Raw genomic sequence first — 106547 nt, 5'->3', positions numbered from 1 at the left:
CACAGCCATACACAGTGCATATGAGAGGGCAGTATGGTTAGAATTACAGTTTTCTCTCATTCAGCATGGTTTCAGTGGCACAGCTGGTGAAATTACAACAAATGGAAGAGATGCCCCACTGTAAAAAACTAAAATTAAAATAAACGTCAAAAAGTAATTTTCTGGATTTTCAGGTTTATTGACTATTAATACTTAATAAACATTATAAAAAACATCAATTTAAATCAGTTTCTCAAACATGATTTATAAACTGAACCCTAACCGGTTTGTCAGTGCAGACTGCAGCTGTTACACTGCCGTGCTTTTCTGTCTCTCAGAAAAAAACCTGAGCTGCAGACACACAGTCCTGATGTCCCTCTGCTGAGAGAGAGCGGGAGAGGAGAGAGGGACTGAGGGAGAGGTGGAGAGGAGAAGAGTGACTGAGGGAGAGGTGGAGAGGAGAAGAGTGACTGAGGGAGAGGTGTAGAGGAGAAGAGTGACTGAGGGAGAGGTGTAGAGGAGAAGAGGGAGAGGTGTAGAGGAGAAGAGTGACTGAGGGAGAGGTGTAGAGGAGAAGAGTGACTGAGGGAGAGGTGGAGAGGAGAAGAGTGACTGAGGGAGAGGTGTAGAGGAGAAGAGTGACTGAGGGAGAGGTGGAGAGGAGGAGAGAGTGAGAGAGGGAGAGGAGGAGGGGGAGAGAGAGAGAGGGAGAGGTGGAGAGAAGGATAGAGAGGTGAGAGAGGAGGTAGAGTCAGAGGGAAGAATATAGAGACTAAGGGAGAGGTGGAGGGAAGAACAGAGAGACTGAGTAAGAGGTAGACAGGAGGGAGAGGGACTGAGGGAGAGGTGGAGAGGAGGAGACACAGGTGGAGAGGAGGAGAGAGAGGGAGATGCTGAAGGAGAGAGAGGTGGAGAGAGGAGGAGCTGGAGAGTCATTTCAACGGGGTCATTCCACGCTGCCTTGGCCATATAGGTCATACTCGCGGAACAGGATGTAGTCCTTGAGGCTTGTGGGTAACGGCAGGAAGCTGATGAACACAGGAGCTCTGAACCGCCGCCGGCCCAAGCAGTCCCGGATCCTCAGCCGACAGAGATGCTTCAGACTGCGAACACTCCCTGCAGCAGGACACTACGGGGTCAAAGCAGCGAACACTCCCTGCAGCAGGACACTACGGGGTTAAAGCAGCGCACACTCCCTGCAGCAGGACACTACGGGGTTAAAGCAGCGAACACTCCCTGCAGCAGGACACTACGGGGTTAAATCAGCGAACACTCCCTGCAGCAGGACACTATGGGGTTAAAGCAGCGAACACTCCCTGCAGCAGGACACTATGGGGTTAAATCAGCGAACCGTCCCTGCAGCAGGACACTATGGGGTTAAATCAGCGAACACTCCCTGCAGCAGGACACTACGGGGTTAAAGCAGCGAACGCTCCCTGCAGCAGGACACTATGGGGTTAAATCAGCGAACACTCCCTGCAGCAGGACACTATGGGGTTAAATCAGCGAACATTCCTTGCAGCAGGACACTACAGGGTTAAATCAGAGTCCTACGCCACCTTAATCCTGTCATTCTCATCTTAAATCCTAATTCATCACCTCCATTCATAGCTGGTATTCCTGAATAAAACGTTTACCCCTGATGTACTCCTATATATACCTGATTTTTCCAGTCATATTTTCATGGACACAGTCCTCAAATTCTCAGTTGCACATTTTCATTTACGGTGCTCAAATTTATGGTTAAGGTGCAAAAATGCATATTTACTGTACCCAAAGTTATGGTGATGTAATATGTTTAAAATAGGGTTCATTCACACCAAGGAGGAGTACAACCAAAGATCGAGGTCAGCGGCGGATGTGACAGATCACCTTGGATGTGACTGATCTCGGGCCACTGCTTCTGATCTACAAGGACGGCTTTCAGTTTGGAGCAAAATGTCACGTGATCAACGTAGTCCAGCAGGATGCGGACGACCGGAGCAGCGAAGTCCTTCAGCCAGGAAACAGTGATGACCTCACAGAACTGCGGCAGAGAGCAGCACTGTCAGACCTGGGCTCCGGCTCTCAATGTTCATTAAATATACTCATCTTTTTAATCTAATCTTCCAAGATTTAGGGGAAATAAATACAGATGTAATTTAGGATCAAAAAGAATAATTAGATTAAATAAATAAATAGATTAAATTGTGCTTATTCTGCTTATTTAGGCCTCTCTTTATACACTGTTGTTTCTGTTCATTGAAATTATATTATTCTATTTATGCTTTGGCAATAAAAACATTCATTTATCAGAGAGAAAGAGAGAGTGAGGTTGAGAGAGAGAGAGAGAGAGAGAGAGAGAGAGAGAGAGCGCACAGCAGACTCACCAGCATGTCTCTGATGGTGGAGTTGCCCCAGCCCTCGTAGTCCTGGGGCACATGGGAGCCGTTGCCGTAGGGACAGTGGAAGCAGCGCTGGGCGTGGTAGCCGTGGTTGAGCAGCATGCGGAGCAGGACCTGGTCCTTCATGGCGTACTGCAGGGCGGAGGGGAAGTGGGTGGTGTTGATGCGGGAGTAGTAGTTGACGTTGGCGCCGTGGCGCAGCAGCATGTGGATGAGCTCGTAGTTGCCCAAGTGCAGCGCCACCTGCAGGCAGGTGACGGGGTCCTGGCTGGGCATCGCGCCCGCCTCCAGGAGCAGCCTGCAGGACTGCACGTCGCTGCTGCTCACGGCGAAGTACAGGGCCGACTTGCGCTCATCGTCATAGTTACGCCGCACGCGCGGGTGTAGCATGTAGTTGACGTCATAGCCGGCGTTCAGCAGGAGCTCAATGCATTGTGGGTAGCCGCCGTCCGCTGCTGAATGCAGCGGACTGATCCCACTCTCCTTCACCGCGTCCCGTCTCGTCACAGGGATCAAACGCTCCAGCGCTCTGGGGGGGGGGGCAGGTACAGGTAGGGTACAAGTACAGGTACAGGTTCGATTACAGATTTGGGGTACAGGTATGTGTATGGTTGGTGTTACATGTATTTCATGTTTCCACAATTTATACAATAAATTAGAAATCTAGCTCTCATTCCAGAAACTAAGTGTGTTAGGGTTATGGTTTGCATCATCACAGAAAACAGCCTGTAGCGTGACTGCAACAGCCTGCAGTGTGACAGTAAGAGCCTGTAGATGGGACTGCAGTGTAAGTGTAACAGTCTGTAGTGTGAGTGTAGCAGTCTGTAGTGTGAGTGTAACAGCCTGTAGTGGGACTGCAGTGTAAGTGTAACAGTCTGTAGTGAGACTGTAGCAGTCAGTAGTGTGAGTGTAGTGTGAGTGTAACAGTCTGCAGTGTGAGTGTAACAGTCTGTAGTGTGAGTGTAACAGCCTGTAGTGTGAGTGTAGTGTGAGTGTAACAGTCTGCAGTGTGAGTGTAACAGTCTGTAGTGTGAGTGTAACAGCCTGTAGTGTGAGTGTAGTGTGAGTGTAACAGTCTGTAGTGTGAGTGTAGTGTGAGTGTAACAGTCTGCAGTGTGAGTGTAACAGCTTGTAGTGTGAGTGTAGCCGTCTGTAGTGTGAGTGTAACAGTCTGTAGTGGGAGTGTAACAGTCTGTAGTGTGAGTGTAGTGTGACTGTAACAGTCAGTAGTGTGAGTGTAGTGTGAGTGTAACAGTCTGTAGTGTGAGTGTAACAGCCTGTAGTGTGACTGTAGTGTGACTGTAACAGTCAGTAGTGTGAGTGTAGTGTGAGTTTAACAGTCTGTAGTGTGAGTGTAGTGTGACTATAACAGTCAGTAGTGTGAGTGTAGTGTGAGTGTAACAGCCTGCAGTGTGAGTGTAACAGTCTGTAGTGTGAGTGTAGTGTGACTGTAACAGTCAGTAGTGTGAGTGTAGAGTGAGTGTAACAGCCTGTAGTGTGAGTGTAACAGCCTGCAGTGTGAGTGTAACAGCCTGTAATGTGAGTGTAACAGTCTGCAGTGTGAGTGTAACAGCCTGCAGTGTGAGTGTAACAGTCAGTAGTGTGCGTGTAGTGTGACTGTAACAGTCAGTAGTGTGAGTGTAGTGTGAGTGTAAAAGTCTGCAGTGTGAGTGTAACAGTCTGTAGTGTGAGTGTAACAGCCTGTAGTGTGAGTGTAGTGTGAGTGTAACAGTCTGAAGTGTGAGAGTAACAGCCTGTAGTGTGAGTGTAGTGTTAGTGTAACAGTCTGCAGTGTGAGTGTAACAGCCTGTAGTGTGAGTGTAACAGTCTGCAGTGTGAGAGAACAGTCTGTAGTGGGAGTGTAACAGTCTGTAGTGTGAGTGTAGTGTGACTGTAACAGTCAGTAGTGTGAGTGTAGTGTGAGTGTAACAGTCTGTAGTGTGACTGTAGTGTGACTGTAACAGTCAGTAGTGTGAGTGTAGTGTGAGTTTAACAGTCTGTAGTGTGAGTGTAGTGTGACTATAACAGTCAGTAGTGTGAGTGTAGTGTGAGTGTAACAGCCTGCAGTGTGAGTGTAACAGTCTGTAGTGTGAGTGTAGTGTGACTGTAACAGTCAGTAGTGTGAGTGTAGTGTGAGTGTAACAGCCTGTAGTGTGAGTGTAACAGCCTGTAATGTGAGTGTAACAGTCTGCAGTGCGAGTGTAACAGCCTGCAGTGTGAGTGTAACAGTCAGTAGTGTGCGTGTAGTGTGAGTGTAACAGTCTGTAGTGTGAGTGTAGTGTGACTGTAACAGTCAGTAGTGTGAGTGTAGTGTGAATGTAACAGTCTGCAGTGTGAGTGTAGCAGCCTGCAGTGTGAGTGTAACAGTCTGTAGTGTGAGTGTAGTGTGACTGTAACAGTCAGTAGTGTGAGTGTAGTGTGAGTGTAACAGCCTGTAGTGTGTGTAACAGCCTGCAGTGTGAGTGTAACAGCCTGTAATGTGAGTGTAACAGTCAGTAGTGTGAGTGTAGTGTGAGTGTAACAGTCTGTAGTGTGAGTGTAGTGTGACTGTAACAGTCAGTAGTGTGAGTGTAGTGTGAGTGTAACAGTCTGCAGCGTGAGTGTAACAGCCTGCAGTGTGAGTGTAACAGTCAGTAGTGTGAGTGTAGTGTGAGTGTAACAGTCTGCAGTGTGAGTGTAACAGCCTGCAGTGTGAGTGTAACAGTCAGTAGTGTGAGTGTAGTGTGACTGTAACAGTCAGTAGTGTGAGTGTAGTGTGAATGTAACAGTCTGCAGTGTGAGTGTAGCAGCCTGCAGTGTGAGTGTAACAGTCAGTAGTGTGAGTGTAGTGTGAGTGTAACAGTCTGTAGTGTGAGTGTAGTGTGACTGTAACAGTCAGTAGTGTGAGTGTAGTGTGGGTGTAACAGTCTGCAGTGTGAGTGTAACAGCCTGCAGTGTGAGTGTAACAGTCAGTAGTGTGAGTGTAGTGTGAATGTAACAGCCTGTAATGTGAGTGTAACAGTCAGTAGTGTGAGTGTAACAGTCAGTAGTGTGAGTGTAGTGTGAATGTAACAGCCTGTAATGTGAGTGTAACAGTCAGTAGTGTGGGTGTAACAGTCTGCAGTGTGAGTGTAACAGTCAGTAGTGTGAGTGTAGTGTGAGTGTAACAGTCTGCAGTGTGAGTGTAACAGCCTGCAGTGTGAGTGTAACAGTCAGTAGTGTGAGTGTAGTGTGGCTGTAAAAGTCAGTAGTGTGAGTGTAGTGTGACTGTAACAGTCAGTAGTGTGAGTGTAGTGTGAGTGTAACAGCCTGCAGTGTGAGTGTAACAGTGACAGTGCGCAGTGAGCTCACAGCTGGTGCCCGCGGTGTGCGGCGCGGTGGATTGGCAGGTGGCCGGTGCGGTTGGGCATGTTGGCGTCAGCGCCGTACTCCAGCAGCAGGGTGATGATGTCGGGGTTTCCAGAACCGGCAGCTTCAAACAGTACAGAGGCCGAGTCCATAGCCTGAGAGTTCACCTGCGCACCTGAGAGAGAGAGAACACAGGGCTGAGAGTTCACCTGCGCACCTGAGAGAGAGAGAACACAGGGCTGAGAGTTCATCTGCGCACCTGAGAGAGAGAGAGAGAACACAGGCCTGAGAGTTCACCTGCGCACCTGAGAGAGAGAGAGAACACAGGCCTGAGAGTTCACCTGCGCACCTGAGAGAGAGAGAACACAGGGCTGAGAGTTCACCTGCGCACCTGAGAGAGAGAGAGAACACAGGCCTGAGAGTTCACCTGCGCACCTGAGAGAGAGAGAGAACACAGGCCTGAGAGTTCACCTGCGCACCTGAGAGAGAGAGAGAACACAGGCCTGAGAGTTCACCTGCGCACCTGAAAGAGAGAGAGAACACAGGCCTGAGAGTTCACCTGCGCACCTGAGAGAGAGAGAGAACACAGGCCTGAGAGTTCACCTGCGCACCTGAGAGAGAGAGAGAACACAGGGCTGCAATGTCTCTCACACACACACACACACACATACTACACACACACACACACACACACACACACGCACACACACACACACACACACACGCACACACGCACACACACACACACACTACACACGCACACACACACACACACACACATGCACACACACACGCACACACACACATGCACACACACACGCACACACACACACGCACACACACACCTCTCTGCAGCAGTGTGTGTACCACGTTCAGGTGTGCGTTCTGGGCCGCGAGGCCGAGGGGGGTTCTGTTGTAGGCGCTGGGCGGGTCGGGCTGGGCGCCGGACTGCAGCAGCAGGTGAACCAGGTTCTCCCGGCCCAGGTGTGCGGCCTCGTGGAGCGCGGTCCTCCGGTGCAGCCCCGCCCGGTTCACATCCGCTCCGAAGCTCAGCAGCAGCGAGGCTGTGTCATACTGATCGTTCTTTATGGCTGAGAGACAGGAAGTGACATAAGAGGAGAGACAGGAAATGAGACAGTTTGGAATATCGGTCTGTCCCTTTCATTGCAAAATCCTCCATGGCAAAGCATGCACACCCTCCAAAATGGAAGCAGCATTTGAGAAGACACCAGTGAGGAGAGAGACTGACCTGAGATCGGCGGAGAGAGAGTGAGACTGACCTGCAATCAGTGGGGATTAGAGACTGACCTGAGATCAGTGGGGAGAGCGACTGACCTGAGATCAGTGGGGGTTAGAGACTGACCTGAGATCAGTGGGGAGAGAGACTGACCACCTGAGATCAGTGGGGGTTAGCGACTGACCTGAGATCAGTGGGGGTTTGCGACTGACCTGAGATCAGTGGGGAGAGAGACTGACCTGAGATCAGTGGGGAGAGAGACTGACCTGAGATCAGTGGGGAGAGAGAGAGACTGACCTGAGATCAGTGGGGAGAGAGAGAGACTGACCTGAGATCAGTGGGGAGTCCTCCTCCTCATTGGGGGTGTTGGGGTCACAGCCGTTTTGCAGCAGGAAGGTGGCGTTGGCTGTGAGGCCACGCTCGACAGCGAGGAGGAGTGGCGTCTCCCCCCGAAGCGTGCGGCTCTGCCCTGCCCCCTGCTGGGTGGCTGGGAGGTGAGATCAATGGTCACAGGTCACAGGTCACAGGTCACAACTCAACACAAAGACTGAAAACTCAGATGGTCTGATTTAAAAAAAAAAAAACTATTCTGCCATTTTACACTTCATTTCATAAATGTAATCAGAATTTTTATTTACCTGCTGAATATTGCTCATTTTTTAACCCCTGAGCAGAATCTTTCAGACCTTGTGCCTGAGATTAATGGCCTGAGTGCAATGAATGGTCTGATTACCCCTCTCAATGGCAGGCTTCTGGAATGCTTTTTCTAAATTCTAAGTGTTCTAAAACTCCACTGATTGCAGTTACCAGCCGTGATTGTGACATCAGCATTAGAATGTTCAGTTAAAAACATTCCAATCACATAGGCCTACTTGTGACCTCACACCTTAAAGGGTTAACTGGGTTTCGGTGTTTAAGCTGTACCTGTGCCTGGGCCAGGCTCTGATGTCACACGCACCTGAGAAGGTGATCTGGTGATGATGTCACACGCACCTGAGAAGGTGATCTGCAGGACGTTCCTGCTGGACTGGACTGCAGCCTCGTGCAGGGGGGTCCACCCTCGACTGTCTGTCTCTGCCCAGGCTTCACATCGATCACACAGCTCCGCAAGTGTCTCCACATCACCTGCAGCACAGGTGCATTAAACAGGCATCAGTTTCACCTGTGTGTTAAAAAGGCATCAGTTTCACCTGTGTGCTAAACAGGCAGCACAGTTCCACCTTGCGTTAAACAGGCAGCACAGTTTCACCTGTGCGTTAAACAGGCAGTACAGTTTCACCTGTGCGTTAAACAGGCAGTACAGTTTCACCTGTGCGTTAAACAGGCAGCACAGTTTCACCTGTGTGCTAAACAGGCAGCACAGTTTCACCTGTGTGTTAAACAGGCAGTACAGTTTCACCTGTGTGTTAAACAGGCAGTACAGTTTCACCTGTGTGCTAAATAGGCAGCACAGTTTCACCTGTGCGTTAAACAGGCAGCACAGTTTCACCTGTACGTTAAACAGTCAGCACAGTTTCACCTCTGTGCTAAACAGGCAGCACAGTTTCACCTCTGTGTTAAATAGGCAGCACAGTTTCACCTTCACAGGTTAGCATGTGTGTGTTAAACAGGCAGCACAGAGAAAGCACAGTCAGCACAGTTTCACACAGCTGGGCAAAACAGACATATTAATACACTCACCTGTCTTTATAGCTGTGAAGATCCTGTCAGTTGTCGTAGTAGCATCAGGGACGCTCTTGTGCTTGGTGGCAGCCCCCCCACCGTCCTCACGCTTGGTGAAGCCCAACAGGCTCTGCTCAATCACAAGCTGTGTCTCCACATCCTCGTCCCATTCCTCCCCCGAACTATCCATGCCCAGCACTGCACGAGGTCCACCAGGCCAGCAGGGGGTGCTGTGCTGAATTATCTCTGATCCTGCCCAAGACTGAGATAGGCTGCCTCGTCCAGAAAACAGTTAGTGGGTGCCTGCACAATTAGGATGATAGCTCTGTACATAAGCTACCTTACAATCTGAAAGACTGGTGTATCTGGCCAGCTGGCCTAGCCTGAGCTCTGTGCATTATGGAATAGTGAAGGATTCTGAACTAACACTGTTAACACTGATCCCTAAACCACTGGAGAAAGATTTCAGAACAGGCACCTGCAGACATTAGGCCGTAGGAACAAGGCAGACTGTAACGGCAGTACTTGAGTTATGTCCAAACCGTGCGCTAACCGTACTCTCAGCTCTGTCTGTCGCATTAATAACTCTCTGAAGTGCTGGGCTCCAGCAGGAGCATGTGAACGCAGAGCAGAGTATTAATAGCATCTGCGTTTGTTTACAGTGTCAGAGACGAGACAAGCGGACTGCACCCTAACCCTCACAGTCACTCATGAGTAAATAAACACACAGTTCTCTGGAATTCAGGACACAGACCTATGCTAGCTGCTGGGTCTGAGCGCTGATTTACCTGTTTTTACCTGTTTTTACCTTCCGTCCCAGCAGCGTGGCTCTGGCTGGCCTCTATGGTGCAGCAGGTGACCTGTTTCTCTGCAGGGCTATCCTCGTCCTGCACTGCTATAAATATCTGAGCAGCAGGGTGCCCCCCCACCTCAGAGCTTCACTGCACTCTGGGAAGCAGCAGCAGGCCGTGTCTCAGTCTCAGTGCTTCACTGCTCTCTGGGAGGGAGCAGTAGGTTGTCTCTCAGTCTCAGTGCTGCACTGCTATCTGGGAGGGAGCAGGGAGGTCATGCTCACCCATGCAGCTTTGTCTGGGTTCCACACTTTCACATATACAACTGGTGCAGTGTGCTGCCATGGGTGTGCAGTGTGGTGTTAGTGTGCAGTGTTAGTGCAGTGTGGTGTTAGTGTGCAGTGTTAGTGCAGTATGGTGTTAGTGTGCAGTGTGGTGTTAGTGTGCAGTGTTTGTGCAGTGTGGTGTTAGTGTGGGGTGTTAATGTGTGGTGTTAGTGTGCAGTGTTAGTGCAGTGTGGTGTTAGTGTACGGTGTTAGTGTGCAGTGTTGTGTTAGTGTGCAGTGTTAGTGCAGTGTGCTGTTAGTGTGTGGTGTTAGTGCAGTGTGGTGTTAGTGTGCAGTGTTAGTGCAGTATGGTGTTAGTGTGCAGTGTTAGTGCAGTGTGGTGTTAGTGTGTGGTGTTAGTGTGCAGTGTTAGTGCAGTGTGGTGTTAGTGTGCAGTGTTTGTGCAGTGTGGTGTTAGTGTGTGGTGTTAGTGTGCGGTGTTAGTATGCGGTGTTAGTATGCAGTGTTGTGTTAGTGTGCAGTGTTAGTGCAGTGTGGTGTTAGTGTGCGGTGTTAGTGCAGTGTGGTGTTAGTGTGCAGTGTTAGTGGTGTGGTGTTAGTGTGCAGTGTTAGTGCAGTGTGGTGTTAGTGTGCAGTGTTAGTGCAGTGTGGTGTAAGTGTGCAGTGTTAGTGCAGTGTGGTGTTAGTGTGCAGTGTTAGTGCAGTGTGGTGTTAGTGTGCAGTGTTAGTGCAGTGTGGTGTTAGTGCGTGGTGTTAGTGTGCAGTGTTAGTGCAGTGTGGTGTTAGTGTGCAGTGTTAGTGCAGTGTGGTGTTAGTGTGCAGTGTTAGTGCAGTGTGGTGTTAGTGTGTGGTGTTAGTGCAGTGTGGTGTTAGTGTGCAGTGTTAGTGCAGTGTGTGTGTACAGCTTATAGCTGGTAATGAATAATCATCTGCAGAGATAAACACAATCACTCCAGGAATCATCCTGTGATATTAAATATGATTCAAGTGTGCATCTTAGATTCCCTTTTCAGCAGAGTTTTTATTTATTTTTATCAAATCATATTTTACAAACATAATTTTCTCACCAGAATAGTTATGTATTTTTCTCAAAACAAATTTTACAAAGTTAATTTAGTCCCTCAGAAGTGGTCCAATATGAAAACACAACTGTGTCATGTTTATTGTGCCAGTCACTAGTTTATATGGCTACAGCTGGGCCTGTGCTGCTGCCTGTGCTGCTGCCTGTGCAGCCTGTGCTGCCTGTGCTCTGGGCTTCGGGGGTTCAGTCGTCCAGCTGACACAGCAAAGCCACACCCCTCTTGATCCAGTGCTGGGGACGCAGCGCGGTGGGGAGCGTCATGGTGATGACGAAGTTTGTGGAGTGGCCGGTGGTGGACAGAGTGCCCTTGCGCTCGCTGGTCTTGTAGAGCGGGCACACGTACACGCTCTGCGATGACCCTGCCGGGCTCCTCTTCACTGGAGAGAGAGAGCAGCGCAAACACAGACGCGATTAAAACAGACCAAATGCCCATCACCCCAATGCAGATACAACTCAAATATACAGTATATAATACACATATACTCTGTGTATGTGTGTGTGTGTGTGTGTGTGCATGTAAAAATAAAAAAGCAGACTTAAACACATTGTGGTGACATGTAATGTGCTGTGCAGTGATGTCATCATGCATTCTGCAGTGTAGTGATGTTGCTATGCATTGTGTAGTGCTGTGCAGTAAGGTTGTGGTGCATTATGCAGTGTTATATATTTACATGGTTTTATCCAGATTATGGGGACAGAGTCAAACAGAACCTTGGGCAGCTGCTCAGCTAGAACTCCACTGTAAAAGAATCACACACACACACATGGTAAATGGACTGCATTTATATAGCCCTTTATAAAGCGCTTTATAATTGATGCCTCTCATTCACCAGAGCAGTTAGGGGTAAGGTGTCTTGCTCAGGGACACATCGACATGCCCAGTGCGGGGGATCGAACCGGCAACCCTCCGACTGCCAGACAATCGTTTACCAGCTGAGCTATGTCGCCTCTTTTTTTATATTTGTCACACATAAATACAGTATGAACATCCACACACGCACGCACGCACGCACGCACACTCACAAACACACACACACACACTCACACACACACACACACACACACTCACACTCACACACACTCACACTCACGCACGCACACACACGCACACACACACTCACACACACTCACACTCACACTCACGCACACACACGCACACTCACACTCACACTCACACTCACACTCACACTCACACTCACACTCACACTCACACTCACGCACGCACACACACGCACACTGCTGACTAAAGCTAACGTACGCTGCCTTGTCCCAGCGTGCTCCATCTAAAAAGAGGCCGTGGATGTAGACTCCATCCTCGGGGGCGGAGTCAGAGGAGGTAATGGGCAGGACCTGTGTGGCGGGATCACAGGGCAGAGGGGAGGAGCTTCAGCATTTCCCGTGCAGTAGCACAGTGTGCTGATGGGAATGACAGGCAGAATGCACAGAGCAGCACCTGGAAGTCGAAGCCCAGCAGGTCGATGGGGATGGAGTACTTCCTGGCGTAGTTCTGCAGCGCCCCCGTCAGGAAGGCTTGGGTAAAGAAGAAGCCGGATAGCCAAAAGACATTCGGCTTGGTGCTCTCATACCAGTCCTACAGGAACATACACATACACACACACATACACAGGCATATACACAGTCAAACACAGTAATTCTGTGTTTAATTCTCTAAATATACGCAAAGCAGGAGACTATAGAGCCTACGGTAGAATGGTGCCATATTAACACTTAAATACAGTGCAAATGCTACATGATTATAACTGTGAAAGTGAATAATGGCCACAAAGGTTATGCGATGTACAAAACTCCAGCATGTTATCCCAAAAACTCTATCATCAGTGTTGTCATTATAATTATATTTTCATCGACGCAACTTATTTACAGCAGATTGTTCCCTGGACATAACATTCTGCCAGATTTAAATATGTAAGCATGCAGCCTGAGACCTGCAGGAACTTGAGCCTGGCAAGGAAGTCGTTGACGTAGCTGCCCAGCGGTTTGAGGCTGGGGTAGGAGACCTTGGCCCATTTCTCCGGAACCTTCCCCACCATCAGGCTTCCGGACAGGGCCTCCAGATCCGCGTCCATCACCACCAGCCCCTTAATGGCCTTCTGCAGGTTCTGCAGACTCAGGCGAATGGTGCTCCCCAGCCTGTTACACACACAGCACCATTACACACTCAGCCTGTTACACACACAGCACCATTACACACTCAGCCTGTTACACACACAGCCTGTTACACACACAGCACCATTACACACTCAGCCTGTTACACACACAGCACCATTACACACTCAGCCTGTTACACACACAGCACCATTACACACACAGCCTGTTACACACACAGCACCATTACACACTCAGCCTGTTACACACACAGCACCATTACACACTCAGCCTGTTACACACACAGCCTGTTACACACACAGCACCATTACACACCCAGCCTGTTACACGCACAGCCTGTTACACACCCAGCCCATTACACACCCAGCCTGTTACACACACAGCACCATTACACACTCAGCCTGTTACACACACAGCACCATTACACACCCAGCCCATTACACACCCAGCCTGTTACACACACAGCACCATTACACACCCAGCCCATTACACACCCAGCCTGTTACACACACAGCACCATTACACACCCAGCCTGTTACACGCACAGCCTGTTACACACACAGCACCATTACACACCCAGCCCATTACACACACAGCACCATTACACACCCAGCCTGTTACACGCACAGCCTGTTACACACACAGTCTGTTACACACACACCTCCATTACACACCCAGCCCATTACACACCCAGCCTGTTACACACACAGCACCATTACACACCCAGCCTGTTACACACACAGCACCATTACACACCCAGCCCATTACACACCCAGCCTGTTACACACACAGCGCCGTTACACACCCAGCCTGTTACACACACACCTCCATTACACACCCAGCCTGTTACACACACAGCACCTTTACACACCCAGCCTGTTACACACACCTCCATTACACACCCAGCCTGTTACACACACACCTCCATTACACACCCAGCCTGTTACACACACAGCACCATTACACACTCAGCCCATTACACACGCAGCCTGTTACACACACAGCACCATTACACACTCAGCCCATTACACACCCAGCCTGTTACACACACAGTGCCGTTACACACCCAGCCTGTTACACACTCAGCCTGTTACACACACAGCACCGTTACACACCCAGCCTGTTACACACACAGCGCCGTTACACACCCAGCCTGTTACACACACAGCCTGTTACACACCCAGCCTGACACACACACAGCCACACATGGATGTGGAGCGGGGGGGGGGGGGGTGGAGCGGGAGGACAGGTGGAGCAGGGGGGTGGGGTGGAGCGGGAGGACAGGTGGAGGAGGAGAAATGGAGCAGGGGGAGAGATGGAGAGGTGGAGCAGGGGGAGAGATGGAGCAGGGGGCAGGTGGAGTAGGGGGGAGAGATGGAGGTGGAGAGGTGGAATGGGGGGAGAGATGGAGGCGGAGAGGTAGAGCAGGGAGGAGGGGTGGAGAGGTGGAGCAGGGGGACAGGCGAGGCGGGAGGAGAAGCTCCCTGCACATACGTGTTGTATCGCTGCATTTCCTGAACCAGCACAGTGTTCATGCTCTCCTCATACAGCACAGGGAACTTAGCCAGCGCTGCCTCCAGGTCAAAGCTGTCCGGGAGCTGGGAACCAGGCAAGAAACACTGCTATCTGAACACTGACACTACACTGCAGAAACAACACTGTGGACCACACTCATCAGAATGCACCACGTTTCACACAAAGAGTACAGTTTTTTATTAAGGCTATGAGTGATTAGAGTAGATATAGAGTAGATCTGTGAGAGCCTATAGAACAGAGAGGGTGGATTTGAGGGGATTAGTCAGTATAGGGTCCCATCTGAGAGAGCCTATAGGACAGAGAGGGTGGATTTGAGGGGATTAGTCAGTGTAGTGTCCTATCTGAGAGAGCCTATAGGACAGAGAGGGTGGATGTGAGGGGATTAGTCAGTGTAGGGTCCTATCTGAGAGAGCCTATAGGACAGAGAGGGTGGATGTGAGGGGATTAGTCAGTGTAGGGTCCTACCTTGCTGAGGATGTCGTGTGCAATGTCAAATAAAGTGCTGTCCCCTCCTGAGCTACCTCCACCTTTAGCTCCACCCCCCTGGGTGAGTAGTAGCGAATCAAAGAGCAGCTTGGTCTGCTGCAGGTCCTTGGATATGTCCACATTCTCATGCATGCCAAACACCTCCGGCTGCTGAGTGACAGGCAGGTTCTGCACCACAAAGCCACAGGTTACCTCAGCTAGCACACACCAACCAACTCCACACACACACCAACCGACTCCACACACACACCGACCGACTCCACACACACACACCAACCAACTCCACACACACACCGACCGACTCCACACACACACACCCACCGACTCCACACACACACCCACCGAACTCCACACACACACACACCCACCGACTCCACACACACACCGACCGACTCCACACACACACCAACCGACTCCACACACACACCGACCAAGTCCACACACACACCAACCGACTCCACACACACACCGACCAACTCCACACACACACCCACCGACTCCACACACGCACACCCACCGACTCCACACACACACTCCGACCAACTCCACACACACACCGAACCGACTCCACACACACACCCACCGACTCCACACACACACACCCACCGACTCCACACACACACCGACCGACTCCACACACACACACCCACCGACTCCACACACACTCCGACCAACTCAACATACACACCGACCGACTCCACACACACACACCCACCGACTCCACACACACACACCCACCGACTCCACACACACACCCACCGACTCCACACACACACACCGACCGACTCCACACACACACACCGACCGACTCCACACACACACACCCACCGACTCCACACACACACCAACCGACTCCACACACACACCGACAGACTCCACACACACATCGACAGACTCCACACACACACACCGACCGATTCCACACACACACACCAACCGACTCCACACACACACCGACAGACTCCACACACACACACCAACAGACTCCACACACACACACCGACCGACTCCACACACACACACACCAACCGACTCCACACACACACCAACAGACTCCACACACACACAGCAACCGACTCCACACACACACCAACAGACTCCACACACACACGCACACACAGAGACTCCACACACACACACCGACCGACTCCACACACACACCGACAGACTCCACACACACACACACCAACCGACTCCACACACAAACCGACTGACTCCACACACACACCGACAGACTCCACACACACACACCGACAGACTCCACACACACACCGACTGACTCCACACACACACCGACTGACTCCACACACACACACACCGACAGACTCCACACACACACTGACAGACTCCACACACACACACACCGACAGACTCCACACACACACCAACCGACTCCACACACACCGACCGACTCCACACACACACCGACAGACTCCACACACACACACCGACAGACTCCACACACACACCGACAGACTCCACACACGCACACGGACGGAATCCACACACACACAGAGACTCCACACACACACACCGACCGACTCCACACACACCGACAGACTCCACACACACACCGACCGACTCCACACACACACACCGACAGACTCCACACACACACTGAGACTCCACACAGACACTGACAGACTCCACACACCTAAAGACTCCACACACACACTGAGAATCCACACAGACACTGACAGACTCCACACACACTGAGAGACTCCACACACACACCTACAGACTCCAGAAAGGCCAGTACAGAAACAGGTACAGGTGTGTCCTGAGTAAAGGGTATCACTCAGGCAATCCTCACCCTGATAAACAGCACATAGTCCTCGTAAGAGGATTTGGGGGGGGCAAAGTATTTGCCGCTGGGGGAGAATTTGTAGCGGGGGTTTTCCACGATGTCCTGGTTGTAGAAGTCGGCGAGGATGGTGAGGAGCAGACGGCGGTCCCAGTCGTCCGTCACACGGCCGCCATAGTTACACTCGCCCGTCAGGTACGATATGGCCTCAAACGGAACCTGCTCATACTCATTCACAAACAGCTGCAGGAGGAACAGCAGAGTCAGAGGAACCTGTGTGTGCGTGTGCATGCGTGCAAGTGTGTGAGTGTGTGAGTGTGTGTGTATGTGTGTGTGTGTTAATATGCATGTGTGTGTATGTGTGTGTGCGTGCAAGTGTGTGAGTGTGTGTGCTTGTGTGTGTTTGAGAGTGTGTGTATGTGTGTGTGAGTGAGTGTGTGTATATGTGTGTGTGTGAGTGTGTGTGAGAGAGTGTGTGTGTTTGTGCATGTGAGTGTGCGTGCGTGCGTGCGTGCGTGCGTGCATGTGTGTGTGTGTGCGTGCGTGCGTGTGTGTGTGCGTGTGTGTGAAGCAGACAGTACCTGAAGCTGTCTGATGCTGATGCGCAGGTCAGACTCATTGAAGCCGTACGGAATGTTCCAGCCCAGCGGTCCAAACTTCTTCCTCTCCTGGACGAGCGCATGGAAGAAACACACTCCATACAGCAGCTTCTCCCACACCTGAGAGAGGTAACACACACAGAGTCATACCCGAGACAGGTAACACAAACACACACAGTGTCACGCCTGAGAGAGATAACAAACACACACACACACACACACACACCTGAGACAGGTAACACACACACACACAGACACACCTGAGACAGGTCACAGACACACAGACACGCACACACACACACACAGTCACACCTGAGACAGATAACACACAAACAACAGCCCTCAGGTAACTGAATGACCTGCACACCAGCTGTGTGTCTGTAGTGATTGATCTGCACTGACCAGCTGTGGGTCTGTAGTAAATGATCTGCACTGACCAGCTGTGTGTCTGTAGTGATTGATCTGCACTGACCAGCTGTGGGTCTGTAGTGAATGATCTGCACTGACCAGCTGTGTGTCTGTAGTGATTGATCTGCACTGACCAGCTGTGTGTCTGTAGTGAATGATCTGCACTGACCAGCTGTGTGTCTGTAGTGAATGATCTGCACTGACCAGCTGTGTTGTGTGTCTGTAGTGAATGATCTGCACTGACCAGCTGTGTGTCTGTAGTAATTGATCTGCACTGACCAGCTGTGGGTCTGTAGTGAATGATCTGCACTGACCAGCTGTGTGTCTGTAGTGAATGATCTGCACTGACCAGCTGTGTGTCTGTAGTGAATGATCTGCACTGACCGGCTGTGTGTCTGTAGTGAAGGATCTGCACTGACCAGCTGTGTGTCTGTAGTGAAGGATCTGCACTGACCGGCTGTGTGTCTGTAGTGAATGATCTGCACTGACCAGCTGTGTTGTGTGTCTGTAGTGAAGGATCTGCACTGACCAGCTGTGTGTCTGTAGTGAATGATCTGCACTGACCAGCTGTGTGTCTGTAGTGAATGATCTGCACTGACCGGCTGTGTGTCTGTTGTGAAGGATCTGCACTGACCGGCTGTGTGTCTGTAGTGAATGATCTGCACTGACCAGCTGTGTGTCTGTAGTGAAGGATCTGCACTGACCAGCTGTGTGTCTGTAGTGAATGATCTGCACTGACCAGCTGTGTTGTGTGTCTGTAGTGAAGGATCTGCACTGACCAGCTGTGTGTCTGTAGTGAAGGATCTGCACTGACCGGCTGTGTGTCTGTAGTGAATGATCTGCACTGACCAGCTGTGTTGTGTGTCTGTAGTGAAGGATCTGCACTGACCAGCTGTGTGTCTGTAGTGAATGATCTGCACTGACCAGCTGTGTGTCTGTAGTGAAGGATCTGCACTGACTGGCTGTGTGTCTGTAGTGAAGGATCTGCACTGACCGGCTGTTTCTCAGGGCAACCCTCGAAGAAGGTGGGGTCAGACACGGGGTCGGTCAGGTAGGACTGCAGCAGGTTCAGTCTCAGGCCTGTCGGCGGCTCGTTGGTCATCTTCACCCCGTTCTGCAGGATGGTCACTGGAAACTGACAAAACCCAGCAGTGCTGCTGAGCACAGGTTCTACAGCACACACGGGTTCCACAATACACACACGGGTTCTACAGCACACACAGGTTCCACAATACACACACGGGTTCTACAGCACACACGGGTTCCACAATACACACACGGGTTCTACAGCACACACATGGGTTCCACAGCACACAGCACAGGTTCTACAGCACACCGGTTCTACAGCTCACACAAGTTCCACAGCACACACGGGTTTTACAGCACAGGTTCTACAGCCCACACAGGTTCTACAACACAACACATGGGTTCCACAGCATGTACACAGGTTCCACAGAATACAAACAGGTTCTAGAAAACACAGTCTTTTTACAGCACTCTATGGGTATGTCAGTCAGGAAGTAGGTCAGTCTGTGGGGAGGTGGCTCACTGTGTCAGTGGGGTGAGTGTGTGGGCGGGTCTGTGGGTGGGGTTTGTGGGCGGGTCTGTGGGTGGGGTGAGTGTGTGGGTCGGGTCTGTGGGTGGGGTTTGTGGGCGGGTCTGTGGGTGGGGTTTTTGGGCAGGTCTGTAGGTGGGGTCAGTGTGTGGGCGGGTCTGTGGGTGCGGTTTGTGGGCGGGTCTGTGGGTGGGGTCAGTGTGTGGGCGGGTCTGTGGGTGGGGTTTGTGGGCGGGGTGGTACCTTGGGGGAGGGGTAGCTGGTGAGCCAGAGGCGGAAGTCGGGGTGGCAGGTTTCGGGGCTGAGGTCCTCACAGATCTTCTCCAGCGTGGTCATCCAGGACACGGCCAGGTGGCAGTTCTGCAGGCACACCCAGGTGCCCTCACTCATGGCCGCGCGGATCATGCGGGCGGCGATGGGGCCCTGGCCCTGGCCCAGCGAGATGGACTGGAACATGGCTCCGCCCATGTTCTTATCATTGGCGAACTTCAGCAGGCCTGAGGCACAGGGAAACACACACCGCCAGGTTTACACACTGCGTTTACACACCGCCAGCTCACACCAGTGCGCACACACACTGCGTTTACACACCGCCAGGTTTACACACTGCGCACACACACTGCGTTTACACACCGCCAGGTTTACACACTGCGCACACACACACTGCGCACACACACTGCGTTTACACACCGCCAGCTCACACCAGTGCGCACACACACTGCGCTTACACACCGCCAGGTTTACACACAGCGTTTACACACCGCCAGCTCACACCAGTGCGCACACACACTGCGCTTACACACCGCCAGGTTTACACACAGCGTTTACACACCGCCCAGCTCACACCAGTGCGCACACACACTGCGTTTACACACCGCCAGCTCACACCAGTGCGTACACACACTGCGTTTACACACCAGCGCACACACGCTGCGTTTTTATTGGTCAGGCAGGGAAAGTGGGCGGTACTGACTGGCCATGGGGTCGGCGCCGGGTGACAGCACGAACACCAGCGGCACGGTGGAGTTGGAGTCCGTGTAGCTCTTCGTCAGGTCGAACGGCGGCGGCTCCACAAACTTCTTCCCCAGGTTATCCGTCACGTAGTTAGAGATTGCCGGAACAATCTATAAATAACAAGAGCTAATCTATCTATCAACACAAAAGTTATAACCTGTTATAATCTGCTATAATCTAACAGTTATGATCTATCAATAGAAAAGTTATTACCTATTACAATCTGTTAGAATCTATCAGTTACAATCTATCAATATAAACGAGTGATCACTGCAATAAGTGTAATTGCTGCTACAGTCCATAATTCTAAGACAGTGAGCACTCTGTAAACAGTCTATAAACAATGAATGATGAGTCCCTGCTGCATTCCATCAGGGAGGGAGGTGTTTTGGGGAGGAGGCGGGGGGGCTGACCTTGTCAGGATGCAGGCATCGGTAGCAGGGAGGGGGGTGTTTTTTTTTGGGGGGGGGGGGGGGGCTGACCTTGTCGGGACGCAGGCATCGGTACACGATCATCTTTTGCAGGTGGTTGAGTCGATCGCTCCAGGGGCTGGGCAGTGGCATGTTGTAGGGCTCCTTACTGTCGTAAATCTGCTGGAAACTCTCTGGGTTCTCACTGAAAAACTCTCTAAACACAGCATTTCACCATGAGATCAGAAGCATCTTCACAAGCTGAACGACACTGAACATTAGGAGACTGGACGAAAGAAATGGTATAGATCACTGTATTACTCTGTGGCTCTGTGCATGTCTGTGTGTGGCTCTGGCTGTGTGAGTGGCTATAGCTGTGGGTGTGGCTCTGGCTGTAGCTCTGCGTGTGGGTGTGGCTCTGGCTGTGGGTGTGGCTGTAGCTGTGGGCGTGGCTCTGGTTGTGGCTGTGGGTGTAAGTGTGGGTGTGGCTCTGGCTGTGGGCATGGGTGTGGCTGTGTGCGTGGCTATAGCTGTGGGTGTGGCCGCTGGTGTGGCTGTGGGCGTGGCTATATCTGTGGGCGTGGCTTTAGCTGCAGGCGTGGCCGTGGGTGTGAGTCTGGTTGTGGTTGTGGGTATGGGCGTGGCTATAGCTGTGGGTGTGGCTCTGGTTGTGGTTGTGGGTGCGGGTGTGGCTATAGCTGTGGGTGTGGCTCTGGCTGTAGCTCTGGGTGTGGATGTGGGTGTGGGGGTGTGTGTGGCTCTGGTTGTGGGTATGGGCGTGGTTATAGCTGTGGGTGTGGCTCTGGCTGTAGCTCTGCGTGTGGGTGTGGCTTTGGTTGTGGTTGTGGGTATGGGTGTGGCTATAGCTGTGGGCGTGGGCGTTGGTGTGGCTGTGGGCGTGGCTATATCTGTGGGCATGGCTGTAGCTGCGGGCGTGGCCCTTGGTACCTGAAGCCCCGCAGGCCCGGCAGGTCGCTGGCTCTGCAGATCTCATCCCAGCTCTTGTCCTGCAGCCAGCTGGGGTCGGGATTGGGCACGGTGTTCTGCAGCCCCACCCCGCCCGTCAGCAGGAACATGAACTCTGCGTAATCGATCTCCCGCTTAGCCCTGTGGGAACAGGCCCTCAGGTCACACAGGCACCCCCTGCAGGCCCCACACAGGTAGCACAGGCACCCCCTGCAGGCCCCACACAGGTAGCACAGGCACCCCCTGCAGGCCCCACACAGGTAGCACAGGCACCTCCTGCAGGCCACACACAGGTAGCTCAGGCACCTCCTGCAGGCCCCACACAGGTAGCACAGGCACCCCTGTAGGCCCCATACAGGAAGCACAGGCACCCTCTGCAGGCCACACACAGGTAGCACAGGCACCTCCTGCAGGTCCCACACAGGTAGCACAGTCACCCCCTGCAGGTCCCACACAGGTAGCACAGGCACCCCCTGCAGGCCCCACACAGGTAGCACAGTCACCTCCTGCAGGTCCCACACAGGTAGCACAGGCACCTCCTGCAGGTCCCACACAGGTAGCACAGGCACCCCCTGCAGGCCCCACACAGGTAGCACAGTCACCCCTGCAGGCCCCACACAGGTAGCACAGGCACCCCTGCAGGTCCCACACAGGTAGCACAGTCACCCCTGCAGGTCCCACACAGGTAGCACAGTCAGAGCAGGCCCCACACAGGTAGCACAGTCACCCCTGCAGGTCCCACACAGGTAGCACAGTCAGAGCAGGCCCCACAGAGGTAGCACAGTCACCCCTGCAGGTACCACACAGGTAGCACAGTCAGAGCAGGCCCCACACAGGTAGCACAGGCACCCCTGCAGGTCCCACACAGGTAGCACAGTCAGAGCAGGCCCCACAGAGGTAGCACAGTCACCCCTGCAGGTCCCACACAGGTAGCACAGTCACCCCTGCAGGTCCCACACAGGTAGCACAGTCAGAGCAGGCCCCACACAGGTAGCACAGTCACCCCTGCAGGTACCACACAGGTAGCACAGTCAGAGCAGGCACTCACAGGAGGAGGTTGGAGCAGAGCAGGAAGGAGAAGAGCAGCTTGTCTTTCTCGAACAGCGAGCGGCACACGTTGCAGTACAGGTTGTAGGTGAAGTGATCGATCAGGAACCGCAGCCTCTTCTCCAAAACCTTGGACTTTCCCCTGGATTTAAACAAAACAGGCCAATTACTATACGGGAAAGTGTGACCTGATCAAAGAGTTGTAGGGTTTTCCACCAACCCAAGCTCAGCAGAGTGTGTTCATAATGGGATGGGGTGGGTGTGTGATTATCTGGCTCTGAGGATGTACCGCACAGGGGACAGACTGATTTAGGCCTGGCTGGGCCTGAGCTGGGCTCACCTCTCCTGGATTGAGCTGATGTACAGGTTGACGAACCAGGTGAGGGAGTACTGGTACATGGGGTCAATGTTGCCCAGGTCTGCGATGCTGAAGAACAGGATGGAGGAGTGTTTGGCAATCGGCCTGTAGCCCTCCCTCGATTCCGCAATCTTTACCTCCGTCTTTTCAGCAATCTGACAACAGGAGAGCAGGCAAGGCAATCAGGGCTAGCAAAGCACTACTGAGTACAGAACCACTAAGCACCACTAGGTACAACACCACTGAGTACAGAGCCACGAAGTACAGCACTACTGGGCACAGCACGATTGAGTACAGCACCACTGAGCAAGCACCACTGAGTGCAGAGTCACTTAGTACAGCACCACAGAGCACAGAACCACTCAGCACAGCATAACTGAGTACAGAATCACTGAGCACAGCACCACTGAGTATAGTACCACTAAGTACAGCACCAATAAGTACTACTGAGTACAGCACCATTTCGTACAGCATTACTCAGTACAGAACCACTGAGTACAGCACCATTTAGTACAGCACTGCTGAACACAGCATCACTGAGCACAACACCACTGAGCATAGAATCACTGAGCACAGCACCATTGAGCACAGAATCAATGAGTACAGCACCAGTGAGCAGAGTCACTGAGCACAGCACCACTGAGCACAGAGTCATTGAGTACAGCACCAGTGAGTACAGCACCAGAGAGCACAGAACCACTGAGTACAGAATCACTGAGTACAGCACCACTGAGTACAGCACCAGTGAGCACAGAACCACTGACTACAGAATCACAAAGTACAGCACCAGTGAGTACAGAATCACTGAGCACAGCACCACTCTTGTCTCCTTCTCTCTCATTCTCTGACAAACACTCTTCTGTTCCATTACCCACCTGCTGCTTCTTTGTGATCTCATTGGACATGATTTTGGCGGAGTCCAGGACCTGAATGGCACTCTCGTCTTCCAGGATGTTTCCCTCAGAATGCAGCGTCTCCAGGATCCTGTCCTCTATCTCCTTCAGCTGCTTCTTATTGGTGGCCGACTGAAGGATCAGGGCATTCCTCTCCTCCTCCAGCTCCGGTCTGCAAGCGCATACTAATCACCACCACAAGATACCACACTGCATACTAACCACCACCAGAAAGAAACCACACTACATTCTAATCACCACCATGAGGAACCACACTACATACTAATCACCACCAGAGAGAAACCACACTACATACTAATCACCACCAGAGAGAAACCACACTACATACTAATCACCACCAGAGAGAAACCACACTACATACTAATCACCACTACAAGAATCCACACTACATACTAATCACCACCAGAGAGAAACCACACTGCATACTAATCACCACTACGAGAAACCACACTACATACTAATCACCACTACGAGAATCCACGCTACATACTAATCACCACCAGAGACAAACCACACTACATACTAATCACCACCAGAGAGAAACCACACCACATACTAATCACCACCACAAGAAACCACACTACATACTCCTTGCAAGCCTGCCAGCTTGTGCCATACAGCCACTACAGATGATTCAGAATGCCGCTGCCCGACTCATCTACAACCTCCCCAAATTCTCCCACGTCACTCCTCTGCTGCGATCACTTCACTGGCTACCGGTCGCTGCCAGGATCCGGTTCAAAGCCCTGACCCTTGCCTACACTGCTGCCAACAGGACAGCCCCCATCTACTTGCAGGACATGACTCAATTCTATGTGCCTGCGCGACCACTCCGCTCTGCGGCAGCAGGGCGCCTTGTAACCCCACCCACCCGCCCAAAGGGATCACAGAGCTTCTCCACCCTAGCTCCCCAGTGGTGGAACGAACTCCCCGTCCCTCTCCGAACCTCCCCCTCACTATCCATCTTCCGCCGTGGCCTGAAGACTCATCTCTTCAGACTATACCTAGACTAACCACTACCACGCTGTATAATTAAAAAAAATTTTAAAAAGCCCTTTTTCCTGTCACTTGTTACATGTTGCCCCATCCCTGCACTTCTTGGTAATTTGTATTTGTCCTAATACTGTAGCTTATTCTTCTGCCTAGTTGGCTTTGCAGATGTTAGACCAGAATAGTGTTCATTCTTCTCAGCTAGAAATAGCTGTACAAAATAAGTAATTGTACCTTACTGAACCCGTGTTCAGCAGTTGTCTACGACCATGAAATGCACTTTTTTGTACGTCGCTTTGGATAAAAGCGTCTGCCAAATGAATGTAATGTAATGTACATACTAATCACCACCAGAGAGAAACCACACTACATACTAATCACCACCAGAGAGAAACCACACTACATACTAATCACCACCAGACACAAACAACACTACATACTAATCACCAACGAGGAAATCTGTACTAAATGCTAATCACCACCAAGGGAAACTACACTTCAGACTAATTATCAACAAGTAAATTTGTTCTAAATACTAATCACCACCAATGGAAAATGTTCTATATACTAATCACCACCCAGGAAATGTGTACTAAATAGTAATCACCTGCAGGGCATCAGGGGTATGAGGGGCGTCAGTAGTTTGTGTGCCAGGAGCAGGAAAGCTTTAAACCGTACCTCTCTTTGGCCACCACGATGCCCAGCAGCTGGTCCTCCAGGCCCTCGGGGGTGATCATGAAGTTGAGCAGGGAGACCTTGGTGGCCAGCTCAGGCAGGTAGTGTGGGTTCCTCAGCTTGGTGGTGATGTAGAAGCGGAAATCACATGAGTACTCAATCACGCTCTCGCCCAGTCTGATGCAATCCATGCCTCCTACAGGGGTCAGAAATACAACTGAGTGACCCACACTCTCTCACTCACAGGCAGGGATTCAGTGGCCTGATGGGATAGCTTCAACTCATACACAAAACACCAAGTCCCACGTTTGACTATGGCCTACCAATAGTCTCTTTTAAAACTGCACTGTGGTGCCATTCCACATTCAGGATTATCATTAGCATGGCTTACCCTATTTTAGTAAGTACTGTGCAGTATCCTGTTTCTAGGTAAGTACCCTGTTTGTAGGTTAGTAACGTACAGTACCTTGTTTGTAGGTTAGGTAGGTTAGTACCCTGTTTGTAGGTTAGTACCATGCAGTGCCCTGTTTTAGGTTAGTACCCTGTTTGAAGGTCTGCTTGAGCAGCAGGGGTTCCAGTGAAGGGTCCAGTTCCTCCCCCACGTTCTCCAGAAGCAGGGGGGTGCCGAACTGGATGCAGTTTTCCAGAGTCCTCATGTAGTCGGAGTCTGTGAGCTTGATAATGCTCAGCTTATTGTCCTTCTCAGAGTTCTTCACCCACTTGTTAGCCTGACCCTGAGGGTCAATCATCAGTGGCCTGAAGAAAAAACACACCAGGCAGGGAATCACACACACACACACACACACACATGGTGTCAATCATTAACAAAACCAGCCAGTGAAATATAAGTCATCCTGGGGCATAATCACAGTCTGTTTGGCTCCTCTGAGAGACCGGCTCACCATCTCCGGGAGTTGCTGACGATGACGCCGTTGTCGATGGAGAAGCTGTCGGTGGGCAGACCTGCGATGTTCCAGGCTCGGATCTTAATGGGGTCACCCAGAGTTTTACTCAACGAGAAGTCATCTGAAGACGGAATGTCCCTGGACTGCATGTGGATTTCAAAGAATCATAAGTACATTAAAAGGATAAAAGCGTCTGCCAAATGAATGTAATGTAATGTAATGTAAATACGGTCACATTATGATGGCCTCTCTATAAAACTCTTCTGTGTGTCATAGCTGTGTCTCTCTCTATAAAACTGTGACAGGTGAGTGTCTGTTAGCTAGTAAGGTGCGGCACCTTGCAGAGCTGGGTCCAGTTCCTGGAGCAGTCTTGGCGGAACGCAGAGGTAAAGGCCCCCAGGTAGGCGATGACCCCAGCGGAGATCAGCACATCACCTGTCAGGTTGTCGTAGATGTTCTGCAGGTCATCTGCTGCAATGGACCACCTGCATGGGGCAGATACCTGCTCTTAAAGAACCAGTTACACAGACATGCATGCACACATTCTAACACAAACACACACATACACACCACACATGCACTCTCACACACACACACACACTCACACACAAACACACCCACAGGTCAGGGTTAGCATGCATACCTAGTCTTCTCGCCCCCCAGTCCCCCGATGAGTTTCTCTGCTCTCTCCAGCTTACTGGCGCAGAGCTCCACCTGCAGCTCCAGCTGCGCCTTCTCCTCCGTCTTCTCCTCAAAGGTGCGCTGCAGGGCGGCCAGCCGGTCCTCCACCTCCTTAAGCTCCGCCCTCTTCTCATTCAGCAGGGCCATGGTGGTGGCCAGCGACTCCTGGGCCTCCAGAAGGTTGGCCTTCTTAGGAGCCACAACCTGGGGCGGGAAAACGACATCAAAGAGCCTGAACCGGCTGCGCTGTGGGACTGCCACTGTCACCAGTAGAGTAGGTACCACTAGAGTAGGCACCAGTAGAGTAGGCACCACTAGAGTAGGCACCAGTAGAGTAGGCACCACTAGAGTAGGTACCAGTAAAGTAGGTACCACTACAGTAGGCACCAGTAGAGTAGGTACCACTAGAGTAGGCACCAGTAGAGTAGGTACCACTACAGTAGGTACCAGTAGAGTTGGTACCACTACAGTAGGCACCAGTAGATTAGGCACCAGCAGAATAGGTACCACTACAGTGGACACCAGTAGAGTAGGTACCAATAGAGTAGGTACCATTAGAGAAGGTATCAGTAGAGTAGGTACCAGTAGAGTAGGTACCAGTAGAGTAGGCACCAGTAGAGTAGGTACCACTACAGTAGGCACCAGTAGAGTAGGTAACACTAGAGTAGGCACCAGTAGAGTAGGTACCATTAGAGAAGGTACCAGTAGAGTAGGCACCACTAGAGTAGGGATGTAGAGGGTATGTACCTTGGCCACTCTGTCGTACACCTCCATGGCTGTGATCCACCTGCACAGACCCTCTGCAGCACCCGAAGCTTTGGCCACTTTGGTTGGGTCAAAGTCGGGGTTACTCATGTACTCACTGCGGATTTTAGCCATGACCGGCACCTGCCACAAACAGCGCCACACACACTCAGAGAGGTCTGGCAAATACACACCCAGATTAATCTGCTACAGTCATATCAACATCATACAGGAAGAAATCCACCATGTACACCCCACACGTAGTGACCTGAATCATATACACTGATATCAACCCTATACAGTGATATCAAATATATATATAGATCTACCCCATACACATTTAGAGAGAGCGATGGGCGACATAGCTCAGGAGGTAAGAGAGGTTGTCTGGCAGTCGGAGGGTTGCTGGTTTGATCCCCGCTCTGGGCGTGTCGAAGTGTCCCTGAGCAAGACATCTAACCCCTAACTGCTCTGGTGAATGAGAGGCATCAATTGTAAAGCGCTTTGGATAAAAGCGCTATATAAATGCAGTCCATTTACCATTTACCATTTACTCTGTACACAGTCATATCTACCTCATTCAGTGATATCAAAGGAAACGGATTGCAGGGAACTAGTAATAATTTTTCAGATGAATTGCTACTCTTATGGTGTTACGTCAGATGAAACATTAGGAGCAGGGAAGGCACATGTCGGGCAGTCTCACAGGGATGTTGTCCTTGTCGTACTCTCTCAAATCTCTCAGGAAATTCATGTCTCCCAGCAGCTTCTTACTCGGGCCCCAATAGTCAAGTATCTGAGGAATATAAGAGAATTCACAGCACTTACACACTGCTTATGCGCCACCCTGAGGCTGTGACATGTAACTACACCATCAGCACCAGCTCTTATTGCAGCCATGACTTCAGCACCAAATACAGTCATAAAAAACAAGACTGCAGTGTGCAGTACAACAACACAATCCAAAGGGATAAAGAGTTAAACATGAGTGACACCTGCTCAGGTGACCAGAAAGCCTAAGATTGTGCCCAACTGAATGACCTTCAAGTCAGACCTTCTCCCCTCAGTCTGCAATGAGCTGAGACCACCTCCTGACTGCTGACATTTCTGCACAGAATCGAACCTTCTGTCCTTTCCCCGCAGGGTCAGTGATCTTCTCCGGCTTGATCTCCTTCATCACACAGACGGCTGACATCACCAGCTTCACGCCTGAGGGGGGGTTCTTCATGGACTTCACTATGGTAACGTCAGACGGCTGTAAACACAGAGATGCTTCATGCAGAGGGGTGTTGGGTGTGCGTATGTAGGGCGTGTCGGGGGGGGTATGCAGGGCGTGTCGGAGGCGTATGCAGGGTGTGTTGGGGTGTGTTGGGGGCGTATGCAGGGCGTGTTTTGGGGTATGCAGGGCGTGTTTGGGGGCGTATGCAGGGCGTGTCGGGGTCGTATGCAAGGCGTGTTGTGGGGTATGCAGGGCGTGTTTGGGGGCGTATGCAGGGCGTGTCGGGGGCGTATGCAGGGCGTCGGGGGTATATGCAGGGCATCGGGGGCGTATGCAGGGCATGTTGGGGGGGTATTCAGGGCGTGTTGGGGGCGTATGCAGGGCATGTTGGGGGCGTATGCAGGGCGTCGGGGGCATATGCAGGGCATGTCGGGGGGGTATGCAGGGTGTGTTGGGGCGAATGCAGGGCGTGCTGGGGGAGTATGCAGGGCATGTTGGGGGCATATGCAGGGCATGTCGGGGGGGTATGCAGGGTGTGTTGGGGGCGTATGCAGGGCGTGTCGGGGGCGTATGCAGGGCATGTTGGGGGGGTATGCAGGGCATGTCGGGGGCATATGCAGGGCATGTCGGGGGGGTATGCAGGGTGTGTTGGGGGCGTATGCAGGGCGTGTCGGGGGCGTATGCAGGGCATGTTGGGGGGGTATGCAGGGCGTGTCGGGGGCGTATGCAGGGCATGTTGGGGGGGTATGCAGGGCGTGTTGGGGGGGCATGCAGGGCGTGTCAGGGGGCGTATGCAGGGCATGTTGGGGTGTGTTGGGGGCGTATGCAGGGCATGTTGGGGTGTGTTGGGGCGGATGCAGGGCGTGTCGGGGGTGTATGCAGGGCGTGCTGGGGGAGTATGCAGGGCGTGTCGGGGGCGTATGCAGGGCGTGCTGGGGGAGTATGCAGGGCATGTTGGGGGCGTATGCAGGACGAGTTGGGGTATGTTGGGGGAGTATGCAGGACGAGTTGGGGTATGTTGGGGGAGTATGCAGGGCATGTTGGGGGTTTATGCAGGGCGTGTCGGGCGTGTATGCAGGGCATGTTGGGGGGGTATGCAGGGCGTGTCGGGGGCGTATGCAGGGCATGTTGGGGGGGTATGCAGGGCGTGTTGGGGGGGCATGCAGGGCGTGTCAGGGGGCGTATGCAGGGCGTGTTGGGGTGTGTTGGGGGCGTATGCAGGGCATGTTGGGGGCGGATGCAGGGCGTGTCGGGGGTGTATGCAGGGCGTGCTGGGGGAGTATGCAGGGCGTGTCGGGGGCGTATGCAGGGCGTGTTGGGGTGTGTTGGGGGCGTATGCAGGGCATGTTGGGGTGTGTTGGGGCGGATGCAGGGCGTGTCGGGGGTGTATGCAGGGCGTGCTGGGGGAGTATGCAGGGCGTGTCGGGGGCGTATGCAGGGCGTGCTGGGGGAGTATGCAGGGCATGTTGGGGGCGTATGCAGGACGAGTTGGGGTATGTTGGGGGAGTATGCAGGACGAGTTGGGGTGTGTTGGGGGCGTATGCAGGGCATGTTGGGGCGTGTCGGGGGTGTATGCAGGGCGTGCTGGGGGAGTATGCAGGGCGTGTTGGGGGCGTATGCAGGACGAGTTGGGGTATGTTGGGGGAGTATGCAGGGCATGTTGGGGGTTTATGCAGGGCGTGTCGGGCGTGTATGCAGGGCATGTTGGGGGGGTATGCAGGGCGTGTTGGGGGCGCACCTTTAGCGTGTCGAGGGCAGACAGCGCTGCCTCGAGGGCGGGGATGGCCTCAGCGAGGTCGCTCTCACACTCGTCCTTCAGCGCCTGGGCCTCCCCGGCCTTCAGCGTGGCCGCCTCCTCATCCACCCGCACCAGCTTACTCTTCGCCTCCACCTGCACCGACTCCACCTCGATCACCTGCACACATCGCCATGACAACCGTCAGATACAGGGCAGGCGGGATGACGATCACTCTCAAAACTGAAGTGTATGTCTCTCTCTCAAAATTACAAATTTAAAAAGTAACAATAATAACAATAATAAGAATACAGTCAGACAGACAGTTATAAATGCTGAAACATGGGTGAAATGGCGAATCATGGGTGAAATGGCTCCACCTTCATCATGTTGTTGTTCTCCACTTTGGCCACCTCCAGTTTCGGCTGCAGGTCAACCAGCTCCTTCTTCATCTCACTCACCTACAGAGGGCGATGTGATCCACTGCAATAAATCACTGCACCAGCACTGCAATACATCACTGCGTTATATCACAGTATTACATGACCGCATTACGTCACTGCGTTACATCACTGCGCCAGCAGTGCAATCCACTGCAGTCCACTGCATTAATTCACTGCATTACATCACTGTATTACATCACCGCGACAGCAGTGTGATCCACAGTATTACATCACCGCATTACATCACTGTGGCAGCAGTGCGATCCCCTGCATTATATCACAGTATTACATCACTGTGGCAGCAGTGCGATCCCCTGCATTACATCACAGTATTACATCACTGCGATCGCCTGCATTGGGGCACCTGGGACTCGGCGAAGGCCAGCTTGTCCAGGCCGTTGGTGTAGCGTTTCTTGGCTCTCATGACGGCATCGCGTTTCTGAGTGAGGAGCTGGCGGAAGGCGGCGATCAGCTCCAGGTAGGAGGTGGGAGTGACGTAGTTGTGGCGTCCCAGTTCAGACAGGAACCTGCGGAGGCAGCACTGGGTCAGTTCTGCAGCACTGAGCGCCGTACGGGGGGGCGGGGGGGGGGCTCATCTGAGGGACAGGTTAATAGTGGAGGTGTGGCTGTACGGGGGGGCAGGGCTCACCTGTGGGACAGGTTAATGGCGGAGGTGTGGCTGTATGGGGGGGCAGGGTTCACCTGTGGGACAGGTTAATAGTAGAGGTGTGGCCGTATGGGGGCGGGGCTCACCTGTGGGACAGGTTAATGATGGAGGTGTGGCTGTACGGGGGGGCGGGGCTCACCTGTGAGACAGGTTAATGGCAGAGGTGTGGAAGGTCTTGCAGAGTATGATGACTTCCTGCCGCTCGTGGTCACTCAGCTCCAGGCTCTCCAGGAACTTGTAGGCCACTCGCTCCAGCGCCTCCTCTGGCCAGGGCTGGAAGTGCACCCAGGGTGTTAATTATCACACGGTGGAGCTGGGTCAAGCGGCTATCCTTAATATTTCAGTTCTGGTGGATTTGGCGACATCTGTGGTTATTGGTGGTCGCAAAAGTCACACTACAAATACCAGGGATCCACTCGAAACTAAGCCATTAGGCTACTACCAGCACATCGACTGCTCATTTCTCTTCGAAGACAATCCAGCTGTAGTGTATTTTGGAGAAAGAAGACTGCCTAGAGACAACCAACAATGCCACCTGACATGGTAATATTGAGTAGCATATCTAACCGAATCTTAAAGATGCTTTGTGGATTTTAGACGCTTGCTATTCCGCATTGGGCACCCAATGTGTGTGGGTCATCGTTTCTGAATACTTGGCAGGATTGTCGCACCCGACACCACCAGTGGAAAACCGCATATGGAGGAGTAATGTCCGAATGCAAACACATTAAATCAATATTTTTACAAATATACAGAGCGGGGAGGGGAGGGGGATTTAGAGCACCTGGGGGGGAGGGGTCAGGGGGGGCACAGAGCCTGGGGGGGGGGGGCACACAGCCTGCCGGCGGTGGTGGGGAGGGTCGGGGGGGGCACAGAGCCTCGGGGGGGGGGGGGGGGGGCACACAGCCTGCCGGCGGTGATGGGGAGGGTCGGGGGGGGGGCACAGAGCCTGGGGGGGGGGGGGGGCACAGAGCCTGGGGGGGGGGGGGGGGGCACACAGCCTGCCGGCTGTGGTGGGGAGGGTCGGGGGGGGGCACAGAGCCTGGGGGGTTGGGGGGCGGGTCGGCGGGGGCACAGAGCCTGGGGGGGGGGGGGGGCGGGGCACACAGCCTGCCGGCGGTGGTGAGGGGGGGCAGACCTGGAACCAGTCGATGGTGCAGCAGTTGATGAGGGAGGGGAACTGGCGCAGGCGGTTGCGGAAGGCGTCGCCGATGGGGCTGAACGCCACCACGATGTGCAGGTTCTCCCGGCAGCGCGTCACGAAGAAGGCGAAGAGCGCCAGCGGGCTGAGCTCTGCGTCCCGGCTGCCCGCCTGGGCCACGGGCCGCACCGCCTGGGGGGGGCCAAGGGGGGGACAGAACTGAGACTCAGACAGCTTAATTCAGTTTACTCCATATTCCCTATAATAATGGTAATAATAATGCTCAGAATCACTGCAGGAAGAATGGCAACAAAACCTCATGTAATGCAAATGTGTTATTAACGTACGCATTCAGCCTACAAGGGCGTGTTTTGTTTTTGCTGATTTAGGCAAAACCTACTCATAGATAGAAATAACACCCTGTTCCTGTTCAGCTGCACATTTTCTCCAATAATCATCATAAGAGCAGGATACAGAAAACACTGGAATCAAACTGAATTCGAAACATAACTTCTGTAAGGCCCACTACCCATTATAGGCTACTACGGTACAAGTGAGGAAAGAAGGTTTATAGTCCAGTCCAGGGGTTCCCAAACTCGGTCCTGAGGCCCCCTGCTCAACCACAATCGCAATTTTAACAAGCTGCTAATTTTTCTTAAGGGTGCTTTTAATGTCTTGAGGGATTATTTACCTTCTTAAGCCACACTGAGCCTATTGATTCACTTCAGTCTTTAAATGGAAGTTTAACCTCTTTTTATGCAATTGTTTTCAATATAACACAATAAGCACAATGTGAATATGGTACTTGTCTTCTCCATGGCACACATAGCTATTTCTGATATAATGTGGCATAAGAGAGTAAATAATCCCTCTAAAATAGAAAAAATTAAGTTTACTGTATTTTTAATACATCTCAATGCTGAAAATATTCCTCGATACAACAACATGTCAATCAACATTCATTACATCGATATTTTATGACATTCCTAATAATCAGTAGTGAGGGAGAGAGAGGAGAGGAGAGAGAAAATGAGAGGGAAAGGAAAAGAGGTGGAGAGAAACAGAGAAGAGAAAGGGCGGGTGGGAGATATAGCTCTATATATATAGAGTGAGATGATATATATATATATATATATATATGTCTTTCAGGGCGGTGGAATGAAAAATGATTGGCTGATGGTAAACGGGGCGGAGCTGAACAGTCTGTCGGTGAGGCTCCTGGTTTTACCTCCATGATTTCCTGCTTCTCATCCACAGCAAAGATGTTGGGCACTTCGCCCGTGTTCAGCAAGCTGTCCACATCCTCCAGGAAGGCCTCCTCCTTAATCTGGGCATCTGTGAGCAGGAACACCGTCTGCTCCCCCTTCACACCGGCACTCTTCAGCAAGCGCTGCACAGAGCACAGCACAGTCACAGCACAGTCTAAGCACGGCACAGTACAGTTACAGTACAGTCACAGCACAGTCACAGCACAGTCTGAGCACAGTGTACTCAGAACAAAGCACAGTTACAGAACAGTACAGTTACAGCAGTCACAGCAAAGTCTGAGCACAGTGCACTCAGAGCAAAGCACAGTTACAGCACAGTAGTTGTAGCACAGTCACAGCAAAGCACAGCACAGTCACAGCACAGTCTGTGCACAGCACAGTAGTTACAGCACAGTCACAGCACAGTCTGAGCACACTGCACTCAGAGCACAGCACAGTAACAGCACAGTCTGAGCACAGTACACTCAGAGCAAAGCACAGTTACAGCACAGTATAGTTATAGCACAGTCACAGCAAAGCACAGTACAGTTACAGCACAGTCACAGCACAGTCTGAGCACAGTGCACTCAGAGCAAAGCACAGTTACAACACAGCTCCATCATTTATGTAGCACTGTGAGGTCATACAAGAAGTGGTTAAGGTGGGAGACAGTACCTTCAGCACTGTGATGTCATACAGGAAGTGGTAACCTAGGAGACAGTACCTTCAGGTCGTCTCTCCACTCGTTCATGCCGTAGCTCTTGGAGATTTCCGGCTGAAAGATGGTCATCTTGGACATGGAGGTGGCGAGCCGTGTGAGCGACTGTCTCCCGCTGCCCCCCACCCCCACCAGGAGCGCGTTCCCCCCCGGCTGCTTCAGAACACGGCTGATCCGGGACAGGTGCTCCAGAACGTACCTGCAGGGGTGGACAGCGCACCGCTCTGCTTACCAAAAACAAGAGCTCCACCGGCTAATCAGTACTCAATAACAATAATAACTCCACAGGCTAATCAATAACACCACAATCAATAATCAATAAAACTCATTAAAAACCAGGAAGACACTGAAACCCTCCAGAAGCTAGCAGAAGAGAGAAAAGCTAGCGCCCAGGCTCTCAGTTCCATTTCCCACCAGCCTGTGCGGTGCCCTCTGACCTGCTGAAGCCCGAGAGTCACATGACCCCGGCACACAGCGCCATACCGGCCGCAGTGCTCAGTGCCCCCTGTCTGCTGGATGGTGTACTGCGGTCAGTACCTATCACAGCAGATTCACATTGCATTCATCTTCAGAGACATTTTAAAGGCAAATGTCTGACTTTAAGGACATTTCTGGCTACGTTTTGGGCTGCAGGTCAGGACAGCCTGGAGTTTTCCGCATACAGACCTTAAGACTCACAGGCAGCAGTACAGGACGTCAGGCTCCTCAGTTGACAGATGCCATTTTTTATTATTTACCCTGACTTTCCAAAAACAGAGGGATATTTGAATACTTTCCTAGACTTTTCCATAACTTTCCAGGATGTAAATGTTTTCCAGGATTTTCCATGGTTTTCTGTCGGTACCCTGCATGTGGCAGGCCGAGCAGAAGCAGTAAAACCGCTGCCTCTCGCGCACTGTTGTGGCAGAGTGCAGACACGCGCTTACCGGAAGATGACCAGGTTCATGCGGTTCTTGTGGGTCTGGTTGTACTCGTCCAGGCAGAGCTCCACCACCTGGCTGAAGCTGTCCATGGACGGCACCTCAGCGTACAGACGCTCGCTGTCCTCCAGGTCGGGGTTCATGTAGTCCCCAAAAAGCAGGTTCCGCATGTCCTCCTCACACAGCTACCCACAACACACGCACAGGGGCGTGCGCGCACACACACACACAAGTGCGCACGCACACACATGCACACACACACACACACATGCACACATGTGCGCACACACACACACGCATGCACACACGCACACACACACATGCACACAAGTGCGCACGCACACACAGACACAGACACACACGTACACACGCACACACAAGTGCAGACACATATGCATGCACACGTATGCACACACACACACACATGCACACACACAAGTGTACACACATGCACACAAGTGTGCACACATGAACACGCGCACACACACACAAACAGGTCAGGTGGACAGCAGTTCAAAAGATTTAGATTTTTAAAAAGTGGATTCAACAGCAGTGTAAATGTCGTCACAATGACCTACACAACCAAAGTACAGTCAAAGTGTATTAGGTTACAGTGTGTTAGGTTACAGAATGTTAAATCATAGTTTGTCAGGTTAAAGTGTGTCAGGTTAAAGTGTGTTAGGTTATAGTGTGTTGGATTATAGTGTGTTATTTCTTACAGGCCTGTTGTCTTGTTTCAGATAGCTGAACACAGCATCAAAGTTCTCTCGGAAATGTTCCTTCACGATGTCGTTCATCAGCTTGTACAGCCACGCCCGGTCCTTGTCGTCCACCAGGCGGTCGTAGAAGACGCGGAAGACCTCGTGCACAAACAGGTGGATCATGGTGTGCTTGCTCTCCAGCGACTCCTTTTGCAGCAGCAGGCAGCCGCGCACCACCCGCGAGAAATCCCGCAGGTTAAAGGTGTAATGCGACTTAGCAGGGGTGGGCAGCAGGTTCTGCATGGCCTTTTTATACACCTGTAACATACACACCTCACAGTCTTACACACCTATAACACACACCTTACAGTCTTACACACCTGTAACAGACACACCTCACAGTCTAACACACCTGTAACAGACACACCTCCCAGTCTTACACACCTGTAACAGACACACCCCACAGTCTAACACACCTGTAACAGACACACCTCACAGTCTAACACACCTGTAACAGACACACCTCCCAGTCTTACACACCTCTAACAGACACACCATACAGTCTTACACACCTGTACCAGACACATCTTACAGTCTTACACACCTGTAACAGACACACCCCACAGTCTAACACACCTGTAACAGACACACCTCACAGTCTAACACACCTGTAACAGACACACCTCCCAGTCTTACACACCTGTAACAGACACACCTCCCAGTCTTACCTGTAACAGACACACCCCGCATTCTTACACACCTTGCATCAGGGTGACAGTGATTAAAAAAAGAGACTCACCTCCATCGTTGCCACGACGATCTGGTTGCCCACAGTGAAGTACTCAGGCGGGAAGGCGCTGTTGCGCAGGTAGAAGCTGACGATGTGGGAGAAGATGTGCACCATGGTGCTGTCGCTGAAGGTGTTGATGCTGCAGATGTTGAAATGGCGGAGGAAGCGGGGGGTGACGGCATTGCGGCCGCCGCCAGGGGGGCCCATGGCTGAGATCAGCTGCAGATCTACCAGGGTGATGGTGGACGTGTCCTTCAGGTCATACCTGCAGCACCCAACCAATCACCATCATACTGACAGCAGGGTGTGTGTGTGTGTGTGAGTGTGTGTGTGTGTGTGTGTCTGCTTGTATGTGTGTGTGTATAGTGTGTATGTGTGTGTGTATAGTGTGTGTGTGTGTGTGTGTGTGGTGTCTGTAGTGTGTGTGTGTATAGTGTGTGCGTGTACAGTGTGTGTGTGTGTGTGTATAGTGTGTGTGTGTTTGTATAATGTGTGTGTGTGTGTGTGTGTGTAGTGTCTGTAGTGTGTGTGTATACTGTGTGTGTGTATAGTGTGTGTGTGTGCGTGTGTATGTGTGTGTATAGTGTGTGTGTGTTTGTATGTGTGTGTGTGTGTGTGTAGTGTCTGTAGTGTGTGTGTATACTGTGTGTGTGTATAGTGTGTGTGTTTGTATAATGTGTGTGTGTGTGTAGTGTCTGTAGTGTGTGTGTATACTGTGTGCGTGTATAGTGTGTGTGTGTGTGCGTGTGTAGTGTCTGTAGTGTGTGTGTATACTGTGTGCGTGTATAGTGTGTGTGTGTGTGCGTGTGTATGTGTGTGTATAGTGTGTGTGTGTTTGTATAATGTGTGTGTGTGTGTGTGTGTAGTGTCTGTAGTGTGTGTGTATACTGTGTGCGTGTATAGTGTGTGTGTGTGCGCGTGTGTATGTGTGTGTATAGTGTGTGTGTGTTTGTATAATGAGTGTGTGTGTGTGTATACTGTGTGCGTGTATAGTGTGTGTGTGTTTGTATAATGTGTGTGTGTGTGTGTGTGTAGTGTCTGTAGTGTGTGTGTATACTGTGTGCGTGTATAGTGTGTGTGTGTGCGCGTGTGTATGTGTGTGTATAGTGTGTGTGTGTTTGTATAATGAGTGTGTGTGTGTGTGTATACTGTGTGTGTGTATAGTGTGTGTGTGTTTGTATAATGAGTGTGTGTGTGTGTATACTGTGTGCGTGTATAGTGTGTGTGTGTTTGTATAATGAGTGTGTGTGTGTGTATACTGTGTGCGTGTATAGTGTGTGTGTGTGTATAGTGTGTGTGTGTTTGTATAATGTGTGTGTGTGTGTGTGTAGTGTCTGTAGTGTGTGTGTATACTGTGTGCGTGTATAGTGTGTGTGTGTGTGCGTGTGTATGTGTGTGTATAGTGTGTGTGTGTTTGTATAATGAGTGTGTGTGTGTGTGTGTGTGTGTGTGTGTATAGTGTGTGTGTGTTTGTATAATGAGTGTGTGTGTGTGCGTGTGTGTGTGTGTGTGTGTGTATAGTGTGTGTGTGTGTTTGTATAATGAGTGTGTGTGCTCCTCACCAGTTGCCGTGGTCAAAGTACTGTCGTAGCAGCTCCACAGGAGGCTGAGCTCCAAACTGCTCCAGCGCCGGCATGTTCATATCGTCCACAAATATCACACACTTCTTCCCCATGGGCGGCCCAAACACACCCTTACGCCTCTTATCCAGACGGGACATGATGATGTTCTGGAAAACACCAGCAGAGAGACAGAGATAGAGGAGTGGAGAGGGGGAGAGACGGGTGGGTCCTGTGGCTCTGGTTAGTGCTGGTGTAGGTGGGACAGAGAGGCCCTTACCTGGCTCTGGTTAGTGCTGGTGTAGGTGGGACAGAGAGGCCCTTACCTGGCTCTGGTTAGTGCTGGTGTAGGTGAGACAGAGAGGCCCTTACCTGGCTCTGGTTAGCGCTGGTGTAGGTGAGACAGAGAGGCCCTTACCTGGCTCTGGTTAGCGCTGGTGTAGGTGAGACAGAGAGGCCCTTACCTGGCTCTGGTTAGCGCTGGTGTAGATGGGACAGAGAGGCCCTTACCTGGCTCTGGTTAGTGCTGGTGTAGGTGCTACAGAGAGGCCCTTACCTGGCTCTGGTTAGCGCTGGTGTAGGTGAGACAGAGAGGCCCTTACCTGGCTCTGGTTAGTGCTGGTGTAGGTGCTACAGAGAGGCCCTTACCTGGCTCTGGTTAGCACTGGTGCGAGCAGAGAAGTTGATGAAAAAGGGAAGGTAGCGGTCCTTGTCCAGGTTGTTCATGAGTTTCTCTTTGACGTACACAGACTTCCCTGTGCCTGTGGGGCCCACGAAGAGCAGCGGCCTTCAAATGAACCAATCAGAGACAACATCACAATCACAGCATTACAACAGCCAATCAGAGGCAACATCACACTCACTGCGTCACTGGAACCAATCAACATCACAACATCACAACCATGAGGTGCCAAAGGAACCAATGAGAGAATGGACACAGTCTGGATAGGGGCTATCTAAGGAACAGTTGGACTGCAGCTTTGCCCCAGGGTAGGGTTGGGTAGGGCAGGGTGGGGCAGGGCGCAGGCGGCGGCCAGCTTACGTTCCATACTGGATGCACAGGTCCATCAGGTAGGTGTAGCGCACGGTGTCGATGGTGGGGACGATGATGTCCTGCACCTTGGTGTTCTTGTCTCCCAGGTTGATGTTCTTGATCGCCTCATTCCAGGGAACCCAACGACCTCGTCCTTTAAACTGAAACAGGCACACAGATTCAGCTGTCTGGAGTCGGACACGTGTGCTGGAACGCACGCACACGCATGTGTGTGACACAGCATCACACTGAACCTCAGAGTAGCGCACACATGCACACACACACGTACGTACACACAAACACATGTACACACACAAACACAGGCACACGCACACACGTGTGTGACACAGCATCACACTGAACCTCAAAGAGTAGTGCACAAACACACACACACCCACACACACACGTACGTACACACAAACACATGTACACACACAAACACACGCACATGCACACGCACACACATGTGTGACACAGCATCACACTGTACCTCAAAGGAGTAGTGCACAAACACACAGTGTACCTCAAAGGAGTAGTCATACACCAGGCCCTTCTCCTCAAAGGGACACTCCCATTTCTCCACCTCCTCAGGAATAGGGTGCTCCTCCATCTTCCCAGAGAGGATTTCCCTCAGGAACTCATCGAACTTCTCTCTACTGTCCGTGTCACAGCTGCCCCCCACAGACCACACCAGGGAAAAGGCAAAAGCCCCCTGCAGCGGGGAGGGGGGAGGAGTTACAGACCCTCACAGACCCCGCGGCCCCAAAACCTCCTCCCAAATGAGAGAAGGACAAAGTAGGCAGCTTTTTAGTGTCAAAATCTGTCAACCGCAGAACCTGTCATTACACCCAACACACAGATCTGCTGGTCAGTGCAGTGGTGAGATCTGCTGGTCAGTGCTGTGGTGAGATCTGCTGGTCAGTGCTGTGGTGAGATCTGCTGGTCAGTGCTGTGGTGAGATCTGCTGGTCAGTGCTGTGGTGAGACCTGCTGAACAGGGTTTTGATGGAAAGGCTATGTAGGTGCCTATCTCACTGTCCCACACCCCAAAGCTGGAGACCCACCATGATCCACATGCGGATGTTCTTGTGGGCGGAGTCTTGCTTGAGAGGTTCTGTCAGCAGCATCTGAAAGAGGCGTGTCAGGGACACCACGGTGTTGCTGTTGTTTGTGGTCACCACTTCCTGTAGGGGGGACGCACAGGGGTGAGTACAGGGGTGAGTTTAGGACTGAGTATAGGGGTGAGTTTAGGACTGAGTATAGGGGTGAGTTTAGGACTGAGTATAGGACTGAGTATAGGGGTGAGTTTAGGACTGAGTATAGGACTGAGTATAGGGGTGAGTTTAGGACTGAGTATAGGGGTGAGTTTAGGACTGAGTTTAGGACTGAGTATAGGGGTGAGTTTAGGACTGAGTATAGGGGTGAGTTTAGGACTGAGTATAGGGGATACTCTAAGGGCGAGTATAGGGGTTACTCTCAGGGTGAGTACAGGGATGAGTATAGGAGGGGTGACTCTCAAAAGAAACCCCTAGGGGCGGGACCCACCCTGCAGTGTTTCCGTAGCATCCTGAGTGACGGGGGGATCAGCCAATAGAAAAGCTGTGTGAGGAGGGCAGAGTTGTTTGGGGCCTGCAGCAGCTCAGGCAGAGTGTTGAGCCAGGAGGTGAGGAGGGGCTCCCAGCCCAGCTGAGACGGCTCCATGTAAATCATCCCACAGCGGCTCACTGTGGCCGGCTGGACAGGCACAAGCAACCAATCACACGATCAATATACACAAACCAACCAATCACACGACCAATATACACCAACCAACCAATCACACGACCAATATACACCAACCAACCAATCACACAATCAATATACACCAAGCAACTAATCACACAATCAATATACACCAAGCAACCAATCACACAATCAATATACACCAAGCAACCAATCACACAATCAATATACACCAACCAACCAATCACACAATCAATATACACCAAGCAACCAATCACACAATCAATTACACAACCAATCAATACACCAACCAACCAATCACACAATCAATACACCAGTCAATCACACAACCAACCAAGTGCAGGTGAGGGTGTGGTCAGACAGGTGTGCACTGCAGTTGAGGGCGTGGTCAGACAGGTGTGCACTGCAGGTGAGGGTGTGGTCAGACAGGTGTGCACTGCAGAGGTGCGTTCAAGTTCAGCGAACAGAGGCGAATGTTCGTGGCGAACATGATTTCTTTGAACAGTTCAATTTGAACAGCTTTTTACGAACATTCCAAATTGTTTGCATTAAACATTTCAGACATGGCGACAAGAGTGTTTGTACTCACAGCCGCTTCTGTGATCATCAATGATAAAAAAAAACAATAGCTAGCTAGCGAACAATAATAACATTGGCTAGCGTTAGCAATAACATTATTGAAAAAACTGATCACACTGTGGCATCTTCAATTGAAATATGCATCTGGGAACATTTCCCTCAGTCCAGCGTCCATTTTTGTTCGCGGCAAAATACCTTTACAGACCGTTCGCTTATGTTTGCAAACGTTCGCGGTGAACACAAAGCTAACAGAAAAAAGTTTGAAATAGTTTGCAAACGTTTGCAAATGTTCGCCTTATTCGCTGAACTTGAACGCACCTCTGGTGAGGGCGTGGTCAGACAGGTGTGCACTGTAGTTGAGGGCGTGGTCAGACAGGTGTGCACTGCAGGTGAGGGTGTGGTCAGACAGGTGTGGTCTCCACACGTACAGAGGCCTGGGACAGGTCCATGGCTTCAAAGATCAGACTCATCTGATTGGACATCTGGATGATTTCTCCACTCATCAAGCACAGCTGTCAGGGAAACAATAAAATTCACAGATTCATATTCACACATTCACAAGCACAGCAGTCAGAAACAGTAACATTTACACGTTCATATTCACACATTCACAGCCGTGAGGACGGGGCCAGGACTCCTGCCTTTTTGTTGTCGTCCAGCACTGTGTTCATGCTCTCAATCCACAACGTGTCGATGGGTCCGTCAAACACCACCCACTTCCTGTCCGGCGTTTCGGAAGAAGCAAACTCCCGAAACATGTTGGCCACGATTCCGTCAGCCCACTGCGAGAGAACAGAGGGCGGGGTCAGAGAAGGCGGGGTCACATTCTGGGCTAATCACAAGGCTGTTTTGATCAGCTGCAGTAGCTCCTCCCAGTGCTGTCCCAGAAGCCCCTGCGCTGGCAGCTGTCAGCACAGACACACCCCTACCTCAGAGGCCCCGCCCAAGACACGCCCGATCGGCTCCACACTGAGCAGAAAAGGGGGGGGGTCAGAGTAAACGCAGCGTCCCTCACCTCGTGGGAAACGGGGTCAAACTGCCCGAACAGCTGGCCCATGGTGATGGATTTGGGGTTGACAGTGCGGAACAGGACTTTCTCCTCCTCGTTGAACCCTTTCTCGTTCATCAGCGTGAGCGTGTCCGCCAGGACGTGCAGCACTTTGGTCTTTCCCGCAAAAGGCTCTCCCACCAACATAAACCTGCCCGCACACACACACACACACACACCCGCACACACACACACACACACACACAGAAACACCAGCACACACCAGCACACACCAACACACACCAACACACACACACACACACACCCGCACACCAGCACACACCCGCACACACACACCAGCACACACACACACACACACACACCAGCACACACCAGCACACACACACACACACACCCGCACACACACACACAGACACACCAGCACACACCCGCACACACACACACACACACACACACACACAGACAAACCCGCACACACACACGCACGCATGCACACACACACACACACACACAGACACACCAGCACACATACACACACACCCGCACACACACACACAGACACACCAGCACACACCCGCACACACACACAGACAGACACACCAGCACACACCCGCACACACACACAGACAGACACACCCGCACACACACACAGACAGACACACCAGCACACACCCGCACACACACACAGACAGACACACCAGCACACACACACACACACACACACACACACACACACACACAGACAATGTGCTAAAAGTACACATATGGGGCTAACTCTACAGGCACATGTTCATGTATGGAGCTGATTAGGATTGGTCTGTCGGTTGGTAATTAACATGTTAACGTGCATGTCTCTGGATCTGGGCACTCACCCGTGTCGCACGATCATCATCTCGTACGTCTGAATCATCTTTTCCACAAAGACCTGCGTTGGCTGCACATTGTGGTTCTGACAGCATTCACTGGCACATTGCAGGAAGAGCTGCGATTAGCAACACAGAACAGGAGAAAGTTATTGAACGGGAGAAAGAGTGAACAGGAGAAAGAGCGAACAGGAGAAAGAGAGTGAACAGGAGAAGGAGGGTGAACAGGAGAAAGAGAGTGAACAGGAGAAGGAGGGTGAACAGGAGAAAGAGAGTGAACAGAGAAAGAGTGAACAGGAGAAAGAGCGAACAGGAGGAGAGTGAACAGGAGAAAGAGTGAACAGGAGAGAGTGAACAGGAGAAAGAGAGTCAACAGGAGAAGGAGGGTGAACAGGAGAAAGAGAGTGAACAGAGAAAGAGTGAACAGGAGAAAGAGTGAACAGGAGAAGGAGGGTGAACAGGAGGAGGGTGAACAGAGAAAGAGTGAACAGGAGAAAGAGAGTGAACAGGAGAAAGAGTGAACAGGAGAAAGAGAGTGAACAGGAGAAAGAGTGAACAGGAGAAACAGCGAACGGGAGAAGAAAAGAGGAGAGAGTGAGCTTCCTGTTTAAGCAGGGTTAACCGGGCTGTGCTCTGGGGAAACTCACTGACCTGGTAGTCTGCCACAGGCAGGGAGATCCCGGGGAACAGGTCACTGGTGATCCCGTTAAACAGCGGGATGTCATGAGACAGGAACTTGGGCTCGTTTACGTCCTTAATTGAGCGAAGTAGCTAAAGGTACAGATAAGTAAAAAGAAAGTCACTTCAATAAACTACATAAATATATATACATACAAATATGAGGCATTTCATTTAAACCTCTTACAAGGATATCTTCATTCTCATCTGGGAACTTTAGTTTAAGGTTTCCGGCAGCCACCAGGACAGCTTTGACAGCGCGCATGCCGTAATCGTAGTGGAACTGGGAGGACAGCTGCTCAGAGCACAGTCTGTAGGTCATCACGATCTTCACCGACAGCGGCTTGGCATTGAGGAACCCGTAGGAGTACAGCGAGATCTCTGCTATCAGCGCGTAGTTAGGGACCATCATGGCCACCGTCCTGAACAACACCTGCAACACGACAGCAACCAATCACAGGACTGCGGCGCAGGACAGCAACCAATCACAAGACTGCTGCAACAGAACAGGGACCAATCACAGGACTGCTGCGCAGGACAGCAGCCGTTCACAGGACTGCAGCAGCATTCAACCAATAGGAGAAAGGAGAGGAAAAGAAGAAAAGGGGAAGATTAGTGAGGAAAAGGCTAAAAGAGAGTATGAAAAAAAGACATTAAGGAAAAAGGCTGAGAGGAGGAGAGGAGGGTCCTTCAGGCTGAGAGGAGGAGAGGACCTTCAGACTGAGAGGAGAGGAGGAGAGGAGGGACCTTCAGGCTGATTGGAGGACAGGAGAAAAGGAGAAGAGAAGGAGAGGAGGAGAAGAAGAGAAGAGGAGGACAAGAGGAGAGAAGAGGAGGGACCTTCAGGCTGAGAGGAGTAGAGGAGGGGAGGAGAGGAGAACAGGAGGAGAAGAGGAGAAGAGGAGAGGAGAACAGGAGGAGAGGAGGAGAGGAGAAGAGGAGGGACCTTCAGGTTGTCGGGCAGCTCAGAGCGGCCAGCGTATCCTGGGTTCATGGTGATGGCCACGAAGCAGTTGGGGTTGAGGCGAAGCTCGGTGCCCTCGAAGTCGAAGCTCTCCATCTTCATCTCGATGGCCCGCTGAATGCAGAGGATCTGCTGCGCCACCACCGACAGCACCTCCAGCTCGATGCGGTTAAACTCGTCAAAACATGCCCAGGCCCCCGATGACGCCAGGCCTTTAAAAAACTGCCAGAACAAACCAACCAATCAGCCGCCTTCATTTGGCAAACTGACTAATCACAAAAACGTTTACAGAATCTGCTAATTTTTGTCATAACAGGAACTCTTCTGGAAACAGCATCAACATCTGTACACGATGCATCCTTCAGTGGTACAGCGAATGGGTGTTACTGTGTACAGGTGTACAGGGTGTGGGTGCTACTGTCTGCAGGTGTACAGGGTGTGGGTATGACTGTGTACAGGTGTACAGGGTGTTGTGTGACTGTGTACAGGTGTACACGGTGTGGGTGTTACTGTGTACAGGTGTACAGGGTGTAGGTGTGACTGTGTACAGGTGTACAGGGTGTAGGTGTGACTGTGTACAGGTGTACAAGGTGTGGGTGTGACTGTACAGGTGTACAGGGTGTGGATATGACTGTGTACAGGTGTACATGGTGTGGGTGTGACTGTGTACAGGTGTACGAGTGTACAGGGTGTTGGTGTGACTGTGTACAGGTGTACAGGGTGTTGGTGTGACTGTGTGCAGGTGTACGGGGTGTTGTGTGACTGTGTATAGGTGTACACGGTGTGGGTGTGACTGTGTACAGGTGTACACGGTGTGGGTGTTACTGTGTACAGGTGTACAGGGTGTAGGTGTGACTGTGTACAGGTGTACAGTTGTACAGGTGTACTGGTGCACAGGTGTTTAGGCGTACAGGTGTGTGGGATGCGTACCTTTCCCATGGCGAGGTAATCCAGGCCGTCGGAGCAGTTGAACACCACGCACTGCACAGCCAGTGCTTTGGCCAGGTCTTTGGTGGTCTCAGTCTTGCCCGTACCTGCGGGTCCCTCCGGGGCCCCGCCCAGACTCAGGTAAAAGGCTCCAATCTGTAAGGGGACGGGGAGGGAGGAGTCAGCGCTGAGGCTGCGCGGCATCGCGGCTCGCCGTGTTCCAGCTGCGCTTCTCGGGGCTTTACCAGCGTGCGGTAGCATCTGTCAGTCAGCGGGGTGATGACCAACCGCGGGCAGTTGCCCAGGTACTCGTAGGCGTATTTGACGTCACAGTTGATGATGCGGACGCGCACGTTCTCGTTGTCCCAATAGTAGCGTAGCTGAGCCAGCCACTGGAAGTCTGTCTCATGGGACACGCCTGACAGGAGGAGGATGAAACAGCTGAGAGGTGAGAACACTAACCCACACACAGAGGATCACACCATATGACTGTATGACCATAGAGCTGAGAGTACTAACCCACACACAGAGGGTCACACCGTATGACAGTATGACCATAGAGCTGAGAGTACTAACCCACACACAGAGGATCACACCATATGACTGTATGACCATAGAGCTGAGAGCACTAACCCACACACCGAGGGTCACATCGTATGACTGTATGACCATAGAGCTGAGAGTACTAACCCACACACAGAGGGTCACACCATATGACTGTATGACCATAGAGCTGAGAGTACTAACCCACACACCGAGGATCACACCATATGACTGTATGACCATAGAGCTGAGAGTACTAACCCACACACAGAGGGTCACACCATATGACTGTATGACCATAGAGCTGAGAGCACTAACCCACACACCGAGGGTCACACCGTATGACTGTATGACCATAGAGCTGAGAGGTTACACCACTAAGCCCGCACACCAAGGGCCACACAATGATGAAGGATCTTTACGATTACGTTTTAAGGTACCTTTCTCAATCATCTCCATGACAACATCTCTGGCATGCACATCGATGGTGACCAGAGCACCCAGGGTGGTACGCGTCTGTTTGGGCAGCTTCCCTCTCACCAGCTCCACAATATCATTCAGCTGCTCCTGCAGCTGCTGGTAGTACAGTGTCAGACCCTGTAGAGAAGCAGGATCAGTGTTACAGCGTCAGACCCTGCAGAGAGAAGCAGGATCAGTGTTACAGTGTCAGACCCTGTAGAGAAGCAGGATCAGTGTTACAGCGTCAGACCCTGCAGAGAAGCAGGATCAGTGTTACAGCTTCAGACCCTGCACAGAGAAGCAGGATCAGTGTTACAGTTTCAGACCCTGTGGAGAAGCAGGATCAGTGTTACAGCTTCAAACCCTGCACAGAGAAGCAGGATCAGTGTTACAGCTTCAGACCCTGCAGAGAAGCAGGATCAGTGCTACAGCGTCAGACCCTGTGGAGCAGCAGCAGGATCAGTGTTACAGCGTCAGACCCTGTGGAGAAGCAGGATCAGTGTTACAGCTTCAGACCCTGTGGAGCAGCAGCAGGATCAGTGTTACTGCTTCAGACCCTGTAGAGAGCAGCTACTCTGTGGAATCCACAGTCATCTTCACCAAATACATAAAATGGACATGTTGAGATATTATGAAATGTATTAGTAAATGAAACACATTTCTATGATTTTAATATTTTACATTTATTTAGCAGATGCTTTTATCCAAGGCAACGTACAAAACTGCATATCAAGGTCATTGGAACAACTACAAAACACAGGTCCGATAAGGTACAATACTCATTTTGTACAGTTAATCATAGCCTTTACAATATTTTGATATATATTGTATTCTACCAATTTAAAAAATGTAAATAACTATTAAATGTACGTTATTAAAATGAAACCCATTTTCAGCACATACTGCCTGCTAATGAAAAGCCCACCTCAGGCCCACTGCCTATGGCCTCGTGCACCTCCAGGGTCCAGAACATCTGCGACGTGCACAGGACCACCTGACCGGGCCACTCCCGGACCCAGGCGCTCCGCGCACTCTCTGGGTAGGCCTGCAGCAAGAGAGCATGCGTCACCAACACAACGCCCCCATTTATATAGCGCCTTTACCCCAAGCAACACAGTAACACAATTACACAACACATTCATATTTATATAACCCCTCACAGGAAGAACTCTAAGGGCACAGGCACATGGTGTGTCAAAGAGGACAGGTACAGGTGTGGGGCGTGTCTGAGAGGAAAGGTGTAGGGCGTGTCTGAGAGGACAGGTGCAGGGCATGTCTGAGAGGACAGGTGCAGATGCAGGGTGTGTCTGGGAGGACAGGTGCAGGTGCAGGGCGTGTCTGAGAGGACAGGTACAGGTGCAGGGCATGTCTGAGAGGAAAGGTGTAGGGCGTGTCTGAGAGGACAGGTGCAGGGCGTGTCTGAGAGGACAGGTGCAGGTGCAGGGCGTGTCTGAGAGGACAGGTGCAGGGCATGTCTGAGAGGACAGGTGCAGGGCATGACTGAGAGGACAGGTGCAGGTGCAGGGTGTGTCTGAGAGGACAGGTGCAGGGCGTGTCTGGGAGGACAGGTGCTGGGCGTGTCTGAGAGGACAGGTGCAGGGCGTGTCTGAGAGGACAGGTGCAGGGCGTGTCTGAGAGGACAGCTGCAGGGCGTGTCTGAGAGGACAGGTGCAGGGCGCTCACCTCTTTGGAACGCCTGACCTCATCCCGTACGCTGCGCAGCATGATGTCCTCCACCTGCACCAGCCACTTCTCCACCGCGCCGCGAGCGTCAGAGGTGGAGATGCGCTCCAGCAGCTCCACCCGCTCGCCCTCGCTGCTGTACATGGCCTGGATGTCCAGGTTGGGCAGGAAGTCCAGCTTGGCGATGCCCTCAAAGCACTTCTTCAGGTGAGGCTGCACACGCAGGGGGTCCTTGGTCTCAGACAGAATCTCCAGCATCTCGTCGTTCGACAGGAAGAAGAACCTGCGTCCGAAGGAACCGGAAATGCAAATTAAAAAATAATTCTAAATGAAATGCTGCAGCAGTGTGTGTGAAGCTGTACGGTATATGGACTTCAGCACTGAGTATTCAGGCAGGGAGTTCACACCGTGGGAAGAACAGTCTTTTCTTCTCCAGGTAAGCGTTCAGCCCTTTCATGATTTTATCCAGAAGCTCGTTGGAATCCTGCAGTTTCTCCAGCAAGCCGGGCAGCGATGTCGCTGGCAGAATCTGCAATCACAGCACAGACGTCAGCTGCCACACATGCAGCGGGCTGCACAGGGGTCACGCGAGGATTGTGGCTCCTGAACATGGCACTATATGTAAAATTCACCATGCTAATTTAAATGCACAGTATGTTAATAACATACTGGGTACTACAGACTCTAACACAGTGCCCTGACACAGACTCTAACACAGTGTCCTGACTCCTGACACAGACTCTAACACAGTGTCCTGACTCCTGACACAGACTCTAACACAGTGTCCTGACTCCTGACACAGACTCTAACACAGTGCCCTGACACAGACTCTAACACAGTGCCCTGACACAGACTCTAACATAGTGTCCTGACGCAGCACAGGGAGCACACCTTGGGGTCTTTAACGCAGTGCTTCATGACCTCCCTCCAGTGTGCGCTGACGGTCTGGAACAGACGCCCCTCCTCAGGCATCTGCTGCATGATGTCCTCAGAGGAGAAGATGGGCTCCAGGTACAGCCACTGCGCCTGCACCTTCAGCCACTCGTCTATGGTGTCCTGGATCCGAATCAGCCTCTCCTCCCACACCTGCAGCCCACACACCACACCAGGGTAGGGTGAGGTTAGGGGTGGGGTTGTGGAGTGGGGTTGTGGGGTAAGGGGTTGGGGTTGTGGGGTAGGGTGGGGTTATGGGTGGGGTTGTGGGTAGTGTTGTACGGCATGGTGGAGTTAGGGGTGGGGCTGTGGGTGGTGCTGCAGGAAAGGGTAGGTTAGGGGTGGGGTTTTGGGGTTGGGGTGGGGAAGTGGAGTAGGGTGGGGTTGTAGGTAGTGTTGTAGGGCAGGGTGGGGTTAGGGGTGGGGTTGTGGAGTGGCATTGTGGGGTAAGGGGTGGGAGCTGTGGGTGGTGCTGAGGGTAGGTTAGGGTTAGGGGTGGGGTTTTGGGGCTGGGGTGGGGTTGTGGAGTAGGGTGGGGTTAGGGGTGGGGTTGAGGGTGGTGTTGTTGGGCAGGGTGGGGTAGGGTGGGGGTTGTGGGTGCTGTTGTTGGGCAGGGTGGGGTTAGGGGTGGGGGTTGTGGGGCAGGGTGGGGTTGTGGGTGGTGTAAGGTCAGCGTACCCTGATCTGTGCCTCGAAGGGTTTGATGAAAGGAGAGCCACGCATGGTCTGAGTTTTTACGATCTGGTCATCCAGCATGGTCTGGATCTCATCCACGGAGGTGAGGATGGACACGCCCGACTCCCGGTAGGGGTGATGGCTGAAGGCCACAGTGTCCCACATCTCCACCATCGTCTGCATGGCCTTTTCCAGAGAGAACTCCTGCAGGACGGGCAGGGGGCACATCACAGTGTAAACGGCCATCACACATGACGCTAAGCAGGGCTTTGCACACAGTTCATTTATCTGTGAAACTATGCCATCAACAATGTCATAATGAAGAGGGGTGGGTTTTAAGCAGGGTGGTCAGTAGGGTGTGTAGGGTGACCCCACCTTGCTGGCGGCAACGCTGATGACCTCAAACTGCTCCAGGTAAGCGGAGAGGTTCTGTTTGAGCAGCTTGCGTAGGGTAGTGCCCGAGTCAGGCGTCAGGTCGTAGCCCACGATGCTGGACATCTCCGTCCAGTGCCTGGCCCGTATCCCAGGGTTACACAGGGTACACACCATGGGAACGTTTTCCTGGAGATACAACACTGGGGCTCAGAAACATCATAATGCTACTCGTACCTTACTGAACCCGTGTTCAGCAGTTGTCTACGACCATGAAATGCACTTTTTTTGTACGTCGCTTTGGATAAAAGCGTCTGCCAAATGAATGTAATGTAGTGCCGTCTACTACTATTCCTGTGTAAAGTGTCTGCAGTGTTCACACACATGCAGTAACCAGGCGGTTTGAGCAGAGTCATTCCGTGATTCTGCTGCACCTTGAAGTCCTTGACTTGCTCCATGACTCCGGTGCACATGAGGACAGACGGGCCGTCCTCCACCGTCCCTGGGGGTCGCCGAGCTTCCTGCTCCGCCTTTTTCTGCTTCTGCCGGAAGAACTTGAGCATCTTGTACACCTCCCTGAAGAACTCATCCACCTCCACCTCCATGCTCTCTCCGTTCAGATCCTGGAATGACCCATCCATCCACCTGCACACCAAGGCAGAGGCAACTCTGTCTAGAATTCCATTGCTGAGTCTTGGTTCATATTTGATCTGCAATTAATAGTTTGACTGTTCTGAGTTTTATGAGCCGGGCATGTTATGACCTGGTCTAGCGTCAGACCATGACTGGGTGAATGATAAAGGAAATGAGTGGGGAATAGGTAAGGGAAACGTACTGCACACCGACCAGTAACTCTGATCCTCATCTGCCTATGTGCTGTGGTATGATGCTACTGTGGTGGTGTGGTATGATGGTGCTGTGGTATGATGGTACTGTGGTGCTGTGGTATGATGGTGCTGTTCATGATGATGCTGTGGTATGATGGTGCTGTGGTGCTGTGGTATGATGGTACTGTGGTGGTGTGGTATGATGCTGCTGTGCATGATGATGCTGTGGTATGATGGTGCTGTGGTGCTGTGGTATGATGGTGCTGTGGTGCTGTGGTATGATGGTACTGTGGTGCTGTGGTATAATGGTACTGTAGTGGTGTGGCATGATGGTACTGTGGTGGTGTGGTATGATGGTGCTGTGCATGACGATGCTGGGGTATGATGGTACTGTGGTATGTAAATGTAAATGGACTGCATTTATATAGCGCTTTTATCCAAAGTGCTTTACAATTGATGCCTCTCATTCACCAGAGCATTTAGGGGTTAGGTGTTTTGCTCAGGGACACTTCGACACACCCAGGGTGGGGCTCGACCCGGCAACCCTCCGACTGCCAGACAACCGCTCTAACCTCCTGAGCTATGATGGTGCTGTGGTGCTGTGGCATGATGGTACTGTGGTATGATGGTGCTGTGGTGCTGTGGCATGATGGTACTGTGGTATGATGGTGCTGTGGTGCTGTGGTGCTGTGGTATGATGGTGCTGTGGTACTGTGGTATGATGGTGCTGTGGTATGATGGTACTGTGGTATGATGGTGCTGTGGCATGATGGTGCTGTGGCATGATGGTGCTGTGGTGGTGTGGTGGTGTAGGGGTATGATGGTACTGTGGTGGTGTGGTGGTGTAGGGGTATGATGGTACTGTGGTGGTGTGGTATGATGGTGCTGGGGTATGATGGTGCTGTAGTATGATGGTGCTGTGGTATGATGGTGCTGTGGTGCTGTGGTATGATGGTACTGCGGTATGATGGTGCTGTAGAATGATGGTACTGTGGTATGATGGTACTGTGGTGGTGTGGTATGATGGTGCTGTGGTGCTGTGATATGATGGTAATGTGGTGGTGTGGTATGATGGTGCTGGGGTATGATGGTACTGTGGTGGTGTGGTGGTGTGGTATGATGGTGCTGGGGTATGATGGTACTGTGGTGGTGTGGTGGTGTGGTATGATGGTACTGTGGTGCTGTGGTATGATGGTGCTGTGGTGGTGTGGTATGATGGTGCTGTGGTGCTGTGGTATGATGGTGCTGTGGTATGATGGTACTGTGGTGGTGTGGTATGATGGTGCTGTGGTGCTGTGGTATGATGGTGCTGTGGCATGATGGTACTGTGGTGGTGTGGTATGATGGTGCTGTGCATGATGATGCTGGGGTATGATGGGACTGTGGTGGTGTGGTATGATGGTGCTGTGGTACTGCGGTATGATAGTACTGTGGTATGATGGTGCTGTGGTGCTGTGGCATGATGGTACTGTGGTATGATGGTGCTGTGGTATGATGGTGCTGTGGTATGACGGTGCTGTAGTATGATGGGACTGTGGTGGTGTGGTATGATGGTGCTGTGGTATGACGGTGCTGTAGTATGATGGGACTGTGGTGGTGTGGTATGATGGTGCTGTGGTGCTGTGGTATGATGGTACTGTGGTGGTGTGGTGGTGTGGTATGATGGTGCTGTGGTATGATGGTACTGTGGTATGATGGTGCTGGGGTATGATGGTACTGTGGTATGATGGTACTGTGGTATGATGGTGCTGGGGTATGATGGTGGTGTGGTGGTGTGGTATGATGGTACTGTGGTATGACGGTGCTGTAGTATGATGGGACTGTGGTGGTGTGGTATGATGGTGCTGTGGTGCTGTGGTATGATGGTACTGTGGTGGTGTGGTGGTGTGGTATGATGGTACTGTGGTATGACGGTGCTGTAGTATGATGGGACTGTGGTGGTGTGGTATGATGGTGCTGTGGTGCTGTGGTATGATGGTACTGTGGTGGTGTGGTGGTGTGGTATGATGGTGCTGTGGTATGATGGTACTGTGGTATGATGGTGCTGTGGTATGATGGTACTGTGGTATGACGGTGCTGTGGTATGACGGTGCTGTGGTGATGTGGTGGTGTGGTATGATAGTGCTGTGGTATGATGGTGCTGTGGTGTTGTGGTATGATGGTACTGTGGTGGTGTGGTGGTGTGGTATGATGGTGCTGTGGTATGATGGTACTGCAATATAATGGTGCTGTGGTATGATGGTGCTGGGGTATGATGGTACTGTGGTGGTGTGGTGGTGTGGTGGTGTGGTATGATGGTGCTGTGGCATGATGGTGCTGTGGTGGTGTGGTATGATGGTGCTGTGGTGCTGTGGTATGATGGTGGTGTGGTGGTGTGGTATGATGGTGCTGTGGTATGATGGTACTGTGGTGGTGTGGTATGATGGTGCTGTGGTGCTGTGGTATGATGGTGTTGTGGTATGATGGTACTGTGGTGGTGTGGTATGATGGTGCTGTGCATGATGATGCTGGAGTATGATGGGACTGTGGTGGTGTGGTATGATGGTACTGTGGTGCTGTGGTATGATGGTGCTGTGGCATGATGGTACTGTGGTATAATGGTACTGTAGTGGTGTGGTATGATGGTACTGTAGTGGTGTGGTATGATGGTATTGTGTTATGAGTAAATGCATTAAGTCCTCTGACTGCAGGTGTAGTACCCCTGTCCCTCACCTCTTTTCTGTTTTCTGCCATTTGAGGATCAGCCCAAACAGCTTGTGGTAGGGCTCCATGCTCTCCTTGATGGTCTCCAGTGCGGGGTAGGCGGTCAGATCCCACTCGTAAAGAGTCTCTTCCTTGTTGATGAAGGCGATGGCGTCCTCTGCTTCCTGGAGCCGCTTCTGGACTGCTTTCACATCAGCTACATACTGCAGGCCAACACAGAATTTTAGACCTGCTCAGCGTTTACTGAACATCCAACACAGAACTTTACACCCGCCCTGCGCATACTGAACATCCAAAACAGAACATTACACCCGCTTACTAAGGACATGCTGTGTGTATGAGTGTAGGGTGTTGTGAGGACATGCTGTGTGTATGAGTCTGGTGTGTGTTGTGAGGACATGCTGTGTGTATGGGTCTGGTGTGTGTTGTGAGGACATGCTGTGTGTATGAGTCTGGTGTGTGTTGTGAGGACATGCTGTGTGTATGAGTCTGGTGTGTGTTGTGAGGACATGCTGTGTGTATGAGTCTGCTGTGTGGAGTGGAATATGTCCCAGTACCTGCTGCATCATTTCCAGCTCACAGCACTCTGCAAACTCCTCCAGTCTGTTACCCAGCTTCTCCAGCTCCAGAACCAGCCTCTCCCTGCGGACCAGAAGCTCTTCCTCCCCTTTACGCTTCGCGCTTAATAAAACCTGCAGGGGGCGACATAACACCATGCTCCTGCCACCTTATCACACACACGACTTCACTATCCTTTACTCCATAGACACACAGTCATTTTGCATCACCCCATACACACAACATGCTTCTGAACACAGTGGGCCCTGTCAGGGTAAGGACTGAACGCTGTTACCACACCTCATCACCGAGGTCAAAGACAGGCAGCATGTTCCTGGGCCACAAAAGCACAGTGGAGTTCAGCTCCAGATCTTCAGGCTCGAATAGGTGAAGATCCAGCAAGATGTTCAGCCGACGGTGTGTCTCCTAGCAAAGGCAAGAGCGACACATTATCACACACACACGCGCACGCGCAACACACACCTGTGCATCTCACACACATACGCGCACGCGCAACACACACCTGTGCGTCTCACACACACACGCGCACGCGCAACACACACCTGTGCGTCTCACACACATACGCGCACGCGCAACACACACCTGTGCGTCTCACACACATACGCGCACGCGCAACACACACCTGTGCGTCTCACACACACACGCGCACGCGCAACACACACCTGTGCGTCTCACACACACGCGCACGCGCAACACACACCTGTGCGTCTCACACACACATGCGCACGCGCAACACACACCTGTGCATCACACACACACATCAGTTATAGACCTGTGCATCACATACACTGCACACAATCACCTGCTTATCCAACACACACACACAAACACACACACACACATATTCATATCTCCAGTATTATGTAACAGTGTGACAGTGCATACAGACATACAGCACCAACCCAAACACAAATGCATGAATTCATGTGTGCTACAAATGCCACGGGGGACCCAAGAGTGTGCTGTGTGTGGCAGCACAGCCTGTTTGTAGCACATGATGCTGGGAGGGGTAATTGTGGTTTGGGGCACTCCTCACCATTATTTTGACGTAGAGCTCCTCCATGCCCTTGGTCCTGGAGTGGCTTATGAACGCTGCCAGTGCAGTCATCTCCTCTGTCGTCTCTGGAACCTTCAGAACCTTATCCCGCATAACCTCAAATTCTCTACACAACCTACAAACACAGTAAAAGGGTATTCTCCCAACTACAAACACAACAGGTGCAGCATGGCTGGTGTAGTAGGGCTGGTGTAGCATGGATGGTGTAGCATAGCTGGTGTAGCAGGGCTGGTGTAGCATGGCTGGTGTAGCATGTCTAGTGTACCATAGCTGGTGTACCATGGCTGTTGTAGCATGTCTAGTGTAGCATAGCTAGAGTAGCATAGCTGGTGTAGCAAAGCTAGTGTAGCATAACTGGTGAAGCATGGCTAGTGTAGCATAGCTGGTGAAGCATGGCTAGTGTAGCATAGCTGGTGTAGAATGGCTAGTGTAGCATAGCTGGTGAAGACTGGCTACTGTAGCATAGCTGGTGTAGCATGGCTACTGTAGCATAGCTGGTGCAGCATGGCAACTGTAGCATAGCTGGTGTAGCATGGCTGGTGCTCACTTCAGGTTGTCCTGCCGTTGTCTGATCACCACCTGCTCTAGCAGGATATGAGCAAAACTGGCGGCTTTCTTGGCCAATCCCTGCTTCAGCTCCTCACAGTCCAGCCGCACCAAAGGGAAGTGAGCCACTGTGGGCAAGCTCATGATCTCCCGCGACAGCATCCGGAACTCCTCCTCCAACTGAGAAGCACACACATACACATACACACACACACATACACATACACACACACACATACACACACACACACACACATACACATACACACACACACATACACATACACACACACACATACACATACACACACACACACACATACACATACACATACACACACACACATACACACACACACATACACACACACACATACACACACACACATACACACACACACACATACACATACACACACACACATACACATACACATACACACACACACACACACACACACACACATACACATACACACACACACATACACACACACACATACACACACACACACACACACACACATTAATTAATCTCTTTCAGAAGTATGATTATTGTGTGACCGTGAAACCTGTATCACTTCACTATCAGTGTTCGATTCACTGAAAAAGGGTCACTGTTGGACAGGAGACCCTCTCCTCTTTTATTTTGTTGTGTCTCCTCCTGGGTCTGATGACTGTTGCCAGGTTTGGGAGAGAGAACTCCTCAGTAAGACACATTTTTTACAACATAAGCTTGCATATATCAGAGCTGAGAAAACTACCATCTGCTTTCAGGAATTCTTAAAATCAACACCCAAGAAGGAGAGTTGCTATTAAGGCATAGTTTAGTAAATTAGATGGAATACATCATAAATCTCCACCCTGTTTTAGTGTGTTCAGTCCAGCTATAAATTTGCATTGATAGAATTACGAATTCTAAAAGTGACAGTTACATAATTCCTGGAAATAATACTGTAATCCAGATCTTGACATTTCTGTGAATGCGGCAGAGATATTGCCACCTAAAGCAGAAATCTTTATGTTCGAAAAGCAGTTGCGATCCTTCAGTGAATCTGGCCCTCAGATTCAAAATGAGCAGCAATCTGCGCAGTTCTGTGTAGTCCTGCACAGTCTCACCTCCATATATTCATCAAACGAGTGCTCCTCCTCCATGAAGGTCTTCACCCGAGTATGCGCCACGTCCTTCACCAGCCAATCATAGCTCTCCACTGCAGGACACCAACGAAGAGGAGCTGAGCTCTTTTCTCATAAAAAACTGAATACTGAGCTCAGAATACTCAGAAAGAGTACCTCGCTCAAGAAATAAGATATGAGCGCTCATATGCTAGGGCTACAGGAAGCTGGAGAATATGCTTTTAAGTTCATCTTTTATAGAAGATCATTCATCTTTATGCAAAGGTCTGCTTGAAAATAGAGAATAATAAAAACGGCAAGAAAACTTTCCCTCATGGAGATAAAATAAAATATTCTACCCTATTCTGAGCCCACAGGACGTGAGATGAGTTCTCAGATGCTAATGCTAGCAGAAGCATGTAAACCCAGTGCATGCTGGGACTCACCGTAGTTGCAGAGGTGCAGTCTGGGTCCCTCCAGGTTCCTGTGCACCGCATCCCTGAGAGACGTCTTCGCCCAGGTCAGGATGTGGTCCGCCAGTTTGGCGTCCACGAAAGACTTCTGCCCCTCAGCCAGCCAGGACTGCACCGTTTGGACATGCTAAGGGGACACGCCAGCGAGAGTCAGATCTGTGGGTCCCCGTTTGGACATGCTAAGGGGACACGCCAGCGAGAGTTAGATCTGTGGGTCCCCGTTTGGACATGCTAAGGGGACACGCCAGCGAGTGTCAGATCTGTGGGTTACCGTTTGGACATGCTAAGGGGAAACGCCAGCAAGAGTCAGATCTGTGGGTCCCCGTTTGGACATGCTAAGGGAACACGCCCTGCAGGTTTGAATCCCATTCAGGTCATTCACCTGATCACTTCTGGAAATACACAAATATGGATAATAAATGTGACAAATAACGTGAGAAAGGCATATGCCTGCATGTGGGCATCAGATAAACATGTACACAGGAAAATGTTTAGTGTTAAATGAACTCTTACTGAGTTTATATGAGTCCACTATGGTAAGAGCTGAATTAACACTGGGCATGTTACTTGTGTGAGTAATAATAACACGAACTCAGAGGCTGTGCTGGGCACCTGCATGGTGTGGGCAATCTGGGTCATGATCTCCAGCACGGCCGCCTCCAGGTCCTCAAAGGTGGGGTAGAACTCCATCCTCTCATTGTCAAAGATGAGGTCCATCCGGAAGAGGGGCAGTTCCAGAGCTCTTTCTGGCTGGAACAGACTGACGTACTCCTGCACACTGCGTGTCACCAAGTCCCTGAGCTATGGAAATACCAAACGTCACATTACATTACATTACATTACAGGCATTTAGCAGACGCTCTTATCCAGAGCGACTTACACAACTTTTACACAGCATTTTTACATTGTATCCATTTATACAGCTGGATATATACTGAAGCAATTTCAGTTAAGTACCTTGCTCAAGGGTACAACGGCAGTGTCCTACCCGGGAATCGAACCTGCGACCTCTCGGTTACAAGCCCAGTTCCTTACCCACTGTGCTATACTCCGTCTCTACATCACCAGCCAACCACACCATCACACACACAGCTAACCACACCATCACACACACAGTTAACCACACCATCACACACACAGTTAACCACACCATCACACACACAACTAACCACACCATCACACACACAGCTAACCACACCATCACACACACAACTAACCATACCATCACACACACAGCTAACCATACCATCACACACACAGCTAACCATACCATCACACACACAACTAACCACACCATCACACACACAGCTAACCATACCATCACACACACAGCTAACCATACCATAACACACACAACTAACCACACAATTACACACACAACTTACCTTCACACACAACTAACCACACCATCACACACACAACTAAGCACACCATCACACACGCACACAGCTAACCACACCATCACACACACAACTAACCACACCATCACACACACAACCAACCACACCACCACATTGTCTCATATGTAAATTAACCAGTAGATAAATCTATAAAATTTTCACCAAAGGGCTTCTTTGGGAAATACAGTGTGAAAACACACAGAGATATGTTGGCTTTAAGCTCCTCAATGTCTGATCCTGCATGAGAGAGCAGGAGTAAAACTTGTGAGCTCCTCCTTTCGCCGATTAAACAAAGCTCCAATCGAGGAAAAACTCGCTCTCCTTCCACTGATGTGTTGAGATGAGGGTGGAGACAGTAAGCTTACCTGGTTGGAGATGAGGGTGGAGGCAGTAAGCTCACCTGGTTGGAGATGAGGGTGGAGGCACAGGTGTAGAGGGAGTTCAGTTTCTCTGCCTTAACGCCTTGCTGAAGCTCCTTGCTGGTGAGGAGGTGGATGATTTTGGGAAACCAGGTGTTCATAAGCTTATCCTCCATCCTCTCACACTCCACCACCATCTTATTCCTCAGGTTCTCACATTCCACAGGACCTTTGGACCTGCACACATACAGCAGCACAGGTGTGTCCAGTACTGCCTAACGCAAGGCCAATTATACTGTCACAATAAACCAATTCCATTCATTCCAAAGGACCAGGGTTTTGTCCAGGACCAGCAGCAGCCAGTGCTCAGTGTGCATGGGGTATGGGAGTGAGTAGTGAGGTGGTGGGTATTGTAGTCATTTAGCCAGAATCAGCTGCAGGGCATGAGGGACACCTGAGGTGTGTTCAAGTTCAGCGAACAGAGGCGAATGTTCGTGGCGAACATGTTTTCTTTGAACAGTTCAATTTGAACGGCTTATCACGAACATTCCAAATTGTTTGCATTAAACATAAACAAACATGGCGAGGAGCGTGTTTGTACTCACAGCCGCTTCTGTGATCATCGATGATAAAAAAAAAAAAGCTAGCTAGCGAACAATAATAACATTGGCTATCATCAGCAATAACATTATTGAACAAAACTGATCACACTGTGGCATCTTCAATTGAAATACGCAACTGGGAACATTTCCCTCAGTCCAGCATCCATTTTTGTTCGCCGCAAACTACCTTTTCAGACCGTTCGCTTATGTTTGCAAACGTTGGCCTTGTTCGCGGAACTTGAACGCACCTCAGGAGAGCAGAAACCACATCACCACCCCGTTTCCACTCATGAGCATTTAGAAGCGCGCCCTGACCGGCAGCCGGAGAGGTCCACCAGCAGCAGGCCGCAGAATGTGCTGTGGCACAGCTCCAGGATGGTCCTCATCACGGGCTGGAGGACATGCAAATTCTCCTCCATCTTCTTGCGATTCTTGGCAAAACTGTCATGCCAAGATCTGCAGACTTCCATAACTCTGTAAAACATGGGACACGTTAGGAGCGTGAATATCATTCCTAATATGCATGCATTCAGCTAGAGTCCTGGCAAGCACAGGGCCTGGTTTAGGGCTGGGGTACAGGAGAGCGTACGGCCTGGTTTTGGGCTGAGGTACTGGCGAGCACAGGGCTTGGTTTTGGGCTGAGGTACTGGCAAGCACAGGGCCTGGTTTTGGGCTGGGGTACTGGTGAGCGTACGGCCTGGTTTTGGGCTGGGGTACAGGAGAGCACAGGGCCTGGTTTTGGGCTGGGGTACTGGTGAGCACAGGGCCTGGTTTTGGGCTGAGGTACTGGTGAGCGTACGGCCTGGTTTTGGGCTGGGGCACTGGCGAGAGTATGGCCTGGTTTTGGGCTGGGGTACTGGTGAGCACAGGGCCTGGTTTTGGGCTGAGGTACTGGTGAGCGTACGGCCTGGTTTTGGGCTGGGGCACTGGCGAGAGTATGGCCTGGTTTTGGGCTGGGGTACAGGAGAGCACAGGGCCTGGTTTTGGGCTGGGGTACAGGAGAGCACAGGGCCTGGTTTTGGGCTGGGGTACAGGCGAGCACAGGGCCTGGTTTTGGGCTGAGGTACTGGTGAGCGTACGGCCTGGCTTTGGGTGGGATACTGACGAGCGTATGGCCTGGTTTTGGGCTGGGATACTCACTGTCCAGAGAGAGAGGTATGTCTGGGGCCCGGCTCTTGGTCATGAGGGTCCCGAAGAATCATTTTCACTGGTGGAATCAGACAGAAGCACAGGTACATCAGGTTTGCATGACAACAGGATCACCTCAGCCAATGACCCTATAGTTCAGGGACCCAGTGGTCAACACTGGGGCTAATCCGCTGATAGCCACATTAAGGTTGGTTTCATAGAAGCACACATACAAAACACACATCTACAAAATTCAGGGGCACTTTTCTGGAGGGCGAGGGTGATGTGTGACTGGGTTCATGCAGACAGGTGGAGGTGATCATGCAAAAGGGTGGAGGTGATTGGGATCATGCAAACGGGTGGAGATGATTGGGATCATGCAAACAGGTGGATGTGATCATGCAGACGGGTGGAGGTGATTGGGATCACGCAGACAGGTGGAGGTGGCCACATTAAGGTTGGTTTCATAGAAGCACACATACAAAACACACATCTACAAAATTCAGGGGCACTTTTCTGGAGGGCGAGGGTGATGTGTGACTGGGTTCATGCAGACAGGTGGAGGTGATCATGCAAAAGGGTGGAGGTGATTGGGATCATGCAAACGGGTGGAGATGATTGGGATCATGCAAACAGGTGGATGTGATCATGCAGACGGGTGGAGGTGATTGGAATCACGCAGACAGGTGGAGGTGATTGGGATCACACAGACGGGTGGAGGTGATTGGGATCACGCAGACAGGTGGAGGTGATTGGGATCATGCAGACGGGTGGAGGTGATTGGGATCATGCAGACAGGAGGACATGATCATGCAGACGGAAGGAGGTGATCATGCAGACAGGTGCAGGTGATCATGCAGACGGATAGACGTGATCATGCAAATGGGTGGAGGTGATTTGGATCATGCAGACAGGTGGAGGTGATGCGCACCTGTGTGTTGGACCATGCTGCTGTGGAAGTCCTCTCTGACCTCCTGGCACAGGTTCTCCAGTAGCTCCTGCTGGCCGGACCCCTGGCGCAGGTGGAGGGGGACGCGGGTCAGGATGGAGTCCAGGCACTCCTGCTGGATGGGCACCATGGGCCTCTGCTCTACACACTGCCTCAGGAAACTGAGGTTCATCTGCAGGGAGAGGCGTCTGTCACGGTCCACTCCCCATAAAACACTCGGCCTAAAATCACGGCACGGCTCAGACTCATCTCTGAGTGTCTGAGGACATGACAGTGCTTTCAATCATAAGCAAGTTACATAAAAAGACAAAGAAAAAAGTCAGATACTTACTCTCCGTTTTCTCTCTTCACTGTTCATCTGTAAGAAAATGTAATTATTATTTTTTTTTAAGTTTGACCGCATAACTGTTCCTTACTTCATTCTCAGCCCCAGAACCTTCACACGCAAAGGTTTGATGTGTAACAGAACCCAAGCAGCCCATGGTGTGATAAAACAGGACAGCTCTTCTGTAAAAAATTCTACAAAAATGTGCAATCGACTAGTCGTGACTCAACCAGCAGCCACACCACCCTGTACCCTTCTGATACTGCTGAAGCTAAGCAGCCAGACCACCCTGTACCCTTCTGATACTGCTGAAGCTAAGCAGCTATTCCACCCTGTACTGTTCTGATCCTGCTGAAGCTAAGCAGCCAGACCACCCTGTACCCTTCTGATATTGCTGAAGCTTAGCAGCTATTCCACCCTGTACTGTTCTGATCCTGCTGAAGCTAAGCAGCCAGACCACCCTGTACCCTTCTGATATTGCTGAAGCTTAGCAGCCATACCACCCTGTATCCTTCTGATACTGCTGAAGCTAAGCAGCCATACCACCCAGTACCCTTCTGATACTGCTGAAGCTAAGCAGCCATACCACCCTGTACCCTTCTGATACTGCTGAAGCTAAGCAGCCAGACCACCCTGTACCCTTCCGATACTGCTGAAGCTAAGCAGCCATTCACCCTGTACCCTTCTGATACTGCTGAAGATAAGCAGCCAGACTACCCTGTACCCTTCGGATACTGTTAAATCTAAGAAGGGTTGGGCTTGAATTTGGAGACCTTGGACACTAAAAGTCCTGACTCACTGTGGTCATTAAAGTTTCTTTGGCACTTTGTGAAAGACTAGAGGCCTGAACCCTGGTTTCCTGGCCAAATTCCAGCTCAAAACATGCCTTACATCTGATTGGCTACACTGTGAAACCCAATCTTATTGAATTGAGAAGTCTCAACTTAAAAAAAAAAAAGAAGGAAACGTCATTACAACAACATTAAAAAGAGTAAAAAGGACAGGTGAATACTTGAATAGAAGAAGAATCTTACTGTACTAGGAAATTCCGGTTCAGGAGGTGAACGGTTTCTGTTTGACCTCGCCTCATTTTCCAGCCTACAAGCCTTCATGGCTTTATTAACCCTGAGGGGAAATCACAACACAGTTCACAGTTTTAAACTTAAACATGGTTCTGCGTTGAGGTTAAACTAAGGCGCAATCTGTGTCATAATTATACGTGAGTTGACAAGTAGCGGACTCGCTTCTTGTACTGTAATCTTTTAATTCTCAAGTCAGTTTACATTTACTTACATTTCGCCAGCTATTGCGATATGATTGCATTGGCTAACCAAGCTATCGTGGGGGCCTTTGCTGAATAGAAGCGAGCAAGGTAACTAAAAACGATTTAACGTTAGATTGCCAGTGTCAGACAGCTCACTAGCTAACTATCTGAAATTACATAAACCCCCATTCTTGTTAACCCCGTTCTTATCCAGAGCAATTTAGACAAGCGCACAACGACTAGCTCACGTTCGCCCATTTATAGTAGGTGTAATCTCAAATCACAAGCTTCGTTTGGTTACAACACTTACATCTGTAATGTTAGCTAACTTTTTAGCTCCTTCTAATGACATTTTTCCAAATTGTTTCGACTCGTACATCTTCCATATTTTGATAGTAAACATCTTTTGATTGTTGCTATAGAAACGCAAAAGCATTTCAGATACTAAAAATAACAATCTAACGATATCTACCAGTTACAATTCTATTATCTCTGTATCTAAATTACACTGCCGTTCACGATGTGCAATTGTGTTTGGGATGAGGAATCTTGCCGCATTGGATGACAGCACTTAATGTGTTTTTAGTTTATAACCGAGGTTATCCAAACACGGAGACAAGAAATTGGACTTAGCAAAACGCAGGCAGAACGACATAGGTGATTTTCTTTTAAATTCTTGGTGATTGCAGCTTAACTAGGCACCTATATCTATACAACTACACATCGGGTTGTGATTTTGTTGAATGTTAATTTATAGTGGAATATCTTGTATAGGCTATGAATATAAGGTTGCTTGACCACAGTTGTATTCAGTCGAATTTGAGTGTACACCCCCCTTTTAAAACCTGAGCGTATGTAACTTTTGCATCAGCATCAAGGAGTTACAATGAACCTCATTAGCCTAAACTGTTTGCTTGCTCTCCCAAGTACATTTCGCCCACACACGCGTTGCGAACACTGTTGCACTGGCGATGCACATACAAAATGACGTTCTTAGGTCCAGCGCTAAAACGTGTCGATTATGTGCCACTCGACACAAAACTGACTGTGAAGGCACATAACGTTCCTTAATCACGTGACTGTTTTAATTGCGCCCTCCCCGCCCCAATATAGTCAGACACACATATGCACAGTAAAAAAATTTAAAAAAAGAACACACACACACACACGCGCACTCATTTTCCTTGAGTTAAAACCATAGACTGTAAAAGGTCAAAACTGGTAGGAAGCACGGCTTACATTCTGATGTGCAGCTGTTCCTGTTGGTTTCGGCTCCGTCGGTGGACCATTCTCTTCCGCCTGGTGGCGCTCCTCTCCTGCACATCACGGGGGCCATCAGTAAAATCCGGAGGCAGGGCAGGAGGCTCAATGGGCGGCAGTAAGTTGTGCTTTCTCAGTAGATCTTTCTCTGGAGACTTGAACACTCCAGGCAGAGTCGGCATCTGAAGTGCATAGGTTATAAAATCATACAGCGAGCTGTCACTATTAATTCAATAAAGATATTTGAACAAAAGCTATTTTAAGTTATATATTATTTTGATTATAGCCAATGCCGTGGTATGTTCGGTAAGGCTAAGGATATGCATTGGTATTCCAGGCTTTAAGTTAAATTTAACGTTAACTAGCAAGTTTTAGTTTAGGTAGACTAACGGTAATAGCAATTCCAAGGTTAGGTCCATATTTTTTGAGGCAAATATTAAGTACATTTTTCTGTTAAACAAATGGTATTGTTTGATTATCAGCTTAAATAAATTTAGCTGAAACCAGCGCAGTTGTCAGCTATTCTGACTTTCAGAATTTATTCTGCTAAATTTCCTATGTAGTTTAACATGATTATGTATGGTAGACTACTGGTACAATTAAGTTACCAAGCTATGTTGCGTTAGCTGACTGACACACAGCGTTTGGATTCATTCAATTCAGGGTACACCTTTTCTCCTTTAATTAAGAATATGAAATTTCAAGTCAAAGGTCAGCTACATGACTTATAAACACTTACATCTGCAGCTTCTTTTTAATTGCCCTTTTTCCTGAGTGTATGGCGAGTCCTCTTGGACCATTCCAGCTTCTGGCAGTAAACAGTTCTGTTGCTATAGAGACGGATGAGCGACTTCCGCGTTCCAGCCTAGGTTCTAGCCATGACACACGAGGTCGTCTACGCAACATCAATGCACAACTTACTTTCTAAGCTTTTCAAACACCTTGCTTTTTAAGGCGTTTTCGTTGCGATTTCAGTCACGTTGAAAGCAAAGATGTGAAATTATGCCTGCATTCGGGTTCTTGTTGGATTCAACAGCTCATGCATCAGAGTTATTTTCATAATTACAGGCAGATTTCGTAATTACAGGGACTTCATCAACAAAAGGAGCCAAGACTATAGTCTTCAAAACGAAAATACTGAATGCCTCCCATCAAAGCTGGTTCTGAAAAAGGTATAGATGGTGGTAATTAATGAGTCGATTAAACTAGATGATGATGATTAACGTTACATGGTCTGATTAAGCTTCCTAATTCCGCAGTACAGTACTGAGGGATCTATACTCTGATCATGTAGGCTATATATATACTTCGCTTCAAGGGCCATGATTTGAGAGCATCGATATATACTGGAGACAGCTTCCGTTTTCCACAAAATCCTGTAATTAACCAGCAAAGCTACAGTTCATCAGACGACTTAAAAAACTATATATATAGAGACAGCGACGCCTATGGGCAGCACATCAGAACCAGGAAGTACTCATTTTTTTCGCTCAACAGACATGCTCAGTTGTTTCCTTGGTCACATGCCTAAATCACTTGTCCAACGAGGAGAGTGCAGGCATTGGCTAAAATAAATAATACATAAAAAAATTCTTATTTTTTGTCTGTGTGATAGGAAAAAAATATTTTACCTCAGAAAAATAAGTTATTTTTCCTCCTAATATAATCCGCGGAGTTAACATCAGTATTTGATTGGAAGTATTTTATTTTTGCTGTCAAATGAATGGAGCCCAATGAAGAAACTGGCTTTTTGCGCGAAAATTATTGATATCAGCAGGGGGCGACATTACATCTGGTGTTGAAGTTGGGAACCGAAAGCTGGCCCCTTGGTCTCGACCAGAGACTGTAAAAAATATGGACACAGCTACTGTGACGTCACCCATTTACTCTCCGTGGGTCTCTAAAACACGTTTTGAAGCTCAATGGCGGGCGCGGCCATTTTCTCGATTTGGAGCCAAAACCATAGAGTTAAGCGGTCTTGTGATTTTTACAATTTGATTGACAGTCCGGTGCGGAAAAGCCCCTCAACCTGAACGAGGCTAGCTGACTGTCTGCCGTTATGTTTTAAAATATATTATCAGATGTTTACAGAGTTTAATTTCCATCCGTGACTGTACTGTGTCATGTAATCACGTTATGTATGACATTAAAAATACAATTAGGCTATGTTCAGTTATCTTCAATTTATGTTTCTCAGCAAAACGAATATGCTTAGCTAGCATATCAGCTTGCCAGTGAGCTAGGTAGGCTGTCCGTGGTTAGCTCACGCGTTAGCAATATGAACCACAGGGGAAGAACATTGACTACACTGATGGTCAATCAATCGGAGATGTGTAGGCTACTGGTGATTTGACTAGGCAAATTTTCGTATAACTGTCTGGTAGATCTGCTGTTAACCGAGCAAGTTATCGTCGTAGGTTTTCGCCAGTCAGATAATGAGCCTGCTACTACTAGCTACTCCATCGCCGTTTGTGGTGTTCACTTGCTGGGTGACGCTAGCTGATCGATCGTTCGCAAATCACTTTCTACCGAACAAAAATTAACACTCAGCGGTGATTAACAAATCTACCAAGTATTTTAATAACTGATCTGCAGGCGTGTAAATATGACAACGCACTTTGTACGGCAAGTTTTCCACCTGGTGCATGAAGACAAAAATAATGTAGCCTACGTTGAATTTCTAATTATTATTAGGCTATTATTTTTTTCTTGTAAATCATCAAAACCAATGGAGAAAAGCCAATATACGCAAGGAGCCCCCAGAACCGATTCTGAGAACCACTGTCTTAAATGCCTAGCTTGTCGGTATCTTAAATGCTAAAAACATGTTCCTTTCTAAATGCCAAGATGGTTAATTTCGTTAAATTCTGTGTGTGTGATTTCATCGTGTGTTGTATATTCAGCAAATGAACCTTGAAACTCTTAATTCGCTTCGTGAAACTGAAAAAGTGTTTATCCCAAAATCGGGATTATAGTAGCTTTGTCACATGCGTGAAGCATGGCCCAGGTAGACATTTACGGAATGTACACGACTGACAAGCCGCCAAACACGTTTGACAGATTGAATGTTTGCCGGTTAAGGTTAGCTAGCTAGTCAAATGGCTTGGTAGCCGAAGTTGCGAACTGTTTTAGCACAGGCTACTACTGGACTACCAAATATAGCAAGCTGATTACGCTTTCTGCCAAGTAATCATTTGGTTAAGTAGGCTAAAGGAAATAGTAAAAATGACTCGGATACCGAAAAACTTAAGAGGAGGATTATTTTATGGTCGTCTAGAGCAGCTGTAAATAGCACACGCCATAATGAAATCACCACGAAATGGGATGCCTGCATTTTCAGACTTAGCACAGGCGGACCGTAGCCGGAGCCGCAATGGCAAGGCCAAGAAGCGCCACCGCCCACCCCAGTGACCATAGACTGTAGCTCCTACTGTAGCGTAGGCCTCCGCAGTAATCAGGAAGTGACGCAAGCTGTACCTCATTGGTCCAGAACAAATATTGGCACGGTGCCCAAATGACGCAATAAATCATGAAATCGACCCATGGACAGTCATAAGACCAATAAAATACACATATTGTGACTATTTGTTCTTTTGAGAAAAAATTATTGACTTTGTATTTTGACCGCATTTGTACCGTAGACTTACATGGAAACCGGATATGAAAACACCTATACTGGAGCCATCCGTAGTGGCGCTAGTGAGCAACCAGGAACTACAACACCAGGAAATGAGCTTCAAAAACGAAGTCTGGTTTTGGCCGCTTGGTCTCGACAGCACAGGCAGGGGAAGCAGGGAGCTAGGCTAGCATTCAGGTTCGAATGGGAATCAGTGGTCATATCCAAATCAGCTAATTTGCCTACTATTGTGTATACTATACATGTCGCATACAACTTGAATACTCATTAGTAGGTAAGCAAGCCGATTCAGTCACGGTCAATGTGAATTTTCCAACCTTGTCACAAGTGAGCTATTTCACTCGTGGCAAAACAAGTGATATTTAAACAGAATGTAATGCCAAGGATTTAATTTTATTTGTATAGCACTTTTTACTGCGGGACTATCACAGATATACTTTACAGTGAAAATACTAATGAAAATTGGACAAAAAGCCTGACCTGAACCCCTAAAAAGCAAGCAATTGGTTTTTTTTTTTTTTAAACTCTCTATTAAGGCAGAATAACACTCAAATGGTGGTGAAAAAACCCCCTAATGGAAATAAATTTCAGGATGAAGAGGGGAAGCCCATCCTCTACTGGCCAGCCCTGTGCAATAGTTACGATATAAAGAATGTTAACAGAAATGACGGATCTATCAGAGCAAGCAATATATTTGGTTGGGCAGGTTACAGTGAGAGGCAGTTTAACCAACTGGTAAAACAGTAAGTCCAAGCAGAGGTGTATAGTACAGTTCAGAGGGATGGGGTGATGCATCTGGGCCTCCAGGTGGTGTTGGGTTTGAACAAGGAGAAGGACGAAGCTGGTGCACTCTGCACAAGGCAGAAGGGACAAGCCCCAGAAGCCCCAGGGAGTAAAACAGAAGAGAAGGCACTATGTATTTAGGAGATCAACTGTAGCCCAAACATGCAAAGGGGGATTATTCCATAAAACAAGTTCTGTAAGAGAAGGCTAAGCCTCCCATTGTAAGATATTCTGGAGCCAAACCATTTAAGGCCTTAGAATCTTATAGCCAATTATAAATTTAACAGGCAACCACTGAAGAGATTTGAGCACCGAACTGATGTGTGCAAATTTCTTAAGTAACCTAGTGGCCACATTCTGTGCAATTTGGAGGATTTTTGCAACCAGACAATCGAGTATTACAATAATCCAGCCTTGAGGTCACGAAGGCATGAACCAGTTCTTCAGCATCCAGCAGGGACATTATTTTCATCAATTTAGTTTTGTTCCTCCAGTGAAAGATATGGGCCTGAAAGGAGAGTCATGCCAAGGGTTTTAACGACTGCATTGACTGGAACAGAAGGAAAAGTTATTCACCAATTTATTAATAAATGACAGCTTGTTTCTTCATGAAAAATAAAATATTGCTTTAAGATTTAAAATTCAATAAAGAGGCTTCATCACCGGGGGTCTGGTGAGAATGGGGGCCAAATTCCACCATGGATGCATAATATGAAGAGAACACAAGCGCCAGATCTCCAGTTCACCATCTGACTTATTCTGGGCCCCAGGAAACTTCAAAACTTCAAAGGGCTCAGCCAGAGCAGCCAAGAGATAAGAGCAGGAACTGGGGGTAGCTATGAGAGCCGTGTGTGTGTGTGTGTGTGTCTCAACAGTGGTGGCCTGGGAAACCTCACACTGACAAACCTCATACTCTTAGGATTCTAGCGTAGCTCACAAACATTTCAGTAATAGACAAAGCAATCACACCCAAAAAGATCTCAAGCCGAGTGGTAGCTAGCATGACAGCTATCTTGCAAACACACTCCATGTCTGTTAGTGCCAATTTGTGCGCAATTATAAAAACAGAATATGCATGCAATGACAGAAAACAATTTAATGAATTCCCAGACAAAATAATGCGGTGGTTACAAACCCTGTTCCTGAAGATCTGCAGTTCTGCAGGTTATCATTCCAACCCTAACAAAGGACACCTCACTCAACAGCTAGACATCTTTCTGAGCTGCTAATTAGCGGAGTCAGGTGCGCTAAATTAGGGTTAAAATGAAAACCTACAGGAAAGTAGCTCTCCAGGAACAGGGTTGATTACCACTGTAATAATGCATGTGCTAGTTAGCATCAAAATAAAGTGCCTGACAGGTAGAAAGTGTCAATGATGCACGTCAAGTGAGGCCACTTGTTCACACGAAGGCGGGAGAATATTGAAGCGTCAAAGTGAATGAGTTTCTCCTCATCCATATATTTGCCGTTTAAAGCGCTGACGTCACCAGCTGGCACATGCAAAGGAAGACGGGACTACTGTAGCTTCACAGACAAACTTATTATTTTTCAGGATCTATGCAGACCTTTGTCTATTTAATTAAAAAACTGACTTGTGTTTCTCAAGAGAATTTAGAACGATCAAACAAGTGAAAACACAAACATACATACACACTGCAATACAAGTTTGAAATAAAATTAATTACCTTTTTCCTTCTGCGTTGATGCTCCAACTCGTCAATGCCGGGATGCCATATACACATTGTATTTGTATTCTTGGCCCCCTTGATGTAAACCAATCAAAACCATTCGGACCTCAGCCAATAAAAATGGTTCTGTCCCAAGAAAAATCTTTTGATTAAATGGAGTGGGTGCAACTCTGATGATCAGGACTAGGAGGTGACGGTGGGTCAGATGGAACTGCAAGGAGACAGCAGGTGGAGCAGATCCACAGTGGAGATTAAACCTGAGACTGAAGACGGAACACAGAGCTGAAGCTTCGCCCTGCTGGGGACCCACCAAAGGCCGATTTGATTGACAGCGCTGTTGAGCTGCCACAAGGCTGAGTATGAACCACATAAATGAGTTCACCTTCTTATGAGGGGGAAAAAAATTTATTTCACAATTTCTGAACAGTGACCAGATATACAATAAAACCCAAGTACACAACACTGACAATACATATTTATTAATGCATTTAATCAACACTGTTCACAGAGTAACATTTTGAAGTGTTGGATGCCATTTGTACAAAAACTAAATTAATAATAAAACTCATTTCAGTCAGAACACAAATGAAAACCATTAGTCAATATTTTAAATAAAGGGAAAAAACCCCAAAGAGCTCCGTCACGGCATGTGTGGCCTCAGTAAGTCTCCGAACATGAAAGGAAAGTGCCACAGTGGGAGTTCTGGTGGTCCCGTCCCGTCCCGTCCCGTCCGAGTCCGGATCCAAAATGGCCAGTGAGAGGCATACAGGCCTCACATACGCAGTTTGGGTAATAAAGTCAAAGTTCCAATCAAACGCTAGTCTTTGAAGATCCACAAATCTTTCATTTGCTTAATTAAAATGCAAATTCTAATAAACCTACATAAATAATAATAAAAATTTTAACAAGAGGACATTATAAAATCAAAAGTACAGGTGCACATAGGAATGATACAGTTCTTAAGAGTGAAATAGAGAATCTCAGAAATGGAGCAGAGTATCCTATAAAAAATAAAAATAAAAAACTAAATGGAAATAAGCCCAAAATGTCAGGGCAGTCCCAAAACAGGGTGACTACACGTGACCCTGCAAGGGACAAACCGCCCACCCCCCCCACACACACACTCTGATGCACTATAAAGAAGACTACAGTTCGGTTTCTGTGCAAAATAATAAGGCGATTAGTCCTGCTGAAAAATGAATGGGTTTGTTTACCATACAAAAGTGCTTACATTCAGCAAACTCCTTTTCTGAATCATTTGGTAAGATCAAGATTCATATCAAAATGGATCCCAAACTGAATACAAAAACGGGATAAAAGCCTATAATTAACTTCAGAGGCACTGTTCTCTTAATGCTGCACTCCCCTTAATATCTGTAATATTAATTTTTTAAAACACAAAATGAAACATGACGGTATAGCAAAGAAATGACATATTTAAAAAATCCTTAACAGTACACTTTCTGTAGGATATGGTCCCAAATATCCAATATTCATGAGAAAGTACTGTGGTTAGAAATAAGTTACTTTACTGTATGAAAGAAAAACATTTATATGGATACTGCATAGTAATGTGGCATGGCTTCTATCAAATATAGTTTTCCTCAACAAACTGGATGAAAATGGCATTTCACAGTGCATTATCTTAGAAAGCTTTCAAGCTCAAATCTGCACCATATTCAACAAAAACCTCCACAGCACCACCCTGCAAGGCATCAGGATACGGACTCCTCCCTACAGCAGGAATATCACCAAAGTAGGCTGAATTCTTTGTGCTAGATGAGATCCCTTATCCTCAGAAAGAAATTTAATAACTTTACCAGTCAAAAATACTTCCATACTGGCAAGTTTAGGCTCAGCAACATGTCTGTATAAAAAGTAAAAAATGGAAAAAGGTTGTGGGATCATGCAGGTCCTCTAGTAAAGAGTTGTCCTTTATACAGGATAAGGAAGAAGTGGCTGAATCTCTATTACAGGTGATAAATTTACCCGTAAAATTTTCTGGGCTTTTCTCCTGACTTCCTCGTCTGTGAAGGAGTCATCCACTTTAATCACCTTGAACCTCAGGTTGTTCTTGGTCAGCCGAGAGTCGTCCTGACCCTTCATGACCCAGACGCTCTTCCTCACCCTCTTCCTCATCTTTTCTTCGGGCTCCTCTGACAGCCTCCTTTTCAGAGTCCTGACTGTGCTCCTGTTCCTCCACATCAACTTATTGGCCCCTTTCACTTTGCCCATCCTCACAGGAGCCATTATGTATTTGTTGCTTTCCTTCAGTACCCTGCCATTCTCCGGGACTACAGGGGCCGAGTCTCCGATAAGGGCCACGCCCATCTTAACCGGACAGGAAATAACCGCAGATTTCTTCAAAGCGACGGCTTTCGGCACTTTAGCAGAGTGCTCAGAGGTCTGCAGCGGTATCCCAGACAGCGATGGCGGCCGGAGAGGCGTGGTCACGGCTACGCCCCGCTGCCCCAGTCCAGTGTGGACCTGCAGCCGGGCCGTGTGGCCTGAGGAGGGGCCCGTCATGTTTGTCAGTTTCAAACAGGACTGCACCTGGGCCGGCCTCACAGTCAAGACGGGGGGCTGGTGGAGGGACTCCTGGGAGAGGTTAGTCAGGAGGATCTTGGGCTGGTTCTTGAGGATGATCTTGGCTGCAGTGCTCAGCAGGGCAGAGTTCATCTCCTTCTTCTTGGCGCCTGGCTTCCTGCCACGCCTTCGCATCGGCCTCTGTGCTTTGGGGACTCGGGAAGCATCCAGAGGTTTGGGGATCCTGACCGTGGGGAGGGGTTCAGCTGTGCAGGAGCTATAGCCGTAAACATCTTTGCTCCTCAGTACAGTGGGCTTGTGGCCCTCCTCTCTCAGGCCCTGCAGAAAGGACACCAGCTGCGTCTCCGTGTCCAAAAAGTCCTTGGACATGGGACTGAAAACCCGCAGTGCTTCAACAAGAGCCGCCTGTCCAGCAGAGGCAAACCTGGACCAAGAGTGGACTGCCTTCTCTACAGCCTTTCCTTCACAATTCATGGCATTTACCAACAAATGAGCTTCATAAAGGCCTCCTGTCCGTGATGTTTCCTGTGAACAGAAAGTGAGAAATATTAGTCTGTACAGAATTAACCTAATTCATATGGCGAACCCACACAACCAAATCTTGAAGATTCAAAGTACAAAAAGCTTCTAATTTAGCACAATTTCCAAAGTAAATGGACTAATAACTACAAAATTAATTGGAAAAGCCTACCAATTTGAGGGAAATGTGCAATTTCAGAAAAGGCCTCACCACTAGTTTAGTCAGGAGAAATATCTGTATCAGAAGGAAAGGCTCCCCACAAATTCTAGAATGGTTACTGATCTTAGTTCAGGCTTATTTTAACACCAAAATCTAACTTGATTTTCCGCTCGTAATCAATACTGCAAATATCTAACGAATGCCGTGTTTAAGGCTTGGTCGTCTTGCAGCTGTCACATGCTTATAATGGGATATCTATCAGTTGACTGCAGGCAACAGGAGAAGATTAGAGATCACATTCAATCCATTTGCAATTCCTTGTATTCAGACATAATATTAATTTAATTTAATTTAATTTAATCAGTAAAAGCAGTTCAACCCTTTTTAATGGAAAAGACTTTCATTCCAACCTGAGCAACCTGCTTTTGTACAGACTGGCTACGTAGATGCTTTTGATAGTGGTCCATTTACGGCATTTCCCAACTTGAATATGGGTAGTTTTGCCCAAATTTGCCCGCACCCAAAAAGTATTTGTATTTAGTTATTTCCCGTCAAGTGTTTCTAGTTTATTGCAATGCTTTACTATAGCATAGAATTATAGGTTTTCAAGAGAATAGACTATAGCTCAACAATTGTTGTTGCAGTTGATAGCTTGGATGTCATGTCTGGTTATGGTGCTTACCAATCCACGATGACATCTGAACATGTTGTTTTAAATCCAGTATTCTTTTCCCCCTCAAAACTGCTTCACATTCCACACTATTTTAAGGCTAGTTCAGACCAAAGATTCACAAGGCGACATGCCAGTGGCTTCACAAAACTCATGGTTTTCAACATTCTGAAACTGACCCGTTCACATTTTACCTTTTGATCATTTCCATTATGTCCCCTCATTCTACTAACAGAACTCAACCTGAAGAATCTCTTGCAGTTCACTTTATTAATCCACTTTTTTTAATTTAAAAGCCTAAATCAAATCACACTAAAGTCTCCTTTTACTCTTTCCTTGTAGCTATTATCTTTCATACCAGGAATCACTTTAGTTGCCCTTCTTTGAAACTTTTCCAGAATGTCTATATCTTTCTTGTTGCACTTTCTTGAGTGAAACTCTCAACAAAACAACTATTTAAGGCATCAGCAATGTCTTTATTCTCAGAAAGCAATGTTCCTTCTTCATTCCTGATACACCTGACATCCTCCTTGCCTTTCCTTCTTCTGCTACAGTATTGAACGAAACATTTAGGATTACTTATTGCATCTTAGGCAATTTGCCTTTCAAAGAGCCTTTTGGCTTCCCATAGTTCTTTTTCAACCTTAGCATGCATATTACAATATTCAGCCTTATTACACTCAGTGCAGTCATTTTTATGTAATTTATAGTTTTTTCCTTAAACTCTCCCATGTGGTTTTGCTCATCCACTGGGGAGACTGCTTCTTCAACTTACTCTTCCTTTCCTTTGGAATAAATTTACATTGTGCCTCAAAAATAACCCTTCTGAACCTGCATTTGCAGTTCTGCAATCCTGTAGTAGCACCCAGTCTATATTACTTAAATTTGGCTCACCTAAAATTGCTGGCCAAAGAGGCCCTCTTAATTTGCCAAAAAAACATAACTAACTGCAGAATGATCAACTGTCGTAAGTGGCTTGATTACCTCTATGCTGCAAATTCAGTCAGGATCATTGCATCGCACCAGATCCGGAATTGATTTCCCTCTTTTGTAGGATGACTGACATACTGTGCCAAAAAATGTCATTTGTAGCGTCTAAAAATTCTTCCACACTTTCTTTGTCCTGTCAATTCCCAATTAATAGCGGGGTAATTTCAGTCACCCATCATAATAGTCTCACCTTCCTGACAAGCCTGTTTTATGTTTCCAAAGAGCACTGAATTGACACTACTGTCTGCAGCTGGGGGGCTGTAGCAGATGCCTATAGCAAGGCCCTTTTCTAGTTCCCCCATGAGCTTAATCCAAATATGCTCATTAGGTACTGGATGGTCGCTGTAGGTACTAGATGGTAGCTGTAGGTACTGGATGTTAGCTGTAGGTACTGGATGGTAGCTGTAGGTACTGGATGGCAGCTGTAGGTACTGGATGGCAGCTGTAGGTACTGGATGGCAGCTGTAGGTACTAGATGGTAGCTGTAGTAGCAGTGCATGTCTTCGTAAGAGCAGAAAATCCAGTCCTTGGAATTGGCCAGGTACACAGGGCGTATGCACAGTTGTGCAAGAACTGAGATTTCCCATTGTTTATTAATTTCACGCATATTTTCACACCGAAGAGCTGGTGTCACCGTTGATTCGGGGCGAGACCACTCATCATATACCATATATTTTAAATGTATGTTGTCACAAGTGCAAACATAACCACCCCCATGTGCACCCCTCATTCCCCAGACAAAAGGAAAAAAGAAACTGCCACAGACACATGTACACATACACTACCTTGCACCCGAGTAAGATTATTTGCAAGTGAAAAAAAACCCAGTTTGTTTCATGGTCTAATCTACATAATGTAAGACTTAGAATTGAATTAGCAAATGATTTGAGTGGGCTGGTGTGTATTCAAAACCACATGGATTTATGCTTATGACCATGGGTTGTCACTTTAAAATGTTGTGACTTAGCATTGGTGCCGATCTGCACTTTTTTTTAGAGACTGAAGGAAAAAACTGAATCGGAATGTGCATTTTCCCATTAAATTCATTCTCGTTCAACACAATGACAGCATTGTGTATAAGTGAAGTCTAGTTAGTTACTAGGCTAAATGCTACCAATTGGCAATAAAGTTTTCATAAATGAAAGCTAGTGCAAATGCATCAACTGGTACTATCCATGAACTCTTGTGAAATGGTAGTAGGCCTCCTATCAAATTTGGTATGAATAGACTAGCCAGCCAACTTTTTATTTAAAGTGGCATAACATACAGTGCCTGGACACCAAAAGTCAAAGGACACTACCAACACTGATCGTTTCCATTATTTATCAAGGGCTAAAACAATTATGATACTCTGTTTATAAATACATTATTTTTAATAAGTCAAAAAAAGTATGTAGCTATTTATGTATGTATGTATGTATGTACCACTTATTGTAAAGCGTCTTTGAGTCCATGAAAAGCGCTATATAAAATAAATTTATTATTATTATTTATAGCGTAAGAACACTAGCTGTATTGACATTAACAGGTAGAATGGCAGATTCACACAATTAATAGATGGTTTTAGTTGTTAATAGCCCAGATACTTGCAAATTGAGCGTTAGGAAAACACAATGAATGGAATAAACAGTATGACAACAAATAGAGGGTATGCACATGATCACAGTAGGTGGAAGTCACTGCGGTTACACCCACTGAGTGGCAGAAAGACTACTGAGTGATAGCGTTAGCGTTCAGCTTGAATGCCGCGAAAACACAAAAAACACATCTAAAATGGGAAAGAGCTGTTGTGTGATTGACTGTACAAATAGATTCAACAAGAAATCGGAGCTATCTTTTTACAGATTGATATGATTTTACCCAAAAATCCAACATAACTGACAAAAAATAACAACCGCAAATCCACGTTTCGGGGCCTGGATTTGAGTTGTTTCTGCAAATTGCAGCGATGCATCGCTTCTCTTTAGCTTTCAGTAGTCTGTAAAAAGATAGCTCCGATTTCTTGTTGAATGTCCATGGACCACTGGTTCTTTGGTAAGTTGTAAGGATCACTGTCAAGTCCAACTGCCTTTAATTTAAGCAGATAATCGTTTGTTTTACTCCTGGTTTTGCAGTTTCCTATACTACAGGCAGCCATGTGGCAGCATGTTTTGCCACTCAGTCCCGACTGAGGGGGCGTATTCCGGTGGGAAAGTGACGTCAATGCATACCCTCTATACAGGTGGACAAACTAGATATCCACATGGCTTCCAATTTCATACAACAATTTCAGAAATGTTAAAGTTTTCATTTGAAACCGTTTTTAATAATGTATTCTTGAATAAGACGCGTTACTGGAGTATCATAATTGCATTAATTCCTCATACATAATGAAACAACCAGGACTTGGTAGTGTCCCCAGAGTTTTGGTCCCTACTGTAACTTTGCTTGATCTACTTGAGAAGTTAAAGTAGTCGTGTGCTAAATCTTAATATAGATCATCGCTGCTACAGCAGGTAACCTACACAGCGGAGTGGCGAGGTGCCACTAGATTGGCTTCCCCCCAAACTGTGGATGATATACACTGTATACGGTACTATAGCTGCCAGTTCTTATTTTAAATCGCAGTTGGTTTTCTCACCGAAAGACAACTCACAGGACTTTTGTGGTTGGCCAATCAGCAAAGTACATGATTCCTAGCTCCACCCCATAGTTTGTGGTACCTTAGAAAAGTAGTACCTCACGAGCACAGACTAGAAAGGGGGACAGGAACCGTGCCCCAGGAATCTAAATCGGCCCTGGTTCCTTTGGTGGCTTTAGTTTCGGGCTTCCACAAAAAGTCCCCAAGTTCTGGAAAGATTCCTGCGATGGAAAAGGGGCTTCAGTCTTGAGGAAACGGAAGTCTTCCTTTGTGGATTTTCCACCATTTCTAATAAATTAAAAAACACTTAAAATCCATCTCCCCCATACAGTTTCACTACTTTGTACAAAACTTGAGGTATTGCATGTACTCTTGACTAAATTTAAAATGAATATAAACTAAGTTGCTATGCTTGAAAATGTGCTTACAGTAATCCAATGAATTTGCATGTGGCTTTTTAACAAAAAGCTAGTAAATTCCTGACAGTCACAAAGTGATAAAACTTGGTGTGTTTAGAACTAGCTACATTGTGAGGACGGCTGCAAACTATTGGTCCAAACCACAACATGGCGTTATAGAGCTCAACAATTTTTTTTAATGGAAAGGTTTCATAAAATCTCGTTTTTTTCCTATAGACATTAGAAACGTGCAGGGCTGAGTAACCACCTGTTTAGGAAAATGCATATGTATGCTTCGTTCGGGTTTTTGTGCTTGGCCCCCCTAATTGCTGCTTGCAGCTATCTTAGTAGTTTACATTTGTTATAATGTAAAACAGGGAGGCTGCGGCCAACGTAGCCAGACGAATGTCAGTTACTGAGAACTGCTTGTTTCCATATTGTGCCTCCCAGGGAACCTACTAAAGCTAGCTAACTTAGCGAGATAATTAAGCAACTTAGCTCACTAACTAGCCACGTAACCAACCAATTAGAGCAGTTCTGTTTAACGATGTGCAGCGCCATAAGCAGCCATCTCGCCAGCATTTTTAGCGTTAACTGGAAATCACAGGGACTCGCCAGCGGGTACTGAAACCCTTAATTAAACCTTAAATAGCTCACCATTTTAGCAGACAAACCAACAACAATTACTTTTTTAACCACAACCTTCGAAAAACAAAGAAACAAATTTATTTTATTAATTAGGCTGAGGCATTCAGACAAGTCAACGAGTTCCAGCAAAATGCAAGTTAAATGTTATTTAGCAATCCAGCTAACCAACCCAAAACTTTACTCGCCTTGGTATTATCATTACATGCACAGCGCACGCACGCGCGCACACATACACACCTAATGTTACAAAAAATCTCATTTCTGAATTGTCTATTAATTGGTCAAATTATGCTGGCTAATTCTCTTGGCCATGAGCAAAAAGCTAGTTATCTAGTTACCAGGCTAGGTGGTGTTTAGTTAGCTTGAAGCCAAGATATGGGTTGTTACAACAGTGGAACAAAGCGCTTCCAGATAACACATCCGTAGCTTAGCATACCAACCCAGCTGTGTGGGTCTGACAGAGTGGCTTAGCTATCTAACGCTAGCCATCCAGAGCTGCTCTGTCAGTCGCTTTACCTTCTCTCCTTGCGCGAATCCAAGCTGTCAAGCCGTGCAGCACTCGTACATTAATAGTGTAAGCAAGAGGTGATACGACGTTCCCAAAGTACGGAATATATATATATATATATAATTAATCAGATTTAAAGAACCTGCTGCCTTCCTGTCTCCTGCGTTTCATTAAGTGCAGCCAAGCCACACAGACTACATTAAAATGGCTGCCGCTTTACGGGGGGAGGGGGGACTACACGTAGGAGACGTAAAAGAGGCGGAGATTTGCAGTTTTCCAATTACTGGGGGTGGAGATTTGATAAAGACCACCCAAAATAGGTAAGTGTTATCTATATATGGAGAAAGAAGGCGTTCTATGGGTGTTGACATTGGCACGCATTGGACAGTAAAATACACGTCTGTGAGTTTCAGGCAAGCGGCCAAAAACAGACTTCGTTTTTGAAGCTCATTTCCTGGTCTTGTTGTTCCTGATTGCTCAATAGCGCTACTACGGTTGGCTCCAGTATAGGTGTTTTCATATCCGGTTTCCATGTAAGTCTACGGTACAAATACGGTCAAAATACAAAGTCAATAGTTTTTTCTCATGAGAACAAATAGTCACAATATGTGTATTTTATTCGTCTTATGACTGTCCATGGGTTGATTTCATGATTTATTGTGTCATTTGGGCACTGTTATAATATTTGTTGTGGACCAATGAGGTACAGTTTACGTCACGTCCTGATTACTGCGGAGGCCTACGCTACAGTAGGGGCTACAGTCTATGGTCACTGGAGTGGGAGGTGGCGCCTCTTGGCCTTGACATTGCGGCTCCGACCACGGTAGCTACACCTGTGCGAAGTCAGAAAATGCAGGCATCCCATTTCGTAGTGATTTCATTGTGGCGTGTGCTATTTACAGCTGCACTAGACGACCATAAAATAATCCTGCTCTGAAGTTTTTCGGTAGCCGAGTCATTTTGACTATTTCCTTTAGCCTACTTAACCAAATAATTAGTTGGCAGAAAGCGTAATCAGCTTGCTATATTTGGTAGTCCAGTAGCCTATGCTAAAACAGTTTGCAACTTCGGCTACCAAGCCATTTGACTAGCTAACCCTAACCGGCAAATATTCAATCTGTCAAACGTGTTTGACGGCTTGTCAGTCGTGTACATTCCGTAAATGTCTACCTGGGCCATGCTTCACGCATGTGACAAAGCTACTATAATCCCGATTTTGGGATAAACACTGCAAAATTTTCAGTTTCACAAAGCGAATTAAGAGTCTTAAGGTTTATTTGCTGAATAACATACAACACACGATGAAATCACACACACAGAATTTAACAAAATTAACCATCTTTGTAAGACTGGCATTTAGAAAGGAACATGTTTTTAGCATTTAAGAGACCGACAAGAGTATTTTAAGACAGTGGTTCTCAGAATCGGTCCTGGGGGCTCCTTGCGTATATTGGCTTTTCTCCATTGGTTTTGATGATTTACAAGAAGAAGAAAAAAATAGCCTAATAATAATTAGAAATTCAATGTACATTATTTTTGTCTTCATGCACCAGGTGGAAAACGTGCTGTACAAAGTGCGTTGTCATATTTACACGCCTGCAGATCAGTTATTAAAATACTTGGTAGATTTGTTAATCACCGCTGACAGTGTTAATTTTTATTCGGTAGAAAGTGACTTGCGAACGATCGGTCAGCTAGCGTCACCCAGCAAGTGAACACCACAAACGGCGATGGAGTAGCCTAGCTAGTAGCAGTTACTGACTGTGCCGAAAACCTACGACGATAACTTGCTCGGTTAACAGCAGGTCTACCGGACAGTTATACGAAAATTAGCCTAGTCAAATCACCAGTAACCTACACATCTCTGATTGATTGACCATCAGTGTAGTCGATGTTCTTCCCCTGTGGTTCATATTGCTAATGCGTGAGCTAACCACAGATAGCCTACCTAGCTCACTGGCAAGCTGATATGCTAGCTAAGCATATTCGTTTTGCTGAGAAACATAAATTGAAGATAACTGAACATAATTGTATTATTGTCATACATATAACGTGATTACATGACACAGTACAGTCACGGATGGAAATTAAACTCCGTAAACATTTGATAATATATTTTAAAACATAACGGCAGACAGTCAGCTAGCCTCAAGTTCGTTCTGCAATCGTTCGTTCAGGTTGATGGGCTTTTCCGCACCGGACTGTCAATCACATTGTAAAAATCACAAGCCGCTTAACTCTATGGTTTTGGCTCCAAATCGACAACATGGCCGCGCCCGCCACTGAGCTTCAAAACGCGTTTTAGAGACCCACGGAGAGTAAATGGGTGACGTCACAGTAGCTTTGTCCATATTTTTTAGTCTCTGGTTTCAGGCGTGGAAAAAGGGCGTGGTCAAAATATAGTGAGCTGGTTGCTTGTGAAATGAGATTTCTAGGGTTATTACTGGACGCAGAAACGAGTAGGTGGTACAGAGTCATGTCATAAAAATTGCCCTTGAAACATAATTTTCTGTTGTTTCTTAAGTGATGTAGGAGTCATGTTTGCAATTGGGATGGCAGGTATGCCATCCCGCCAAGTTACGCCTTGGCAGGGGCATGCCCCATACCTATACAGCACCAAGAGTTTGGCACTTTTCAGGGTTCCCCACAGAAATAACCACAACAGCCACAGACACTCAGCCCTTAAAAACATTAAATTCTGTACATTCTGATTTACTAAAAACAATTCTTAGCAAATTCAATTGCATGAATTGTTCTCTCCACACTTCTCATTGAGTTACACCACTTACTGCCCTAACTCACCCCAAACCCTGATTTTCACCCGCGGTTTAACCTTTAAGATCCTCTATCCTCACTCAAAGATTTTATACACTCGAGGCATACCTGTGTGCTCCTGACTGTAAATAAAAGGATTATTCATGTTATGAAGAGGCTTTTCCATCACCTGAACCAGAGGGTAAACAGACCCGTTCATCACAGGGGCATCACCACGGTAATGCTAGCGCGGCCTGGCAGGGCTGCTAGCCGAAGCCTGCACTGGAACTGAAACCAGACCAGCGGGGTCTATACACTGTGCCTTAAAGCTGCAGTAACCACCTTTCTCAATGGCTGCAATGTTGTGAAAACACCTGTTGGCTCAGACCACAGAGAGAGAGAGAGAAAGAGAGACATAGAGACAACCCCCCTCCAACCTCCCCTGCTTCTCCATACATCTCATTGTGAATGCACATCAAAGTTTGTAGTAGGGACTACCGTAGTTTGTGCTAGTCCTGAACTGGTTCAAGCTGCACAATATGATTGTCTCACTGCCGGACAATCATCATAAATATTGCCACGTCTAGGATGGCAGACCAGTTACACTGAGCTTGTGTAACGTTAGTCTGAACCAGACAATAGCGGGCAAGCAAGGTAATAGCGGGCAAGCTAGGTTCTCGCCGGCTCTAGCTGACATGATCTGTCCGATCGGTAACGTCACCTTACCTAGCTAGCCTAGGTAAACTACCTAATGCCAGGTATACATCGTATGATTTCAGCCCATTTTAACCGACTTCTAATGTCACGAAATAACTTTAAAATTGGGCCAAATTTCCGCTGGGATCAACCATCATTTGAGAAGAAGTGTGAGAGATGCCCGAGCAATTGCCCTGAGGACCTCAGATGATGGATAACTGGGTGAATTTCTGACCAGTCAGAAATTTGGGTCTGCATTCATGTGGTGAATTAAGACCCAATTTCCTGGAAGACGTTGCGCAGCTACCTCACTGTGAACGCGCAGGGTATATCTCATTGTTGATTGGTTCACGACATGAACTGACTCATTTTATTGGGTCACATTGTGAACTATTTTGTTTTGAAAACAAGAATCTTTGGCTTTAGAGTGCAAAATTTCAGGGTATAAACAGTGTATGGTGGTGATTTCTAATAGGCATGACCGTTCCGATACCTTCTATTAAAAAAGCAAGTTAAAGTAGCTTTAACAGGATAAGCCACTCAGCAGCCCCAGTAACATTTTAACCAATCTGAGATGCATACAAATATTAATCTTTTGAAGTTCTAGGCAACATAGTGCTGTTTATTTTATAGTTGTGTCCATTACAATCTATAGGACTGGGCTCCTGAGGCATCTGACTAGCTATACTCAGTATATATTGCTATTGTTAGCCAAGTTAAAATACAGTCCTCTGGGAAATGCATGAAGACGATTAACGACGTGTACACACTTTATTAAAACGCAAATCTGTAGCAAGTCACAGCCTCACAGACTTGATTCCAGATGTGTGAACACCGTTCTTGCAGTTGAAGTCAAATGTTCTGGTGGGAATGGCTTTTATAGACTGTCCTTGAACTCTGTAAGGGTCCATCTAGGTGTGCTGGCAGTGGGCGTGGCAACCCCACCTTCTGTTCCCAGTCTGGTTGCTAGTAGCAGAGGAATTATCAGACTGATGTGGACCTGGGTATGGCCTTTCCTCACTGGAAAAGCCAACAGCCTCACAAGCTCAGCGCCTGCTGCTGGTTCCAGGTTCAAGATCACGTCAGAGACACCCCTGAAATACAGCCGGTTCTCCTTTGCAATCTATGGAGGTTTCTTGTGAATTTATGTTACACTTGATTTTACTTTTATATGTCCAATTTAAAAATAAAAACACTGACACTATAAGTGACACATTTAAACATTTAATGTGGAATTCACCTGTTTCCTTACAATGTGGAGGGCACAATCCATTGCAATGGGGTGACATTTATAAATCTTGTGGTCATGCACAAGTTAAAATGAACAGCCATCTGAAAGGGCAACTCCTCTGGACTAGTCTCAATTCTGCACACAAGTTATTTAACAATGTAGGGGTACAATGATGAAAATCTATTTGCATTTCAAACCTAAGATACATATTCTACTGACATGATTTACCGTGAAACAAATAAATAATGAAATGCCCTGTCTATGTACGATGCTATACTGAAACAGAACTGTAAAAACAGCTGATGAAAACGAATGCTCTCATTAGTTGTTGAGCAGTAACTGTCTAACATTGACAATCTGTCACTTGATGAAAGGCTGCATTAAATTTTACCACTGAGATAATTATAAATGACACCGACAGCCTTAAGATCTCAAAGGCTAATTCATGTTTGACTTATACACTTGCTGCCATGACATTTCAATACTTCACCGCTCAGAAAGAGGACACCTTTTCTGTAAAGATCACATGCAAAATATTCTCTTAATGTATCATGCAGTGCACAAAACAGAACATCTATAATATTCATACTGGGTACTGCTAACACCGCAGAAACAGCCATTCCTGGGTAATGTAGTTCTGCACATTGTGCTTATTAAAACCCTACCTGGTGCAGACAGGTAGAATACTCCTATGGCTGTATAAGGGACTGAAATAGAGGAATGCATTTTGTCATAGAACATTTTCTTGGCACACGCCCATGATGTTACTGGACCTTTAGTCAATCTATCAGCTCAATACTCAAGCATTCATCCGATTCTGTTGACAGTTCAGTAAAATACTGGCTTGCTTGATTTTGCTTACGTTGCCTGAAATTGCAGTTTACCTGAACCCGTCAACAAAGTACTCTCCACTGGAGATTGCACATTATTGATACCAACATTTTGAAATATCTTTCAAAATGCAGAACAAAAGCAGTTTTTTTTAAAACAATAAATGATAAACACCTTAAGCCATATTATTTTATTTCTCCTGTCATGATTAATGGTGCCTGGAATGCCATTTGTTTCTTCCGTGAAATAAGACAGAAAACACCTGACAGCCTGTCTGTGGATTCCTGATGGCGGAGATTCCCATGACAACGAGACTGTGTTGCCGGCGGCAGTACTGCTGGGTGTGGCGCTGGCCATGGCAGTGGGCGTGGCATAAGAGCGCATCAGTCCTCCACCTTGCGGGCCAGCCTGCAGAACGTCCAGTGGTGCTCGACTGTGTTCTCATTGGCCCGTTCGCTCATGTGATGCACGCGCGTGTTGCGGATGGTGAAGCCCTGCTTGGTGATGTAGTCCATCAGGTGGACGCGCAGGGACACCTCCTGGTGGTAGTCGCAGGGCCCGAAGGTGAAGGACACCTGGCAGTCCCTGGTGTCCATCATGTGCTTGTTCCACTTGGTGAAGCTGTTGGCGATGCCCTCCAGCAGAGCGTGTACCTTGGTGGTGATGGTGAGCTGAGTGATGATCACCGCCACAGGGTTGGAGTACTTGGAGAGCTTGCGGGTGCTGGACAGTTCCACCACCTGCTCGAAGGTATCCAGAGGGTAGAGCGGTTTGGGGTCTCTCAGGCACTGGATCAGGGGCTCTATCTGGTAGAAGTCGGCCTCCTTGCGGAGGAGCTCCGTCTCCTTGAAGTCAGTGGGAAGAGTGAGCTCTGACGTGCGCAGGAAGTTGAGCACATGGCGGAACAGCGGGCCATCGCGGTCGATAAAATAGTGGCCCTGAGCATCGCGGGCGGAGGGGAAATCCCCGCCAAACATGGCCCCCAGCATGGAGTCAGGGTACCGCTGCAGGGTGGACAGGGAGGTGGTGTACAGGTGACCCCCCACATTCAGAGTGACTGGATCAGTCATCTGCAAGGAGAGGAACACATCCATCAGGGGGGCAGGGACAGAATGCATTCAACAGCCAGTCAGACTGAAGCAGGCAGGGTGCAGTTATGATAGAGTTCATGTAACCATGGCATTACATAAGCTTGCTTAAGAACATTCTGTAATTGTATCAGCTGTGGAAAAATAAGGTTTAGAGCAGAAGATCAGAATGTACATGCGGTAATGTAATGCAATGTAATGTTTAAATGTCTGCACTGAGCCTGATTTTAACTGAAGGCACACTGACCATATATCCCCAGCCCCCATTCTCCATTTGCCACACGGTTTGGGCAGCTTTTTAGAAACCAGGAGGGGGGAGAGTACCGATGACTGCTGGTCTGTAGACTCTGTACCTGTGTCTAACACCTGTGCAAATACACAAAAACCGCACAGTAACACACAGCACCAACACAAAAAGACCATTGCACTGAACAAAAATACAACACGTCTGTCTATCACTCCCTTGCATTCTCTAACCTAGATTAAAATTGTATAGCTTTTCCTTTTATTTACATTGCACGGTACTTTTCCAGAGCAACCTATATCGTTTACACTTTCGCACACAATCCGTTTATATAGCTGAAGCAATTAAGGTTAAATGCTTTGCTCAAGGCAGCACTAAGTTGAACCCACAACCTATGAGTCACAAACTTAGTTCCATAATGGTATATAGTAAAACAGTTCCGTTGTTGACATTTAATACCTACATCTCTTGAACCAACTTTGAAGACGCCCCGGGAGGAAAACTGCAAAACGGATCATATTTCAAACTAAATTTTTACTCGTTTTAAATTCAAAAAGACTGATTCACCAACAGTCTGATTTTTGGAACATTTCCTATTTGTTAATTTAGTAGGCTGCTAGCCGGTTATATCCACTAAACAAAGATAGCTATATCGACCAAAATAATTTTCAAGAATTCCAACTGTTTGACATTCTCTGATAACTTTATAGTGCTATTCCCAGGACAAGACCAGAATTACACACAGGGCTACTATTATTAATTACGCGTACTGGGTGTCGTGCCGTTCGTAGGACACAGATGCGGCGATAATTTGTGTTGTTTTACCTCCATTTAATGTTAGCAAGTATACTTACCTATTCTCCAGCTGCTGTGTTAGTCTGATGTAAATGCTGAAGTAACCTTGCATCGAGAACACTATTTTGACTATTTATTCAAACAAGAAACATTAGCTTATTCGAGATGAGGTGGCTGCTTTGCTTAGCGTAATGGATTTATTGCCTCTGCGTTGGCAGCTGATGCTAGTTAGCCAGCCACCATTATCTGTCTAACGTTAGCTAGCTCGCTAGCGTTACTTTTAATAAACACAAAGTGGCTTGATCTACAGAAAACGTGGCATAGAATAGCGATATAAAGCAAGCAGCACTGGAACTCGCCTAATATGCTGCAAGTCTGTCCGCTTAGACGCAATTATAACGCGACGTTAGCAGCTAAGTGGCTATGTAGCTGAAGCACTGCAAACTGCCTACGTCGGACCTCGTTTTATTTAATGCAGTTCATCTGCTAATAAACTGCGGGTTAAAATTAACTGATAAAATTGTTCTTTGTAAAACGTATTCCTACCTTTTCACAGATCCACTGGCTACATTCAATTGCCAATTGTCGCTGCGTATGGAACCAGTAGACTGAATGAATGCTCTGCTGCTCCGCCTGTCCGCCTGCAGAGCACACATATGGACAACCACACACTTTCCCCGGGACTCCGGCTGCTGCGAGACTGCAGCGGCTGAGTCCTGTAGCTCCTTGTGTAAGGAGAGGAGATATCGACGAGCAAAGTCGTTGTTATAGGTGATGCTTTGTAGTGTTTGAGCATGGGGGTGACCTGTGCAAGCGTGATGGGCTGCACCTGAACCAGAGGGATACTGCTGCATTGGGCCAGCATATACACAGGGTAAAACTAGGGACTGGGGTGGGGGAGCAGGGAGGTGAGAGAGTCAAAGGATAGGGTGGTGCAGACCGCCCACATGAAAGCTGTCAACCTACAACAATAGTGAGAACACTGGTAAAATTAAGAGAGGCTTAGGGTAGCGGGGTGTGACCAACTCATGCCTAGCGAGGATATTTGGATTAAGTTCATAGGGAAACATTAGAAAGGCCTTAATATAGAAGTATGCTACAGACCACCCACTTCGGACAGTAGTGTTAATACAATGCTCTTTGGAAATATAAATCAAGCTTGTGAGGGAGGTGGGACTGTTATTATGGGTGACTTCAATTACCCCACTATTGGGACATGGACAAGGAAAAAGTGAGGAAGAATTTCTATATGTTGCAAATGACTGTTTTTTTTTTTGGGGGGGGGGGGGGGGGGTTGTCACAGTATGTCAGACAACGTACGAGAAGAAAATCAGTTCTTGATCTGGTGCTATGTAAAGATCCTGACAGAATTTGCAGCTTAGAGGTGACAGAGCCACTTGGGACGAGTGATCATTCCACTGTTAGTTTTATTAAAAAGGTTCAAAGATGGGCAGCTAAATTGATTGTTTACTAAAGATAAAAGTTATGTGGTAAGACTTTAAGACTTAAACTATTCACAGTTAGTGAAAGGAGCCTTAGGGGTGAGTTGATTGAAGCTCTTAAAATAATAAAAGGGATTAACAAAGTGAGCTACGAGAGATTCTTCCGGTTGAACTCTGTCAGTAGAATGGGGGGACATAAATGGAAATTAGCAAAAGGTAAATTCCGTGCAGATATCAGGAAGCATTTCTTCACACACAGGGAGTAGCCGCTGTGTGGAATAGCTTGCCAGGTTATGTAGCTGAGGCAGAAACTGGAGGTTTTTAAGACCAGGCTTGATACGGTGCTGGATACTATCTAGTGTGTAGGTAAAGCACGCGCTAGGTACCCTTTAGTGGTAGGAAAATGGTGAGCATTGTTCGGCTGAATGGCCTGTCCTCATCATTATGTTATGCTATGTTGGACTATTTCAGTAGAAAGCAGAAGCTTGTCTATGTTCTCTTCGTTATGGTTATATTATGTAGGCTATTTATAGCTTGTCAGCAGTCTTAACATGGCAATAAAAAATAAATCAGCAACAATCAAGTCATTGATTAAATTTTGTGAACTGAAAATTGTTGTGATTGTGCACTTATTAGTTTGTTTCATCATTTCCGGTGTACGGATGTAAATGTGAACACACCATTTAAAGCTTCTATAAACACTCATTCCACGGAATCTTGAAGCAACATTACATGATTTTATTTTTTTAAATAGACAATTGCAATGTGTGAATTCATGTTCTTTTTTGAAGACATTATTTGTAGCTCCATGAAGACACTTGAGGGTTACGTGACACTGAATGAGCGTGTCATTCTGCAGAAAACACAACTGCAATCAACCAAACTTTTTTAAATTATTTTTTTGTCAAGTTTTGTCATCAGCGATATATATCTATACTATAACACTGACACCATGGTTGGTATCTGTAAAGGCACTGTTCCAATGTGTGGATGGGCCCCACAGTCTGATATCTGTAAAGGCTATGTTCCAGTGCATGGATGGGCCCCATGGTCTGGGATCTGTAAAGGCTCTGTTCCAGTGCATGGATGGGCCCCAGGGTCTGGGATCTGTTAAGGCACTGTTTTGGTACATGGATGGGCCCCAGGGTCTGGTATCTGTTAAGGCACTGTTCTGGTACATGGATGGGCCCCATGGTCTGGTATCTGTAAAGGCTCTGTTCCAGTGCATGGATGGGCCCTATGGTCTGGTATCTGTTAAGGCACTGTTCCAGTGTGTGGATGGGCCCCACAGTCTGGTATCTGTAAAGGCTCTGTTCCAGTGCATGGATGGGCCCCATGGTCTGGTATCTGTTAAGGCACTGTTCCAGTGTGTGGATGGGCCCCACAGTCTGGTATCTGTAAAGGCTCTGTTCTAGTGTATGGATGGGCCCCATGGTCTGGTATCTGTTAAGGCACTGTTCCAGTGTGTGGATGGGCCCCACAGTCTGGTATCTGTAAAGGCTCTGTTCCAGTGCATGGATGGGCCCCATGGTCTGGGATCTGTAAAGGCTCTGTTCCAGTGCATGGATGGGCCCCAGGGTCTGGTATCTGTTAAGGCACTGTTCTGGTACATGGATGGGCCCCATGGTCTGGTATCTTTTAAGGCACTGTTTCAGTGTGTGGACGGACCCCACAGTCTGGTATCTGTTAACGTTTCATTGCAGTGTGTGGATGGGCCCCATGATCTGGTATCAGTTAAGGTATTATTCTAGTGCATGGATGAGCTCTGTGGTCTCATATCAAATGCAGACCGAGCCAGTGCTAACTGTGGCCATATATAGCTTTTGTATTGCAAAGAAAAATGTAGAAATGTACTGGGGACAGAAGATTTATTAAGCCTAGATAATCATTACAAATATTCAAAGCATTTTAGATTTACATGGAGGAGGGGAGGTTACAGTATTTTAAAGCAAAGGTTTGTTGATTTTGCCCTTAACACACTAAACAAACACCTACAGAACTCAACAAAAAGAGGAGTGGCAGTCTTAGTCTCAGACTCTCAGACTCGGACTCAGTCTCGGACTCGGTCTTGGACTCATCCTTTTTTCTTTTCTGGCACCATCACCATCACCTCTCCTTTCATCACTACTTTGTCCTTCACCGAACAAGAGACAGAAATGAGAGCGAAGGACATCTTAATCTTCTTCACCTCCGCTTCAGCCAGCACCTCCTCTCCCACGTAGAGGGGGGCCGGGAAGTGGATCTCCTGATACAGGAATATGCAGCCACTGCCTGGCATCTCCGTGCCCAGCACCGCAGAGATCAGCCCGTTAATCAGCACCCCGTGCACGATGGGGCTCTCGAAGGATGTGGTCTTGGCGTAGGCAGGGTCCAGGTGGATGGGGTTCATGTCCCCTGTCAGCTCAGCAAAAGTGGCCACGTCCCTGGCACTGAAGGCCTTGGTGAGAGAGGCCCGCTCTCCCACATGGAGGAACCGCCTCTGAGATTCTTTAATTCGGCTGATGGTAGCCGTGCTAACCGTAACCGGGGCAACAGTTTGGTAGACATCTCTGAGCTGCCGGCGCAGGACACAACCTCTCCAGGCCATCTGACAGTTTCAGTGCTGCTCTGGTCTCGTACTGCCTCTGCTGTTACCTAGGTAACCGGCAGGCTCCAGTCTGCAGCGGTTTCTGCACAAAACCAATCAGAAACAGTGAAAAGCTGATTATAAACACAGTGAGTACAGTCTGAACACTGTTACAGATCATAAACACTGCGAGTACAGCCAGAACATTGCTACACATTATAAACACAGTGAGTACAGCCTGAACACGGTTACTTATGAAATATAAACATATTTACCAAATATAAACAAAAGTGTTTCAACAACCTTACTGCACCCTTTAAGCAGGCCCTCTCTGGAGCCTGGTGCCTTGGTAGGCTTGTTTCTGCTGACTCATCAAACAGAAGACGCTTGCTACTACCCTCTACTGCTCATACATGGCACTTAATACATAATACTGTATCAATCACAAAAAACTTTTAAGCGAAATGTCTGTATTTACCAAAAGCCTCAAAAGACAGGAAATGAAATTGATCAACCTTAACGCTAACATGAGCCTGCTCTCCATCAAAGTGCTTATGATTCAGTTCTCTCGACCGCACTCAGTGTGTAGGCTGTTTAACAGTTTTATGTGGAAACTGTTCAGATCAGTTAAAATACGAAACATAAATAAACCGCTTGAGAGGCTAGCAGGGCATGACTCCCTCTGGACTGATCAGAAATTATGCCAAATGCCCTATATAATTTCACCACTAATTTAAGGAGAAGGAAAAAGGTTATTATTACAGTGTCAAATTTCACTTTACCTCCTGAACGCGCAAGTTAAATTTATGTCGTAATCCGTTGTACGGAGCCTACTTACTTTCCACTAAAATGTATCGACAATGCCTTGCTCTTTTTACATACTACCGAGCGCTGTGATGATGTAACGTTTGGAACCGTCAACGTGGAGTCTGTCTGTAAACGAGATAGGCGTCTCTGTACAGAGCCTTGCAAAAAATAAAATAAATAAATCAGAGAGGAGCGCCGAATGCGCCTTTGCACTAGAGTCTATACCATATCACCGCAGACCCATCTTCTTCGCAAGGGCGACTCATGCCAATTTGCTCTAAGCACTTTGAAACAATTTAAAACAACAGCAGGGAGCTATTCATGTGTGTCAGTTTGGCAAATAGAATAGGTTATTAACTGTAAAAGCAGAAGCAGAGTCGCTGGCGGTAGCTAACGTTACTTCCAAACCAACAGTGTCGAGATACAATGCAACCGAGTTGATATAACCTACTGTCATTGGCAGCATACTTCTGGGAAAGCATTGGGTCATTAGGGCTACCCATGACCATTTGAATGTTATGAAATAATATTGTAAGTACCATAAAACAAGAAACGCACTCTCTGTAAGACTGAAGTGGAGCTACAAGCTAGTGGGCAAAAGACTTCTCTGATTCGAAAAGTTCTTCAAATTGAACACGAAATACAACGGGTGTTTGTATTAGTGTGCTGTCTCGCATGCTGGTCGAAAGCACAGTTAAAGATGAACAAATAAACTTACAGAAAGCAGACACGACGTGTTATTATTGATGTTGGTCGGTTGACTCTTACATTAAAAAATACATTGTGGACATTCTGTTTATTCTTACAATATCAACAGCGTGTAGATACACAAGAACAGTACCAGATTCACACCGGACCTGAATCACTTCATTGGTTGTCGGAAGGGGGTGTGTCGTCGTCAAAGGAAGTGACGACAGGGGTCAATGTAGATTCTTCGCAGATGAATAGAATGTATCTATGGATTGGTAGATTTGTTCAACTTAAAGTACCGGGAGTTTGCCGCTGGACACAGGATGTTTGATTAAGTGATTTTGCTCGTGTTCTCACTTGAAATAACGCCTCTGTGACGGATACAGAATGTTACGAGTAAAGTCTGCAGTATTATCCGAAATCATTCTGCTCGCGAAAATTCACAGATCTGTACAACATGCGAATCGCTCAGCAGTAGGAGTCTTCAGTGAATTATGTGAATCAGCGCAACAGAACGCCCTACGATAGACAAAACCCATGTTTTTACATTTTTAAAAAGCAGTTATTTCAGTTTTCAAGCGACCATTTGCACAATACGTCAATTCGGACACGATATTGTGTAAGAAACAGCTTTGTTCTTTTATTTATAAGGAATTAGAAGGATACGTAGGTCTAGACCTGGAATTGACACAGATTGTCCAATAGGACCCATGAAGATTCCCAGCATTTCTGATTTACACAGAATTCACAGGATCTATTTAAGTTCAGATAGCAAGTCCCTATGGCAATGATCTTCATCTCGCCATTTTCTGTAAACTCTAGAGACTCTTGAGTGTAAAAATCCCAGGAGTGCAGCTGTTCCTGAGATGCTGGAACCACTATGTCTGGCACCAACAATCACACCACAGTTTAAGTTGCTTTGATCATGCTTAGACCACCCATCCTAACGTTTGGTTGAACACCAACTAAACTAAACCTCTTCATATTCAGGTGCAGGCTATTTGCGTTAACTAGCAGGTGTACTTTACATGGCAACAGAGTGTATATATACACACACATAATTAGAAACATAATTATTGGAATTACGGTTGTAATGAATAGGCAGATAACCACACTGGTGTCTGAAAGCTACATAGCCATAGTGCAGGGCTTTTATTGTTCATGTCATCCTAAAGAGAAACAACTCCCTGAGAGACCAGATGAACAGAATCAGGAACAGAATCGTTATTCACAAACTAAGGGAATGTGCAGCACATTTGAGCCCCTGCCCCAGACCCCCCTCCACTGCTCTCAGGACAGCTTCTTGCTGCTGGTGCTGTCGATGCCCTGCTGCACACAGATGAAGTCCATGATGAGTTTGGCGGTTTTGCGCGGTCTCTCCATCACCACAGAGTGGCCGCAGTTCTCCAGCAACTCCACCTGGCAGCCTGGGACTGCCTCCACCAGCACAGCCGCGCCCGACACATCCATCACCTGAGGGCAATAGAGAGGCCTGTGAGCATGCTCCTGGACCGCCCCTTCCCCCGACAGCTTGGTAGACAGAACACACTTTGAGGACACAGTAGTTAGGAGGCTGATTCGGACACAGCCAGTCCTACCTGATCCTGCTTTCCCCAGATGACCTGCAGTGGTGCAGTGATCTGGTGCATGTGATCATGCAGGCAGTGTCTGGAGTCCTCCCCAACAATCTTCATAAAAACTAGAGGGACAGAGGGAGGGAGAGAGAGAAAGAGAGAGAGACAGAATGTGGAAAGCAGGGAAAGATCTGCAGTTTGATTGCTGCACCCCTCAGTCGCTGAAAGTAGGTGCAGCTCATTTTATGACTTTCTGCTTTGACTCTGCACAGGGAGGAAAGCCACTGCGGTTTGAGCCAGTCCATGTCTAACCCCAGGCAGGGTAGTATACCACCACCAGGCAAGTTAAAGACCTGCTCCTGGCAAGACCTGGAGTGACTTAAACTACTGTGCATCAGGAGTCCAACAGAAATCCCAGCCGGAACATTCTGTAACAGTCCTGTGTGTCCGTTTTATAAATCAGAAAGCGCCTTTGTCAAACTTTACAGTTTGTTTAAGAAAAATCTGCCCAAGCTGTTGAAACTGAACAGTTAGCCCATGCCAGGCAGAGCAGACCCACCATCCCTGTAGAAGTCATTGTGTGGAAGCCGCACATCCACCAGGCCCTGGAGAATCTGGCAGCGACAACAAGCACAAAGAAAACAAATCAACTGCAGAAACGACTAAACTTTGCACTCATTTGTTTATCCAGCTGCAGAAAAGAACTGCGACTTCATTTCCTACTACACCTGCGCATAAAAATGGTGCCCTTATTGGTTATGACAGCCACACAGACCAACTCCACCCTTTGGTGGTGACAAGCAATGGGATGGAAGGGGGGGCAAGGGGAGGCGTGGCTGGAACCCCACCCCAGACTGACCTGCTGAGGGATCTTGAAGCGGACGTAGGAGCAGAGCTGGAGCATGTCGTCCATCTCTTGTGGAGTGCTGGGGATGAGGGGGATGCCCTGGGACACCCCCGCCCTCTGCAGAGCCTGCAGCTGCTTCACAAACCTGCTTTCAGCAGGACACCTCAGCCCTGGGGGGTCACAGGTACAGCCAGTGATCTGAGAGCGAGCGAGCACTCACTCACTCACTCACTCACTCACTCACTCACTCACTCACTCACTCACTCACTCACTCACTCACTCACTCACTCACTCACTCACTCACTCACTCACTCACTCACTCACTCACTCACTCACTCACTCACTCACTCACTCACTCACTCACTCACTCACTCACTCACTCACTCACTCACTCACTCACTCACTCACTCACTCACTCACTCACTCACTCACTCACTCACTCACTCACTCACTCACTCACTCACTCACTCACTCACTCACTCACTCACTCACTCACTCACTCACTCACTCACTCACTCACTCACTCACTCACTCACTCACTCACTCACTCACTCACTCACTCACTCACTCACTCACTCACTCACTCACTCACTCACTCACTCACTCACTCACTCACTCACTCACTCACTCACTCACTCACTCACTCACTCACTCACTCACTCACTCACTCACTCACTCACTCACTCACTCACTCACTCACTCACTCACTCACTCACTCACTCACTCACTCACTCACTCACTCACCCACCCACCCACTCACCCACTCACTCACTCACTCACTCACCCACTCCACTCCACTCCACTCCACTCCACTCCACTCCACTCCACTCCACTCCACACTTACTCACACTTACTCACCTCACACTCAGACACACACACACACACACACACTCAGACACACACACATAGATACAGACATACACACACACACAGACACACACACCTGCAGGGCAGATGAGTGTGAGGCCGAAGATGTGGGTGGGGTAACAGGCAGCGTACACCCCTGCCACACTACCCCCCATGGAGCTGCCCACCAGGTGGAAAGGCTTCTTATTCAAGCGAATGCTCTCAACAAACTGGGAACAAACACAGAGCAGCCTGCATTTAGAACCACAAAACAGTGACAACACAGCCTGCATTTAGAACCACAGAGCAGCCTGCATTTAGAACCACAGCACAGTGACAGCACAGCCTGCATGTAGAACCACAGAGCAGCCTGCATTTAGAACCACAGAGCAGCCTGCCTTTAGAACCACAGCACAGCCTGCATTTGAACCACAGCACAGCCTGCATTTAGAACCACAGAGCAGCCTACATTTAGAACCACAGAACAGTGACAACACAGCCTGCATTTAGAACCACAGAGCAGCCTGCATTTAGAACCATAGCACAGTGACAGCACAGCCTGCATTTAGAACCACAGAACAGCCTGCATTTAGAACCACAGAGCAGCCTGCATTTAGAACCACAGCACAGCCTGCATTTAGAACCACATAACAGTGAAAGCACAGCCTGCATTTAGAACCACAGAACAGTGAAAGCACAGTCTGCATTTAGAACCACAGCACAGCCTGCATTTAGAACCACAGAACAGCCTACATTTAGAACCACAGCAAAGTGACAATACAGCCTGCATTCAGAACCAGAGCAGATTGGGGGAGGGGTAGCATTCAGATGGTGATGTAGTCTGGCAGATGGGGCAGCCTGCCTGGCTCCTCCACACCCACCTGGTGTAGCCTGCGCACCTGGCCCTGGATGGAGTAGTCATCGGTGCAGGTGCGGGTCGTGCCCCCGTGCCCGGGCATGTCCACACACAGCAGGTGCAGGTGTTTTGGGAGGAACTGCACAGGAGGCACACAGACATGACTAATCAACACATTGCACCACAGTGTCAGAATTCCACTGCAAAGGAAGCATGCTACAGCCCGGCAGGTACAACAGAGCTACAGTCAAACACACCATAAACTCCCCTGCGCCCTCTACACTACATCAAATCATTCATCAACAGATCGGGTCTGTTCCCAGGTCTGTGATGGACTGATCATACCTTGACCACAGACAGCCACAAGTCCTTGTGGGCGGAGAATCCGTGCAGCATGAGGACGGAGGGGCGTGTCCCCGGCTTGCCCCGGACGGAGTAACAGAAGCGGTAACCCCCGCAGTCAGCATACCGCACTTGCATCCCCAGCGTCCGCCTCCAGTACCTCAGTATAACAGCAGGGGGCGTTATTGCACAAACCACACAAACACATGTAATCACAGTATATACATACAGCATTGCACACACATGTGTATATACATACTGCATTTCACATTCACATGAGTATTTACATACACATATGAATGCAACAAAATACAAAAACAAAACAAAATCATTTTTTTAAAAATGGATACATGGTTCTTATTATATGCACAAAGGATGGTATGTTTCAAGACAGACAGTCTTTGGCCTTTTCTTCATTATTCATGTTCAACTAGAATATTTCCATCCCATGACCTAACAGAACCAGGTCAAAACCACCTATAGATACAAAAACTAAATTCAAACAGGAATATAACCACATAAATTTACTTTTGGAATCAAAGTCAAGTTGTAAAGTGGCTGCAACCTAATGTATACCAAAGTTTTAATAAAACATTATTCACAACTGCTTGACATGTTTATAAAGTATGTATGATGCTGTGAATCCTGTTCGAACCCCTGCACAGTGATACAATAGTCTGTGCACAGTCCTGTTCACAGGCTCAGTGTGGCCACAGTCCTGTTCACAGGCTCAGTGTGGGCACAGTGATACAATAGTCTGTGCACAGTCCTGTTCACAGGCTCAGTGTGGGCACAGTGAATAGTCAGCACAGTCCTGTTCACAGGCTCAGTGTGGCCACAGTCCTTTTCACAGGCTCAGTGTGGGCTCAGTGAATAGTCAGCACAGTCCTGTTCACAGGCTCAGTGTAGACACAGTCCTGTTCACAAGCTCAGTGTGGGCACAGTGAATAGTCTGCACAGTCCTGTTCACAGGCTCAGTGTGGGCACAGTGAATAGTCAGCACAGTCCTGTTCACAGGCTCAGTGTGGGCACAGTGAATAGTCTGTGCAGTCCTGTTCACAGGCTCAGTGTGGACACAGTCCTGTTCACAAGCTCAGTGTGGGCACAGTGAATAGTCAGCACAGTCCGGTTCACAGGCTCAGTGTGGACACAGCGAATAGTCTGCACAGTCCTGTTCACAGGCTCAGTGTGGGCACAGTGAATAGTCAGCACAGTCCTGTTCACAGGCTCAGTGAGCTTTAAGCACAGGTTCATTACGGTTTCAGTGCACCCATAACACAGCGGATCCAGCCGGTCAGGTCTGTGCTGATTGGCTGAATCAGGTGTGGTAGTGCTGAGCTCCCAGCAGCACTGCAGTCTGGCTGATCCCGTACTGTCACTGCATCTTTGCTTCCTGCTGGGATGGGTAAGGTGACCTCTGACCTTTAACCTTACCAGTAGTAGACCTTAATGAGGGCAGAGGGCCAGAAGAAGAAGGAGGCCGCAAAGGCTAGAATGGGGAGGGCCAGTGTCCCCCCTGCAACCAGGAGCAGGTTGAGCAAGTCCATGTCCATCACCAACGTCACCTGCTACACAAGACAACACTGACTCACTGAGACAGCACTGACACACTGATACACTGAGACAGCACTGACACACTGAGACAGAACAGACACACTGACTCACTGAGACAGCACTGACACACTGTGAAACAGACACACTGATACACTGAGACAGCACTGACACACTGAGACAGAACAGACACATTGACTCACTGAGACAGCACTGACACACTGTGAAACAGACACACTGATACACTGAGACAGCACTGACACACTGAGACAGAACAGACACACTGACTCACTGAGACAGCACTGACACACTGTGAAACAGACACACTGATACACTGAGACAGCACTGACACACTGAGACAGAACAGACACATTGACTCACTGAGACAGCACTGACACACTGTGAAACAGACACACTGATACACTGAGACAGCACTGACACACTGAGACAGAACAGACACATTGACTCACTGAGACAGCACTGACACACTGTGAAACAGACACACTGATACACTGAGACAGCACTGACACACTGAGAAAGAACAGACACACTGACACACTGAGACAGCACTGACACACTGAGAAAGAAAAGACATACTGACACACTCAGAAAGAACAGACACACTGATACTCCGAGACAGCACTGACACTGAGAAAGAACAGACACACTGATACACTGAGACAGCACTGACACACTGAGAAAGAAAAGACACACTGACACACTGAGACAGCACTGACACACTGAGAAAGAAGACACACTGACAGCACTGACACACTGAGAAATAACAGACACACTGATACACTGAGACAGCACTGACACACTGGGAAAGAACAGACACACTGACACACTCAGAAAGAACAGACACACTGGGAGTGCACTGACAGACTGAGACAGCACTGACACACTGAAGCCCATTCCCTACAGACTGTCCCCCTTATTTGGCTTACTGTAGAGACAGAAATAGTCACAGGTTTGATTCACCTGCACAGAATCATCAAGCCTTTGAACACAAGCACAGCCACATGCCCCAGAAACAGGAGAGTGATGGAGACACCCACAGCAGGGACAGACAGGACGGTGACAGAGACACCCAGAGCAGAGCAGAGACAGACAGGACAGTGATGGAGACACCCAGAGCAGAGCAGAGACAGACAGGACAGTGATGGAGACACCCAGAGCAGAGCAGAGACAGACAGGACAGTGATGGGGACACCCAGAGCAGAGCAGAGACAGACAGGACAGTGATGGGGACACCCAGAGCAGAACAGGAACAGACAGGAGAGTGATGGGGACACCCAGAGCAGAGCAGGAACGTTTCTCTCTCTCTGTGCCCTTCAGTTATTCAATAGGCCACAGGGTGGGGGAGGGTACAGCCTGATCTCAGTGGTCCTGCGCATGAGCATACAAGCGTGTTTTCAGAGAAAATTTAGGTTTTTACAAACGTCCCTCTCATCTATGATGGTCTGATATTTAGGGGCAGCGATGCCTGACAGATTATTTATGACCATGCATCATGAAAAATACGTTCACAATCAACACGCCTGCATTTCCAACAGCTCCTAACTAGAGCGGCTTTCCAAAAACAGATTGAGTAGACAATCGACCTTCGGGACAAAGGCCGTTTGGCAAACACTGCTGCGCTGCAGCACGACAGCCAGAACGTTCGAGTTCCGGATTCTACTGAATTTCTACAGGAATTAAAACGCAGTGAGCTAGTCTTCTGCTGTATACGAACAGAGCTCAACCAAGCAAACTTACAACTAGATAATAGAATAAACTATTTTAATAGAATGAACTATTCCCATTATATGAACTGCACATTGCTCTAAATTCGTTTGACATTTAAAAAACAATTGCCTTATTCTTAAGTTATATGTACTGCCTTTTTTAGTTGTTTGCCAGATGTTTATTTACTTTTTGGTGTACATAGACTTTTGGCGTGTAGCCTACCGGTAGGATACAGGGGACTTAATGTTTGAACCAGGATTAACTTTATCCCTGTGAGCACTGCACAGTGAACTGTATGCAGCAGCAAGTGCGTCTTGCTCAACAGCAAGTCAGAAACACTCACATCCAGTCGGGAGCAAAAGGAAAAACAAAAAACTTTCCTTAGTTTCCCCATTTCAAACATTCATGTTTTAGGTTATAGAGAGAAAACCGCGGCGTTGACACCATTGACTATATAAAAATAGGCTGACACTAGATCTATGGAATTGCACTTTAACTGCAGCGGGCTAGCCTATGTTGAGCTAATTCAGTGTTAGATGTACAATACCCCAAAGATATTTTCATTTGAAAAATAAATACAAAATGCGTGGTTAATGCAAACGGCGGCGGAAAGAGACGTTCCTTTAATACACGGGTTGATTTTTATAATTATATTTATTTCTCTCAAGAAATATTTCATATGCGATTGACTCGATTTATGACTGCGTGCAGAAACAAGAATTCTCGACCTAATCCGTTCGGTTTTTTAAGTGTTACAGAAATGAAAACAGAAAAAACACAAGTGTATATTCTATTCTCAGCGGTTCATGGCTAATGCCCCGGATCAATCATTTACAGCATTAGATAGTCTCCCTTATTTTGCAAAATATCTCGATGACAATAAAACGACACATAAACAAATGTGTCAGCATAACTTGTAAGACGTTACGGTTGAACAGCCTTCTCCCTTGCTTTATCTGAATAATTTCCCCTTCTTGAAAAAATAGGTCAGCATTCTGCGAAAGTGAAATATCGAGCCAGGAACTGTCGAAGTAAGAGTAAAAATAACAGTACCTGTCCGGCCTCCTGAGACCGCTGGTCTGAGGCTCTTCCGCGATACTCGCTCAGATGCAGTTAAACTATTTCTAAAGCGCTCGGATTTCTAGCGAACGCATTTTCACTGTTTCATTTCATTGTTCACATTCGAACCCCCGGGTTGAGGCGACCCCTTTAAATGCTGTGACTGTTGAAAGTGTGTCAAAGCATTTAAAGGGAAAGGTAGCGATTGTTTATGCCGACTGTATTGCGCTTGGAATCAATAGTCCTTAATCGATCCAGTACTCACCAATTAGACTGAACAGTGCTGAAATTGCAGTATTATATTTACTTGTTGAATTTGTGTGAGCCAATATTGTTTCTTGTAATTTGGCCTAATTTTTGCTATCAGTACTTCTAATGGCATGCCTAGATTTAGCAAGTTCAAATGGATGACTTCCAGACAGTGCTTCGAATCTGAGTAACTTGCCTTTTTTCTTGCTGTTCTTTCTTGGTGTTCTTTCTTCAGATTTAAACACGCGAGACCCGGACAGCACACTGTCCCTGGTAGTGCAGGTGTGGGAACTCCACCACTGTGGGCCCATTTGAATTGTACAGAATTAGTTTCTGGTGCTTCTGTAGTTTTCCTGTGCACAACCATCGCAGTTCTTTGTGTTTCGGGTGACACATTAAACATGTCTGTCTCAGCAGGAGGTGCAGAATGTGGGGTCCTGTGCCCTTAAAGTGAGTTCTCCACAGGCCATCACTGGGAAACTTCACATTTTGCCAACACAGCTCTTACAATGATTTAGAGACCCTGTCAGAGGATGTGCCTATGAGAATAAAAACCTTTTTGTTTCTCTTTTCAAGTAATAGAGCAGATGAGTGTGTATATATGGAGAAAAGATGCAGATTGAGCAGGTGTGACTTACTTGCTCCCACAGTAAGTAGCCTATTGCACCACTAGGGGGCAACCATATATATATAGCTTGACAGCTATAGAGGGTATGCACATGACGTCACAGTAAGTGGAAGTCATTGGGGTTACACCAAGCGGCCAAAACCAGACTTCGTTTTTGAAGCTCATTTCCTGGTCTTGTTGTTCCTGATTGCTCACTAGCGCTACTACGGTTGGCTCCAGTATAGGTGTTTTTATATCCGGTTTCCATGTAAGTCTACGGTACAAATACAGTCAAAATACAAAGTCAATAATTTTTTCTCATGAGAACAAATAGTCACAATATGTGTATTTTATTCGTCTTATGACTGTCCATGGGTTGATTACATGATTTATTGTGTCATTTGGGCACTGCTATAATATTTGTTGTGGACCAATGAGGTACAGTTTATGTCACTTCCTGATTACTGCGGAGGACTACCAACAGTAGGGGCTACAGTCTATGGTCACTGGAGTGACAGGTGGCGCCTCTTGGCCTTGACATTGCAGCTCCGACCACGGTAGCTACACCTGTGCGAAGTCAGAAAATGCAGGCATCCCAGTTCGTAGTGATTTCATTGTGGCGTGTGCTATTTACAGCTGCACTAGACGACCATAAAATAATCCTGCTCTGAAGTTTTTCGGTAGCCGAGTCATTTTTACTATTTCCTTTAGCCTACTTAACCAAATAATTAGTTGGCAGAAAGCGTAATCAGCTTGCTATATTTGGTAGTCCAGTAGCCTATGCTAAAACAGTTCGCAACTTCGGCTACCAAGCCATTTGACTAGCTAACCCTAACCGGCAAATATATCTGTCAAACGTGTTTGGCGGCTTGTCAGTCGTGTACATTCCGTAAATGTCTACCTGGGCCATGCTTCACGCATGTGACAAAGCTACTATAATCCCGATTTTGGGATAAACACTGCAAAATTTTCAGTTTCACGAAGCGAATTAAGAGTCTTAAGGTTTATTTGCTGAATAACATACAACACACGATGAAATCACACACACAGAATTTAACAAAATTAACCATCTTTGTAAGACTGGCATTTAGAAAGGAACATGTTTTTAGCATTTAAGAGACCGACAACAGTATTTTAAGACAGTGGTTCTCAGAATCGGTCCTGGGGGCTCCTTGCGTATATTGGCTTTTCTCCATTGGTTTTGATGATTTACAAGAAAAAAAAAAATAGCCTAATAATAATTAGAAATTCAATGTACATTATTTTTGTCTTCATGCACCAGGTGGAAAACTTGCTGTACAAAGTGCGTTGTCATATTTACACGCCTGCAGATCAGTTAGTCGATGTTCTTCCCCTGTGGTTCATATTGCTAATGTGTGAGCTAACCACGGATAGCCTACCTAGCTCACTGGCAAGCTGATATGCTAGCTAAGCATATTTGTGTTGCTGAGAAACATAAATTGAAGATAACTGAACATAATTGTATTATTGTCATACATATAACATGATTACATGACACAGTACAGTCACGGATGGAAATTAAACTCCGTAAACATTTGATAATATATTTTAAAACATAACGGCAGACAGTCAGCTAGCCTCAAGTTCGTTCTGCAATCGTTCGTTCAGGTTGATGGGCTTTTCCGCACCGGACTGTCAATCACATTGTAAAAATCACAAGACCGCTTAACTCTATGGTTTTGGCTCCAAATCGACAACATGGCCACGCCCGCCATTGAGCTTCAAAACGTGTTTTAGAGACCCACGGAGAGTAAATGGGTGACGTCACAGTAGCTTTGTCCATATTTTTTACAGTCTCTGGGTTACACCCACTGAGTGGCAGAAAAACTACTGAGTGGCAGCGTTAGCGTTCAGCTTGAATGCCGCGAAAACACAAAAAACACATCTAAAATGGGAAAGAGCTGTTGTGCGATTGACTGTACAAATAGATTCAACAAGAAATCGGAGCTATCTTTTTACAGACTGCGGAAAGCTAAAGAAAAGAGAAGCAAATGGATCACTGCAATTCGCAGAAACAGCTGGAATCCAGGCACAGAAACGTGGATTTGCGGTTGTCATTTTGTGTCAGGTATGTTGGATTTTTGGGTTTTTAGTCTTTTCTGTAGCTTTCAGCAGTCTGTAAAAAGATAGCTCCGATTTCTTGTTGAATATCCATGGACCACTAGTTCTTTGGTAAGTTGTAAGGATCACTGTCGAGTCCAACTGCCTTTAATTTAAGCAGATAATCGTTTGTTCTACTCCCGGTTTTGCAGTTTCCTCTACTAAAGGCAGCCATGTGGCAGCATATTTTGCCACTCAGTCCCGACTGAGGGGGCGTATTCCGGTGGGAAAGTGACGTCAGTGCAAACTCTCTATAAAAAGATCCACCAGAATGAAGACAGGGACCAGGGTGGCCACATT

General features: G+C 48.2%; 6 protein-coding genes and 1 long non-coding RNA gene across 17 annotated transcripts; all 7 read right to left on the bottom strand.

The window, feature by feature from the left end:
• Nucleotides 1–705: 705 nt before the first annotated feature.
• asb14b (ankyrin repeat and SOCS box containing 14b) lies at nucleotides 706–9572 on the bottom strand. Of its 4 annotated transcripts, none has more exons than XM_035383370.1 (9): nucleotides 9378–9572; nucleotides 8608–8892; nucleotides 7921–8052; nucleotides 7256–7414; nucleotides 6536–6781; nucleotides 5694–5865; nucleotides 2349–2892; nucleotides 1852–2005; nucleotides 706–1095 (listed from the first exon to the last, which is right to left on the bottom strand). In XM_035383370.1, the coding sequence occupies exons 2-9, from the start codon at nucleotides 8777–8779 to the stop codon at nucleotides 926–928; spliced, it is 1749 nt and encodes a 582-aa protein (XP_035239261.1). In that variant the 5' UTR covers nucleotides 8780–8892; nucleotides 9378–9572; the 3' UTR covers nucleotides 706–925. The 4 variants fall into 4 exon arrangements, with proteins under 4 accessions (XP_035239261.1, XP_035239264.1, XP_035239262.1 ...); XM_035383373.1 differs by having other exon boundaries at nucleotides 8608–8861; XM_035383371.1 differs by having other exon boundaries at nucleotides 9388–9572.
• Nucleotides 9573–10668: 1096 nt separating this feature from the next.
• dnah12 (dynein, axonemal, heavy chain 12) lies at nucleotides 10669–67510 on the bottom strand. The gene is made up of 74 exons (XM_035383358.1): nucleotides 66895–67510; nucleotides 66135–66337; nucleotides 64666–64756; nucleotides 63638–63664; nucleotides 63289–63478; nucleotides 62370–62436; nucleotides 61545–61703; nucleotides 60669–60864; nucleotides 59481–59669; nucleotides 58842–58995; nucleotides 58399–58490; nucleotides 57281–57459; nucleotides 56713–56848; nucleotides 55956–56081; nucleotides 55655–55789; nucleotides 55107–55300; nucleotides 52002–52212; nucleotides 51571–51756; nucleotides 51199–51399; nucleotides 50479–50673; nucleotides 49995–50116; nucleotides 49588–49870; nucleotides 48830–48949; nucleotides 47886–48042; nucleotides 47148–47320; nucleotides 46906–47058; nucleotides 45958–46197; nucleotides 45199–45444; nucleotides 44985–45104; nucleotides 44343–44452; nucleotides 43477–43660; nucleotides 43103–43243; nucleotides 42890–42973; nucleotides 41685–41873; nucleotides 41204–41323; nucleotides 40664–40852; nucleotides 40150–40301; nucleotides 39756–39894; nucleotides 39111–39277; nucleotides 37558–37813; nucleotides 36777–37076; nucleotides 36064–36242; nucleotides 35144–35336; nucleotides 34401–34562; nucleotides 33170–33364; nucleotides 32171–32304; nucleotides 31729–31891; nucleotides 31302–31382; nucleotides 30925–31101; nucleotides 29091–29222; nucleotides 28674–28763; nucleotides 27971–28111; nucleotides 27186–27427; nucleotides 26880–27027; nucleotides 26540–26685; nucleotides 26179–26393; nucleotides 25641–25833; nucleotides 23934–24123; nucleotides 23041–23213; nucleotides 22702–22842; nucleotides 21636–21794; nucleotides 20760–20904; nucleotides 20237–20387; nucleotides 19507–19760; nucleotides 18703–18843; nucleotides 17283–17420; nucleotides 16711–16944; nucleotides 14877–15065; nucleotides 14370–14473; nucleotides 12695–12899; nucleotides 12202–12339; nucleotides 12007–12098; nucleotides 11420–11487; nucleotides 10669–11125 (listed from the first exon to the last, which is right to left on the bottom strand). The coding sequence occupies exons 2-74, from the start codon at nucleotides 66335–66337 to the stop codon at nucleotides 10932–10934; spliced, it is 11883 nt and encodes a 3960-aa protein (XP_035239249.1). The 5' UTR covers nucleotides 66895–67510; the 3' UTR covers nucleotides 10669–10931.
• A 2656-nt stretch (nucleotides 67511–70166) lies between these two features.
• LOC118208578 lies at nucleotides 70167–71746 on the bottom strand. Its single transcript, XR_004761588.1, has 2 exons — nucleotides 71711–71746; nucleotides 70167–71083 (listed from the first exon to the last, which is right to left on the bottom strand). It is a non-coding gene; the product is annotated as an uncharacterized LOC118208578 (long non-coding RNA).
• A 906-nt stretch (nucleotides 71747–72652) lies between these two features.
• Nucleotides 72653–81536, bottom strand: LOC118208567 (coiled-coil domain-containing protein 71-like). Of its 2 annotated transcripts, none has more exons than XM_035383375.1 (2): nucleotides 81332–81536; nucleotides 72653–75335 (listed from the first exon to the last, which is right to left on the bottom strand). In XM_035383375.1, the coding sequence occupies exon 2, from the start codon at nucleotides 75282–75284 to the stop codon at nucleotides 74199–74201; it is 1086 nt and encodes a 361-aa protein (XP_035239266.1). In that variant the 5' UTR covers nucleotides 75285–75335; nucleotides 81332–81536; the 3' UTR covers nucleotides 72653–74198. The 2 variants fall into 2 exon arrangements, with proteins under 2 accessions (XP_035239266.1, XP_035239267.1); XM_035383376.1 differs by lacking the exon at nucleotides 81332–81536 and adding an exon at nucleotides 77144–78873.
• A 4445-nt stretch (nucleotides 81537–85981) lies between these two features.
• Nucleotides 85982–89851, bottom strand: kctd6b (potassium channel tetramerization domain containing 6b). Of its 4 annotated transcripts, XM_035383388.1 has the most exons (4): nucleotides 89509–89847; nucleotides 88631–88669; nucleotides 88171–88289; nucleotides 85982–87905 (listed from the first exon to the last, which is right to left on the bottom strand). In XM_035383388.1, exons 3-4 carry the CDS (start codon nucleotides 88195–88197, stop codon nucleotides 87219–87221), a joined length of 714 nt encoding a protein of 237 aa, XP_035239279.1. In that variant the 5' UTR covers nucleotides 88198–88289; nucleotides 88631–88669; nucleotides 89509–89847; the 3' UTR covers nucleotides 85982–87218. The 4 variants fall into 4 exon arrangements, with proteins under 4 accessions (XP_035239279.1, XP_035239277.1, XP_035239278.1 ...); XM_035383386.1 differs by lacking the exon at nucleotides 88631–88669 and having other exon boundaries at nucleotides 89509–89846; XM_035383387.1 differs by lacking the exons at nucleotides 88631–88669; nucleotides 89509–89847 and adding an exon at nucleotides 89022–89498.
• A 2402-nt stretch (nucleotides 89852–92253) lies between these two features.
• On the bottom strand, nucleotides 92254–94700 carry LOC118208575 (hydroxyacyl-thioester dehydratase type 2, mitochondrial-like). Of its 3 annotated transcripts, none has more exons than XM_035383392.1 (2): nucleotides 94619–94700; nucleotides 92254–93073 (listed from the first exon to the last, which is right to left on the bottom strand). In XM_035383392.1, the coding sequence occupies exon 2, from the start codon at nucleotides 92989–92991 to the stop codon at nucleotides 92479–92481; it is 513 nt and encodes a 170-aa protein (XP_035239283.1). In that variant the 5' UTR covers nucleotides 92992–93073; nucleotides 94619–94700; the 3' UTR covers nucleotides 92254–92478. The 3 variants fall into 3 exon arrangements, with proteins under 3 accessions (XP_035239283.1, XP_035239281.1, XP_035239282.1); XM_035383390.1 differs by having other exon boundaries at nucleotides 94496–94661; XM_035383391.1 differs by lacking the exon at nucleotides 94619–94700 and adding an exon at nucleotides 93809–94123.
• Nucleotides 94701–95582: 882 nt separating this feature from the next.
• abhd6b (abhydrolase domain containing 6, acylglycerol lipase b) lies at nucleotides 95583–103444 on the bottom strand. 2 transcript variants are annotated; one of them, XM_035383381.1, is made up of 9 exons: nucleotides 103265–103276; nucleotides 100367–100497; nucleotides 98936–99092; nucleotides 98616–98729; nucleotides 97832–97964; nucleotides 96901–97058; nucleotides 96601–96655; nucleotides 96066–96166; nucleotides 95583–95940 (listed from the first exon to the last, which is right to left on the bottom strand). In XM_035383381.1, the coding sequence occupies exons 2-9, from the start codon at nucleotides 100483–100485 to the stop codon at nucleotides 95758–95760; spliced, it is 1020 nt and encodes a 339-aa protein (XP_035239272.1). In that variant the 5' UTR covers nucleotides 100486–100497; nucleotides 103265–103276; the 3' UTR covers nucleotides 95583–95757. The 2 variants fall into 2 exon arrangements, with proteins under 2 accessions (XP_035239272.1, XP_035239271.1); XM_035383380.1 differs by having other exon boundaries at nucleotides 95586–95940; nucleotides 100367–100500; nucleotides 103265–103444.
• Nucleotides 103445–106547: the final 3103 nt, after the last annotated feature.

The sequence above is a fragment of the Anguilla anguilla genome, chromosome 11 (genome assembly GCF_013347855.1).
Source record: "Anguilla anguilla isolate fAngAng1 chromosome 11, fAngAng1.pri, whole genome shotgun sequence".
NCBI lineage: Eukaryota > Metazoa > Chordata > Actinopteri > Anguilliformes > Anguillidae > Anguilla > Anguilla anguilla.
Note: the sequence above shows the minus strand (reverse complement) of the source record. Positions and strands in the feature narration are given on the sequence as shown.

What these genes read in the sequence shown, in the direction of transcription:
- asb14b (XM_035383370.1), bottom strand. Translation starts at nt 8,779, where the DNA reads ATGGATAGTTCGGGGGAGGAATGGGACGAGGATGTGGAGACACAGCTT. An exon ending in GCACACCGCGGGCACCAGCT is followed by an intron (nt 2,893 to 5,693) that starts GTGAGCTCACTG and finishes CCCCCCCCCCAG; the next exon opens with AGCGCTGGAGCGTTTGATCC. An exon ending in CCACCATCAGAGACATGCTG is followed by an intron (nt 2,006 to 2,348) that starts GTGAGTCTGCTG and finishes TCTCTGCCGCAG; the next exon opens with TTCTGTGAGGTCATCACTGT.
- LOC118208575 (XM_035383392.1), bottom strand. Translation starts at nt 92,991, where the DNA reads ATGGCCTGGAGAGGTTGTGTCCTGCGCCGGCAGCTCAGAGATGTCTAC.
- LOC118208567 (XM_035383375.1), bottom strand. Translation starts at nt 75,284, where the DNA reads ATGAATTGTGAAGGAAAGGCTGTAGAGAAGGCAGTCCACTCTTGGTCC.
- dnah12 (XM_035383358.1), bottom strand. Translation starts at nt 66,337, where the DNA reads ATGCCGACTCTGCCTGGAGTGTTCAAGTCTCCAGAGAAAGATCTACTG. An exon ending in CAACGGCAGGACAACCTGAA is followed by an intron (nt 56,849 to 57,280) that starts GTGAGCACCAGC and finishes CTGTGTTTGTAG; the next exon opens with GTTGTGTAGAGAATTTGAGG. An exon ending in TCAGCATCAGACAGCTTCAG is followed by an intron (nt 16,945 to 17,282) that starts GTACTGTCTGCT and finishes TTCCTCCTGCAG; the next exon opens with CTGTTTGTGAATGAGTATGA.
- kctd6b (XM_035383388.1), bottom strand. Translation starts at nt 88,197, where the DNA reads ATGGAGAATGGGGGCTGGGGATATATG. An exon ending in ATGGGGGCTGGGGATATATG is followed by an intron (nt 87,906 to 88,170) that starts GTCAGTGTGCCT and finishes CTCTCCTTGCAG; the next exon opens with ATGACTGATCCAGTCACTCT.
- abhd6b (XM_035383380.1), bottom strand. Translation starts at nt 100,485, where the DNA reads ATGGACATGGACTTGCTCAACCTGCTCCTGGTTGCAGGGGGGACACTG. An exon ending in GCTTCAAGATCCCTCAGCAG is followed by an intron (nt 96,656 to 96,900) that starts GTCAGTCTGGGG and finishes TGTCGCTGCCAG; the next exon opens with ATTCTCCAGGGCCTGGTGGA. An exon ending in CAATGACTTCTACAGGGATG is followed by an intron (nt 96,167 to 96,600) that starts GTGGGTCTGCTC and finishes CTGTCCCTCTAG; the next exon opens with TTTTTATGAAGATTGTTGGG.